The 121896-nt window shown below is 42.6% G+C and overlaps 2 protein-coding genes and 1 non-coding gene across 3 annotated transcripts; 2 read left to right on the forward strand and 1 right to left on the reverse strand.

The window, feature by feature from the left end:
* Positions 1 to 40753: 40753 nt before the first annotated feature.
* Positions 40754 to 40827, reverse strand: TRNAT-GGU. Its single transcript has one exon. It is a non-coding gene; the product is annotated as a tRNA-Thr (tRNA).
* A 2786-nt stretch (positions 40828 to 43613) lies between these two features.
* Positions 43614 to 111730, forward strand: XIRP2 (xin actin binding repeat containing 2). Its single transcript, XM_033166446.1, has 7 exons — positions 43614 to 43726; positions 65790 to 65952; positions 77034 to 77159; positions 97013 to 97126; positions 98903 to 98975; positions 100705 to 100829; positions 102263 to 111730. The coding sequence occupies exons 2-7, from the start codon at positions 65896 to 65898 to the stop codon at positions 111728 to 111730; spliced, it is 9963 nt and encodes a 3320-aa protein (XP_033022337.1). The 5' UTR covers positions 43614 to 43726; positions 65790 to 65895.
* On the forward strand, positions 111583 to 120214 carry LOC117056268 (xin actin-binding repeat-containing protein 2-like). The gene is made up of 3 exons (XM_033166458.1): positions 111583 to 111722; positions 115237 to 115370; positions 117203 to 120214. The coding sequence occupies exons 1-3, from the start codon at positions 111699 to 111701 to the stop codon at positions 118752 to 118754; spliced, it is 1710 nt and encodes a 569-aa protein (XP_033022349.1). The 5' UTR covers positions 111583 to 111698; the 3' UTR covers positions 118755 to 120214.
* Positions 120215 to 121896: the final 1682 nt, after the last annotated feature.

Raw genomic sequence — 121896 nt, forward strand, 5'->3', positions numbered from 1 at the left:
AAGCTTGGGTTCTGCAGATGGGCTGCATTGCTGTTGGATCTGTAGGTGGCATCAGTGAGTTTAAATCTTCTTGATGCTTTCCAAATGATGAGCCACTAGATGGTGCTAAAGAGTCTTTGACATCTGGATGCCTTGAAGATGGCTGACTATGAAGACAAGATGGCTGACTTGAAGTTGGATGAAGACAAGATGGCTGACTTGAAGTTGGATGAAGACAAGATGGCTGACTTGAAGTTGGAGCATAAGGTTGTTGGCTCTGTACTGCAAGTCCTGGCATCTGGATCATCATTGTTTGGCTTTGCTCTTGTCTTGGAATCTGCATTGGCATTGGAGGTGCTGAAGGGTTGGTAAATTGCTGTTGTGCTGCTTGCATTGAAGCTTGGATTGCTGTTGATTGGAAATCAGCTTGCTGCAAAACTGGAGCTGCTGGCTTGAGCGCGGCCTGCAGGGCAGCAGGGTTTGCTGGCAAAAAGGCTGCTTGCTGCTGCTGCTGGATCGCTGGCAAAAGCGCGGCTCGCGATGGAGGAAGCGGGACCGTTGCTTGGAGCGAGGTCCGCGGCTGCTGCTGACTTGAAATCGCTGGCTGGTAAAAGGCCTGCGATGACTGCTGAGCGACTGGCGGTGGGGCAGTCCGCGGCGGGGCTTGAAAGGCCGACGGCGTCTGCTGCACCGGCACAGGCGGCAATGAATCTGGCAATGACAAATTGGACAAGGGCGAGTGCGTGTACGACAACGGGGCCTGAACTGGCTGCTGCGAGGGGGCCGAAAATGGCACAACCGCAAGCGGCAGCACAGGGGCACTATTAAAAGCAGTATTTCCTAAATTCACTGTTCCATTAAGCAAAACATTTCTTGGAGCGATTTGTTGAAAGCAGTTTCTTACTTTGCTCCATACTAATTGTACAGGAATTCCGATTTTCGGGTTGGCCATAAATTCTAACCCGATCCTTTCCCATGAGGCTAAATCTTTCGTTCCCTCCTTAGGGACCCAGGGACAAATTTCCCCAATGGTTTTAACTAAAAGCTCTACTTCTGATTCAGAGACAGGGTGACCATTTCTTTCAAAAGGTACAATAAATCTTCACAAAATTTACTTGAGCAGTTGAGAGTGAGGAGCCCATTTTTTAAAACACTTTTCAAAAACTTTTCCTCCCCCACCCGTAGGCTTCTACTAGGGGACACCGGTTCTACCCGTAGGCTTTAACCGAAAAACCTGGCACCCGTAGGCTTTAGCCAGAAAACCTCCACCCCCACCCGTGGGCTTCTACTAGGGGCTACCGGCCCTACCCGTAGGCTTTGACCGAAAAACCTGGCACCCGTAGGCTTTAGCCAGAAAACCTTTCCCTCCCACCCGTAGGCTTTTTCGGGAGACACCGGCCCTACCCGTAGGCTTTGACCGAAAACCCTGGCACCCGTAGGCTTTTGCCAGACCCTGGCACCCGTAGGCTTTTGCCAGAACCCTTCCCACCCGTAGGCTTTAGGGAAGACCTTACTCTGCCCGTAGGCTTACACTAAACTCCTTGCCGCTCTACCCGGGGACCCCTTGGGGCAAAATATACGCGCGCGACTTCTATTTACACTACTTTGGGCAAGCGGTGGATTCGCGCTACTGCAGCGAAATCCTGGATAAACCGGGCCGTTATACCTCACCTCTCAATGTCTGTTTCCGAGCCACTTCCGATATGTTGCCTTTAACCGGAGTCTTCGTGGAAGCGATTTTTGACTACGCTTTGCCTCAGAGAGGGCACCACTTGTCGGGGTTTGGGTGCTGGAGCTCCTCGTGCACGGCCTTGGATTGGTTATGCACGAGGTACCAGTTGCGGGGAAAGTGGCCAGCGTTCCGCGTGCTTTTGAGCACGGTCGCCGGCCAGGCCTCACAGTCTGAAGGATGATGAGTAAGCCAATTGACGACTCCGATGAAGTGTGAGTTTCTAATTGCCTTCTTTAATGAACAGTTGCCTCGTGAAATAAAATATATACCCTGACTCTGAATAGACGGACCAGTTTAAAGAAATAAAAATTTTACTTTACTCCCCCCTTTAACCCCAAAGGAAGACAGACACCGGTTGTATCTTTAGTGGCTTCGGCAGAACCCGCATAGGCTCGTCCCCTAAGCTAAGTTCTCCTAAGCTTAAAGACCCTGCGCGCCCAATCTTCCGCGAGGCTAACTAAATAAACTAAAACCGAAATATCTTCCGCAATTCTAGCCCTAGGCTAAACCTAAAGAAAACCTAACTAAGGCTAAACCGAATGATCTTCCGCGATCTAACTCTAACTAAAGAAAAACCCATCCAACCCGTCCAGCCCGCTCCTAGCCCCTTAAACTAAACTTGACTTCAACTAAAACCCAACTAAAAGAACATAAGAAGAACGTGCGGTCTCGTGCTACTCCTCCTGCCTAAGCGGGGTGCCTCTGCCTTTTATTAGGGAACAAACGTGACATCATCAATAGTACTTTAACCAATAAAATCACTGTTGCTGCCCTCCAAAAGGGCGGGAAGCAAGTTTAACGCTCATTAACAACTTTGAACATGACCGGATCTACAAAATAAAGGCGGATTAATCTTGTAAGTGAATCACACTATTCATTCATGCTTTCACTTTCACTTTTGCGCGCAATCACACCAAAAGTAGACCTCGAAAAAACCCATAAAATAACCAATTAATTATGAATCCATGGCGGATCCGTGAAACGTATTCCGACAGCAGTATATTTGGAATAGTGATGCTTTAACCTTGGCAGCGCAAACGTTTATCAACTCGTATGCATTAAAAATTACAAAGATGAAAAAGATGTCGAGTCTCATTTGGCTGAAATGTCAGGCACATCATCCACCTTTTTTTATGGTCCCAAAAAGAAGCCCTGGTATTCCTGATGATCTCATTTTGTTTTCAGTTCCCATTTCTTCCATTCAGGGTGTTAAGCTGGCATTTCACTCTGACTCTGCCCGAGGCTGTGATTTTTGCAAACAGGATCTCCAGGATCATTCTTCACTGCTGCACAAAGTGGCTTAGGCAGCATTCCTGCCGATTCTGAAACACAGCCTGGAAAGTTCAAGTGCGTGGATCTTGGCTACATTATTGAAATGAACAAAATGCTGCCTGAGCTACAAAAGAAGTGTGGGCTTGGCTGCTGCGGTTCACACTCCTCTTACAGTCCTACAGTTCTCAGAGTGGTTTAACAATCAGTTGTTCTTCGCAGGAAACTGTGTGTCGTGAACTGGCAGGAAAACAGGGAGGAGGAAGAGGATCCCGGCAAGGAATGCAGCCTGGACTGGGACACACTGGGGCAAGCAGGGGATGGGGAAGGAAGTACTCACAGAGTGATAAGAGGATGACAAGGGGATGGGGATCAATACACAGGAACCAGGGGCAGCAGACCCATCACCAGAGCCAGAGGGATCCCTGTCTCCACAAACACAATGGGCTCTGAGCAGGGCCGTCTCGTCCATAGGGGCTGGTGGCGCGCTGCGCCAGGGCGCCGGGCCCCCCAGGGTCGCTCCCGCAAGCCTGCCAGCATACCGGGTGCCCCCTTCCCAACCTGCACCCGCCCCCACGGACGGGCAGGCCGACGGGCTTAAAGCCAGCCACCCTCGCCTCCCAGAGCCCCAGCTGGAGCGCTGGAAGGGCGCGCAAAGCCCCGTGGCGCTCCAGCGTACGCCCCTCATCCCCCGCTCGCCCACCCCCCACCCGAGGGGCAGCCAGCGTGGGAGGGAGGCAGGCGGAGAGGCGGCACGTGGGGGCACGCAGGTTCGCCCCCCCACTATTCATGGTAATTTGGGGGCGCTGGGCAGATATTTGCACCCCGGCGCCACATCTGCTAAAGACAGCCCTGTGGTGATTCTCAATATCCTGTACCATTACTGCATCAATTCCTATGCCATGCTCTTCACTGAGTGTCTGGTAGATTTGTCCCATTTAGTGGCATGTCCCTATGGTTTGGTATATAGACTGCTGGAGTGTATGAAGGGGTGTGTGTGTAATTGATTTATTGTAAATGACATTTTATTGGTTACAGGTAGGTAGCCGTGTTGGTCTGCACTAATCAAAACAAAATAAAAAATAAAAAATTCCTTCCAGTAGCACCTTAGAGACCAACTAAGTTTGTTCTTGGTATGAGCTTTCATGTGCATGCACACTTCTTCAGATACACAGGTGCATGCACACGAAAGCTCATACCAAGAACGTTTTTATTGGTGTTAGTTGAATTGGTTTTCTCTTCAGTATTGAACTGATATATTTAGTGCTACATTTTTATTCTTAGATTCCCCCCTCCCCCATATTGTTTGTCTTGCTTATGCTGTTGTGTTTGGAAGAGAAATTTCCACATCCTACCTTTTGGAAGGAAAAATTAATTAAACTCTTTCGTAAAATGGTCGCTCTGTAATTGTGTCTCCACAATCCTATGCAAGTCTACTCGGTAATAAGCTCCATCGGTTTCACCAGGGCTGCTTCCAGGTAGACAGGTATCTGATTGTAGCCTTTGTTGTTCAGTTTATAATGGCATGCCAGGGACGAATCACATCTGCAGATTTTGCCAACTGATAGAGGTGAGATTGAACTGGTGGTGGTGCTGACACGTAATTATGCAATAAAAGAAGGAATCCAAGGCACTAATTTTCAACCTGTCAATGAGTAAAATGCTGATCCTGGTGAAATCAATGGCAACGTTTTTGTTGACATCAATTAGGGCAAGGTTTAATAGATTTTATTGAGCCCAGGTGTTTGCCCTGGTGTCCTAATGACTTTCAACAATGCTGGGGAAAATAGTTCAAATCTTTAGGAGCCAGTTTCAACCCTTTAGATGACAAAGTTGCCTGAGCAGCAAGATTCCATAGCACCCCACAATCAAGAGACAGACATTTCCCTTCTCCACCCCCCATTCCAGTTTAAAAGTGAGATTTTTGTTTGTAATCTTGAACCTACCAATGTGAAAGTTTAATCAACTTCACTTGCATCAGGGAGGAATCAGCTTGTTGCAGTGCTCCCTTGTGATGCATTTCCAATTGCATTGATCATGGGTGGTTTACCACCGCACGTCAGCTGATAGACACTTTGGGTACTTGTTGATTATGTTCATTAATGGATAAGGAAATTTGCACTGGCTATGAATCTACCACATGCAATGCCTCTGCCCAAGTTTTTTTCAGGTGAGTTTATTAAGAAGGACTATAGGTGTCAGGGTGCTACCCTCACCTCAAGGCAAAGAGTTGCAAGGGCTTTATCGGTATCGCGAGCCCCCACCCCAACTGCTTAGCAATTCATCTTCCTCCGGTGAGGAAGGCAGTGATCCCTCTAGCGGGAAGGGAGATACGGGACCGGGAAGTAGGAGTCAGGGCTCTGACAGGGAAGGAGAGCCCTCGCACCAAGCAGAGGCTGGAGGGGAGACACCTCTTCCGTCTCCCCACTTGCATAGGGGGGAAGGACGCAGAGGGGGTAGGCGGGGGTTCCGCATCCCACGGCTTTTATGCTGGGCAAAGAACCGGAAGGGGTCATTCCCGGACTCCAGCGAAGGATGAGCTAGACGTACTTTTTGTCGCTGCACTGTACATATCTGCACAATAAAGAAACTTAGTTAGGAACCTCGGAGTCTGGCTGGTACTCATGAGCAATCACTGAACAACCTTACAATACGCTTAGTTAAGAAGGGCCTGCACGATGCGTCACCCATCGCAGATCCTCCAAGTGTCCCTATTTTCCAGGGACAGTCCCAGATTTACAGAAGCCATCCTGGTTTTCTGATTTTATCCCGGAATGTCCCACTTTCCCTTAGGCCATCCCTATTTTCATTGGAGAAATGTTGGAGGGTATAAAGTTATGCAGTCTTCAAGCCAGGAGATAAGTAACTATGCAACTTTTAGAAGACATCTGAAAGCAGCCCTGCATAGGGAAGTTTTTGTTTTATGTTTTTCTATATAGTGAAAGTTTCCAGAGTGGCTGGGACAACCTAGTCAAATGGAGTATAAATATTAAGTTGTTGTTGTTGTTGTGTTGTTACTATTGAATAGGACGTTCCTATTTTCATCAGAGAAATGTTGTAGGATATGGGATCAAGATGCAGCTTACTACTCATATATGGCAGCCCACCAGAAACACTGGAAGAACCCAAGACAGCCCAATATGGTTGTTCCATTAGTGCAAGTATTTACTCTTGTCCAGTGTAACTTGCCCCTTGTCCTCTCCCTGCATGCCTCCCCCCCCCAAATTTGTTCAGGGGGTTGGGGAAAATCCGGAACAGATTTAAGTGGGCATGATGGGGAGAGGTGGAAAATTACGTTCAAGCTTAAATCCTTGCGCTGATGAAAGGAGTTCCTTAGCACTATGTTGGATGCAGCATTTGATCTATTCGGGCCAGTTATTTTGATTGTTTCTTGTGAGTGTTTCATTATTATCTATTCAGTTTTTAAAATCTCTTTTGTTCCTAGTTATGTTGTTGCAGGGAGGAGCACATTGGAGGAATTGATTTTTGAAGGGGCTCTCGTCATGGCTAGTGCTATGGAGTGGGTAAAATGCAGATAAAGTCACACTACAGTTTCCAGTGGGTAATGTACACACACACACACACACACACACACTAGCATAAGCCCACATGCCCTAAGAGAAGAAGCCATGAGAGAACTCTTGGGAAAGAAACAAGCCTTTTCTAACCCCAAAAGCTCACAAATGCTGAGCCAATTCCAAACTGAGCGGGCATGCTTTGCTGAACATCACTGGTCCTTAAGCACCTATTAGAAAGGCACTGCTTCCTGCTTCCTAATGAGGAATTTCAGTACATGGATATGAGTGTTTAAGGATTAATGTCTGGCCTTTAAAGCCTTCAATGGCCTGGGACCAGAATATCTCAATAATTGCTTTCCGTCTTACGTTGGGGGTTGAAGAGGCCAAAATGCCATGGGGGTGGGGAATGAACATGCCTGAGATATTTGGAGAAGGGAAAGAACCTGTATTGGCATTTATATCGCTAATGCTAGAAGCCCTCGAGCCAAATGGTTCAGCTAGGGTGCTTGGTTTTAAAGGAGAGCATAGATTGCTAGAAGGAGCATAATGGAAACTGGTGAAAGGAGCAAACCAGTGAGCATGTGCACAAATTCTGTTGGAAGGGAAGGGATAGTGGGGACGATGTCACTCTGTACATCAAAGAGAGCATAAATTCCAACAAGCTAGAAATCCCCAAAGAAGCAGATTCTTCCACAGAGTCACCGTAGCTGGCAATATCAGGCCCCATAAGTAATTGAGACATACTATTATCCCCCTGACCCAATGCCTCTGACAATTGTGAGTTGGAGAACGGAATGAAGGAGACAGACAAAGGAGGAAGTGTTGTAGTAATGGGTGACTTCAGACTGGGTAAATGTGTGTCCTTCTCACAACAAAGAGGCAAAGTTTCTATATATAGCTGGTCAGGGAACTGACCAGAGAGGAGGCAAGTGGCACCCAGAACCTGGTGTGAGATGTAAATGTTGTTGAGCAAGTTGTAAACAGTGAACACAGTGATAGTAACTTCACACAAATGTAAGTGGCAGTTGCCAAGGAGTCCAACGTGGATATTATTGAGGAAAGTTGGTAGGAAAAAAATGTTGAAAGGGAAAGTCAAAAGGACACAGCTAGATTGTATAGCGCAGATCAGAAAAGGTACCATCAAGGCCTAGAGGATGCTTGTGTAGTTAGTGCATAGTTAAACTATGGAGTTGTTTTGCTGTTGGCTTCATGCAAACCTTTGCCAACCTGGTGCTTTCCAGATGTTTTGGACCACAGCTCCCATTAGTCCCAGCCAGCATGGCTTTGCAGAACTTTAATGTGCAATTAGCAGCAGAATTTGGGCTTGAGTGCACCATTTCCCCTACAAAGCTAGCCCTTTATCATTCATCTTGCTTTAATGTGACTGCAGGCTAATTCAATGTGTAATTTTCAGAGGCCCCTCAGATCACTGCTTCCAGCACTCACCAGCTCTTCAGTGTCCTTAAATTGCCAATCTACATATTGACTCATTTACATGACTGAAAGGGCAGGTATGCCTGGGAGCCAGAGATGGGAAAGATGGGGAACAAGTTTTAGAAAGCTACATTTTCATTTTCTTTTCTTTTTTCTTTTTGGGAAAGAAAATGCTTTTTTTGGGACATCGGAGCACAGTAAAGTGGTGCATTGCAGAGAATTGGCTGAAAGTATGCTGGAGTTTTCTCTCTCTTTCTCAATACTTTGCTTTCCCCCTCCCCCCCCCCTTTTGATGCAGCAGGTGTTATTAGCACTCCCCTGTAACAGACAATTTGTGGGGCTTGTCGTCAATCTTAATAATGCCCTTAGCATTCCAGCAGATGCGCACAGGATTCCCAACTCAGTGTGAGCTAAATGGCAGCAGGATAAATTTCCATCATATTTTAATTAACAAATGTGAACCACATTGGGAGCAGATTTTTATCATGCCACTTTTGTAAGCGAAGGTCTATTATATTATTATTAATTATTATTATTCCTACAAACCAACAGTGATGTACATTTGCATCCAGTTCTTGTTTTGTGGTACATAATTGCGCGGTCAGGCAAAGTCCCCCCCGTACCCCGGGGCAGCCCCTGAGGGAAATAAAGACTCATGACAACGTTCTATGGGATTAAATTGGCCACAACTTTATTAATATTCAGATGTAGGAAGACCTTGGCTCAGGCATTGGGCGTTTATCCTTCCCAGCCCCCCAGCCGGGGTTCTGGGTACCTTCTGGGTTATCCAGCATGATTGGGAAGTGGGCTAGTCTGGAGAACATATGTTCAAGCAGATAGCCCACCCCCCTATGTTCGCCGCCACTGGAAGGGGAAGGCAATGACGACCCTGGGCGTTTGGTCAATGCCTCCTCTTGAGACCCCTTTAACCGGAACCCTGTTATTAATTCTTATTATTCCTACTAACCAACAGTGATGTACATTTGCATCCAGTTCTTGTTTTGTGGTACATAATTGTGGGAAGCCAAGTGGGGGAATGATCCATTTGTCCAGCCGTCATGTGAAGCTCATATTGCTCTTAACACCTTCTCTAACTCAGTGGTCTGGTGAGGTGCTGAAGACAGCCTGACTAATGGCCACGAAGCAAAATTCCCTCCTTTCTCTCTCGCACACAGAAGATACAGGAACATATGAAGCTGCCTTATACTGACTCATACCATTGGCTGGAGATTGAACCTGGGCCCATCTGCACGAGGATGCTTTCTTACTGAGCTCCAACCTTTTCTCCTATGATCCACGAATGTTTTGGTTTAGCAAAATATGTGTGTGTGCCAGAAATCTGCCATTCTAGCAGTAAACAGATCATAAATAAATAAACGGGGCTTGAGTATGCTTGTACATAACTTTAATAGAAGCAATTAAGCCGCATTCCCCACCCCCACCCCCACCCCCCAAATGGATGCTTACAAACTGTTATGTACTGAAGTTCTCACCCTAGGCCACTAGGGGTGTGTGTATATAGTTCATTCTGTTGCAGTTCTCATTCAGGTCCACACATGCAAATGAGGGATTGAAAGTGACGTTCAGGGATTGGGTAACTACAGAAAGTTGTTACTGTTGCTTGTAGCTGAGTTCTAATATAAGCAGGCTGCTGAGACCCTTCATTTCAGTCCTGTTCCAGCCTGAGAATAAACAGAGCTGTGATACGGAAATTATGGGGGGGGGGTCACCTAGCAAAGTCTCCTCCTGAGTAAACTCATTTGGGGTATGGAGTGATGCCCTTAAGGGGACCCATCTCTGCCATGATCCAGTAGGCGAGAGACCACGTACACAGGGAAATGCCTCAGCAGGTAATCTCTGGGTGCTTCAGGCTAATATCCCTCAACCAGAATCCCATTGTTCTCTCCCAGATAAGTGCTCAAGGTATCCTTGCCAACACCCATTCACACTTCTCAGGGCTATCTCCCTGATATTGCTCTGTTTCCCCCATATGCTAATCTTGTCTTTCCTGTTTTTCCTATATGTAAATCATTTATAACCCTTCCCTTTCGTGATGTAGTGATGATGTAGTAATGATGTTTTCAAACTGTATTCTGGGATATGATAGGAGTTTTAAAAGTTCTTGTAACGCTGCTCTGGGTGGGCAGTTTGACTGTAACCTATTGCGCAATAAACCCTGTCTTGTCCTTGCTCCAGTGGCTGGACTTCTTTTATTTAACTCCGCAGAAACCAGTGGGCCTATCCCTAAGGGCCAGGTGGCTGGGCAGTTCCACACCTGGGATTTTTTCCGTAACAGTTGGTGCCGAAAGCCGGGACTTGCGGTTCTCCCATGTTGCTGACTGGGGGCCCTGAAATCTTCAGCCGGCACCAGGCCATTTGCCTGGGAAGATCTTTTGGACCCCCGGCCATCTTCAGGGCGGTAATTTGCAAGTCTCTAAGGAGCCAGCCAGGGAGCAAAGACAAGATTCAGCCGGCTTCGTCTTCAACGATCCAGGGATCGCAGTGGAAGATGCGTGAGTATAAATCCAGTGCACTGGTGATTGGGGGGAGGGGTGGTTAACCTGGCAACCGTATTCTCTACTTTCTTGCCTATCGTTCTTCTTGCCTTTCTCTCGGTCTGTCCCATAGACCGCTGCTCAACTCGGAAGGGGAGTCCTGAGCTCTATCTCTTTTTTCTCCAATACCTGGTCAGCCGCCCCGTTAGCTGGCCTAACGAACGCAAGGGACTGGGCTCTTTTTCTACTTTGCCAGCCGCCCCGAGTAGGTGAAAGATCCTAACGAACGCAAGGGGCAAAGGACTTTCTGCACTATCCCCAACCTCAGCTGCCCCGTTAGCAGGTCTAACGAACGCAAGGGAGGTTTTTCCGGACCGTTTCACTCTATCGAATAAAGGGCTGCCTGATCTGGCACTGCAACCAGCAGGCGTCCAGTAGGGCTCCCTTCCTTTAGCTATTAACATAGGTAGGAGGTTGCCAGGCGGGGAAACCCTATAGGGGTGGTAAGGTTTGTTTGAGAAATAGGATAGTTGAGAAGAAACGGAAAGAGAGGAAAAGGAAAAGGAGCTCCAGAAAAGGAAAGGAAGAAGTGTAGTTGTAGAGTAGATCCTCTTGGTCAGCCGCCCCTCTAGCCGATCTAGAGAACGCAAGGGACCAGGACTAGTTGAATCGGAACGTCGCGTGTTTGCTCTGTGTTAAGACCCCATTTTCTTACCCCTGTCTGCATTAAGATATCTTTCCCGTCCTCTTTAAACCCCAGGTTCCTCTTAAACTCCCAAAGGAACGATGGGTGCCAAAGCTTCGAAGCTTGGTCAGGCTCCTACTGGGAAGAAGGCTTCTCGGAAGCCTTCTGTCACCCAGCCGGAACCAGACTCTCCCCTCGAGTTTGTTTTGGATCACTGGAAGGAAATTCCAGACCATGAGCTATTATCCAGGCAGAAGTTGCAAAACTTCTGTAGGAACTCCTGGCCATCATTTACTGCAAATGTACCATCAGAACTCCGCTGGCCACCGGAGGGATCCTTTAACATGGATCGCCTAAATTCCATGAGAAAGCACTTGATGGAAGGAAGACCCCCCCAATTAGAAATTTGGGACCTTCCTACTAACTTCGCTTAATGAAACAAAAGGGAAGTGAGCCAACTCCTTACAATAACCAACTAAAGGATGGAAATCTATGTTTACATGTTACATGTTGTCTGTTGTGTGTATGTGAGTCTGTTGTGTCTCTGTCATTTTGTTTTCCTTATGTAATTCAGTGATTTAAAAGGGCCTGAGAAAACCAGAAACAATTACAAAAATCCAGTCTGAGAGCATGTATGTTAGAGATCTTAAGAGAGTTGTGTTTTAAAACTGGCCATCAGACTGCCCTTTCTAAAGTGCGCATTGATTTAAAAACTGCACAGCTTGCTTCAAATTTTAGTTTAAAGAAAGCTATTTGGACCTGATCCACTTAAACATGATATGTTTTAATCCTCGGTTAGGAGCCGCCCAGAGTGGCTGGGGAAACTCAGCCAGATGGGTGGGATATAAATAATAACTTAATATTTATTAAATATGATACTGAGGTGTGCAAAATATTTATTATTCAAGAGAGGCTCCAAAAGTGTCCCTCCAAGTGGTAGGAAAATCCCCTGAAGGGGTTTGAGTGTGTTCTGAGAGGGGGATTGCCCCCCCTTCCCTTTGCAACTAAACAGGAAAGAAATCTGTACCTAATGAGAAATGTTTAGTTGCAACTTGAGTTTAGAGAGAGCTAGTCTACTGTCGTGTTCTAGTCTACTTTGGAATGTGCTGTGAATTTAGCCTAATGTTTCTGCTGCAGACAGCCAAGTTGAGTATAACTGCTCTCGCAAGCTAAACTGCAGCGCCTGTAATTTCATTAAGCCTTAGGTAGGTTCCCCTTTGAGAGAGAAATGTGGTTGCTGTTGTTCTGAGGAATTGTTATGACTACATGCCTATGAAAATATGGTGTTCCTTCTAGGAAAAGTGTTATTAAGGGTAGAAGCTTCCATAGCCAGCAATTGTCTATCTGAGTCCAGTTTTAACTTGATTTGGTTGGACCAGAAGGGTTATGTAAGGCTCCCAATAATCAGTCTGTAAGATCCGCCAGGATTAACTAGCCCTTTTTCTTGGAAAATGCCCCTTCAGTTCTGTCTCTTTCTGGTCCCCAAATCGAGAGTTTGCCCAGGTCTCCTTTTGAGTTGTCAGCCTTAGAAATTGGCCATAGCTTCTTAAGGGTGCACAGTTTAAAAAACTAAAATGTGTGAGGGCTTGATCAACCCAAAAACATGGCAATATTGGAATGGTGGAAGTGGTGTGTAAAGATTTGTTGTTTTAAAGAGGACTGTAGAAGGCCATTTCCCCCCCCCCCTCCAAAGAGTACAAGAGGGTGCAATACACAATTTTCCTGCTTTGTCAGAGTCTTAAGTTTTACAAGATAAACCTGCAGTGTCTGATTTTCATCAGCCTTAAGCCTTAAAAAAAAAAAACAACAACAACAACAACGATGGTAGTACAAAACTTGTGAACCCTGTAATTTAGGGGGTTGGACTGGATGACCTCAGGGTCCTTCTTTCAACTCCCACTGTATAGCTATGTGGGAAGGCCATGTGTCTGCAAGCATTGGAGGCGTAATTTTTAAATCCTGGTGTGGTGGTGGGTTGAAATTCAGCCAGCTTTCCGAGTTAAGAGGAAGAGTGTTGTGTTTTGTTTTTTTAAAGGAGTGATTATCTAAGTTTTACCATTTCACCTATATTTAAGTTTTAAAGTTTAAGCACACCACATACAAAATTGACCTTCCCTGTAAGAGCCATTTTCCCATACATGAGGGGGGGCAGAGAGTTTAGTCTGCCTTGGCTAAATCACTGAGAATATTTGAATTTTATGATCTGACTCTCTGGCATTTTTACTCATATATAAGGGAGCAGGTATTCTGCTAAATGACCAGAGGGGGTGCACACAAAAATAATGATAGCCCACATTTAATAGAGATCTGTACCCCGAAACCTGTTAGATAAAGGAGGCATAGCTCCCAATTTATTTGCCTGGGGTATGAGATGTTTATTTGATACCGTAACATGAATTAATTAGTGCTGAGACTTCATTATTAGGAATTTAATTTGACCAAACTTAGCTAGGTTTGTCTGAATGCTGAAGTTCTAATATTTAAAGTTTAAGATTTATAAGCCCATTTCCTAAGCAGTGAGGAAACAGGAAATGTGTCAGAAAATGTCTTAGGACGAAACCCTAGAAAAAATGGATTTAAACCTGACCAAACCGAAATTTAATTTGACCAATTTCATTGCTGTTTGGTTAGGGGTGTGAATTGCTAGGTTTCTGTTTTAAAAAATCCCACCCTGCTTCTTTAAAAATCTACTCTTCACGCTTACCTTCCTTATTCAAGGTAATTTAGCCAATGGATACAATTCTTTCAAATGGTACAATAGGTTTCTAAATCATGAACTCTGTACATGCACAGAGGCTACTGACAAAAGCTAGCCCTGCAGGGAGATTGCTGCAGAGGCCACCTGAAGAACAAGAATAGAATTAAGTATTTGGGCTTTAAAATTCTAACATGCCAAATTCTTTCCACAGGTAATATGAGAGTGCTCTCTTCAGTAGCTTGTATATAACATTTTTATGCATCTTAGGAACAACACATGAACTAATTTTTTTCCTTTCAACAGGATACTGAGGTGAGATCTAGGTGAGAAGAAAGGATTTGCAGTTCTTTCAGAACCTTAATTTCAAATCCCCATCTCTGAAGGGGGGGGGCACCTAAGAAATTCATGGAGAATTGCTGTCTTCTCTTCATCCGCCACAGATTTGCACCTTTGGTCAAAGTACCCCGAGGGACAATCACTGGGCAAATGCTTCCTTTAGACTATGCAAACGCAGGCTATTGTCTTTTCCAGTCCTAGTGGGTACTCAGGAGGTACCTTCTGATACTTATCTGCTTTTATGTTAATCCTGTGAGGAGATACAAACAGTAATTTATTTCCTTCCCTTACAGTCATTTTCCCCTGTTATGCGAAACAAGTTAAATCCCTACTTCCCTATATTTTAGGGTTACAAATAATCTGCTTTTCATTTATTAAGTTAGTTTCCATTATGTCTATGAAATTGATCTAAGCACAACCAAGTATTCTTTTTTGGTGTTAATCCCATTTTTTCCAGTATTTTGCTTTAACATTCTAGCTGATGTTGTCACATAAACAAACATTTTTTTTTCCATTTGGGACCATTGTTAGGAATTGTGTGTTTTAACATTTAATTTTGGGTTCCTCATAGGTCATTTTTGGGGGACATGTCATTTGTTGCATCTCCTAAACTTATGGCTGAAATTTATTTATGTATTTTGACTAACTTGGATGGGGGTCAGGTACCATCTATAAGTTTTTTCCATCACAAAGTTATCTTTTATCAGATAGCACATTGTTTAAATGTGGATCTAATTTTTAATTTTGTTTCCTTCTAATATTTTACCTTTTGAAAAATCCAAACAACTTAGCAGGTAATAACAGTAATTACCTAGAAAAGTGATGACAATATTGAAATGAATAAAATGCTTAATGTATTAAGATTTTATTTTTGCAGAGACCCAAGGAGGACTTTCCCTTTGGCTCTTTTGCCCCTTCCCTCCAACTGCCTTTTAGCCCCAACTGTCTTTTAGCCCCATTACAGGCTATTCCTTCAAAGGAAGTGTTTATGAAAACTGGACAATGAACCTACAGTTCCAACTCTTCAGCAGTTGAACATCATCAGAAGTGGCCCACATCTATCTCACTCCAAAGGATATGGACTGACTGGGGGTGGGGGGGCTGGTGACAAGGGGAGGGGGAGCTGAACTGTAAGGACATTTTCTCTCCTTTTGACTTCAAGACTCAGTGCCCCAGACTTGTCTCAAGATCACTATTGCTTCAAGCTATGGAATTGATATATAATTGTTACGTTGTATGTTGTGTGACATTATGCAAAAAACCTTGAACTATGTTTGACAGTATATATATTATTTCACAAGGGGGGAACCCCAATTTTGTGTTAATTGTTTTCATGTTTACTGTATGGTGTCTTGGTGTCATATTGCTTACACCCCAATGAGGATTCTCATACATTTTATGTTTTCCTGATAAGATCAGGCTATTTCGTAGTCCACTATTTAGGTTAGACCAGATTTATGACCACATTCCTTGTCTCACATGGTATTCCAACCTTCCCTACACATTTTAGATTGTTTTAGGTCATTTTATCAAGAAGAAACTTCAAGATCAAAACAGAACCCCAGATACATGAAGGTGTTTATGCTTTGATTTAGCAGGAATGGTTCCCTATAGGTTAAATTATAATTTGGACCACTGCCTTTTAGAATGGTTTTTCACAGTTTGGTTTGGAAAGTGAGAACCAGGGGCATATGTAAATTCTAATTGGACTTTGTTTTGAATTGGACAAAGTGTATCCAAGGTGCCATTGGCTTTTGTCCCCTTAAATAGCAAGAGCGCAGGCCCACCCCTTTGAGAGCAGGGACCAAAGCCACAGAGGCCCCACAGTTGGTCAGGGTGCGGCATTTCTCTCCAGGGAGTGTCACACCTAACCACATGGGGTAAAAGGCTTTAGGTCAAGTCAATGCAAGCCCCTTACACCAGGGATGCATGTTGATGGGTGTTGCTGTGGCATCAAGAGACCAGAGGACAGCTAGCTTCTGACACCTGGGAACACAACACACACAAAAAAGAGAAAAAAAAACAAAACAAACCTGCATTTTCAGTCACAGGCGGACCTTTTCTGGTAAATAAGCATAAACCACTATTGGAAATGATTCTCCCAAAGTGCTAGAATAGTAATTAGTAACAAAATGTAGCATATGTTATTTTTACGTAATATCCTATGTCTCGCTAGGTACACTGATACACTTCCAAAGAGCCTTAAGAGGCGTGACATGCAAGTCCCTTTCAGGTTACATACACCCACACCTGGGAGGTTGGATGCCATGATAATATTTAGTGTATATAACATGCTACTAACATGAGTCTGGCCAAACTGCGAGAGGCAGTGAAGGATAGGCGTGCCTGGCGTGCTCTGGTCCATGGGGTCACGAAGAGTCGGACACGACTGAACGACTGAACAACAAAATATAACATGCAGGACGAAAGGGGGGTGGGAAATATGTCTATCTCTGAACTGTAGTTCAGTGCGGAGAAAGGATTTGCGGTTCTTTCAGAACCTGATGCAAATCTATCTCCGAAGGGGGGAATGATACGGAAATTATGGGGGGGTCACCTAAGCAAAGTCTCCTCCTGAGTAAACTCATTTGGGGTATGGAGTGATGCCCTTAAGGGGACCCATCTCTGCCATGATCCAGTAGGCGAGAGACCACGTACACAGGGAAATGCCTCAGGTAATCTCTGGGTGCTTCAGGCTAATATCCCTCAACCAGAATCCCATTGTTCTCTCCCAGATAAGTGCTCAAGGTATCCTTGCCAACACCCATTCACACTTCTCAGGGCTATCTCCCTGATATTGCTCTGTTTCCCCCATATGCTAATCTTGTCTTTCCTGTTTTTCCTATATGTAAATCATTTATAACCCTTCCCTTTCGTGATGTAGTGATGATGTAGTAATGATGTTTTCAAACTGTATTCTGGGATTATGATAGGAGTTTTAAAGTTCCTTGTAACGCTGCTCTGGGTGGGCAGTTGACCTGTAACCTATTGCGCAATAAACCCTGTCTTGTCCTTGTCCAGTGGCTGGACTTCTTTTATTACTCCGCAGAAAACCAGTGGGCCTATCCCTAAGGGCCAGGTGGCTGGGCAGTTCCACACCTGGGATTTTTTCCGTAACAGCTGCTTGGAGAATCACTGTGTCGTCTGCTATGTCCCCCACTATTTAATACAAACTGGTCAATATTCTGTCACCTGCGCCTCTCCAAACTGTGCGTAAGAAAAAAAGATAACTGTAATTTGATAAAGCATTTCCCTCTATTTTAAGCCTCATGTGTTCTGGCTTACCGACCTCTAGATCAGCACAGGGTTAGATAACAAGCAGAGAGCCCACTATCTAAATGAAGTGGAACTATTGAGGAAGCGAGTGAAATGGGGAGCTTTATCTCCGACATATTCTGAATATAATGACTACATATTTCTGACATATGGCATTTGGATACTTCATTTTTTTAAAAATTCCCCAGAAGACTGAATAGAATGGCAAAGTCATATCGAAAGATTAAAAGTAGCTTTTAAAAATAACATAAAAATATTTAAGTGATTGGGGGAGGAGAGAGAAACAGAACATCTGTATGTTTATTTTAAAAAGAAGCAGCAGCAGGCGTTTAACATTTAAAATGGGGGAATATCTACCCAGCAAAGAGTCTCGGCTTAATAGGGACTTTTGACTGAACCTTTCTTAGATTAATGACTGCCTCTATTTAAAGAAGGCAGCTTTTCATAGGCACAGAACTACGCAAGAGCTTAACATGAAATCCATTCAGAAGGAATACAGATAATCCTCACAATCCTTATTCAAAACTTCTTTACAGCAGAAAACAAGCACTCGGAGTGAAATACCAGTTTGGTGTCAACTCATTTAAACATAAGAACATGAGAGGAGGCCAGCTTCATCAGACATGTGGCCCATTTAGTCTACCATCATGTTCTCATAACTGGTATTCAGAAGCATACAGCTTTCAACTATGGAGGCAGCGCCATCATGGCTGGTATTGTTGTAATAATAATAATAATAATAATAATACTAATAATAATAATAATAATAATAATAATAATTTATTCCCTGCCCATCTGGCTGTGTTTCCCTGCCACACTTCCAACAGCTTCCAACAGAATATCACCATCACCATTATCATTTTTAATTTGTGTACCGTCTTTCTATCTACATACTCAAGGCAGTTTACAAGCTGAAGAAACAAAAAATGTACATCTTACAACAATCTAATGAATACAAAAATCTCAGGGGTCCTTTACCTTTACCTTTAATATTATTGCTGGCCCTGCAGGTAGTAACTTGCCTTCATGAAAACATTGGGGAGATTTCAAGCTTCCTTGTTAGACGCTCTGTTTAAAAGAAGGGTGGCAGGTGAACATCATACTTCTTTTGCAACGATGTTTTGCCCAATGAAAACGTACCCTTCAAAATAACATTTTCTTCCCATAGTGGTGTTTATTGGGAGAGAAGAGGAGGGACAAGACACTCACAGGGAGAAATGGCTTTTTAAATTTCCCTGAGAAGGAAGGAACTGTGTTGTTGCTGACCAAGTCAAAACAATTTATCCATCTAGTCTGGCATTACTTTATTCTGTGTGGGAGATAGATTCTGTGGTGTGCGCTTTTGAACCATTTTCTATCTAAATTCCATTCAGAAATTATTAAAAGGGGCAGAGGAGATCAGATCAGTTTCTGCTAAAAAGAAACTTCCTTGAAATATGTTATCTCCAGGGATATAAAATCAATATACTGAAAGTGCTCCCCCCCTTATTGATAATAAAAAGCATAATGATTCCTGACTAGCCCTGGTAGCATGGAGCCTGGGAAAGGGAATATGACAGTGTGGGGATGAGGGAACCTGTGAGTCTCTGGAGGGCCACCGGTTCCCCATTCCCTGTGATAGGGTACCTCTGTCAGTATTTTGTGGAAGTATTTCAATCATGTTTCTGAAGCTTTAGGCCTGTGCAATTAAAGTAGGCCTACTCTGTTGCCCAACGTAATGTAACACATGTTCCCATCCCTGGCTTACTTTCTCATCAAACTTTGTGCATATACCAGCTGTAATTGCAGACACTGCTTTTTCCCCAGATCCTATGTACATAATACTCTGCCTGTGTACACACAATATGTAGAGGCAGTAGACTGAACACATATAGATCAGGATTAAACATGATCCAACCCCATATTCCTCTCTGTGAATGCTGAGTCCCCACACACTGTGTTATGCCACAAGGACTTAACAAGAGTTGATGGAGTTATTGGGCAATATTTTATGGGGGGGGGTCATTTTTTTGTTTGTTTTTACAGTTGATCTTTGAAACTTATTTCTCTAGTATCACACATGCATAAATAATGTGAGGCTGCCTCGAAGTACAACACTGATACTGTGGCAAGGTTTTAATTTTTTATTGGTTTTCTGCGGGAGCACAGAAGTTAAACTGTCAACAGAAAATCCAAACAACAAATAACATTTCTTTTCTTTTAGACCACAAAAAACCCCCTATTTGTGATCATATGCTACAACAAAGAACCTTCCAAAATCATTCCTTCGGCCAAAAAACATTAAAAACAAAAACAAAAAAATTATCCTGCAAGGCTAATCTGCAGCAACAAAAGTGTTTTAAAAATAACCACTTTTGCTTTTTAAAGTTGTGATTAATGCAAACATTTTGGAAATACAGCTCTGGAACAAAACAGTGACCCAGATTACAATGTTGCAAGTTCCACTCCCATGAACATTTCCAGCAATGTGGAATCTCTACATCCCTGGGAAAAATTCAGCAAGGCAGGTGGATTTCTGGAAGCATTCCTATGTAGAAAAAGCAAAAAAAGTTACTGTTAGATGTGAAGACTTCCTTTCTCCCCATCAGGCATTAGCTCAAGGAAGATGGTTGAGAATGCCAAAACTCAGCTTTGGAATTTGAAAAAGTAAATACTAAGAGTGGCTTTGTGGATATGAAGCGTATAGCTGAGTAACCCTAATCCAGAGGTGCGTTACATCTGGGGGGCTGAGAGAGTTGCAGTAACACAATCCAAGGTATTGCTTGTTGTTTCCACACCCAGGTTTAAGCCCCACAGTCCCTCACTGAATTAACAGGGCTCAGAAAGAGGGCAAGACATATTCAGGAGATAGGGATGCTTAAGTTGGTTTTCCTCAGCATGCCACAAAACATCAGAAGGAAGCTGATAAGAGCAGAGGGGTGTGTGCGCTGTGTGCGCTGCATGAGCGTCCTGTGTTGCTAAGCACTTGTTCTAAAGGATCCAGAATTGCCACTTTCAGAGACATGATGGCCTTTTAATAACAGCCTTGATGTGGACCTTGTAAAGATGCACTTAACATTCCTTTCCAGCCTTCAAAAGTGACTCTTCATAGAAGGATGAATAAATTGTCTCTCCCACTCACCCCACAAAGATGGAACAAACAATTTCAAACAATACAAACTTGTTGAAGCAGTTTTGTGTGTGCAACTGATATTGCCATAGAACCATAGAGTTTGCAAGAGTTGGAAGGGACCACGAGGGTAATATAGTCCAACCTCCTGCAATGCAGGAATCTTTTTGCCCAACTCGTGGCTTCAAACACATGACCCTGAGATTAATAGTCTCGTGCTATACCGGCTGAGCTATCCTGTATTATTATTAGATGTCTATATAGATTCCCCTGGTTTTAAAATTTGGATCAGATCCGATTCAGTCTTGACTGCTCTGCACATGACAGACCCCTGCCCATAGCTGTCAACTTTTCCCTTTCCTTCGAGGAATCCTATTTGGAATAAGGGAATTTCCCTTTAAAAAAAGGGGGGGGGAGTTGACAGCTATGCCCCTGCCCCAGATCTGAAACCAGATTGTGACCGGGAAATACGAATATATGGAAATCCCATTGGTTTGACTTGCAAAATCAAAATGGCCACACGGTCCTTGTTTTTTCACCATGGGAGCATGACCTCTGGAGACAGGATAGCCCCTTCAGAGGGGATTAACCCTGCCAACTTTCAGATGGTTCTTCCGGGGCTTTTTGTGCTACCAACCTTTAACATTTGCTTTTTTCCAAACAAAGACAATATAAACTGTATTTTTTAAAAAAAAAATACTGTTATGTGCTGAATCTTGCTAGTTATCAGGTGAGAATGAGTTTTCTCCTTGGGAAAATGAGTACAGGGTTGCAACCTAAAGCTTTTAATATATTTATGGAACACAAGCAAAAAATCAAGGAATTTGAAACCAAAGTACCTATTGTTTCTATCGCTTCAATGGCATTTCTAGTGGTAGGGCAAAGACAGAGAGCTGCTTTTTCAACATTGACATCACTACAGCAGGCAGGTTCGGTGCTAGGATGGGCAGTGTTGTGATGAAGGTCAGGGCTGCACTAATGCACTCATAAAAGTGCCAGAGATTGGCTCCTTTAATGTTTGACGGGACTATTGGGCGGGGAATAAATTATTATTATTATTATTATTATTATTATTATTATTATTATTATTATTATTATCCATGCGGACTTGACTCATTGCTGTCCTTCCTTTCCCCAGCCACTGTCAGGCAGTCTACGATTCCAAGATCAGGAAGGTGGATCCATGGCTATGCCTTACCATGCTGGTCACTTCTCGAATCATTTTTCTTACGCCATCATAACAGTGCTGGCCGATGCCCATTGCGACCGGTGGGGCAGAAGGCAGGGAGGTGGTCCCAGAGCAAATGACAGGCTCCTCCCTGCTCAATTCTGCAAGGGCAACACTGAGACTAAGGCAGAGAAGCTGACAGCTGGTGTCCGAAACATCTGGGGGGAACCAGGTGGGTGAAGGCTGCTCTGAGATGCAGCCATCCATATTACTCTGGAACTCTATTAATTCATCTGATGCCAGCCTTCATTCTTTTAGCTCACCTGCTCCCAAACATCTCAGACCAAAACAAACATATTCCTGCTGGAGTAAAAAAAGGGACAAATATGAGCCAAAGCATAAAGCATGTTGCATTTCCCTTTTACTGATTGTTACTAATTTCATGCCTCATTATCCAGATTATGCTTTGGTGTTTTTTGTTTCATTTCCCAAGAGCGACCTTGAGTATGTTGAAGCATTCTGGACTCTGGGGGAATGCCTCTGTGTGCATTAGCTCACTATCTCTTCTGAGTTGGGGCAGGTGACTTTAAAACACACACTGCATAACAGCCAGAGCATCTATGGTAATATATAAAACATATGAGCACCCTTCATCTCTGAGGGTCAGTCCCCAGAAATTACTACAGAATGGTTTATGGATAAATCAGGATGAAAAAATACCTTTGCAGGTTCTTTGCATTTCACAACTCGACTGCTTCTCTCAATAGCAGAGTAGAGGAGTTCTATTTCCTTTTGTTTAATACTTCACCATAAGGATGAAATTCCTGCAAGCCAAACTGGATGAGACAGCAGAAGATCTGTGATTCCCCCCCCCTTTTTAATGGAAAAGTGCAACTGACATCCCTCCCAATTTGGAATAAGCCTGTGCTAGACCCATTTCTCATTCTCCTCCACACGCAATCATAATTTAAAACCATAATTAAACATTGTGCAGGTCCCTGGATTTGTTCAGGGCCCAGATATGGGTCAAATTTCTCCCTTTTCCAATTTGTAGTTTAGTTTGCTCCATTTCTGCTTCGGTTTACAAACTTCTTTTTTGTCCAAATTCATATGCAGTTTTATTTGTATTTATGCACTCATTTTTTTGCAAGCAATTTCCCTTAAATATTGCAAATTTGTGTGTCATTTCCCCACCTAATATATGTATTTTTGTGTACACTTTTCCAAATATATGCTGTTGTTTTTAAATTGCATCACAAATATTGTTTTTTTTATAAGAATTTATTGACATTTTTCTTATTACAACAAAAACCCACACCCACACCGACATTAATAAAAATACAAATCACTTACTCACTAAAACAAACACAAACATTGCCAAGTTTTCTCCTTCTTCCTTAAGCTTCTTCTCAGAAAAAAAAAAAAATTTCTATTTCCATATCTTGACACGACTTCCCCTGCCTTTTCACCATTGGTTTTACACCTAATCTATTTTTCTTAACCCCTTCTTCTAAAATTAAACATACTTTATATATAAAATACAAAAAATCATCTTACTTAACATGATCTACTATTCATCTTAAACTAGTCTTCTTAATAATACCCCCATATGATCATACCTCATCCTAAATCCTCATCTATTATTCTTATCTTATTCTTAAACATTACTTATTCTTCTGTCCTGCAATCTGTTGCTAATCACATAAAACTTCAGATATCTCATTTAAAAAACAAAAAAAAAAAAATCTAAACAAACTGCCGATCTTCACATTCCAATTTCAGATTACCATATCCAACCGTTTTAAATTTAATTTATTACTTCACCCCACACCCTTCTGTCCATTGTTTTTCTCCTAGTAGTGCCAGAGCCAAATTTCCAATTGTCTATTCTTCCCAAAAAGTCACAGAGGCAGGCACATTCAGAGCGTTCCTTGCAACGGGCTCCAGAGTATCCATCTCACGATCTCCCGGCTGTTCCATTCCTCCAGACCATTCTTCTTGAAAATAGCTCAATTCTTTGTCCCATGCCCTCGAGCTCACACCTCGGGGGCTGGATATAACAAAACTTATTACCGTCTTGGGGCTGCCACCCCCAAAGACGGAATCTTTTTTTCTTTTGGAGCAGCCCTGTCTTTTCTTTCCATCTTCCTACCCACCCTCTCAGCTCGCAGCAGACGCGTTCTTCCAAAGTATCAAAATATTCAGAAGCCTCCTCTGCGGGGAATTCATTTCTTATCAGGCCCCCACACAAGGCTTTTACTTTCCAGTAGAGAATCTCCAACCTCAGTTCAAGGAGTCTTTGTTCGTCCGTCAAAGTGGAATTCAAAACAAGCCTCCAAACAAAGCCCAACACGGTAGAAGGAGGGGTAGGAGTGAGTGTCATATTGCAATTCCTGTCTTTATGTCCGGTTAGAACTTTTCGTCGCCATTTTCCATGAAATCAGTATGCAAAGACCGAGACTTTCAAACCGAGATATCTTTCACACCTTTACTCCCCGAAGGGAAGTTGTAACAGTCTCACTCTCCACAATTCCGATACTTTATATCCATTTAGTAGCAACAGTCATTCAAGCTGGTTAGCTTCTTCCGACCAAAGGGAAAAGGGCAGGCTGCCTTTCTTCTTCCCCCGGATCGTTCCATACAGTAAAATATTTAGTCCAATCTCGTACTTACGACCTCCGGGTTCTTCAGGACCTAACATCACAGGTAGAACTTCAACGCTCATCTCGGGATTTGTCGCCGCATTTGCATCCCGGTTGGGGCATGTCCCCTATGGCCCGGCTCCGTAGTCCCTTCACCCCCACCCCCCCTTTACAGGGGGAGCGGGGGAAGGGTTCGGAGCACAACGGGCACCGCCGGGGAGCCCAGGGCGTGGGACGCTCTTCCCGCGCCCCAACCGGAGCCCCGCTTTGCGGTTGCGGGGCTCCTAACCCCCGGGATGGATCGGGCGCTTCGCAGCCGAAGCAGCCCCGACCACCCGCTATGGCGTCGCCAGCCGGAAGTCCTGCATCACAAATATTGAAGGCTAGTTATGTTAGGCTCATGTATTGCTCTAGAAAGTGTGAATTAGATAGGGCACCCACAAACCTGTAACAACGTGAATCTAACTCCCTTGGGTTGTGGGTATCTGACCCCCTCTAAATTCCTGGGTTCTAGTGTTTGATCAGTGCTTTGAGAATTAAGATGAGCTGAATTAAGAGTGTTAAAATGCAGACTGAACCAGCTTCCTGGCCAAGAATCACCTGGGGAGAAGAGCCATCACGTAGTACAAAGCGAGGTGATAAGTGATTAACAATACACTACTCTAGACCCGATAGCTGAGGAACTTGAGCCTCTCCTTTCATGAGGGGATGGTGAACAGAGGTAAAGACTAGGTTTAGCATTTCAACTTGGGTTGTGAGTGGTGTGAAATTCCAGGGGTCTTGGTGCTCATCCTGTGTTCATGTCAGGGGCATAGCAAGGTAATTGGTACCTCCCCCCGAGCATAGGAAGGTCAGGTGGTACCCGGTACCGGAAAATTTCTCAACCCCCCCCCCCCATTGATCCCCCCTGCAAAAATGGTTTTACGTATTTCATATTTTCTTACAAATGAATAATAACAAGTAATAATAATAAACTTTTATTATATCCCACCCTCCCGGGCCGAAGTTGGGCTCAAGGTTGCTAACATCAGATACATAACATTGGTATAAAACCAAACAATAATTAAATTACCTCTTAAAAACATCTCAAATCAAATTAAAGTCTAATTAGATGGCTTTCCACAGGGTTAGGGTTGGGAACAGTAAGTGTTCTCTGAACTGAAATTTCAGCCTTCACAACATAGGAAAACAGCCAAGTAAAAAGCTATTTTGGTGGAGGAGGGTCAAGATATTAACCAATATACATGAAATTTCATCTATAGCTATATAATCCTAGTATAGTAAGATAAGACCTTCGAAGCAGGCATTTTTTTTTAAAGTTTTTTATGAACTGCCCTAGTAGGGCAGTAATTGTTCCTTGATAATTTGTCACCCCCTCCGTTATGGTAAATGGGGTGGACCACCCCCTACGCCCTCCTTGCTACGCCCCTGTTCATGTTTCCTTTCAAAATTAGACTGCAGTGTCTTTATGATATATGGTTCATTTACACACGTATACACCCTGAGTCTATCATGGAGGGAGGATTCAGAGCATTCACATCTCAAGATGATTCTTTGGTCCCTTCTTTGAAACAGCAGGCTTAGGTCTGCAAACAGAGGAGCCAGCCTGTTGCAGCCTACCTGCCAAGAGTTCTGCCGGCTCCCTTCTCCCCTGCTTTTCAAACCTCATGTAAAACACCACAATTTTCCTTCAGCCTACGTCACCCAGCATTAAGCTACATGGTTTGCGACTTGTATATATGCCTGTATATTGAAGAGCTCTCCTTTCTTTTCCCCCATTTGGATTTCTTACACGATTCCAGCTATAGCAAAACACGTTGCATTCGGCATTTCAAGTACCCTTCTGTTATTTTAAGGATGCCTCGAGGATATCTTTAGTTGCATAAAAGTCAGGGCAGAACACGGATCGTGAGGACACAAAATATCCATTGCAAGGCAGTGTTTTATTCTCAAGAGAGACATTGGTGCAAAATGTGTTCACCCCCGTGGATTGTTGAAGGTTTAGCCATTAGGATTGATTTTCAGTGGTGCTTGAACCGTCAATTCAAACAAGTGAAAACTATTTTTCAGGGAAATCTTTGCCATTGCCATTCTTTTAAGACTGCCTTTCACCTGTTACTCCGGTAGAGGGTGTGTGAGAGAAAGAGAGAGAGAGAGAGAGAGAGAGAGCGCTTCTACAGGTGTGTTGTAGGAGACCAATACAGAGCCATCTTTCCTTCATGCATAGCTGCGAATTATGGGCACAATTTGAAAATTTGCCAGGTTCTGAGGTGGTTGCCTCATTTTGCCTCATGGGTTGGCTGGCCCTGCTCCAGAACCTGGCCTTGAGGTTCAGGGTCAAGCATTGATACAGGTAAATAAGTTAACTTACGGTCCCACCACTGGAACTAATCTTATCCGTCTATGTGAATAGTGGCACAGTTTGGCCTGAGATAGATGTAATGGGGAACAAACAATTGCCTTACATGGTGCCGTTTGATATGGGCCATTCATCAGGAAGAATGTTTCAGTTATAGTGCTTCTGCATGGCTTCAGTCACAGTAGCTGCATCTGACCCATAGGATCATTAGGTTGAAAAGGATCCCAGACTTTCTCACCCTCAACAAAGCTGATAAGTAGATCCAAATCTGTATCCATTTAAGGTTACCTTTGCTAGTTCAAAAGTCAAAAGTGAAAGAGACTTGTAGTGTAAGTCCAAAGTAAAAGATCATCAACAAAAGTGTTTGGTTTGACAAAACATACCAGACAAGTATTTGAGAAAGAGCATTGAAACTTTCAGGAACTTTGCTTTGGAAAAAGTACTTTCTACTTTTCTGCTCTGCCACTGTCAGTCAAAATGATACTTAGTACATTTAAAATGGCACTGATTTCATGTTTATTTTGCACCCCTCCCCATCCATCCACTTTTTTGATTGTACGCAACATGTTCTCAACAATTGCTCAAAGAACATGACAAAAATACAGTGTAAAAATAAGTAAAACAATTAACAATACTAATGTATATACACTAATAAAAAACACTCCCCCAAGAAAAGCCTCTAAACAATACCCCAGCCCAAAATACAAATACAAAAATCCAAATTAACATATGACATTTTAAAACATTTTAAAACAACCCCAACCCCCAAATAAAACAATAAATATACTCTGAGTAGGACGATTGAATACCAGTCTCTCCTGCCCCCGCCCCCGATTTCATCAATCTTTATTGAGTTACAATGATTATATCCATACAGTATTTGCCATTACAAGCTTACAACATAAGAAAGAAAGAAAAGAAAAATGCAAGATAAGGACAAGTGTATAAAATCAACGAAAAAATAAGAGAAAAAACATAATTATGAAATTCCTCAACATTAAGTATTTTGTTAATACAATGATTATTCACACAATTAGAAATAAAAAGTGCTGCAAACATTTAAAATGACTTCCAAGTTTTCTCATTGTACTTTATCTGTTATGTACATTATACCGCACAGTTACCTGTTTCTTGTGATTTTTCATTATTCCTCGGTTACCTTTTATGAATTTCAAGGGTCAGTCTAATTCTGCCAGGAGATTTCTGTTTACACCATAATTTTTATGTATTCTTTATATATTCTCCATTCCTTATAGACTCTCTGTTTTGTCTGACCTCTAACTCTTCCTGTCATCTTTGCTAGCTGCAGGTATTCTACCATTAGATTCTGCCAACCCACTATTTGTTGTTGTTCAGTCGTTCAGTCGTGTCCGACTCTTCGTGACCCCATGGACCAGAGCACGCCAGGCACGCCTATCCTTCACTGCCTCTCGCAGTTTGGCCAAACTCATGTTAGTAGCTTTGAGAACACTGTCTCATCCTCTGTCATCCCCTTCTCCTTGTGCCCTCCATCTTTCCCAACATCAGGGTCTTTTCCAGGGAGTCCATGGACAAAGACAACAGGCCAACCCACTATACTGGGTATTGATTAACTCTTCCAGTTTCTTGCCACTAATATACTGGCAGCTGTTATCCCATATATGGTCAATGGTCTTTTTGATTTTCCAAGTTGCTTTGGCAGCGTGCTTAGGAGGAAGATTTCCGGTCTTTTTTAAAAAGTAAGTTTAATTAGTTTTTTGAGTTCCTCGTATATATTATTCCAAAATTCACAGATTTCTATACAATTCCACCACATATGTAGGTAGGACCCTTTATCTTTTTTATATCTCCAACACATGGGTGATCTGTTTTTATACATTTTGGCAAGTTTTGCCGGGGTTTGATGAATACCAATTGGACACAATTGTTTTCATTGCAGACATAGATGTTCGTGTATGGAAGGATTGGTATAGAGGTCAATAGGGCTTTGTAAAATTAATGACATTTGCAGAATACCGAACACTTCAGAATACCACAGGAACTTGACTGTGTGTATATGATAGATGATAGATATATGATAGATGACAACAGGGCATCTTATTGCTTGTGGCCAACACCACTCTTTTCTCAATTTCCTCTAACCCTTGTAGTTGTACTTTTATGAGAGTCTAGGACCTGGGAGACCAGGGCTCAAATCCCTGCACAGTCATAAAACTCACTGGGTGACCTTGAGCCAGTTATTATCTCTGAGCTTAATCTACCTCCTTGAGATTTTTGTGAGGATAAAAAGCAGAGGCTGAGAAGTGTGTGTGTGTGTCACATTGAACTCCTTGGGGGAAATGTGGGATATAAATGTAATATGAATGAGTGAATGAATGAATGAATGAATGAATATGTGTGTGCATGGATATGTTCCATGATCACATGCAGTTTGTCATCTACATGATAAATAATTCCTTTTTCTAAATTTGCCTTGTTTCTCTAGAGGCTATATATGCCTGCATATTTTTCTCTACTTTATTGCAGCTCTGGCAAGCCAAGATACCTTGATTTCAGGTAGATGCTCGCTTTATTACATCCGTATTAATATTATTCAGTATTTACTGGATACTCATAACCGGTACAAGATAAGATTATTTAGAAAAAAGAAAGTCAGCAGATTTTTTTTACCAGCATATAGAGAATAAATACACTTTTGATTAACAACTTTGCCTTATGAAATAACTAATAGAAAAGTCACTGCAATAAAAGTGCTTTCAAAGTTATGCTCTGTTACATTTCATTCTCATGCTGCTTTGATTTCGGCATGTAAAACAGCAAAAGGTATCAAAAGCGACTTGCTTGTAGTTGCTTTGGAGACGTCCACAATGTTTTCAGTCCACAGGAATCTTTTACAAATTAGTCCTTTGCAACATCTCATCAATTTTGCAGCTGTAATCACCTTATTCTTATTAAACTCAAGGATTTGTCTAAAGTGTTTATTCCCAAAGAACCAAATATGCTTTCCCGTCGCATCCTAAACAGCAAGCCAGGCAAGAGAACAAGCAGAGCTTCAGATTGCCCACTCTAGTGAAATTGTAATTTATTTATTTTAAGGGTTACTTAACTGCAGACATTTGGTGCTGCAATTCTATGTGTGATCATGATTACTGAATGAGATAGGTGGAAGGAACATGCAGTGGTGGAGCAAGCCAATCGCGCGCCTGGGGTGGCACATGTGCCCTGCCCCCAGGGCGGGGACAGCCGCCCTCAGGGCAGGGCAGGGTGAGCTGGGGCAGGATGCTCCACAGGGCCTCTGAGGAGTCTGCCTGCCTCCTCCCACTCAAACACCCTACAGCGCAGCGCAGAGCCTGCAGGCACCCAAGCCACTGCGTCACTCCCAGGAGAGGTGCATGGCTCAGGCATGCTGCAGGCCCTGCAGTGAGTGCTACCTGACTTCTGTTTCGGTGTATTTGAAGAAGTGTGCGTGCACATGAAAGCTCATACCAATAACAAGCTTAGTTGGTCTCTAAGGTGCTACTGGAAGGAATTTTTTTATTTTTTATTTTGTTTCAACCTGGCATTTTGTCACGCCCCCCCCCAGTGGTGGCCCACCCCCACCGCACGCCCTTCCTCCGCCCCTGGGAACATGGCTCCCTATGGCTGTGATGATGAGTGAAATCTGTTTGGATGATCCCAGGGATAGCAGCCAATTAAAACTCAGCTGAAATGCATCTAACTTCCAACATACCCTTTTAAATGAGCAGGGACATGTTGCATCAAACCCATTGAAACACTGTTTTGGATTTGTAAAAATAAAATAAAAATGCACCCAGATCTGTTGTTGTTGTTGTTTGTTTGTTTGTTTGTTTGTTTGTTTGTTTGTTTGTTGTTACGTACAGTATTTCCTTCCGGAAATGCGGTGGTGTTGAAAAATGTGCAAAGAAACGCCAAATGTGAAGAGCTGCAGTGGTTGCCTAGCTTCTCCATGTGTTGAAATGTAAACTGACAGCAAATGAACATTTGTAACCCTCTGCAATGTTAGAGATTTACCCTGAAGCATTTTGGAAAACATCAATCATGTAATGGAACCCCACTGCTCTTTCCCTCACCTTTTCACATCCTCCTCCCTCAGACTGCCACATCTGTTTCCTACTGATAACTTTTAATACACATTCCCTTAATGTCTTCTAACAGGAAGTAGAAACCGAGAGAAGTTTGCGATCACCAGCATTTAAAATCCAGCCTGGGAGCCATTCTGTCATTCCAGGGAAAGATCCAGAAGCAAAAGGTGACAAACCAGTTTTTGACAAGATGACATCAGTAAATGCGCAGAACAACAGCACTGAAGGTTAGCATAACACTTTTTGATCTGATTTCTTGCTTTCATACTTTGTATAGAACAAGTTAGACAGCAAAACATCATGCGGGGGAGGGGGGGAATTCTTCTTCAGCAGCAACAAAAACAACACACACACCCCCCGGCAAGATACAGATTCAAAGCAAAATTGTAATGATAATATATGGGTAGGCTTCTGAAGTAAACAACATTCGATGCTGTAAATCACAAATTTATTTGACATTCTTGTAATTTTGAAAGGCAGGTTTCAGTAGTATAAAAAGTAGTAGTGCTTTTGTGATGAAATAAGGGCAAGCAAGAGGAATAACTTTGATTGTTCTCTTTTTGTAAGATAGTTTCCCCAACTTCAAATAGAACACCATGTTAATTTCTTCAAGCACAGGGTGTGTGTGTGTGTGTGTCTAATTAATATATTCAAAATACCTCTTTAAAACCATGACTGTATAATGAAAGCTGCATTCAATAAAAAGAGGAAGGAAAAAGCTTTCCATCTATTCTTGTTCAGATGATTACCTTAAAATATATTTGATGTTTTTATGATAGAACAGGACAGAATGGTGTCACATTTTAGTAAAGCTTTCATTGGGTGTAATTTTGATTTATTAACATTTTGGAAGTGGTATTTTAATGTTAATGCTCAAAACTTCAGATTGCCACAAATTTCAAAGTAATTTAAGAACAAAATACAATACAAGTTTACTTGAGGTACTGAATAGATGCTGTTAAGAATTTCTGAAGAGAAGAGTCAATGCTGCAATTTTACATTGGGTATTTTGAAACCTGCAATGTGTTTGTCAAAAATTATCATTGTGGAGAAGCATCCCAATGTTTATTTAATATTAATGTTGCATATATATCCTGATACCGTATTTCACATCAAAACTAAAGTTCATTTTGAAACCAGATGTTAAGAACAGAGAAGTTTGATGTCATGGTCACAGAGGAGTGGTGGAAGATACCAGCTGGGGATCCACCAAGGGGAAAATGCCCAGAGCCTGGGGTGGTAGGACAATGATGAGTGGTCAGAGGGAGAATCTGGGAAGATGTGGTGTCAGAAGCTGAACAGGGCTTAGTGAATTGGGAGAGATGAGCCCGGCTAGTGAAGAGTCATAGGTCTCCTCCCTGACTTCCAGATCGAGGAGAGAGATGAAATGGAAGGAGCAAAGACAAGCTGCATGCAGGCGCAGTCTCCAATTGCTCGCAAGAAGCCCTGTAGAGGAGGAGCCCTAGACAGCTGTGGGGAGGCAGAATCTTTTAGTCTCGGCAACTGATTTCATGGAGTTGTAGGGTTGACATACACCTGGGAAAACCCTGACATGTCCTCTTTTTGGCGGCCAACATGCCATCTGGGCGGATTTTTGCGTTTCAAAGGAAATGTCCAGGTTTTTCAGGCTCAGGCGGCTCAGGAATGGGCGGTTCAGGCTGCTCTGCACATTGTGACCACTGCCAGCCCGAGCCAGGGAAAAAGGTGCCTGGCCATGACAGCAGCCCCACACACCTCTTTCCCTAGCTCAGACTGGCAGCAGCTCGGGCTGTCCTCTTTTTTTGCTCTTTAGTATATGGCAACCCTAATGAAGTAGGACCTACAGGGCATGAGTTGCTGTGCACATTAGACCTGAAACTCAGCTAAATCTGAAGTTCATACTTCTCTAATCGAGTTAACTCAAGCATTGAACTGTGTGATTTACTGACCGGCTTGCTCTGACATTTAAATGCCTTGCGAGATTAAGGGCCTCTTAATTTGGTTAATAATAATAATAATAACAATAATTGCTTAAATGGGATTATCTAATGTTTAACTTGACAGGTAAGCTCTGTGGAATTCAGTGGGTTGGAGGAGAGGTGAGAACCTACAGCCTGCAGGCATAATTAGTCCTCCCCATTTCCCCACAAGGGCATTTATATATCCTCATTAGAAGGGTGTGTGTGTGTGTGTGTGTGTGTGTGTGTTTAACCCCCCCCCCTTCACACCAGTGTCTTGATCAAAGTCAGGGCCTTGTATCTGCCATTTGCTTTAGAAAGCTAGGCAAGCAACTGCTATGCCATGCTGCCCACACTTACGGTAAGTATGGCCTCCAGTCAGAACTAGCTCATGTCCCGTTAATTTTCAATGAGATTTAAGCGCTGCAGCCTTGTGGGATTTTTATTCAGGCATTTCAGTATCGATTGCGTGCTTTTAATTACTTCTATGTTGCCTTGAACATTTTACGAGGAGGTGGAGTGTAAATATACGGCCCAACTCTGCGAGCACCATCTCCGTCTGTCTACAGATGCTATCTTACCTTGAAACACTAGGGGAGGAATTCAACATTGCGCAAAGGTTTTTTCCAGATAGAATGATCTCCTCTCTCCTCCCCTCAGGTGCTGTTCTGGTGGGTCTCCTGACCCTGCCCCAAAACCAGTTTTCAGGACCTCCTCCCACCGTGTGACGTCACAAGCGTGTTGCGCAAGACATCACCCGCACACACCAGGCACCCACAATGTTGGGCTGAACCTGGCAAGCCTGGTGTCAGGACTCACTGTTTAATCAGTAGCTAAAGGAAAGTGTTTTCCTGAGCAAGTGCAGTGTGTCATACCCTACAGCCAGGTAATGTGACTGTGGGAGCAGCCTGCTCTTAGAGGCCTCAGGTTAGGGGATGTGGGCCTCTTCTGCAAGCATGAGCTTTCAGTGCCTTTTATTTAAGATGTTAAGCGCTGTAAATAAGAATGACAAGAAAATACGATGATGTCTGTTTGATTTGCTCTTATTTATGCACGCCAGTGAAATCTCCACATCAACCTTGATCTCTCATCCTTGAGAGAAGCGCTATCTTTTGGCCTCTGCCAAGCAAACCTTTCGGAAGCAAGGTGACGTGAATAAGGAATGAGCAAGATCCTGTCGGAGACGTGCATGAACTTTACCTTGTTTGCGCATTAACCAGAGCAGCAGGATCCATGGATATAGGAGCAGAATTTCCATCTAGGGCAAACATACTTTTCTCAGAAATGTGCTCCTTAAAAAGAGATTTTTTTGTCATGCTTTCCGCAAGTCAGACCCATAAATCAGTGGGCTCAATGGCTCTAACACAGCCTCTTTCATATTTATAACACTTAGGCTGTCAACAACTAAGGGGTAATAAGCAGGCACATTTTTAGCCAAATGATTTCATATGATGTAGCATGAACGATGAAATGCAACCTGATAACAATCCATTTGTCATTCAGTGACATCCCAAACTGGACACTTAAATCACATGATTAGGGATATTTTGACATTTGTATTACTCATCCGTGTTTCTGAGAGAGTTATTAGGTGGCCATTGTGCCACGGGGCAGATTCTGCCTCCCCCTTCAAAAGTGTCTTCTTAGTTGCAGCAAATCAAACACCCATTAATTTGGTTTCATATAAATTCTGTTTTGACCTGCCAAAGCTAAGAAGAAACATTCAGGGTTTGTTTTTTTTGTTTGTCTCTCAGTAATTTAATTCTTACTTCAGAGTACAGACTTTTCTTTCTTTTTCTTTCCATCTTTCCCTTTTTTCCTGCCTTCCGAATCCAAAACTTTGAAATGTGAGGCACTTGGGAAATGGGGTCAATGGAACCCCCAAACAGAACAAAAAGTCAGTGTTTGTTCTCTGGAAGATGGAGTAGCTCTGAGGTTAAAAACCCACTTGAAATTATATAGGAGGGGCAGGCAGAGAAAAACTTTGTTTTTTGACCACTACGAATTCAGTGAAGGGCACATTGGTGTGATTCCCTCCACATCACCGGTACGAAAGGAAACGTATAATTAAAATGAAGCTCTGAAGGTGAACCTTGCAATAAAAGCAATTGAGAGCCTCTCTGTTCCCCATTCTGTCAATAGGAAAAGCAGAATAGTCCAAATCAAATTCCTGCTGGGTAATGATATTCCTAATGCAGCGGGCCGCCAAATGATTATATTAGCAAGGCTTGTTGGAACAAATTCTAGCTAATAATGTAAGAACAATACTTAATAATGATACTACACTTTTCCTACATGCTCACTTCATATAAGTAGAACACTTCATATACATGGCACTTCATATGCACTTGGGAGAGGCAGATCTGTCTATTTCGGGTCTGTATCACTTTTGCATATCTCAACACATAATTCTATTCTGTTCCTTTTCTGCATTAGTTGGCCTTTTTTAAAAGAAAGAAAAGTGTTCAAAATTCATATTTTAATGTATATTTTAAATGGCATTTAGATGCATATATTCTCTCATGTTTAAATATTTTGACATGTTTAAAAACTGCTGAGAGCTGCATTGCAGCCATCGGAGAATTGCAGGATCTGTTTGAAACTGAAGTACAGATCCATGCATCAAGAGGAGCAGATCATGACTTTTTGTACAAGAATTCGTGAAGAACAGACTCCTCAAGCATATCTGAGTACATTGGGTTATATGCAACAATCATTCTCAGAGAAAAACACATTGAAAGTGATAGGTAAAAACTAACTTAGGGACATTAATTCCTGCTCTGAACAGAACTCAGTTGGGTTCAACCCATTATTTTGGGGAGCGTTGTTGGGCCACAGACTCCCCATCCATGAACCTGATAACTTTACAGCAATAAGATAGGTTAGCGTTATTTGCAGCCTGTTGTCAATGATGCCGATGCTGGATATTATAGAGCTGGAAAAGTGCAGAGAAAGGGCAGCAAACATCACACACACACACACACATATTGCCCTTATGTCCTGCTTGTGGGATTCCCAGAGGAATCTGGTGGGCCACTGTGAGAACAGGATGCTGGGCAAGATCAGGCTTTTGGTCTCTTCCAGCAGGACTTTTCATATGTTCTTAAGCTACATGGTGTGGTGAAACATTGAAATATTTCCTCCCTCTCCTCTCCCCATGTACCCCTGCACCTCCTCCGAATGCACTCTGGAAAATCAGAGGAAACCCCTGAACATTGTGGAGGAGAGGGAAGTTGTTCTGCTTGGCCAGCAGAAACGCTTGATGGAATGATCAGAAGAATTCCTTCCAATGTTTCCATGTGTGTTTCTAGTCTGCAATGTCACTGAGTAAAAATGAAATTTCGTGTTTATTATCTTCCAGCAGTTTCTGAATCAAGCTTGGTCAGATGTTCCCATTTGTTTCAAGGTCGGCCTGGTAGCTTGCATTCCAAGTTAAGCCTCCCCACCACCACCACCACCCAAACCCTTCTCCTTGTTCCTTGTAACAAAAGTTCTCCAGGATGTACTTTGCTGGATTAAAAACTCTCTCTGTGATCCTACTACCTTTAGTGGGCTTTGTACAAGACAGAGGTGGATTCAGATTCTGTTAGGAATTCTGTCAATGATGCACACTGAAAGAAAGAAAGCTCAGCTTTGGGGGTAATTACAGATGAAGATGAAGCTTACATGGGATACTAGGGCCTCTAAGCCAAAGTCTCAAGTTGGGAATGGAACACTTGCGTTTCCCTCGCACAACTTGCACAAAGTGTATTTAAGCAATCTGAGGTGCTGATTCTTCACTTTGTAAATGATCTGCTGCCTGCAGCTGCACTTTTTAATTCCATATATAGTCCCTTTGATGATTTAGTTGTTAATGCTTGGAATGGAAAAGTATCCTCTATTTAGAGTTTGTAGGTAGTGCGAACAGAATCTCCAGGTCTTTGAAATGGTGAAGATTCAGGCAGCTGCTCTATGATACATGAACTGGCAGGATGGCCAAATAGAAACTACAGGCAATGTCAGTGTGACTCCCTTCAGAGGATGAGCGAGTGCTCTTGTGATGATTACACTGTCTTCTCAACAGGAGGATGACATCAGAGGGACTGCCAATGGCCGAGAGGCTGAAGCAACAGACTGGAAGGTTATAGCTCTCCTTCTCGCCTCTACTCCCTCACCAATCCCTAAAGAGTGCCTAGTCACTAGACCCAGCTGTTGTGATTGAAACTCATTACTCATCCATGCCCCTGTGTTTCCCTCGCCTTCCCACAGACAACTGAGCAGAGAGGTTGGGTATTCCCCTCTGAGCCCAGTGCCAGGCAGACCACTTGAAAGGCCTCCAGAATAAACAGCTCTGGAAATCCAGCTGCTCATCCATAGGGATCCCATCTTTTATGTCCTTAAGCCAAGGGTGCTGTGCCTTTTTCAGAGTTCATGGCAGACGGCAGTGAGGCAGCCAGGCAGGTGCAATTCTACCCAGTAAGGAGATGCAACGATGAGGAAAGCTTTGCCAGTTGCTCCCCTGTCTACCATGCAATTTTCAAAGAAGACTCTGTGAGTGCACAAAGACTGTCATCCCCATTCCTCTGGGATGCCATCAGAATTCACTCTGCAAACTGATGCTGTCACAAAATAAAACTGGTGACTATTTCAGCAGTGTCTTGGCAGCATCCCCAGTGCTTCACAGGCAGTCCCCTTCCAGATGTCTTCACGATGGGACACATACAGGAAGGAGGGTAGTTGAGTCCACACTGCCGACTGTTCCACATGTCTCTAGGAGCTTGCATATGCATGAGATTCACATATAACCTTTTAAAAAGCTCGTGTGCAAGAGGGATCTTTTATGTGGGTATCACCCTGAGAATGAATCAAAGGAAGTTCAAAAGTCCAGGAATTTGCATCCAGACCAAAAGCTTAGGTTGAACAAGGAGACATCTGTTTAGTCAGTGGGGTAGGAGCATATTACTTCAAATTCACTTGAGTACCCTACTGCATTCACAACCCTAAAAAAGAGAATAGATTCTTAGAGAAATGGGAGAAAGGTGGGGATGGGGGGGGGGGAGAGAGAGATAGCCTTTAAAAAATTGAGGTTAAAGGATGGGAGCACATCCATTTGACATAAAACTCCAGAAGACAGAACAGAGTTTAAAAGTTATTTATCCAGTGGTCAGGTGAGCTCTTGCAACTGTTAACTGAAGGAATTCTATGCCTTAGGTTTTCAGATGATTTTCAGCTCTTAGACTCGCAAGTTCTGCCTTGCAGTTACCCGGTACTCTGAGTAGGATATAATAGTCCCAGCAGGACTCCAAGAAGGTAGGTTTGTGCCTTGTGAAAGCCACATTCGCATCTCCCCGGGGTGGGATTAGGCATGGGCAGAGCTGTCCATTTCGGTTCCTTTCAGTTTCTGCTTTTACCATTTTAAAGTTCAGTTCTCCACATTCCCCCCATCAGTTTGCTTTATAAAAAGAAGTCCTGATGAAATTTCTCTTAATATACACATAAATTTATATGCCCACCTTTTGTAAACACATGTTTGCAAAGCAATTTGCTCTTACACAACACATTTCTCTATGCTATTGTTCACTAATAGCTGCATTTCCATACACACGTTACCGTAGTATATGCATTTTTGTACACATCACTGAGCTGGAGAACTCCATTGCAAAATTCAGACAGTTTCTTAATTCAAAGAATAGATTATTTTGGTGCTTGCATGTATTTGGAAAAGTGTACATTAGGTAAATTCACCTAAAGATGCGAACTGAATCAAATTTCTCCCTCAACCCTAGGTGGGAGTTAAAATGATGGCTCTTATCTTCCCATTGCATTGTCCTTTCCCACTGAGCAGCTCCCAGTGCTGCCTGATTCAGACTTGCTGCTGCAATTCCCATCCTTCCTTGCATATATAGCTCTCACCTCTTTCTTCCATGATGCTGACTTCCATGCACAGAGGCTGCAATACAGATGTGCTTTATGTAGTGTTGGAGACACTGCTTGTGCAGAAGCATGTTTGTCACAGCAGGGCTCGAACCTTTGTACTCTGACATTCTCCATGCAAGCCTCATTCCTGGAGCATCATGACTGTGCAGCAGGAGGGCGCTGGTGTCCTCTCGTTCCTGATGGCTGCTTGTGCATTGCGCGGAGGCCATGTGTGCATAATGAGAATGTCCAGCTGCCGTGCACCAACCGGTACTTTCTATGCACAATTAGAGAGCATCATTGGCATGACTGAGGGTTGGCAGCAGAGCTTCCAGGAATGCTTGAGGGAGTGTTGGCTTTGGCACATTAGCCTTTGTTTCTGCAGCTATTTTGCTGTTGACCTTGCTATTGATTTGCTATCGGGTTGTGACATTATGTCTGTGGTAGCCCTGGCGTAGCGACTTCCCAGCATACCAAGGATCATAGGATCACCCTGTAATTTAGACAAATTAAATACTGTCAGCAAACTGTTAATTGCACACCTCCCCGGCTAATCTCGTTTGCTGCTAGCCGGAATCACGGCTGAGGAAGATAATGTATTGGAGTCCGGGAAACCAAGTTGAAATAGAACCTGAATGTTTTCATCTAGTAGAGATGGATGTTGTTAGCTTGTTGAGAGGAAGTGAAGGTTAAGCCTTTTCCTTTTTGGGAAAAAAAAACCAACAACACACCCTCAGTTATGTGGGAGTGTGGCTTCCATCAACCTTGAAATTATACTTGTTTAGAGCTTGGAAACTGTAATTGATAAACCGCAGCAGTAAGTACCAATAGCTAGCTACTGTTGGATTAACATAATTTGAAAAATGTGAATAGTCATCGATGGAGTTCACCTTGCACTTTTGTTGGCTTTATAACAATGTCATGCCCAGAGTGATTGCTCATTTATCCCAGATTGTGTGCTAGAGGACTTGGATTCTATGCCCTTGTTCCGGGGAATTTATTTCAGCGACCGATAGAAACACGTATTTCCTTAAATCTGACAAGCATTTGGAGAGCTGATGTCAGTACACACATCAGTCCTTGTCACATTGGTAAACAAGATTAGAATTCTTATTTATTATTATTTTAAACCCTCTTGCCAGACATTTTAGTTGTTTACGAGAGAGAGAGAGAGAGAGAGAGAGAGAGAGAGAGAGAGAGAGAGAGAGTCTTTTCTGTCTTATTTTATCTCTCTGGGATTTAAGTCCCACCTTTGACAGATTTATCATATTTCCCCCTTCTTTTCTTTTTTCACCATTTGGGCCTGTTCCTACCATCCTGGGTGCATCTATCAACATACAAATCCTTGAGTAAAAAAGAGAAAAAGACAGTGAAAACAAGGCTATTCCCCCCCACACACACACACTCAGGTCACAGGGTCTGTGTTCCTCGCACGATAATTGCAGCCTCCTTCCATAAATGTGTGAAAACGCTGCCATCAGGCGCCATGTGATCAATCAGCATGGATCGCTGTCCTTAATTACTTCAGGCTTTAATTGCTTTAATTGACTCAACCAAATATCTAGTGGAGGCAAAGCTGAGAAGCAATCTGCATGCTTGATGGCAGCTGGATCATACCTCTAACTTACTTGATGAATCTTAGCTGCTGTTCATATGGTTTAAATGCATGCTTACTAATTGGGGAACAAAACTGAAGTTTGCTAAGCTTCCTCCCAAAAAAGTGGGGTGGAGGGAGAGACAAACAGCTGAGACTTCCCAAAGTGTGACATCAGCGATCCTCAGATCTGGGGGCCAAACAGGGAATCAGGATTCCCTGACTGGTCCTTAGGCCACACACCCTCCTGATCCACGCTGCTTACCCAGACTGGCTTTGCAACCTCCTTGAATGTTTTCGCCTGGACTTGAGCTCTGATCATGCTTCTTGCTTGCATGGAGGGCGGAAAGAGTGGGGTGCGGAGAAGCTAGCCTAGTGTACAAAGGTAAAATCCGCATTTCATTCTCTGCCCACTTCTTCCTCTGTTCCCACCCACCATTGGTATGTTGCTCTCAGAAAGGAATCGTAGAATCATTGAATTGTAGAGTTGGAAGTGACTCTGAGGATCATTTAGTCCAAACGCCTGCAGTACAGGAATATGCAGCTGTCTTATACAGGGATCGAACCTGCAACCTTGGCCTTACCAGCGCCACACTCTAACCAACTGAGCTATCCAGGCTGCAATGTGGCCCTTGAGCTGAGAAAGGGTCCCCACCTCTGTGTTGTATGAATTGATTAGCAGAGAGGCAGTGCTGATAGGAAGCAGCTGCAATGAAAAGTAAGGTGGGTATGAAGGCATTCACTTCAAAATAAGCCAAGGATGTACAAAAGCTCCCCAAGAGAGGTGAGCATCCATGAGATGTGGTAGAGCACAAAGATGAGCAATAAGATTATAAGACAATGGTTGAGAAGGAGAGCACTACCCCTATGTATGATTGTATGTATCCATTTGTATTTCTTTCTTCTTTTAAGTATTGTAAACTGCTCAGGGAACTCTAAGTTATGAGGAAGCAGACAGATGTCATACATAAATAAGCAGGTGGTGTCTTGGCTCCGTGACATTCATGTCACTCCTAGTGGTGCAGCAGTAAAACTGCTAGCACATTTGCAGAGCTAATCAGGGTACAGTATGGTTTCAAATTGGATGGGGGACTGAATGTTGAGGTTCTTGCATTGCAGGGGATTGCACTAGATGACCCTTAAGGTCCCTTCCAACTCTACAATTTTATGATTCTATTGTTCCATAGTTTATGGAATAAGATGTCAGGAAAACTAAAGGTGGGTAGTGAGAGGTGCGGTAAGAGGCCTCTTGTTCCTATTAGCTGTTCATCTCCTTAAGGAACCTTCCTTCACTTATTCAGGGATGTGACTCACAAGCTGAGTGCAGAACTATTGAAAACTTGACTTTAAATTGAATATAGAATTGGAAATATACCAGGGTATGTAACTTGGGGGGGGGGGGATAAAATAAATGACTATTGAGGGTGGAATTGTTGTGTGTGCAGAACAAGATCAATCTGTGCAACAGGACTTTTTAAGCAGAGTTAGGTAATCAAGAATTCTAAATTTTATAAAGGACCCCCCCTATTTATTGGAGGGGTTCTAATTTGAGAACTGATAATCATCAGCCCTGCCCTGGATTATGTTCCTTGATCATGCTAATAGGTGGCAAAAAGGTGATAGATAATTTAGGGATCCAAATAAAGGCATACTTTGTCACCGTCCTGTGTGAAAATGGTGAAAGCATTTACTGGCCTGGGATCCACGCCATTGTTTTATTTTAATACTTGGTACTCATTCTCCCTTGTGTATGAAATTAGCTGCACAATAGAATTGGAAAATGTGGCTGCCCTCTTTGTGGTTAGGGGTAATTATACAGTCAACTCACTAGATGACACTTGACTTAGTTGTATTTGATGGAGTAAGACATGCCCTGTGTCAGCTCTATTCTTGCTGGAGAGAGAGACAATAAAGTTTTTGTCTAACTTTCTGACTGGTTTGCCTCTAAGCTTTCCATGATATCCTCAATGCTTAAAAGAAATGTACTAATGTACGCTTCTGCCTAGAAGCTGCAGTTTCTAACTTAGAAGATACACTTGTATGTATGCACAGAACCTCAGCTACCATCCTGATCCAGACATTTGGCTAGACTTACACAAATGGTCTTTCCTCCAAATTCCACAAATGTCTCACCTGATCGGGGTGCTCCCAATAATACGGGCAAAACTTGGGGTGACAGCTTTGGGATGTGTGGAATTCCTGTGAGGAGCTTCACTCCTTTTCTCAAAACCCTATCAACATTCCTCAGATGTTTTGACTGATGACGCTTCCTCCAGATTCAATTCATATTTCACAGTAAGCAGAATTTCATTGGTGAATCTATTATCAACCTCACACACTTGGGAATAGAGAGTTGTGATGTGGAGGTGACCAGAAAAAAATGCACTCATAGCTACTTCACTTTGAACTTGACACTTCAAGCAAGTTCTGGGACTGAGCTTTGGCTCAGGTTAAATTAAAAAAACAACAATCCCTGTTCCAGTCAGGGCCAATATCTTTTTAAAATAATGATAACAATTTTATTGAAAGTTTTTTTTAACATATTAAGCATGAAAATTCAAACTCATAAGAAAATACAAAACAGAAAATACGCAACAGAAAACAGATAGGTAAAAAGAGAATAGATAAAGAATAACTAAAAAGACTTTCTATCACATTTATGTCATGCATATCATATCATTTATCCAGACATAGAAAGGCAGACTACCGCAGCTCTCACCTGGCTGCCTACCTCTTCTCCCAGTGCTTTTTTCATGCACGTCCCCACAGTATAACATGCTACTTCCTAAAAAATATGGACTTATTGGTTTAAAAGAAACTTTTCCCTCACAAAATAACCTGCTGTATAACCTCCATTAAATAAATGGAGTAGAAATGCTAATCCAAAGCATATATATATATATATAGAGAGAGAGAGAGAGAGAGAGAGTAGAATAATAGGAGTTTAAAATAATAATTAAAATTCCCTCACAAAATAACCTGGCATGTATAAATTAAGGGAAATGGGTAGAAATGTTAATCCAAACCCCAATTGTGGGGTTGTTCCTATTTTGGTAGGATAATTGGAGTTCTTGTTTTATATAGGGGGGAAAAAACTTAAGGAGGAATGACTAGAGGGTTAGGTAAGTGAAACTTTGATTGACTGAACAAGTGCTTATGCCATGCATAGAGATATGACAAAAGGACACTCTAAGATGGCCTTTACCAACAGGTTCCTAGAGCTAGTAGTCAACTCAGGCACTGGCTCATCAGGCCTCAGCCCCTAAAAATAGGTGCCAAGTGCCATGTTCTGCATGCAGGGCTAAAATAAAACCAGCTGTCTCCATCCACTCGCTTGAGAGAAGGGAGAGGTGCGTGTTTCAGTGGAGCTGGTCTCCACTAGACTCTGTATTCAGGGGACTGGGAACTTTGTCTCACAAAGAAAACCAAGCAAAAACAAGTCTGTGTGGAGAGGACTATAAAGGTTTTTCAGCGACAAAGAGGCTGCGGTTCTCTCACAGAGTTCTGAACATTAGGAAAAGGTAAGTGGGTTGGGAATTATTCTCTGTGAGTGGGGAGCAAGACATTCCTGTGTGAGCGGTGAACAGATACTGCTTCCCTCTCAAGACATGGATTTTATGTGGAGATTTTAGTCTGCTATAGATACAGCATGACATTTATTGATACAGGGCTGAGAGGGAGTGGAGTTTAAATGTTATTTTAGAATCAACAACAACAAAATGGCCAATACTTGGAATCTCATACCACTGTGTCAACCTGTGGCAGTCACTGGCTTTGCTTTGTTAGTTTGTGCAGACTTCTAGCTGAGCTGTTGTGGACTGAGCAGGTTTGTGCACGCAAACCCCCCCCCACTGAACCACATGGATATATTTTCTGCACCTAATCATAATGATTGCAGCTGGAGATCGAAACCCAAACTGCAGCACTCCCAAGATTGCACTCCCAATTCCACTTCGTTGGAAGTAAACCTTTGGTTTGGCCTGAACAAACCCCATTGAAGTTAATAGCACCTGCTGCATGAAAATCTCTCTCTCTCTCTCTAATTCCTGAGTGCATCAGCATTTTTTTAATTAAAACAGCAACCGTCATTTTCATAGCAGCTCAAAGTACATCATAACATAATATTTAGCACAGCCTTCCTGAACCTGGTGCATTCCACATGTTTCGAAGCACAAATCTCTGACCTTTGCTGTCTGGGGCTGACAGGAGGGGACATCCAAAACATCTGGAGGGCACAAAAGTTTTGTTGTAAAGCGATAGCACACCAACTAAAGGTAGCAGTTATGACACTGTGCAAATGTAGGATTTAAGTGAGAACTGAAATTGCCATGGATGTTTAAAATCACCGGGTAGAATTCAATGTAAGAGGAATTCAGTGTGGTGGGAAATGGGGCCCTCCCCTTGTAACCACCCCCCCGGGCCTGTTCTTGGGGTGTCCCTGATGCCTGGAGCAGATTTATGGGTTGTGCAGGTGGATGAGAGGGGGGGATTCTTGTTGTGTGAGCGGACCTCACTTCATGCATTCAGGCAAGAACACAGAATGGGGGCCTAGAAGCAAAACTGGCAATTAAAAATAAGAAATACAGATCGTTTAAACAGTTTATCTTTGTTTTTGCTTGCTTTTGAATAGTGTGTGAAAAGTTTTGAACAGATCTTAGAAACTAGCACTGAAGCTAGCAGAAGTTTTATACAATAACTTTTCAAATGGCATACGGTTAGTGTTAATTTGTTTCCGGTTACATTGTCACGACAGTAATTACTGCACTGGTATGTTCTCTTGTTGTTGTTTTTTTCCTTTGGAAAGATTGGATAGTAATATTCCCAAGTATTTCATGCTAGGTAGGTGCTTTGGTTTTGGTTCTTCTGCCTCCTGATTATTTATTTCAATGGTAACCTAATACGATAAGGCATTAAATTACACATGACTTGTTCCTTCAATGAGATCACCGCCCCTAATTGTGCCATGTTGGCTAATAAGTTCACAAGGTATCCAGAAGCAATCGTCAAGCAGACTACCCCATTACTCCAGCATGTATTTAAGGACCATTACCAAGCTGCAGTCTTTATAAAAATAGACATGCTGAAAATAAAGAGGCATGTCCCTCTATCGCTAATATAAACCAACAGCTTAGTGCTTTACAATTAGCACTGTGGTGAAGATCTAGGGATTCTGACTGAAATGTTTGTGGTATTAATAGGCATTGGGTTGCTTTTCCCTACCTCCCTTACCCCCAAGAGCATTCCACTCGGACTTCAAAGTTTAATTAAACCTGAAGTTATTGCTTGTTGAACCTAGCATTCAACACAACTTCCCAACAGAATTATCCGTTTTTCATTCCAAAATCATATCTACGCTGACTTCAGCATATGGCGTTAGTATGCTCACACACACACATAGCCAGCTCAGCCCAAAATGGCACAGTCAACGTGCAATGACTGCAGAAAAAAATGGTTGCACAACTGTGCAATTAGTCCTTCTTTTTCACCATAAGCACAGCTCAAGACAACTGATCTAACAACTTTTCTACTTATTGATATTTTGCACCGATATTCTGGCCTGAAACTGAATTTTTCAAACCAGGACGGTGTAAATAAACAGGAAGGCAAAGTATTGGTTGTGGGAGGATAACCTTCAGCAGGGGAGAGAATTCCTTGCACCAGCACTACCAGCACTTTCAAAGTGCTTTCTCTCCCTGCTGGAGTGGGGAGTGGACCAGCCTTCTCCATTTCAGCAAGGAGAGCTTTTGAGAGCAGACCCTCAAAGTGTCCCTATTTTCCAGGGAAAGTCCTGGATTTACAGAAGCCATCCTGGTTTCTGATTTGATCCTGGAATGTCCTGCTTTTCCTTAGAACGTCCTTATTTTCATCGGAGAAATGTTGGAGGGTGTGGAGTTATGTGACACCCCCCCCCCCTCAGCCAAGGAGCTAAGTAAGCAGCCCTGTATAGGAAAGTATTTTATATATGCTGGAAGCTGCCCAGAGTGACTGGGGCAACCCAGTCGGATGGGTGGGGCATGAATGTTGTTGTTGAATAGTAATTACAGATGTCCCTATTTTCATTGGAGAAATGTTGGAGGGTATGTGAGAGTGAGGATTGCACTCTCCCCATTTTTTAAGTGTGTGCGAGGGAGAATGTCTGTCTGTCTTTCTCTCTCTCTCTCTCTCTCTCTCTCTCTCTCTCTCTCTCTCTCTCTCTCTTGTGTGTGTGTGTGTGTGAGAGAGAGAGAGAGAGAGAGAGACAGACAGACAGACAGACAGACAGACAGACAGAGACTATGTGCACATGAATGAATATTTGCAGGCCACACCTGCCACAAACTTCTAACATTAAGTTGCACACTTCTGCTCTAATAGTTGTTTCACATGCCTCTTATCTTAGTTCTTCTTACTCTCCCAATATCTTTCAAGTTATGTCCCCACATTGTCTAGTAGGCACTTATCTCTTTGCCACCACCCTCCCCATCGCCAGCTCCCCAAAATTTAGCATTGTTGACCATCCATGTTATATCTGAGGTTCATCTTTACTTCTGAACTTCTAAGCCCAGCCGAGGTCCTAACCAACTTCAAGGCTGCTGCCTCAGGATTGCACTGAAGCTACAGATTCAAGTTCATCCTGGGGCAGATTATTTTGGGCTGCGAGTCTATCTGCAGCTTTCAGTTTAATCAAGCAGTGCCTTGGCATCATTCGATGTCTGACATTCAAACAAGTTGTGTTGGGTTTTTTTCGCTCCTTATCACTTAAACACTTAATGTCAAATTAGCCAGGGATGAAAAGGTATGTGTAATTTGGAGGATGCTAAAATTAGACGAACAAGTAGCTTCTGAGTATTTTGAATAGATCCAGGAAAGGGACAAACAGGAAAACAGTTTGCTGAGAAACTGCAAGGATTTGCACTTTTGAAACGGGATTTTCCACTTCCTCTCTCTGTGCACTACCTAAATCTGTTCTAGGGGTTCCCCTAACCCTCCAGAGCAGATGGGGCATGTGCAAGCGGAGGACAGCAGACGTCCTGTTGCACAAACACAAATCCTTACACTGGCAGGATGGTTACTCGGTGCTACATTACATACAAACCTTGCTTTAGTACTTAAGGGGGGGGCACCTGTGAATTGGGAAAGCTGCCATTGCTTTTCTGCAGTGAGCTGTGAGAATGCACAATAACTGCAGGGTCAAAGGGTCGCAGCCATGATAATCTCAACCCATACATCAGGGGTGGGCAATGTGTGGCTCTGGGCCTGTATGCAGCTCTCTGGCTAATTTTTAAAGCCCTCTGCAAACTATCAGTTTGTGATGAAAGGCTCTGTTGCAAAAAATCAGTACACTGTCCCAGCATAGGCTTGGCTACAGGCTACAAATTCCTAAGGCATGGCAGAGCTCTACAATATATGGCTAGGTGTAAACTTACCACTCACAGGTCCTTATAATATCAGTGGAAACAGTTTGTCCTGGAGAGTATTAACCGCTTCCAATTTTAACCTGAGGATTGTCATTTGTTCAGTTTTAACTTTAATTTTAATTTTAATTTTAATTTAGGGATGCATTTTAATTGATTGATTGCTTCATTTTTATGCATATTGTATTATTAATATGATGTTAGCCACTCTGGCAGGGGAGAGCAGCGTACAAATTATTATTATTATTATTATTATTATTATTATTATTATTATTATTATTATTTGTTGTTGTTGTTCCAACACTTGACATGCCCCCTAGTCTTGGTGTTCCTGCTGATGCAGTCATCTCTGCATCCTTGGGGATAGAGATGGCGGCAACAGGGGACAGCTTGAATCCAGATCTGTCCTTAGATGCCTCCTCCAGGAAAGCTATGGGGAGACACCAAGGCCACCACACTTATGTTATGCTAGTGGTATTTGATGGCCCAGAGGTGGGTCACTCATCTGCTTAGCCCTGTCCCCAAATCCAATTCTCTGCTTCCCAAGCCATAAGGGCCCTCCCAGCATTCCTCTAGGGCTTTCCTCTGCATCAGGCTCCTCCAACTCCCCAGTCTCCTCCCACACCTGCTGCTCATCTGACCACTCTCTCCATGGTGTCTCCATGTCTCTTGACATGGACCAATTCATGTGACAAGAAGTCAGTGCTTTAGATACTCAAATGCCAATCTGCTCTAATTGTTATTATTTGAATTGTGCTATAAAACAGGCCAGGAGCCAGTTAGTTGGTTTCAGAACACCAATGTATTTTCTTTCCAGACTGTTGAAGTCAACTGTCTAGTGACTGTATTTGTACTGTGTATTTTTTTTATTAAAAAAATAGTAAATACCACAAACAAACATAAAAACCATATTCAAGACATAAATAAATGTCAAAAACAAAAGTTTTCAAAACTTGTTGAGAAATCGCACCAACCTTACACTTATTGTATTATTACCTCAAAAACTAGCTGTATTTTGAGCTAATTAAAGTTTCCAGGTATTCTTCAAAGACAGCCTTACATACAACACTTTGCAGTACTCTAACAGGGATGTTAGTTTAAGGCCGCAGTGAAGTACTCATTCCCAATTTTACTATGCCATTTGGTGGTGGTGAATTGGGAAGACATGTCTTCAGTTGGGGTGGTGGTATGGGAGATATTTAAAGGCCAGCCAAAAAAAAAAAAAAAGGCAGTGTACGATAAAATCATTAAATCATCATAAAGCTATAAAACACAAGACAAATGACTAGCACTGAATCAAATTAATTCCCTAAAAATGCTTGGAGAAACAAAAATGTTTTTCAGTAGGTGATGAAATACCAGAATTAGCAGTGCCTGCTGGAATTTAATAGGAAGAGTGTTCCAAATTGCTGGTGCCAGTTTGCTGAAAGCCTTGGCTTGCATAGAAAGCAAGAGAGCATAAAATGAGAAAGGGGACTTCTACTGGTGATCACAGCAATCTGGCCAGTGTATAAGAGACAAGGTATCCTTCAGGTAACTGGCTCCTAGGGTGTTTTAAGGGCTTTTATGCACTTTCAATAACACCTTGAATATTTTAGATACATACTTTGTAATAAAAGCAAAGATGGCGGCTATCTCCTTTTCCTCATTTAAAAAACAACAACGGCTGAAAAATGTACTTTGGATGTGGCCTTCTGTGACATTATTCCAGGTGTGTGCATTAGTTTTACTATATGTTTATTGATTTTCAAAAATGCAACTGCAAAAAGTCAACAAGGTGCACAAATCAATCAAAGGAAGAAAACAACAACCCTAGCTGTAACCATAACTGTAGCTGAGTGAAATACAGAAGTGGTTTAGATATTTATCATCTTCATCTTCACAGTTCCAGTGTATCTGAAGAAGTGTGCATGCACACGAAAGCTCATACCAAGAACAAACTTAGTTGGTCCTTAAGGTGCTACTGGAAGGATTTTTTTATCTTCATGCCTCTGAATTCAGGGATTCAAAATCTTTTGCACATGCATACAGTCATGCTCACACACATTGGAAAAGTTTATTTTCGCAAACCTTTGGCCCACTTGTAGATTGATTGATTGATTGATTGATTGAGCAAAATATAATTTCATTAAAAAGTCTGTAAGTAGTTTGCGTAAAATGCTATAAAATATACATGAAAGATTTCAATAAAAACAAACAAAAAAGAGAAACCAATGGTTTTAAAAAATGTACAAAATAAATTTTAAAAAACATGTCTAGGTAGGCTAGTTGTTACCAGAGTGCGACAGGCTATCTCTGTCCAAAGAGCTAAAGTTGCTACAGTTTACAAGATACTGTGGCTTTAGGGTCATCTGGGGTCATGACAACCTGAAATATAATTGGGGGAAGTTGGAAATGTTAGTGTTGAATATAGTATGGAAACACCAAGTGTCCTGTGGCATTCATTTCGTTCCTTGCTCATCCAGGCAGATGGAACAGATCTACCCCATATCCATTCTTTGTTTTGTTTTCCACAAGTTTTAAAAATAGTTGTGTTAAGGCGGAAAGAAATATGACCTTATGAATAATGAAAGCTGAAAATAAAAGAAGTGATTTATTTTTTCACCCTGGGTATGTGCTATAAGCTGTTCAGCATCCATGTTATGAGTCCTTCTCTCTCTCTCTCTCTCTCACACACACACCTTGGACGCATATCATTTTCCACAGAGCACCTTTGAAATATCTCCCTCAGCTTATTGGATTTGTCCAAGAAAGTTGTAATTGCCTTGTCTGTCCCAAATTGAGATGTGTCAATTTGCTTAAAAGGATTTATTTTTTTTAAAGACAAACGTTTGGCTTGATCTGATAATCTGACCTGTCATAAAACGGATCCTAAAACGGTTTATTTTGGGAGATTGCTGTGCTAGTTGCGGATCAAATGCCACCATACTGAGAGCCTTCCTCACATTCTGTCTGCCTGTGAGTTGTGCGCTAAAATTGTTGGTTGCATATTTTAATGCTGTGGGACCTCACGGGGACCTAGTTTTAAATAGAAAGGTTGTGCTTGAAGAGAAGCTTAACTGATGATGAAGAAGGCGCCTGAATTTAATCATCAGGGAATTTTGTATTTTTGTTTGCCTGCTACATGATACTTTCGCCCCATGATACTTTTTGAGGATACGCAAGCAAACCTGTGCGTGTACAAGAGAGAACAAAACCAGAAAGACCGGATAGGGGCTACAGGTACACACAGGTCCCTCTCACATGAATAAACTGATGGAAACAGTCCCCCCACCGTCAATATGGTGTCTGCTCTTCGCAATAAGCACCCTCTGCTCACTCAGAGAGATGTTTACAGTTCTTTATTTACATATGTACAGACAGCACAGTTACAATTCATGCGTCTGAATCTGACGGGTCAGATTCGGGGAATGGCTTCCTTCGACTCCTTCTCCAGCACAGTAAGCGAGGAAATCTCACTAGATGTCTCTGATCCCTGCGTTTTAACTCTCTCCTCTCCTGAGCCGAAGGCACTGTCTCTCTTCCTGTTCCTGAACTGCCTGTGTGGTGTTTGGGTTCTCCCTCAGCACTGCAGAACCTTGACACCGCTTGGCTGCTTTCTGCTTTCTGCCTTCTCCCTCTCTGCCTCTTCCGCCATTTCCTGGTCTTCCTCTTCTGACTGTTCCTGTCCTGACTCTGCTCCTCCCCCCAACCTCAGGGCGTTCCCCAGCTGTCCCGTGACACACACCCCCGAACACACAAGAACTTGCACAAAGGCCACCTATCCTACACCATTCCTTGAGTTTGCTCACATGCAGAGTGCTTTTTACCTTTCCCTCTACATTGTCTCTCCTCTCTCTAGTTCCTGTCATGTGTTTATTATGTGAAGGAAGGTCTGGCACTGGAAAGGGCAGCACTGGACTATGGCACCAGCCAGTCCCCAGCATCGTGCAGCTCCCCTTCTCCCAATGCCCACATATTGAGCATGGCTTTCTGAGCTGAGGAGGCCAGCATGCTTAGACTTCTAGTGGACCTGGAAGCATGCACAATCAGGCTTCCAGATCCCATGGAAGGCCTACTCTCAGTGCTATTTTCTAGAAAAAGAGGTGTCGGAAATCACCATGAGCACTACCCTCATTCTCTTAGAATTGCAATGGTGCCCCACCTTAGAGGTGATGGAACAGAGTTTTGGCTGGAAAGAAAGCCCTGCCTACTCTGCCCCTTTCAATCCTTGTGTGATTAGGACATGAAGCAGGCTTTTCTGTTGGCTTCCCTTGCCTCCTGCTCCTCCCTGGTTGCATGTATATATGTATGTATATATGCAGGTTTGATGGGACAGTTGTATATTCCTGCATTGCAAGGGGTTGGACTAGATCAGGCATAGGCAAAATCAGCCTTCCAGATGTTTTGAGACTACAATTCCCATAGTCCTTGACCACTGGTCCTGTTAGCTAGGGATGATGGGAGTTTTAGTCCCAAAACATCTGGAGGGCCAAGTTTGCCCATGCCTGGACTAGATGATCCTCAGGGTCTCTTCCAACTCTGTGACACCAGAGTGACACAACACAACATAACACTGTGACACCAGATGGCGCTGTGGAGGTCCGTCTTTCACCAACATGATTTCCAACTTTGAGGTTTACAATGCTTTTTTGGTTACAGGTAGGTAGCCATGTTGGTCTGCCATAGTCAAAACAAAATAAAAAATAATAATAAATTCCTTCCAGTAGCACCTTAGAGACCAACTAAGTTTGTTCTTGGTATGAGCTTTCGTGTGCATGCACACTATCATTCTGCAATGCTTTTTTGGTGTGTCTAGATCCAGCCAGGATTTTGGAGAGAATGTACCTGTGCTTATATGCATTTTTGCCTATTATACACATTTTGGCAAAGCAATTTCCTTAATATAATGCATTTTTGTTATGCTATGGTTGCTAACATATGCATTTTTTATGCACACTTTGCCTCAGCATGTGCATTTGTGTAACATTAGTTGACTGGAGAACTGCCTTGCAAAATTCATGAGTTTCAAAGGACAGTAGTGTTTTGGTTTGAGTATATATATTTTTTGGAAGGTGCAAATTAGGGAGGTTCACCTTTAACCACAAACTCATTTCTTCCCTTATCTCTATGCATTATGTACATAATTAAATTATGGAGGTGAGGGTGAAAACATGGGGAGAGAATGTGCACTCCCTGCCAAGGTTCATTTGCACAGTGTTATTTTCCACTGACTTCCATGGGCAGATGGCAGACTAAGGCCACTGTGTCCAAGGCTGAGTTTTCTAATCTCACAACCACATGAGCAAATCTAAAGTCTGTTGCAATTTGGCCGCCGTCAAAAAGAAATCTTTATGTTTAGTGGGGTGGGGTAAAGTTTTCAGACACAAATAAATATTGCCTTTCACTGTGCTGCAATAATGGAAACATTCAACTTCTGGCAGGGAACGGAATTGGCGCAAAGCCCGATAGGTACGTGTTTTGCTTTCCATACAAACAGTTTTGTAGTTTTAATCTTCACTTGCTCATGTGCCACCTTTCGGAGGATTTTTGGCAGTAAGTTTGATTGTGTTATAGGAGGTTCAGAGGTTCAAAGCAGCCTTCTATTTTTAATCTGCCTGGGGAGTTTAATTCCCATTCTTTCATGCCTTATAAGTGCTGCAAAGATAATTACTTAAGTGATATTCCCGGCACATGTTTTCTGCTCTGGCTTTAAAGAGGTGAAGCAGAGCACACCTTATATGATACAAACTGCTATCAAAACACAGCAACATACCCTCCAAGTGTCCCTATTTTCCAGGGACAATCCTGGAATTACCAAAAGACATCCTGGCTCCTGATTTGATCCTGGAATGTCCCTAATTTCCCTGCCAGCACTGCTGCCACCGAACTCGGGGAGAAGGATGAGCCACTACTTGTCTCAAGCAGGGGCAGCAGTGGCAATGACATCTGCAAGGGAACATCCCATGGCCTTTCCATGGCCGCCACTGTTGGCCTCCACCTTTGGGCAGCTTGTTGCGGAGAACGGGTGAAGAGAAGGAGAGGCTGCTACCACCGGGGACCAACCCAATGTGACACACTGGCTCTGAGGGGCAGGCAGAGACCACCTTGGGTGGGAAGGAGGGGGGGGGGAAGTGGAGCGAAGCGCAAGGAGTCTGGATTTCTTTAAGAAGTGCATCCACATCTAATCTGGCCCTTTCCTGAAACTTATTTATTGCTTTTCGTTCAGTAAATCTACAAAAGAATGAAGTAAAATAAAATCAGGATTAAGGGGTTTTTTCCCTGGACATGTGTGCTGTGTCCGATTTGTGTCGCGGTGGTGGAAATGCTCTGTGGCAGCGGACGAGCCAAAAATGGGGGGTCGAGGAGGGTCAGTTGTGGGGAGTGAGAAATGTCCCTATTTTCATCTGTGGAATGTTGGGAGGTATGCAACACACATGTGCATGTGATTACTCTCAATATGCAAACTCAGCCCTCCAGATGTTTTGGGACTACAATTCCCATCATCCCTAGCTAACAGGACCGATGGTCAGGGATGATGGGAACTGTAGTCTCAAAACATCTGGAGGGCCGAGTTTGCCTATGCCTGGTTTAGGTTAACCGTAGTTCATTGTTGTAGCGTATATCATCCATGAGCACCCTCCCTTAAATAAAACCTGTTTAGGATGGAGGTAATGGAGAATTTAGTTGCAGCAATATATATGGAGCACAAGACCTTTGCTCTTGAAGTTGGCTCCCAAAGTTGTTTTAAGTGCAGGTCAGCTGTACCTCTTCCAGACAGAATAATCCGCATGCATTTGTTCACTTGTGCATTTATCACACTTAGAAAGATTGCACATTTAAAACTGCTCATTGACTAGGGCAAAGACTGTATAATTAAAAGAAAAGGGAAACTGGAAAGAATAAAGGAGGGCAGGGGCAAAAGGTAAGCTTAGCTGCTCTCAGGTTTATCTGCCATCATGAAGAGGGAGAATATAGATTTCCCTGAACAGGAAAGGTAATTTTTGTGAGGGCAAAAACCAATCAACTCCTTCCTAATCCTTATCTTTCCTTGAACATGCTTGTCAAGGGCAGTCTGTTCAGAATGGAAAAGCAGCCATAAAGCCCTGCCATTTGAAACAACTGTTGCGTTGCCATGCAAAGACCATTGCAAATGGGTCTCATCTGCAGATTTAATGACAGAGTTTGGTTGGTTCTCATGGGATCGATGTTGGCAGTGAAGCTCTCAGGAACCTCAAAGATGTGGCCACCATCTAACATAGTTTCTGTCTCTGAGTTATCTGAAACAGGTAAGCACAGGCATAGGCAAACTCCAGCCCTCCAGATGTATTGAGACTACCATTCCCATCATCCCTGACCACTGGTCCTGTTAGCTGGGGGGTGGGGTGGGAGTTGTAGTTCCAAAACTCCAGGAGTTTGCCTATGCCTGGGTAAGCATTTAGCAAGAGCAAGGGCCTTCCTATCTCCACCATCCGCCATCATGATGTGACGTCAGAAACTGCACTTTGCATCTTCCAACTTCCTTGGGGTTTTTAAAAGGACAAAAGCTGTTCCTCTGTCAGAAAACAAAAATAGGGTTCCCTCTAAGATGTCAGTTATCCACTCTGCCCCAAGAATTGACAAGCTTCTCACAAATGTGCCCCCACCTCCCTCAAATGGTTTGGTCTCAGCTGATAAACATGATAGCTTGGCAAGTAGTCTCAGGTGTCCTTGCAGGGACATTTGTACAGAATGTCAGGTTTGCATTCATTAACTTAGAAAAGGTGATTTCGATGCTTTAAAAAAACGTTGTTGCACTGGGAAATAATTTCAGAGTGAGTCAGGCAGATTTTGAGAACCGCAAGGCTGTCAGAAAGGGAGCAGTGACATTTCAATGGCAAGAAGTAAGACACACGCTCTCTGCTTTTTACTCCTCTGTCTCGCTCTCTTGCTCCCCCTCTCCTTCCATTTGAATTAAACTGTAGCCTACACTTCTAGGCTCTCGCATACCTTATAGGTTGGGTTACCCATGAGGTTGAATATTTCAGCATGTCCCACTTTATGTGCAATTTGAGTGCACCCACCTCTATAAACCCTTTCCCAGCAGTTCTTCTGTCAGATTCTGTTACTTCTCTAGGCTTAATTTATGAAAGGGGGAAAGAAAAGGAAGCTGCTATGAGAGCACTTAAGGCAGGAAATTATTAAAGCAGGAGAGTACCCCTGTTGCACTAGCAAAGCCCTCGTTATGGATCGGTCTATATTGATTGTGACATCATATCTTTCTGGAAGTTATAGCTGAGTAATTCAGATGTAGTTATTATAAGGCTGAGAGACTGACTTGATGGGAGGCAAAATCCATTCTAATTCTTGCTTCGCACCCAACACGTCCAATTTTCATTGGTTCCATTTATAATAATAAATACCCCTCATTAAGCTGAGAATGGTATGGCAACATTATTTAATATGTGTGCAATTATGAGGCATAGAAAACAAATGCCGGGAAAAACATAATCACAATTTACATATTAAAGATGAATCATAGCACTCTTCAAACGCCTTTATTAGTTGGAGTTCATGGGGTGTTGTTGTTTTTTTTATGTTGCACGCTGATGTATTCTTCCAAAGGGTTTCCCCCATTATTTCACTTATATGTGTTCTGCAATGGCATGTAAAATGAGACCAGGTTCTTTTATTTTTATTATTTCTAGGTAATTGCAATATGTGAAAAGAAATGTATTAAAGCATAGCTAAAATAAGCACCCAAGTCTTCCCCCCCCTTCAAATCCAATAGCCCATTGATTTGGGCGGCATAATTTGGGCAGGAAGGCCCATGTCCAAAAAACGTCTTGACTTTCCTTCTCCCTTTGTATGCCTTTATTCCATTCATAAATGAAATTGCTAATTGTGCATACTGCATATTGATTGAAGAGGAAGCAGATTTCAAGTGGTCTAAAATAGTCCTTTTAGCAACTACAATGCCCTTAACAGTAAATGCCTGTTGGACTACTGGGAAATGCCCAGATGCTGGTATATATCTCAGGAGGAGTTCTTTAAAATTAAATTACATGATGTCAGAAGCATCAGATTAAATGCGTTTTGAAATTTAGAACAAAAGCAACAGACCGTTGTGAACACCCACAACATAGGAATTAAATTAACCTCCTGATAGATTGTTATAAGAACCTTCCCACTCACCCCATTCCTAAACTAATGGAATAATCTAGGCTTCTTCTAGCAACTTTCACATGGGCTAGGGTGCTCTGCTGATTAGCAGTTTTCTTTTCTTCTAACCTCTCCAAAATACTACACCTAACATTTTTTGGGTGGTTTTAAAGTGTCGTAATTATTGCAGTCTGAGGATGTGGACAAGCTGTTTGAAGAGGTTTGGACAACCACCTTTGCCCATCTTGGCTTCTTAGAACTAGCTGTAGGAGGTTGACAGGGTGGGTCCAGGGTGTGATGAATGCTTTCCTGGAGAAGGAGACTGTGGTGTGCCCCCTCCCTTAAGGTCTCCCTGGACCCAGAAGTGTTAAACAACTAATGTCAATTGTCAAATATCCCCTTTGGGGGCAAAATGCTTGAGAAGGTGGGAGTGGACCGGCTTCAGACATGCTTGGAGGAAGTTGATTACTTGGGTCACCTCCAGTCAGGCCTCAGACCTGGTCATAACACTGAAACTGCCTTTATCACCCAGTCAGGAGAAGGATGGGGAGAGTGTGACCCTACTTGTTTCCCCTCAATCTTTCAGTAGCTTTTGATCCTTGGTATCTTTCCAGAGCACCTCAGGAATGGGGGGACTGGTGGCACTGTACTTCAGTGGTTCCACTCCTATTTCCTTGCCATTTCCAGGAAGCTTCCGTGAAGGAAGCGAAAGATCCATTTGCTTGGGAGAAAGAATTCGGACAACACCTGCAGATGAAACAGGAAGGACTGTGTGTTGTTGCCAAGAGAAATAATCATGGTCTAATCACTTATAAGCACTTTATAAATTTGTTGAAATGTACAAAATCCTCTTGTTACTTCATACTTTTCAGCATTTCTCTGATAAAAATAGGGACATCCTATTCCATAATAATAATAATAATAATTTTATTTATACCCCGCCCATCTAAAAGGATTCCCCTAGCCACTCTGGGCAGCTTCCAACATATACATAAACATATATATATATAACCTTCCCTGTACAGGACTGCAAATGTCTTCTAAAGAGTATATAGTTACTTATCTCCTTGGCTCGGGAGTTGCATAACAATACCTGCCAGCATTTATCCGATGAAAATATGGACGTCCTAAGGAAATGCGAGGTGCTCCAGGATCAAGTCAGAAACCAGGACGGCTTCTGTAAATCTGGGACTCTCCCTGGAAAATGGGGACACTTGGAGGGTCCCGTATATTTAATGTCATAATATAATCCCAGAAAGTCATGAAAAGATAAGTAGATCCAGTGGTAATCATAATCAATGCAAAAAAAATACAGATACAGTGGTGCCTCGCTAGACGAAAATAATTCGTTCTGCGAGTATTTTCGTCTAGCGATTTTTTCGTCTAGCAAAGCACCAATGCAAATAGCGGTTTTCGCTAGATGGAAAAAAAAAATTCGTCTTGCGAGGCAGCCCCATAGACTTTTTCGTCTTGCAGGGCAGCCTTCCGCTAGACGAATGCCTTCATCTAGCGAGTTTTTCGTCTAGCGAGGCACCACTGTAGCTGTGTTAGGCCATTGTGTGTGTATGGAGCGGGGAGGGGGGAATAAAAAAAGTAACAGTGGTGTAATACTTTCCTTAGGACCTACGACAAGGACGGAGTGTAGTGAGCAAGCTTTTGCGCCCACATTTCTTCATCCAGCTGGGCATTAAGCAAATATCAAATAAAACTTTTTAAAAAGCGGTGGGGGAAAGGATGAGAAAACTGGGTATGAAGGAAAAGGCCCAGACTGCTGTCCATTCTTGCAGTCTTAAGATGGTGCACATGAAGTCTTATGCGAACTATCAGTGCAATCCTATGCATGTCTAGTAAGAAAAAAGGTCCATTTTGCTCAATGGGCTTTCTCCCAGCACTAATTAAATTAGATCATGATGTATGCAAAAGAGCTTTCAGGTTCACCAAAGGTTACTAGGACATCATGGCTGTTTCCCTTTCAAAAATATAAAAACCAGCAATATTATTCCACATTTGCTAATTGCTGAACCTTTCAAGCACTCTGGGTGCTATCAAACAAAGTTTTTCCATTAGCTCAAGGATACTTGGTTGTGCAATGAAACTTCTTCATCTCCTCTTTCTGTGCTCCTCCTGTCTGTTCTGTGGTTCCCTCAACTGTCTGGACCAGATTTTTTTTTTGGGGGGGGGGTCACGTGAGAAGGGGAGGGGGAGTTCTGTTGTGCAGGTGAAAATCTTTGCACAAATGGAACTATTTTGTTGGATGCCTCTGTCTGCCCACACATCAACGAAAGTGGAAGAATCCCAAGATTGTAACAAGAGGCTGCATTCAGGACACAGTGTGTTCGGCCTGAGAGCTGTACATTATTGCCTGCATTAACCCTTCGCCCCACCAAGATGCTCAAAGGTTAGCACAGTATGTCCACGTGGGAATTGATAGCAAGGCAGCATTTCAATCAATACAGAATTGCTGGCTGAACACTTCCCATTTTCTAGAGGAAAACATCCTGTTCGCAGAAGTTTGTGTGTTGCCAAATCAAAGTTTCCAAGCGGCGTAAAGCTTGCCCGCACAGGAACGGTGCAATTTTTATGAGGTAAACTTGGGGGAGGTGGGTGGTTGATTCTCTACAGAGAGATTATTAATAAGCCAGAGGATGTTCACAACTTATTTTCTTCATCCCTGCATACACCAACAGCGAAGATATTCATGGTGATGCTTTTAAGGCATCCTTTCAATTATAAATGATTCTCTTAGCCTGGCAAGGGAATCGGGAAAATGCCAACAGAAAAGACTGCTGGGTACTTGTTTGTGAATGGAGACATTTCTGAGGTGCTAGAGATGGCTGCGTATACATCTCTCTGTACTCCTGGATCAAGCAGCATATATTAGTTTCACAGAGTAAGTCAAAGGAAGCAAGAGTTTGGGCAGAGTTCTGCTCTACCTGTTTTGCATTTCTTTATCTCTCCCACTTGCTGTCTCTCTCACATACACACATAGCCAGCATTCAACAGCAATCCGTACTTTGCATGAATATGCTGTTTAGAAACTAAACCATGACCCAGTGCTCAAGTTAGAACAGATATTGTAGATGGGCTCTTAATGAAATTCACATTCCCCCACCCCTTAAATGTTCCCATTTTTTATTTTTTATTTTACAAAATCGTGCTCCTTTCATCTGTTACCTTCTAAAAACAGTAGCTAAGAAGGCTTTCAGAAAAAGGGTATGGGAGACAGGCTGGGGGTGGGTAGTGGAGCTTTAATTGGATCACCGCTGTGGATAGCCACAGCTAGCAGCCCATAAGACAGGAGCAAGGATTAAAAATGGACATTATTTTTGTTTAATATACAGCAGTGGATTCCTCTCCAGTCAACTGAAGCAAATGCTCTTCCAGTAATTCTCAAAGGAAGTGGGTTGTTTTTTTTTTTTTTGGTGGGCTTACAATTATTATCTTTTTAGTACATTCTCTTCTCCTTAGACCTAATACAGAAGAAAGGGGGAAGAGCTATGCAGATGACTGCTGTTTATTAACAACCAGCATGACTTTGCCAAAAGGAAATTGCTACATGTGTAATGTTTTACGGGCCATCAGAACAGCCTATTCCTCCAGTAACTGTAGGGGAAGACTCCACCTGCTGGTGTGTTTCTGAGTACTACTGCACTCCGATGTGGCTTTAATGCACATTCAAAGCATATTCTTTCCCTCAAAGAATTGTGGACACTGTAAGTTTACCCCTCACAGATCAACAGTTCCCAGCATCCCTTAACAAACTACATTTCCTAGAATTATTGGGGAGGGGGGAAAGTGTTCTGAATGTGCTTTAGTTAAGAGCATAGTGTGTACCCACAGCATGAGAAACAGCTATTTCATAGCACTAACCAACTGTGGGGAAATTGACCTTGCTGCTTCTAAGCACAGACCTCCAAGTGTCCCTATTTTCCAGGGACAATCCTGGATTTACAGAAGCTGTACCAGTTTCTCATTTGATCTGAGAATGTCCTGCTTTTCCTTAGGATATTCCTATTTTCATTGGAGAAATGTTGGAAGGTATGCGGCCTCCCCCCCCCCCCCACAAGCCAAGAAGATAAGTAACTATACAACCTTTAGAAGACATCTGAAGGCAGCCCTTTATAGGGAAGTTTTAAAATGTTTAATGTTTTATTATATGTTGGAAGCTGCCCAGAATGGCTGGGGCACCCCAGTCAGATGGGCAGGGTGTGAATAATAAAATTATTATTATTATTTATTATTATTTTGAATAATATTTTCATTGGAGAAATGATAGGCCTTTATCACAAGGAAGGTTTACTGCTCTACACCAGCTGTGTTTCAACCGTAGCAGAATGAAGGACTTTGGGATACAGTACTTAGAAAATCTGGTTTTCTAAGTAAAGGGGTATTTGACCTTGCAGCTCTGCTCTCTAAGCCTTCAGCAAATGAAGTCCTTGCTCTCCTTTCTTTCTGGGTTCTACCACACAGCAGAATGACAAATATATTTTAGGGTACACTTTAGGGACTGCTTTGCACTGCTGTAGTGCATCATGCACTCCCAGCTACATAAAAGCAGGGTTGAGGAAGATTTATTCTGTCAATATTGCTGCATTTCCTTGGGTTTTTTGTTTTTGTTTTGTTTTGTTTGCTGGCATGTTAGCGGTGGGCAGGGCCTGAACCCAAGATGGGTGAGCCACCCATTGCCCCGCTCTTTGACACTCCATTCTGCTGTTACACTCATGAGTCTCTTATGGACTTCGCACTGACATATGCTTAGCTATTTTGAGTGTTGAATTCAAGGGGCTCTGGGCCTGATCCAGCAGGGACTTTCTTGCATTATGAGAAAAAAAGGTGTAACTGAGTTCACTGGATTTCAATTCAGACTTAGGGATTAATTATATTCCTCGTTATGATAGCAGCCATATCAAAGATGTGGTGAATAATCAAAACTTCATGTTAACAGCCTCATGCAACTTTCCCATTGAGTCATCACAAGCATTAATCTGCTACTCTTTAAAGCAGTATTTCTAGGTAGGTGCGTTTAAAACAGCAACAGCACAGAGGTGTGTTTTTCTCCAGCTGTAGGTTTGTCTCCAGCTTCTGCCATCCAGGCACACCACAGCTGGCAGCAGGATAAAAAGAAACGAGTTTATAGGAAACCACAGGGAGCAATGCTAACTGTATCACCTTCAACTCTCTAAGAAAGAAACTGTTGTCTGGCTTTAGCCCCTATTGCTTTGTTCTGTCCCTTGCTCATTATATATATAAAAAATCAACCCAGAAATATTAGTAAGCTATTTTAAGAACCAATGAAAAATCTTGCAAATTCTCACTGCTAAGCTAAGTTAGTATTCTGGTAATAGTAACAAAGGCATTATAGGGGACGTGCCACACACAGCCTAAGAGTTCGAAAAGGAATTCACTGCTCATGGTATATGGACACACATTTCATGTAAACTTGGGGCTGGGGGTGGGGCAGGGAATCTATTTGTATCTTAAGAACATAAAGAAAAGCCCTGCTGGATCAGGGTCATCTAAGTCTAGTCTTTGTTTCTGTTTTTATTATGTATTTTGTGTGTTTTATATTGTTGTTACTGGATGTGGGTGGCGCTGTGGTCTAAACCACTGAGCCATTTGGGCTTGCTGATCAGAAGGTCAGTGGTTCGAATCCTCGTGACAAAGTGAGCTCCCATTGCTCTGTCCCAGCTCCTGCCAACCTAGCAGTTCAAAAGCTCGCCAGTGCAAGTAGATAAATAGGTACCACTGTGGCAGGAAGGGAAACAGCGTTTCCGTGCACTCTGGTTTCTTTCACAGTGTTCTGTTGCGCCAAAGGGGCTTAGTCATGTTGGTCATATGACCCAGAAAGCTGTCTGTGGACAAACGCCAGCTCCCTCAGCCTGAAAACAAGATGAGCGCTACAACCTCATTGTCACCTTTGACTGGACTTAACCATCCAGGGGTCCTTTACCTTTACCTTATTGTCCTTTATTGGGATAATATGTTTTATATTGTAATTTTATGTTGTGAAGTGCCAAGATCTACGGGTATAGGGCAACATACAAAATTAATGCAATAATAATAATACCTTGTTTCCCACTCTTGTGCTTTGATGCTGGAGGTGATGCATAGTGCTCAGGACTAGTAATCCTTGGAAGAGCTGCTTCTATGAAATACTTTCCCAATTCCAACCATTACTTGCTATTTGAATATAACAAGTGGAAGTGAGAATAAGAAAGAACGAAATAGCAGTACTTGTTCTTGAATGCAATTGCCTGTTCTCTGTGAGTGAGCAGCCTGAAAGGTTTTCAGGATACTCTTTCCTGACGGAAATAGAACAGCTCATATGAAACCATGTTTACATTCTACAATGGGCATAACTAAATGACAAGAAAATAAGAAATGTTTTGAGTACTATAATACTAATACTAGTCCTATAGGCTGTCACTGCCGGTGGGAGAGGGAGTTCATGTCATTCTTACTGTGGGAACCTGTATGTACCCAAAGTCAAGCTTTGCAGATCTTGGTTTAATGTCTCATTGCAACCTTTAAAAAAAAGCTTGACCAGGCCCATCTCAGCCATAGAGGCTACTAGCGCAACGCGCCAGGGCGCCACGGCCTAGAGGGCGCCTCAGCCCTGCCCCGCCCGCCGGGCCAGGCTGGGTCTGCCATGCCCGCCGTGCCGGCCTCACCATGCCGGCCTCACTGTGCTGCACCATGCCCGCCATGCCACGCCACGCCACCGCCTGCCGTGCCCGCCGGAGCGTGAGGGGCGCCGGAGGGATCTTCGCACCACGGCGCAAGATACTCTTAAGACGGCCCTGAGCTTGACCCTTCTGCATACTCTAACACAGTGTTTCTCAAACTTGGTTCTTCAGCTGCTGTCAGACTACAACTCCAATCATCCCTAACCGCTGGTCCTGCTAGTTAGGGGTGATGGGAGTTGTAGTCCAACAACAGCTGGGGACCCAAGTTTGAGAAACGCTGCTCTAACATTTGTGTGACTGGCTTCTCAAGCATATGTGGGTTTTCAGCATTTGTGTAGTAGTGAGACCAAGATTTCCTTCCTCCTTGCTCACTGGTGTCTCAACTCATGCCATCCTGTATGAAGCACCACCATGTCTCTGGAGTTATTGTTGTAAAGTTGTGTTCTAAGAAATAAAACTTTCAAAAGGACAGGGTTATAAAGTGAGGCTGAAAATGACTGAGAGCCTGAAAATCCTAGCAAACTCATGAATCTCATCAGCTGTGCATGGAGAGTCAGTGACAATTTCCCGGCCTCACATCCCCTACTGTGATCGAAGCGGAAGGAACAAACACCAATAAAAATGTAAGAACTTTTAAAGCAAAGCAGTGCTGGTAACAAATCACGATTACATCACCTGCAAGCCTTATAGGCTCCAATCCAATGCTCTGTGAACAAGTTCCGTTGAATTCAGTGGGGTTTATTTCTGAGTAGACACATGCTGGATTGTGCTTACAGAGTCGAATGGAAGGTGCATGAAAATGGGGCTGTTCTTTCTGGAACATTAAGTGCATAAATTGATCCTAAATGGTGTTTGGCTCCATAGTCTTTTGTGATTTTGCTCATTTCAGTCGCACGCTTGGAAAAGTGTGAATGTATGGTTGAAATCAACAAGCATAGGTGTAATACATAGGAATATTTTTTTGGTCAAATTTACAAACGCTGAGTTTCCTTTTCCCCTCTGCTGAAAAGGTTATATTGTAGCCCAGCTAAGAGCTCAATAAAATGGTTGTTAAGCTCATTATGCTGCAAATAAAAAAGCATATTATGACAAGAAAATGCACATATTTGACAGGAATAATTTCATTAATTGCCAGTTGGAAGGAAAATTACTGACCTGGTTTTGCGGCTAATAGAGGAAGTAATTTATGTTTTGCGTTTTCACAAGAAGTTTTACAGAACTAAGGGGACAACCTGAGGGCTTGGGAGTAGTCAGCCCCTACACAGTGACTTCATTTTGCAGTACTTCAAGGGAGGTCAAAATAATTAATTATTGTGAAGGATTTATCACAGTCGTGCAGGCAAAATAATTAATAGTAAAAGACTGAATTATGGAGATCACATTCATAGAATCATAGAATTGTAGAGTTGGAAGGGACCCCAAGGGTCATCAAGTCCATTATTGTATTGTTGCACACCACCCCTATAGCTGAGCAGAGCAAGATTCCCAAGTGCTCCTCAGGGTTTGTATTTTGTTTGGAAATGAGGCACAGTGGAGACTGCAGTGTCTTTATAATTTATGGTTTATTTTCACATATATACAACCTGAGCCTACGATGGAGGGGTTCACAGCATTACAACTCCAAGAAGGTCTTGTTTCTCCCTTTGCTACAACCTCTGATTATCTAGATTTTCCCTCTTTTCTAGCACGAAGCTTTCTAACCTTAATCAGTTTCTGGAACTGGTGTTACCCCTATCCTGCTTTCCCATTCAGTAGGTGTTGAACACCCTTGAGAATCCAAGGGAAGGTTCCTGGCACAAGGAAAACCAATAGGTGCCTCCTGTTCATTCATAGCTGCCACATGCAGCATTAAAAACATGTATTTAAACATTTATAACCCATATTTCCATTGCAAGGCCGGCTTACATCATAGGAAAGCAGCCTGGTAAGCATATCATAAATAAACAAAGAACAAAGCCAGTGACAGGTCACAACAGGTAAAACAATCTGAAAACAGGGAATCAGCTCATTGTATTATATATAATAGACAGCTGCATCTATGCACTATAGAAATATTGCATAGATGCAGCACAGTGGCTGTTTGTATAATTCTCTAAGGAAAAAACAGTAGAAAGTAGCAGTTTTGCCTATCTCTGGTACAAGCAACATGATTTTAAAATGGCTCATTAATTGTGTTTTAGGGGCTTTTAAACATTTGTTACAGATGTTACTCTTTTATACTGCAATCCAAACTAGCTCCCGTGTGACTTTTGTTTATGGAAAGGGTATATAAATGCAGGCTTTAATAAATAAATATAAGCCATTCCACTTCCTCCTTACTTCATGCAGAAATAATCCTTTTCTTCATACCCTTGTGTTCTTGTCTCGTTTTGTTCTGTTTTAGGTTCCGTAGGTGGTAAGAAATCAGCCAGTGGACAGCCAAGAGGAACTAGCCAGAGCAACAAGGCGCCCCAGGAGCCCCAGGAGGTGGTCTCACTGAAGGAGAGGATGGCTTTGTATCAAGCAGCCGTGTCCAGAGTAGAGATCAGCAATTCCTCTGCGAATGTAAGTGAGCCGCCTTTCCCTCCTAAGCCTTTAGTTTGATAGTGTGCCAGTGTCCTTTGCCTTCATACCATCCCTTCAAAGCAAATAGTTGTCAAGTGATAATGTTCCATCCTGCCTTTCTTTCATGAGTCACATGACAAGAAGGCACAATTTGCCCTGTCTGGTCCACGATAGGCTGTTCACACAACCAGTAGGCGAACAGGTAAGCAGAGCAATGTGATGCTTTGATCCACCATTTGCCATAGCTTGTTTCAGTAGCAGCACATGTGGAGGCATTGCCCCTGCTTACTCCCACCCCCCTTTAAGGTTTTATTAAAGCTTTTTCATAATAGAGTAAGATGAAAGAAACTAATCTAAATTTAAAAAGGAAGGAAGGAAGGAAGGAAGGAAGGAAGGAAGGAAGGAAGGAAGGAAGGAAACACAATCCTCACTCAAAGGAGGATCTTAACCCTTGTCTCGCACGGAAAGTGGTGGACCCTCCTCCAGACTCTTACTTGGGAGCTTTCCTTTCTCTCACTCTGGCAGGTCTTCCCTTCCCTGCCTCTCACTCAGTCAATGTCCTTCACCAACCATCCACCACCTTCATGTGTCTGTTATCCTTGGACCCCAATAATGGCCCAGAGCAGAGAACATCAAAGGAAAACAAAACAAAAGAAAACAAAAAGAAAGAAAGAAAAGATGATAAAAGAAGGAAAGGAAAGAAGGAAAGGGGGGAAAGGAAGAAGAAAGAGAAATGAAAAGGACTTCTGGTTTTCCACCTGTCAGTTACATAAAAGAAATTATTAGAAACATTCACTCTAGGATGACATCTAACTTGTTCTACTTTCTCTTCAGCAATATTTCCCCAATCTTCAGACCCAAATGTCTCAAATTAATTCATTTTCCTTTCCACACACACACACACACACACACACACACACACAAATAAATAAATAAATCCAAAAGGGGTTCTATAATTAGCTGCTGCTTACCTTGATAGGGTTGGGCTGGGACAGGTTGGTGGTGAGCAGTGGTGGTCCTGCCAATGTACTCGCATGGTCCCAACCTCACCATCACCATCACCCTGCCCTGTCCCACATCTATCCTGGTAAACATCAATGATGCTGCTGTTGGGGAGTTGGCATTGTTGCTCCTCCCTAGCACACACGCCATTACAGACTGTGCTTGTTATATAGTCGTACCTTGGAAGTTGAACGGAATCTGTTCCGGGAGTCCGTTCGACTTCCAAAATGTTCTGAAACCGAAGCGCGGGTTCCTGCAGCCAATTGTAAGCTGCGGAAGCCATGTCAGACATTTCACTTCCAAAAATAGTTCACAAACCGGAACAGTCACTTTGGGTTTGCGACGTTCGGGAGCCAAAACGTTCAACTGGCAAGGTGCTCGACTTCCAAGGTACGACAGTACTGACAAAATATCCTGGGATTAAGAGGCCCATTACTTAGCTCCATCGTTCTTCCAAATAATGTATAGTGGATGCACCTCTTTCGGAGTTAGGGACCTGGTAGTCATATCTGAAAGGCAGTAAGAACTGACCCTGTCCTCAACTGGAAGTCCAAAGAAAGTGTCTGATTGTGGGCACTACTGGGGGATAACAAAAACGATTAGAAGCTAAACTCTTGGGGTTTGCTCTGAAGGTGTAACTAATTCCTGGAGAGCTCAGGAAAATAAATTGCTCACTGCAAAGTTAATAACGTGGGTCAGAGGGATCGCTGCTGTGCTCCCACTTGGGTGCCTGCTTTCTGCTCAGAAGTGCTGACGTCAGCTCTCCCAATGGAAGCTTCTGCTCACGGATTAATCTTTGCTTAGCTGCATATGAGAATTCACGTCCAAGGCATATAAAATGAGCCTGGGCTCCTGTTTGCTTTTGCGGTGTTTGGCGAATCCTAAAGTCAAGGAAACAAAAGTCAATCAGATGTCATATCAGAATAATCTCGTTTCATGACGCAAAGGGAGCCATCCCAAATCAAGGATATCTTTTAAAAGTGTGTGTGAACTAAATCCTTAGCAGTGTACATGATGGATTTTTAACCTTCAGAAAGGAGCCCAACTTTTTTAATGGAACGCCGAACGGAACATAAAAAGCCCTTTACTCTCCCCATGTAAGCGAATGTCTGCTATTCACTCGTGTGAAGAAAAATGAAGCTCTGCGCTGGTAGACGTCTTTCAGATGGAGCTGGAAATTGCTCCCAACCCTGACCCTGGAGGCTTCAGCCTCCAGTAACAGTTTGGATGGAGGGGGCCATATTGCAGCCCCTTTTCTGTGGGATCCAGAAATTTGCAGCCGCTCTCATCATATGTACCCACACACCACTTCTCTCACTATAACATTAAGACTTAGGATGGGTGACAGTTAACAATGAAAAATAATTGCTTTGTACATGCTTTGTAATCACTTTGTACATGGGTAAGTGTGTGTATATAACTATATGTATCCAGTGCTATTTTTGTAGAAGAAGAGGTGCCAGAACTCACCATGAATGCCTATGTTCTCTTATAATGACAATGGTGCCCATCAGAGAGGTGCCGGAATTGAGTTCTGGAGAGTTCCAACTGGAAAAAAGCTGCGTCTTTATCTATATGGTAGAGCATAAGGCTGTTAATCTCAGGGTTGTGGGTGTGAGCCCCACATTGGGCAAAAGATTCATGCATTGCAGGGTTTTGGACTAGGTGATCCTGGTGGTCCCTTCCAATTCTACAATTCTATGATTCTATATCTGAATGCAAAATAAGTCCAAGAGCTGTGATAACATAAACCTAGAAAAATGGAAAAAGCATAACCCAGAGCCAGTGTGGTGTAGTGGTTAGAGACCATAGCTCCAATCCCCACTCAGCCACGAAGCTCACTGGGTGACCTTGGGTGAGTCCTTTAAAAGAGGCCCCATGGATACAGAGTACACGGGGCCTCTTTTAAAAGACTCGCCCTGTGCAATAGCTAGGATTCAATGTCACACTGCCACAGATGTTGTCAGCACATGCATTCCTGCTTGCTCAATGGAACAATCTCTTCTCTCCTCCATATGTGAGCAGTTCTACTTACTTACTTACTTACACACACACACACACACACACACACACACAGAGAGAGAGAGAGAGAGAGAGAGAGAGCCAATTCAGTGGGGAGGGAAGAGGGGGGAAGTCCTTGTGTAGGCTTGAATTTGAATTTGGCCCAATGGGTTGTATTCAACCAAGTCCTGCTCAGAGCAGACCCACTGAAATTAATGAACCTAAGTTAGTAATGTATATTAAATTCAGTGGGTCTACTCTGAGTAGGACTAGCATTGCTTACCACCCAATGAGTTGTTTGGTGCGGCTCATATTTAGAGCAGACTAATTGAAATCAATGGAAGGGACTGATTTTGGTCATTGGTTTCAGTGGGTTTACTCTGATTAGAATTTATTTAGCTACATTCCAACATTAATGGTACTTTATGACTGCTACCAAATCAGAATGTGTAACATCATTAAAATTACCTAGGGTTAAATATAAGGTACGACAGATAAAAATTCGCACTGTGTACATCATACTGCTGGCCAATTTCTCTTCTTCCTGCTGCTGAAGGCATAAAATCTGTTCAAATTGGCTTAGTCAACAGAGAAATGAGATCTGTTTACACTCTTGTCACTTGATAAACCAGTTAAAGGAGTAGGGATAGCTGCAGATTCCCATGGCGGAGGCAGCTTAGTATTGTTGTTGTTGTTGTAGTAGTTGCTTGAAATGACTGCAGTGCAGCCGCAGCTGCCTCCTGTTGTAAGAAAAGCAACAGGAATGTTAAAAGATCATTGGAATAATTAGTGAATTGTAATGAAGATGGATTCTCTAATCCCGGGAAATATGGAACCAGCAGAAGGCTTGATGCCTGCAGTCATATCCATGGTTCTATCAAATTGGCTGCTTTACATAGGGTAATACGCCATTACCAGAGTGTTAGAGATGCCCTTGTTTTGTCCACATCCTCCATGTTTCATGCTACTACTACTACTAATAATAATAATTTTATTATTCGTACCCCACCCATCAGACTGGGTTGCTTCAGCCTCTCTGGCTGGCTTCCAACACACACAAAAACATAATAAATCATTGCACATAAAAAAGCTTCCCTAAACAGAGCTGCCTTCAGGTGTCTTCTAAAGGTTATATAGTTACTCATCTCCTTGACATCTGATGGGAGGGTGTTCCACAGGGTGGGTGCCACTACCGAAAAGGCCCTCTGCCTATAGCTTCACTTCTCGCATTGAGGAAGCCTCCAGAAGGCCCTCAGTGCTGGATCTCAGTGTCCGGGCTGAACAATGAGGGTGGAGACGCTCCTGGTAAACAGGGCCGAGGCTGTTTAGGGTATACCCACTCCAGCTGACCTGCATATGAAAACTTGTGTCAACGCACAAGATGCAGCTATGCTCACAGTTAGGGACACCACTGTTGTGGTGGGGAAAGGTCACCTCTCTTAGACCCCATGCTTTGTGGGAGGGGGCCACACCTGACACTGGCAGCTACAGCTGGCAGCCCTGCTGCCTGACTGGCTCTGCCACTGCCTATCCACCCAGAGTGGCTTTCCAACTTCTCCCTTTTTACAGCAAATCAGGGAGGGATGAGGTGGAGGGTCTCAATGCTGCCACTAAAGAAACAGCGAAAGGGAAAATGCAAGGGAACTCTCTCACGCACCTGAACCATGCAGGATTGAACTTCTGATGCACAGAGACATCGTTCCTGCTTTCTACAGATCTTAGCCACAACAGTTGCCAGTTCAGGTGCATCTGTTCCAGTTCCACACCTGATGTCACATATGACATCAGACTTGGGGCAGATGGGCATGGTTTCTGGGCCAGATGAGGAGGCCTGGTGAGAAGCTCTAAATGCTATACACATTTAGCAGGGAACAAGTCCCATTGAACTCTGAAGGACTTAATATTGAGCAGTCATGCACTGGAATGCACTGTTATAGTTGCTTTATACATAGAAGGTAACTTGAAACAGAGATGGGGCAAATTTTAATTCATGAGGCTGTGAGTTCATGGCACAATACTTATTTTTGAGGCTGTTTTGCTTTCGGTGTGTTTCTGGGTAAGGAGGAATGAGCAAGAAAATATTAAAGGTCCCATCCCTCGCTAACAGTGAGTGATCACTTAAATTTTCGCAAACAAAATCTGTCTTCTTTGATATATTAAAAACACGCCCATACGGCAGTTTGGGTAATATGCAAATTTAATATGAAAATCAGTTGGTTGTTTAAAAGTCAAGCAATTAAGGGACTACAAATCTTCTTTTGACAGCCCCATTTAATAGTGCCAGAATACAAGTTTCACACATAATACTGAGAGCTTTGCATCACTAAGTGTCTCAAAGGAAGTACCCAGGTAATGTGGAGGCTTTAAAGGTATTGCCTAATCTACTTCTTGCTGTTTAGCTGGTGGGGTGGTTATTATTGGTCCCCAAACTCTACAGCAGGGGAACATGTGGACCTCCAGATTTTGCTGGATTCCAAGTCCTAGCATCCCTGAGCATGGGCCTTACTGGCTGTCAGAAGCACCAAGCTGCCCAGAAGATTTTTTTGGGGGGGGGATGATGACACGTACATGACATCAGGATGCCGGGATGAGCTAGGGACCAGAGCCAAACACAGTGGCAGTGTGGCTTCAATGGCCAGCAGCTCCTCCTCTCTTGTGCTTGGCTTTTTCCTCCTGCTGTTGCCGTCACCGGCCAGGGGCTGCTTCCCCCATCTTTCTGTTATGCAGCAACAGCAGCAGGAGGAGGAGCCGTGAGCCGCTGATGTTGTGCTACACCTTGCTGGGCTCCACAGCTGGCCACCTCTTCCTCCTCCTGTCGCTGCCACCAGCCAGGGACTGCTTCTTCCCTCTTTCCCCTCTGCGGCAGGAGGAGGAAGAGCCAGCCACTGAAGCCACACCACTACGCTTGGCTCTGTACTCAACCTTCTCTACTCCCTGATCATTGTGAACAAATGGGGGGGGGAGAAGGCACCTAGGAATTGGTGCCTAGGAATTGGAGTTGAACAACATCCGATGGGCCACATGCTCCCCATCCCTGATAGTGATGCATGACCAACAGGTGTCCATTGGGCAGGATGAAGCAGCAGTAGCAAATGACTTGCAGCTCTTTAGACCTGCACAGCTGGAAACAGCTTGCTCCTTTTGCATTGCGCTGCAATATGTAGCCAAGGAGAAGGCCGGTGAACGAAGTGCATTTTTGTGTGTGGTGCAGGGCACTATGGGCCATTTGCAAATTGTGTAGTGATGCCTCTACTCCTAAGCATGCACACGGTTCAGTACACAGGAGCCACAGAAAGAGGACTTGCCACTGGGAGGGGGTTGCCAATTCCTGCCGCTCACAAAGGAATATAGGAAGTGGCCTTATGCTGAGACATACCTTTGGTCCATCTAGCTCAGTATTGTCCACACTGACTGGCAGCAGCTTTCTGGGATTTCAGACAGTGTGCATTTCCAGCCTTACCTAGAGATGTTAGGGATTGAACCTGGGAATTCCTGCATGCAATGCAAATGGTCTACCACTGAGCTACTATCCTTCCCATCTGAAGAACAGGCCCCATACGTTTAAGTAGGCAAAACATTATATATATATATATATATATATATATATATATTCTCTGAGTGCCTTCACACAATGCAGTATTCAAATGTTACTTGTGTTTTTCATTTGTTCGGAAATAGTGAAATTACTGTAATCAACCATCTTACAATTGCTTCTCATTGCCTTCTAACACCTCAAACAATCATCCAACAAAGGGCCATTGTACATTATTATTACCTATTCTACCTATCATATGACAACTATTGCGTTAGAGATTGATTGGCATTTCACTTTTGGTCAGAGAAAAAGTGTGTTGCAAGAAGATTTTACTTGTTTGTTTTTGTGCTGGAGAGAGAAAGAGATACACTGCTTCCATAATTAAAATAGAGAATTTAATGGAAACCTGTAATCTCTTTCCAAATCCAAGAACTGTATTAAGAACTCTACACACCTTTGCATTGTAAATTTACTGAATATTGAATGTTTTGTGCCATTTAAGGACTCAATACGTAGCTAAAACTAACACTGAAATTAGAGCTGCTTTCTCCCAAACAGGATGTCTGAACAGACAGTAGATATTTGCTAGTGGCCTTTTATATAAGTAACATTCATCGGAGAGCTTAAAGAGTGTCAGACTAAAATTGCCCACCACAAATCATTGAAAATTCACTGGCTTGTGCTAGGCATGCATGAAATGGCCGCTTGCTAATATAACTGGCTGTTCACATTTGCTCTGCCAAAACATAGATCTTCAAACATAACTTCATGTCTTTTGAATCCTTTGGAAACCGGTGCTGTTTTGTTAGGACATGCCTAGTTGCTCCTCAGATATATGTACTAGCTACCCAAAATGACTTGGACATTTCAAGAAAATTACATTCCCCACTGACTTGCTAGTTGCTATAGTGTTTTGGGGCTGTTATTGTTTTTAAGAAATATGTCAGATCCTGGCAGTTTTGGCTGTTTAGTGCTCTGGTGTGAAATTGCCATTTCAAAACAGAGGACCCCAAATCTAAAGGTAGGGTGTGACACCTCAACTTCCCCTTGATAAAGTCCAAAATGATTGCCATACGGCAGGAACCAGGAGGGAGCCGTCTTTGTTGGGCAAATAAGGTTGATGTGAATTTTGTGCAAGGCAACAGAGGTGTGTGTGGAAGAAGGACCAGCACAGCCCCCAAGTGTGTGTCTGGGGTTGACACACAAGGTCATAAACAGGGTTTGATTTTTAACAAAATCATGGAAACTGCGCAGGACAAGAATTTCTGTGCCACTTGTTAATGTGGAAAATCTTAATGGAAAACCGCACATTAAACTGAGAACGGTTTCCCACCCAACTGGGGAATGAAGTTGCCAGTTCCTTATCAGGAGAGTGTTTCTATAGACTTTTTGGTGGTTTAAAAAGACATTTTAAAAACACCACACCTGTTTGTTATAGTTCACTTCTCTTTCAGTAGACAAGACGTGACTCTTTTTGCCAGAGGTAGCCTTTCCCAAGGTCACTGCTTCCACCAACTCCTAGTTTGCAGCAAAGTGTTCAGTTAAACAGGCAGAGTGCTATATTCTAATGAGGTCCTATCAGCAAGGTAATTTGTCACAAAGCAGTGGTGTCCAATCCCCCTGCCACGATGTTGCTGCTTTCCATCTGTCTTTGGATGGCCCTAATGCCCTGTAAAACACAATAACGAAAGTTACTTGTACCACTGGAGTACTGCAGGAGGTTAGATAGAACATGGCACAAAATTTTTGCTTGCTTTGTTTTGGAGGGGTAGGACACCTTGCTGGGATTTTTAAAAAAAGTTCTTTAATTTTTGACATTATACCCTTCTTCATATCTCTTTGCCATGGTCTCCTTGCCACTCGCTTCCCTCGAATGTGATGTTCTTGGCCCTTCGGCGGGTTTCTTATTCTTCCCATGCAGTTTCCAGCCCTGATACAGAGAAAAGTGTGTCTTTTTGCGCTTCCATAGTAATTTGCAAAAGGTGAGATCCAGATGGGAGAGAGCAACTCCCACCTCTTGCTGTAGGGGAGATAAGTGAGGTTCATTTTTTGTAACAAGGAAGTCAACTCCTTGTAACATGTAAATCATTTTGAATAAAGGTGAAGATCAAGATGGTGCCCCTCTCCATTCCAAATACAGTACTGAAACCAACCAGACTGCTAGTTTAATTTTCCCTTCACCACACCAGAGGATGGCAGGCTGGCTTGAAGTTTCAAGGCACATTGTGTAGCGTATTCAACTGTTTCTTCCAACATGTCACACAGGTTTCTGCTGCCTAAGGCAGCTTCTTCACTCTACCTAATGGTAGAGATGGTCCTGATATCCGTGGGCAAATATACCATTTAAAAAGTATCCCATCGCTGCCACCTCTTCTTCTTCTTCTTCTTCTTCTTCTTCTTCTTCTTCTTCTTCTTCTTCTTCTTCTTCGTGGAGGTTAGTGGCAAAGTTGCATGTGCTTTTTGTTTTTTTTAAAAAATCAATATGTTTTTGAAGCTATTTTGGGAGGCAGTTTCTTAGCCTTGGAGTTATGATGTCTCTGAATGAATTCATACCTGTCCAAAACATGTTCGTTTGGGTGTTGTTGTTGTTTATCCCACAAACTTGCACAATGCACTCTGGCAATATATCTCCTTGCATTCCTGGAAAACAAAGTGCGCAGTGGAGATTTGCAAAGTGTGTGCTCATCTGTTTTTCACAGCTTTAATATATAAGAATGCTGGAAGCAAATGTGCAGATTTGTCAAGCTGGCACTCAAAGAATGAAATATATGCTTCACCCACCCACACTTGGATATTAGAGAGCAACACAGTAATGTATAAGAAACAAATGGGATCTCTATACTTAGGGGCAAACAACACGTTATACAGAAATGCATGCAATGCAGCTGCTGCAGCAACTTATTCCCCTGAAGTGATTAAAAAAAGAAAACAGCTGGGGAGGGGACAAATTTTATCAGAGAAGCTGTGAGTGGGGGGAGGTGTCCTTTACCATTTCCGATGGGCCATCTTCATACTCAAGATCTTCTTTCCCCTCTCACATCTGGGATATACATGTGGATCTTGAGGATAGTTTAGAGGAAAGGGGAAATGGCCAGTAGAAAAATGGAGAAAGGATGAGGTACCTCCTGGTCACCTGAGGCTTCTAGATCAGTGTTTCCAGCTCTTGTTGTACTACAACTCCCATCGTCCCTAGCTAGCAGGACCCAGTGGTCAGGGATCATGGGAATTGTAGTCCCAAAAAATAGTGGGCTGCGCAAGTTTGGGGAACACTGTTCTAGATTCAAACAGGCTGCTTTTCTTTAGAAAAAGCAGTCATTGCCAGTGTGCCGTGTGCATTTGTGCACGATGTATATAGCTTGCCCCGCCCCAGGCTAAACATGCACGTGCATGATCCAAACCCCAGGCAGAGCTTTGGATCCCGGGTTATTACCCTAAAGCAGAGATGGGGAACCTGTGGCTCCCCAGATGGTTATGAACCACAGCTCTTGTTTTTTTCTTGACCATTGGCCATGGTGACTGTGGTTGGTGGGAGTTGGGGTTCACAGTTTTCCACCCCTGTCCTAAAATTACCTGCAGGTTCACACTCCCTTCCTGCTTCCTGCTTCCTCCTCTTACATGGTATTCAAAATAAAAAGGATCCTATTAGCACAGAGGAAAACAAAGGAAGATAGATAGGTAACGGGCAGATCCTAAGTGGTGGTGATTAGTCATCATTGTAGTTGTCAGGAACCAGTGGCTTCCAGATGCATTGTGGACACGCCACTGTTTTAAAAGTCTCGCTGGATTCCCAGTTTCCAAAACTTGTCATTGAGCCTCGGCTTTTCTAACTTACTTTGCGGCTCTCTCTGGGTCAGTGTCTGAAATGCAGTTCTTTCCGAACACAGAGTGCAGCGTGCATTATTGTGCTAATCCATCTGCATTATGGAAGGGGCCTCTGCGACTTTGTATGTTGGTTTTGAAAAGAGATTAATTTGTAGCTACGTAGCGGCAGAATCTCTTCGTTGTCTCTGAACACCTGACAGTGCAAAGTAGTTAATGGTATTGAAGAAGCTCTGGATTAGGGGATTCTGAAATCTGCTTATTGTTAGTATGGCTTTAATCTTTTAAATCAATGAGGTAATAATACCACAGCAAGCTTCTCTAAGTAGGAATCTTCATAATGTACAGCCCATTCATATTTTAAGGATTTTGATGACAGCCTCCTAATAGGTTTGCTTTCTAACTTTGGCATGGCTTATTAAGAAATGTATGCGAATGAGCTGCTGGTCGGGATACAAGAAACAGGTGTCAAAAGGCATTTTCTGCATAAACAAAACAAACAACATCATCATCACAATTTTTTAAGCAATCCTACGAAATGCAGAAGCGTCATTTGGAAGAACAGGCAGAATAGCAACTATAGTTAAGTAAGGTGATGGTTGAGAGACAGCCACTGGCTCAATTCACCCAGCAAGCTTCATGGCTGGGTGAGGATACAAACCCTCCTCTCATGCATCCTAATCCAACACTCTAACCACTATGCCACACTTATTTGTTCCACCAGGCTCTTGAAGAAACAGAGGCTTGTAGGATACCTGGAGGCTTGGCAAGCGTGAAGAACCAATTTGAAAAAGGAGAAACTGCCTCGTTGCAGAGTGCTCAGTACCAATACCAGCAGAAATCTGTACAGGTAAGAAGTAGTAGAATTAGTAGTGGTGTGTGTGTGTGTGTGTGGAGAGTAGTCCTACTTTTAAGCACCAATAATAAGTATTGACCTTGTGAGTCACCTTCATATAAATCAGGGTGTATGCTTACAGATGACTTTTATGTGTTTTTTGTTGTTGTTTTAAAAAGTATGTGATAGCCCTTTCATATTCACAGGACTCAGCTATACAGCTGCAAATAAAACATTTTAAGTGTGTTTTAAGTGCAATACACAATGTGACACTAGATGGCGATGGCGAGCCTTATGGAAAATTCAATGTATTTTTAAAAAACGCTTTTTGGAAAAAGCATTCTTAGAACTTTTTTATATATGTGTGTAGATTCCACCTAAGTCTTTTAAAGACTGTCATCACTAAGAACAGGGCTCACTGCATCTTTTCATCATGTTATCAGAACCCAAACTTGGTCTGTTGAAGTTCATATTTTGTTAAACTTATATGATCTTGGCCAAATCTGGTGGTTTGCAAAAACAACGTAAGTGCTTTCGATCTTCCTGACAGTGTTGCTGGCATTGCCTGTGTAACGGATATTGTTATTGACAGTATGGCTAATGTTATTTATTGCCCATCATCAAGTATCCCACCCCACCCCCCGCCAGCCACATTGCAATTCGTCTGTCTTGTGGCGGCATCACATTAATTTTGACATGTCCCTCTCTTCTTTCCTTTAAAATAATAATAATGAGACTTGTGCATGCAGTCAAATACACTGTTATTTGCTTCACTGTTTTCTGTTTTAAACGTTTACTCAATACTCAGTTGTGTTGTTGGTCCTAACTGGGTTTTTTTTCTTGGGGGTGGGGGTTGATACTGAGAAGTGTCACATGTCTGCATGGCTTTATTTTAAGCCTTCAAGCACTGTGATCGTGTCTCTTGACCTTACAGTGGAACTGTGAAGTGTGACTCAAACCAAAATTGATAATGCAGGATCCACCACCCAGTACTGTATAGGTAATGTTTCTGCTTCCATCCATAATGTCCCACCCTCTAGTCTTCCTCATCTCAGCTTACAGGTAGGTAGCCATGTTGGTCTGCCATAGTCAAAAGAAAATATCATTCCAGTAGCACCTTAGAGACCATCTAAGTTTGTTCTTGGTATGAGCTTTCGTGTGCACATGCACACTTCTTCAGATGCATTGAAACAGAAGCCACCAGACCCTTATATATAGTGAGAGAGTGGAGAGGGGTATTACTCAGAATGGTAGTGGGATACTTTTTGCCTCAGGGTACAGATTTCTACCCAGCATCATTTGTGCAGATTACTGAGCCATTCATTGATAGGATTTCCTCAAGTACCCCTGAGGGAAGCTGAGATAATCATTCTTACTTTTAAAAAGAATCTGCCTGCATATTTATTGCTTACTACTACTACTAAATGGGATGCGGGTGGTGCTGTGGTCTAAACCACAGAGCCTAGGGCTTGCCGATCGGAAGGTCGGCAGTTCGAACACCCATAGTGGGGTGAGCTCCCATTGCTTGTCTCAGCTCCTGCCAACCTAGCAGTTCGAAAGCACGTCAAAGTGCAAGTAGATAAATAGGTACCACTCCTGCGGGAAGGTAAACGGCATTTCCGTGCGCTGCTCTGGTTTGCCAGAAGCGGCTTAGTCATGCTGGCCACATGACCTGGAAGCTGTCTGCGGACAAACGCCGGCTCCCTCGGCCAGTGAAGCGAGATGAGCGCCGCAACCCCAAAGTCGTTCGCGACTGGACTTAACAGTCAGGGGTCCCTTTACCTTTACCTTTACTACTACTAATAGGGATGTGGGTGGTGCTGTGGTCTAAACCACTGAGCCTAGGGCTTGCTGATCGGAAGGTCAGCGGTTCGAATCCCCACGACGGGGTGAGCTCCCGTTGTTTGGTCCCAGCTCCTGCCCACCTAGCAGTTTGAAAGCACGTCAAAGTGCAAGTAGATAAATAGGTACCGCTCCGGTGGGAAGGTAAACGGCATTTCCATGCGCTGCTCTGGTTCGCCAGAAGTGGCTTAGTCATGCTGGTCACATGACCCAGAAGCTGTCTGCGGACAAGCACCGTCTCCCTCAGCCTATAGAGCAAGATGAGCGCACAACCCCGATGAGCGCATTTGTCCGCAGACAGCTTTCCGAGTCATGTGACCAGCATGACTAAACCGCTTCTGGCACAACGGAAGCCAGAGCGCATGGACACACCATTTACCTTCCTGCCACAGCAGCACCAATTTATCTCCTTGCACTGGTAGGCTTTTGAACTGCTATGTTGGCAGATGCTGGGACAGAGTAATGTGAGCTCACCCCATCACAGGGACTCGAACTGCCAACCTTCTGAATCAGCAAGCCCAAGAGGCTCAGTGGTTTAGACCACAGTGCCACCCGCGTCCCTGTGGTGGTTACTGTATCTGAAGGTAAAACAAACAGATGAATGAAGTGCCAGTCAAAACTCTTATTGTAGAACAGTGATCCAAACATACCTCTGTTCTATGGCCCCCAAACATATGAAAATGTAAGCCATGTCTTTGGGGTTATAATTCATTATAAACTATCTGTGAGTGTTTTGCATATATTTTTCTTGGAGCTGTGCTAAGCTGTTCTCTTTGGGAAAGAGTTTGCTGTTTTCTTTGTGTTAAATTTAATCAGCTTCTCTAAATAGATCAAAAATGGCACAGAGGAACCCAGATGCTACACAAAGCCATATAAACGCAGCTTCCAAATGTTGGTTTAGATAAGAGGTTTATGTATTTATTACTTCATTATCATATATCATGGAAAAAAAAACTGTTGCAGCCAAGTTAATGATTTTTGGAATATGTAAGGGATGTTATAATGAAACTCATTGCACTATCTATGTGCTGTTCATTTTGAGAAATAGTAACGGCTTGATAAACAGCCACATTTACTCTAATGCTCAGTGCTCATCTATGAAACAACAAAATGATGTTAGGCTAAAACTCTACTGAACCAATAAATAAAATTCCATGGTCTCGAGGTGCTTTAAATCAAGGTCATTCATACACAAGGTCACTGTCAATTATGTCATCCAGCTTTTACAGTCCACAGCGAGACAGCTAGCTGCCTTTGGGTGTCAACGTGAGCAGGTTTTATTTACATAAAATGAGAACTCTGTATCCGAAGGCAGGATTTCTCTCCAGTTGTGAATATGTAAAGAATTAAAAGCATCACCAGAAAATGTTTTGAGTCTAATGCTGGAGGTACATGTCAATGAAATCATGGGTTTTCACATGGAGAATTGTGATTAAATCCTTTCACACAATCTGCAGTAGGAAATGTTTCATCCCTAGAGAAGTGTCATATCGTGTTTGTCCGTGCCTGGGTTTGTGTGCCTGGTTTCAAATAAAGGTTAAGGTTCTTGGTTCTTCTTCCCGGAGAAGTCCATTAGGATGAAGCAGCCTGAAATTACTCAGAGTAGCCTGAAATCTTGACTAGGACTGGGCAGAGTCACCAGCTTCTCAAGTTGATTGAGGGGCCCAATGTGACGTCCTGATGTTGTCACAAGGAGCCATGGGACAGAGCCAAATGCCCTCTGAACATTGACAGGGTCCGACCCTTTAAAAAAAAATTAGGGGGGCCGAAACTGCCTCTGTCCCTAGGAGCTGGCATGTATGGACCAAGGAGTGAGTATACCATAATGTATAGTAAATGTGTGTGAGAGAGTTTCTCTCTGTGTGTGTGGTTGTACTGTAAACAAATCTATTTTGCATCTAGGCTGCTTGGCTTTTAAACTATGGGTGAAACCCAATGTTGTGTGAGGGGACTACTGCTTGTACAACAGCTTCTCCTTCCTCCTGGGGGCTTCCTTGGTTGGAGCTCCAAAGGTGGGGAGGGGAAGGTGAAGTCTATTCCACTCACGCACTGACAACTGGCTGTCACCCTGTGAATTTTAAAATTAGCCATTGACAATACTTCACTATGCTTCCTTAAATTAACCCACTGATACCTAATATGGGAATACAGGTTGTTCATGAGGCAGGGCTGGTATTGAAAAATCTTCTGGAAGAGGCCATGTTATGACATCAACACATCCTGCATTTTCTCTCTGTGTGTCAGCAGGCAGCCATTGTTGCAGTACAGGTGCAGGGAAACACATGTCTTGATAATGTGACAACCTGGATATGTCACCACTGTAGCTTCCAGATGACCCTTCGTCATGATTTGTTTGCAGGAGTATTAGACAAAGTTTAATGAGCATTCACTCTCAAGGCTTGATCATCGCAATGTGCTCCATATGGGGCTACCCTTCTGCTTTGTCTGGAAGCTCCAGCTGGTGCCCAGTGCTGCAACTAGATTGTTGATGGGAACATGTCACCACCTAACACTGGTACTTAAAAGCTTCCACTGGCTGCCCATATTATACTGGACCAGGTTCAGGGTTCTTGTCTTCATGTACAAGGCCCTTGGGTGCAAGATATCCTCAGCACCACCTGATGCCTTATATCTCTGCCCAACCACTGTGATCTTTGAAGATAGTCTCAGTTAGCGCCACCACCACCCTAATGGTTCAGATACATGGCTTGTAACTACCAGAAGCTGGGCATTCAGTATTTTGGGCAAAATCCTATGGAACCCCCTTCCAATTGAGATTAGGCAGGCACCCTCTCTCTCTGGTAAGCTTCAGATGCTTGGAAAAGACTTTCCTATTTTGGCAGGCATTAAAGGTAGTTTTCTTTTTCTAGGATAGATTTTAAGTGTCCTGATTCTAGAGGGTTATTTTGTTTAAACATTTTACGTGCACTACATAGACATTCCGTGCTTTAAGTGGGCGATGTGGTGCTCCTCAGATATTGCTGGACTTCAGCTACAATCATTTCTGGCTATTAACCAAGCTGGGTGGTACTACAGGGAGCAGGAGTACAACAGCAGGTGGATGGCGCCAGGTTAGCTAACCCTCCATTACAGGAAAGCAAATTTAAGTGAAACTTGAGGGAGAAAAAAGCCAAAATAGTTAAAGGTGTGAAACACAAAAGGCCTATATTTAATAGGTTTGCATATGCAATTTCCTCAGACCATCTCATATCTACAGTCAGAAATTCTGTCAGCTATGGTGATACAATGAACCATTCTGACAGCTCTCTGTGGCACGGTACATTTCATTGGTGCAAGTTTAACATGGCTCAGCAGAAAAACCAGGAGTGAGTTATAGAGGTCAACCAAAACAAGCGTAAATAAAGTCTTTTACAGTGTGTTAAAAGTGTTTTTATTGATACTGGACTTTATCTTCAGGTACTTTATGCCATGTTAGCAGTTCCCTGATCTCTCCAGGCTGGTCAGAAATAGCTGTTCCCTTCCATGTAGTTAATAATTACTTCCCATGTTACTTTTTAACTGGGAATTTGGGGGGGATTTGATCCAGTTTTCATTTAAAGGCAAACTTACTTAATTCACACTTAACAATATGCAAATCAAAACACAGCCAACTCTCAAAATTTGCACTTCTCCGCAGGTAACTTCTCCAGTCAAGTAATGTGTATAAGAAATACCTATATTGTACATGTCATGATGTAGCATTATTCCCAAAGAGCAGTCTGTCCCGAGAATGGAGCCTGACCAGCCACACTGTGGAAAGCCATTTCTATTGTTTTTTTAAAAAGAAATGAACAAACTGAGAGCACCTTGAATCAACGATCAAAATTATTAACAATTTGTCCATTCCCCCAAAGATTAATCCAGTCATCGGAGGACATTCCCCACCTCCTCAAAATGTATGAAAATGACTGGGCCAAATACTTCAGCCAAGGACTAGATTTGAATGGAGATGGGAAGGGGGAGAGAACCTGGCAGGTTCCCCACAATAAACCAAAAATATCATCTTCTTTGTGTAGTATTTATAGCAATGTTTCTCAAACTTGTGTCTCCAGCTGTTTTTGGACTACAACTCCCATCATTCCTAGCTAGCAGGGTCAGTGGTGGTCAGGGATGATGGGTATTGTAGTTCAAAAACAGCTGGAGACCCAAGTGGGGGGGGGCTGGTTTACAGCAGGAGATAGGATGTGCATGCAATAGAAGTTTAGTGTAATACTAAACTTTCAACTTCTTGAGACTGAAAAGAAGCTTTTGCCCAATTAGTAATGCCCCGTGAATTACACCACTCTTAATTGAATTTTCAAATGCAACATGAAGAAGAAATCAGTTTACCTAGTACAGATTTGTTAAAAAACAACAACCAAAAAACCCAAAGCAAGTGCAGACCTCTAGGCATCTTCTTTGTCTACACTTTGCCAGTGTGGTGTAGTGGTTAAGAGTGGTAGACTCGTAATCTGGTGAACCGGGTTCGCGTCTCCGCTCCTCCACATGCAGCTGCTGGGTGACCTTGGGCTAGTCACACTTCTCTGAAGTCTCTCAGCCCCACTCACCTCACAGAGTGTTTGTTGTGGGGGAGGAAGGGAAAGGAGAATGTTAGCCACTTTGAGACTCATTCTGGTAGTGATAAAGCGGGATATCAAATCCAAACTCTTCTTCTTCTTCTTCTTCTTCTTCTTCTTCTTCTTCTTCTTCTTCTTCTTCTTCTTCTTCTCTGTATGCAGGCTTTATACAAATAAATCCTATTAGCAGCAATATGTGCTGCAAGGCTAAAAAACAAACAAACCACCATAGTCTTTTTGGTCTTAATAGAATAGGGCAGAGCAGAAAGAGCGACTGTATGGATAAAAACAAGAGCTTGGTCCTCTGCATGTTTACTCAGAGTTTCCTGGCCTGTGGATGGGTCTGTAATAGTGAGGGGGCATTCATCACTTACCACTGGTCCATACCATCACCTTGGATATATTATATAGGGGGTTGCTAATCCTTTAGGAGCTCAACTCTATTTCTTCTGCTGCTTTCATTGATGGTGCTGTATTTATATCCAATGGAGCTTTCTCTTCTGTAGAATCATAAATAATACACACCCCTAGTAAAAGAAAAAAGGTGCTCGCCATTTGATTTAACGTGATTTGTCAGTAATGTACCACACTCTCACGGGCGCAATCTCAACTGGTACTTGCCTATGCTTATAGTGCATTTCACTTACTTAAAGTAAACCTAATGCTAAAAATAAGTGTAGATCGAAATGCATATGGTAGTCATATCCCTTGAGGTATATGGGAGACAGGCAGGGAGAGTAGCCTCCAGCAAAAAAATCTCATCTAATCAAGTTATGCATTCACTTCCCCTTCTGAAACTGCATGGGTTTTCTGTCCACAGATTTCTGACAACTCTTAAGGGAATCCATAGCCTGTCACAGGAAATTATTCAATTCCTTTTAATCAATGTGATGCATTCCCAGTTTGAAAGCTGTTTTAAGCCACCCGAGCAAATATAAAGATCAAGTCTGCTGTGTTGCCCTATTGTAAGCCAGGATTCACGTAGCTAATGGTAACAAGGAAATCCAGGCTGGCATCCTGTCCTTATATAACTTGGTATCTTAGGTCAATATTCAATGCAATGTACCACAGAGAGCAATAGAAGTTTGATCAAGATGCATTTTAAACATTGGGCTTGAAGCATGCATCACCTCAGTTAGAAATAATAACGATTGTTGAGCTCATGCTCCTTGGGGGGGGGGGATCTGCTAATGTTATTGTTGTGCATTAGAGTCAAATAGGCAAAAATTACCTGATTTTTCAGTTAATTTTCTTTCATACTGTAGCTTTCAGATCAATAGCTGTTTGCCTCTCCTTTCAGACTGCTATGTTTGCTGTGTAGGAGCACACAGTATGGTCTTACTATAAAAGATCTTTGTTCTAGAAGGAATATTTGGCAATAAACAGTGGAAAGCAAGTTAAATCTTCGTTTTTGAAAGCTAGCAACGAACCAGGAAAGCATATCAGTTCCATGACATTGTAAGATCTGGGAGGCAGCTGGAAGAAGGCTAGCTCTTTTCTGATCACCGACAGGATCCACCTTGAATGATTTCCTCTGTGAGCATTCATTCAAATTATTTGCTGTGGATCTTAAAAATATTGTACTAGGAGGAACATTTTGGATCCAGGACACAGACTTGGCTTTAACTCACCCCACCCTGAGTGTAGGAGTGGAAGGTGCTTCTGACCATACACATGTTGGTACCCATGAGGCAATAAGGCAGTTCTGTGGTTGCAGCACCATGGATAGCTCCAAGTGAGCAACTTGCTATGAGGAAGACTGGAGATGAACTGAGACCTAATGCATCTCTTTATTCAGTCTACCTTCCCCAGGCTCCACCAGCTTGGCCTGACATCTGTGGTTCTGGCCAGCACTCTGTCTGAAGACAAGTACTTACTCTTTCTGTGACCTTCCTGCTGATGTTCTCCTTGCATTGCTGGGCAAGTCTGATTTCTCTATCTGTCTTGGGGCTAATAGCGTCTCTTAAGGACCTAAGCTCTGCAGACTCCAGAACACAGCCTCAGGTTCCATGGCTTCCAAATCATCAGCCCAAGCCTCTGTAGGAGCACACAGTGAACCTGGTCCAATTCCCCAGTGAGTGGTACAGAAGCCTCAGGAGTGGATGACTCCTCTTTATGCAACTCTGATTCTCTTCTGCTGTCTATAATTTGAGCACTGATATCATTTTATTCCAAAGTTATTGCATATTAGTTGTGCAAGCTTTTGAGCTATGTGCAGTTCTTCACATAAAACAAGTGGCTGAATAATGGTTAGTACTTGCTTCCAGCAGAACTGAAAGCAAAGTCCAACTAAAGGGCAAACATCACTCGTCTCTGGATAGCAAGAAATATATTTATTAGTAATCCTCCTATTCTGGCTTCTGAAGAACTCAGGGTGGCACACTTGCAATGATCTCCTTTCATCCTCATGGCATCCTGGTGGGATAGGTAGTGCTGACTTGCTAAAGGCCACAAAATGCACATCATGGCTGTGCTGGAAGCAAACTAAAGATGCCATGTGAAAGCCTCCATCTGTCAGATTATACCAGCTTCCGCATTTACAGAAATACAGCCTGTTTTAAATGTGCTGAGCAAAAAAAGAAAGAAAAGGAAATACGCACACAGTGTCACTGGTTATGTGTACATAATGAACAAGCTAGCACAAAATACTCCTGAGGCACAGATCACTTGTATACTAATGCTGCACATGTAGATGCCAACAGGCGTGACACCAGGTGCATGGAACCTGTTTCACATTTAACCCAGGTCTCAGTCCCATTGTATTCCAGTGACATACATCCCAGTGAATTTGCAATACAAGGTCCGTATAGTTAAAGCTATGGTTTTCCCAGCAGTGATGTATGGAAGTGAGAGCTGGACCATAAAGAAGGCTGATCACCAAAAAAAATGATGCTTTTGAATTATCGTGCTCGAGGAGACTCTTGGGAGTCCCATGGACTGCAAGAAGATCAAACCTATCCATTCTGAAGGAAATCAGCCCTGAGTGCTCACTGAAATAACAGATCCGGAAGCTGATGCTCCAATACTTTGGCCACCTCATGAGAAGAGAAGACTCCCTAGAAAAGACCCTGATGTTGGAAAAGATGGAGGGCAGAAGGAGAAGGGGATGACAGAAGACGAGATGGTTGGACAGTGTTCTTGAAGCTACCAACATGAGTTGGTCCAAACTGTGGGAGGCAGTGGAAGACAGGAGTGCCTGGCGTGCTCTGGTCCATGGGGTCACAAAGAGACGGAAATTACTAAACGACTAAACAACAACAATCTATTTTGGAGACTCAATATGGCCAGGGGTATAGGAAGGGGGGTGGAGGCAGTCCACCCCAGATGCAATCCCTGGGGGGGTGACAAAAAGGCACACCGCAGGGGGATTGCCCTGCCACCCCCCGTGTGCCTCTTATCACCCCGCTGCCCCCGCCGCCACACTGGGTACCACCAGACCTTGCTACACCTCTGATTATGGCTACCTCTTTTCCATTTGACCCAAAGACAGGTCTTACCTAGTGGTCTTACTATCTATGTAAGACAACAATCTGTTAATACTGAAATAATATGCTAAAAATGAAGCTAAACACTGGAGAAGGCAGCAAGCAACTAGCTGAAATAGACAAGTCAGTGCAGTTATGTATTGTATATATCTACTCAGAAGCAAGCACCACTTCAAATGAACTTATAACACCATCCAAACCATGTATACTCAGAAATAAGACCTATTAAATTAAATTGGGGTTACTCATCGTTAAAGAGGATTAGGATTTCAGTATATATTTCAGATTTGATTAGAGAATTGTATTTTAAAGGCATTTTAGAATCAAAAAACATGAGAATTAATTTAACAAATATTGTTTGCTAAAGAGTTCCATAATGAAGGAGAAAAGTGGGGGGAAAGCATGAAGCATGAGAGGAAGAAGACCAGCATGTGACAAATAATAAGAAGCAGAAAAATGAAAAGGAAGGAAAGTAGAATATAGAGAAACCAGAGAAGAAGGTGAGCAGGATCTAGAGAATGAATACATTTTTTGCCAATTATTTTTATTGATTTTCCATAATTTTTAACAAATTGTCACCAAATTAATACAAATTCAATACAAATTTAAAAGTGGATTTCCCACCCACCCCAGATGTCCCTTCTATTTTCCTTCCTCCTTTGCCGCTCCCAATAAAATAACTTTTCCAACGGTAAATCAAAATACATTCATCCCTTCGCCTCTACATATCACCTGTTCAATTACCAATTTCTGCTATGGCTTTTATACATTGTTATAACCTGTCCTCAAAATAGTCGAGTAGAGTAAATCCTCTTCTATCTATCTATAATAGTCGTTCATCAATTTTCAAACATTTCATTCTGATTCCTCTTGAGTAACTCTTTGCCTGAGAAAAACAGATCTTGCTTCCTCCCAGACAACATACACCCATTCCTCCTTAACATGGCCTTGAGCATTGCTATCTGACATCTGGCCCCAGTAATCAACAACTCAGCCTCACTGGTGTGGTGTGCAGAGGATGAAAGTGAAACCCCTAGAATTTTTTTGTAAAAATATACACAGCGTCACCCACCCTTCAGATTTCGCCAAATTTATTCTTTAGTTTTACATACAACCAGCTCATTAATAAATAAACTCAATCCATATCTCTTCTTTTCTATCTGAAAGTCTCAGAAGCTGTCAAGTTGAAATACACTGCATGGTCTATCCTGTCCCTTTCACTATTCTTATTTCCAACTTCAAGCTTCAAGGGAGTGGGCTGATGTAATCTAAACAAAATCCATATCTCCTCTCCATCCTCCTCCCTAAACTAGTTAATTTTCCTGCAGCCCATCCTGCCAATCCTCAGTTCCATTAAATCCAAGTCAACAGTTTATTCTCTTCTGAGTGCTTAACAGACAGTCAATCCAGTTGTTACCAAAGAGGCATTAATGGACGACTGTGGGTCGTGCCCTTTTGATACCCTCCAAAGGTTAGGGGAGACATGCCCCTTACCCATTAATCTTCGTCTGGGATCCCTCCCAAACATCAGAGCACCCAAGGGGGCGACTTGCTGGGTTTGCTGCAAAACAGGAAGTCCAAGAATGAATACATTTTGTGACAAGTTGCAGAATCATAAATTGAATGTGAAAAGAAAAGGGTAACCACTGAAGAGGAATCAAAGGCAGAGAAACATGATCATATTTGTGTGAGGAAAAATAAGGCAGGTGACAGAAATGAGGGTAATTCAGAAGACCAACCAAAAGAGCACTGCAATAATCCAAGTGTCAGAAAATAAGAGAATGATTCAAAGGATGGACAGAATAAACAAAAAGAAATGAATGAATTTTAGCTGGCTTTGACAACTGAAAATGACAGAGCTTAGCTGAAAATAAAGTCTGTGAAGAAAAAAGAAGGGAAAGGTTCCGAGATCTCTGGTTCGAAGAGAAGGACAACTGATAACATCAGCCATAAATCAAAGAAGCAGAAAGAACGGGAAGAGAAGAGACAGGAAAAATAAGATATTCTGTTTTCTGTTTGAAGATTTAACTTCAAAGAATGAGCAGGCTGCCATGTGGAAGCAGCAGGAAGACATGACAAAAGATCGGCAAAAGAAGACAGATCAGAAATAGAAAAGAGTAGCTGGATATCGTCCTGAACATGCTGATCAATATGAAAAGACTAAATGAGAGAACCTAAACTCTAATGAAGGTAAACAAAAAGAATCCAATGGCCTGAATCAGAATCTTTAGGAATTTAAAATAATAGAAACACAAGCATAGTTAAAAAAAATTAATGATGAAAGCCAAGATGAAAGAGAGCCATGAAACTAGACTCATGCAAGGAAGAAAGAAGAGTATGATTACCAATATTGAAAACAGAAGGTAGAAGAGAATTACTAATAATATTTAATTCAGAGGAGAGATCAGGAAGAAATCAGCATACAAGGGGCATTCAGATAAATTAGCTAAGGAAAAGAACATTGTTTCTGTTGTGTTAGCATGAAGATCTAATTGATAAGACTCAAAAGGAGTATTTGATAAAATTCAAATAAGATTTGTTCAAGTAATTAAGAATCAAAGGGAGATATCCAATGTTAGTGATTGTCAGACTAGGCCCACTGAATTCAACAGACGACCACTGATTTAAATGGGTTTGCTTTAAGTTCGACTAACACTGGATGCCACCGAAAAGCAAGATGAAAAACTAGCCAATAGCAAGTGAAGAAGAATCAACCATTGCTGACTCTTCTGTGTTCTTTTTTTAAATGATAAATTAAAATTAGATTTAAAGGTCAAAGAAAACTAACCAGAAACCAAGGAGGGATTAGTTAGAGAAAGAAAGCAAAATGAGCTAAAGCAATATGTTTAATGAAAAGAAGAAGAAATGGGATCAAAAAGGACTGGGTGTAGGTTTGGGTGAGGACAAAACCAGAAAGATCTGACGAAATAGTAGAGAAAGAAGAAAATCAAGAGGCATAAGAGGAGGCACAGGAATCTGCCTTGTAGCAAAGCAGCTTCCTTTATTTCTTCTGCTCATTGCTTTCCTTCTTCCACTGCTATTTCTTTAGATGATCTGTCCAGCTCAATATTGTCTATACTGACTAGGTGTCTTTTCCAGCCCTGGAGATGCCCAGGATTGAATGTGGGACCTTCTCCATACACTGCAGGTCCTCTGCCAATGAGCTATGACCCATTTGGTTGAGAAGGTTTAGAGATAAGAGTTCTATAAAGGACCAGGAGGTGTAAGTTACAGAAATAGAAGAGTCAGGAGCTGCTGATTTATTATGGTGGACAGGGGAACTAAGCAAAAAACTCAGATGTGAGACGTGGGGGGGGGGGAGAGAAGGATGATGAAAAAAGGTAGAGCACAAAATTAACAGTTAAAAAGCAAGGAGAAGAAGGAAAAGAAACAATTCATTTTGGCAAATCGGTATTAAGGATGAGCAGAATAATGAAGAAAAGAGATGAACATCAATTTATGCCAGGGAGAAGAAATTTGTTTAGTCTTGCCCCATAACTTATAAAGCAGCCCTAAGTTCATTACCAAAGTTACTACAATGAGGAACTAAAGGCAAAGTAGGAGAAGGATGATGGGAACAATATAGAAGAGCAGTTACTCTACATAGGGAAAGAAGCTCACTGGAAGAATATGCAGGGAATAAATAAACAAGAGATATTAACTAAAGGACCTAATGGGGCGAAGGCATCAAAATCCAGATCCTGAAGGTAATTCAATGATCTAGTAAGAGGTTTGCACAAAGAAGAATGAGAGAAAAAGAAAGAAGGTGACAATCAAAAAATGGAAATATAGGAAAAAAAACTGTTACCAAATCCAAAACATGATCTGTGAGTGAACCAAAGAGGTAGAAAAATGAGGGGTGGGGATACAAACCAGAAAGCACAAGATGAAATCAAGCATCTGATTCATCAGAGTTATTGAAGTGGATGCTGAAAACTTCTACCACAAGAACAGGGAAACAATAGAACCCAAAGTTCTTAGTCAGATAATAAGTTAGGTAAAGGACCAGGGGGGAAAGGGAGTTACAGCAAGGACAGTTTTGTTCTGCAAAACTTAGGTTCTGAATCATATGGAGAGCATAGAACAGGCCACGCATTTCAAATTTCATCCTCCAACTCATAGAGAATAATGGGCACTACAACACAGGGCTTAGTAATTCCATCCTGCTTTCGTGTAGCTTTCCCACACAACCAGCACACTCAAATAGGTCTAAAAAGCCATGCATTAGCAGGAGCCAGGTAGATGGAGCTCTTTCATTTGACTTTCCCACCAGGGTGGTGTTCAATTCTAAGTAAAAGAAAAAGTAAAAAAGAAGAAGAAAAAGCAGCATGTGGTGAAGTGCTTTCAAACTCTGGTTGTAAATACTGCTAGGAAGCCCCCTCCTGTCTCCTTCACACAATGCTATTGAACACAATGAAATAGTTTTGAATGACATTTAAGCAACAAACACTGATAGGAGTAGCAGCCAGTGTTCTGAAAACCAAAGCAAGCATAATCTGCTCTCCAAGAATCACCTGCCTGGTATATGCCTCTTGCTCTTCAGAAACAAATATACTGCAATACGTTCACAACTTAACATTGCAAAGAGAATTGCATAGAATTGTAGAATCAAATATTAAACTCTTTGGCATGGAATGCCACCACCCAATCCAGCACCATGCAACGTCGGTGAACCTCAGTCCTGTGCATATGTATGCTAAAATGTACGTCCCACTGTATTAAATGGAGCATACTCCTTTTAAAAAAAAAAAAATGGAGCATACTCCTAGTTTGTTTGTGTAGGACTGAAGTCCTAATGGATAAGGATCCACATGTGCAAATGAGGGTCATGCCTGCAGTTCCTTTTGCCAAATTCTTACCAGGCCTTGGGATGACCTAGTTTGGTTTAATGAAATTCAGTGAATGAGTTCAAAAATTTCTGAACTATATCTGAAAATAGTTCCCATAATTGCCAAGTGAGCTGAACATGAATTAAGTTCATTTTGGAGCAGAACTTTGAATGATTTCTAGTTCATCTTCAAATTCATTCACGCTTTGGGCCTTGTAGTTTAAAGATCCTAATTGCTGGGGGAAATGAATGAAACAAAATTCACACACATGTGTGTGTGTTTAGATGTTTTCTTAGACTTCTTAAGTATGTTTTATACTTCAGCACGGCAGCATTGTTTTGCAAAGGGACAGCTGTGAGCTAGAATTAGCTCCTTTGCAGACATGTTGAACTTGAACTTGTTCCTTTTTAAAACGAACTTTTCCCTTACATCTGGTACCAAGGACTGATGTAGGGTTCCTGCAGTGTGCATTGGTCGACCATTGTGCATGGTCGATGCTGTCCGTTTTGACAGTGCTGATCGTATCGTTTGGAGAAGGTTGGGGACTGTTCTCTCACTATCTTCACAATGTGTCTAGGCATGCAGACCACTACTAAACACCAGGATCTTTGCATCAGAGCCTGGTATCTTTGTGTGTGTGTGTGTGTGTGTGTGTGTGTGTGTGTGTGTGTGTGTGTGTGAAATTGGAAAGAACCTCTTCTGTTCTTGAAGGGGCCAAAAATCATCTCAGTCGCAGCTACTAAATTGATTTTGAAGGGTAAGGAGGCCAATCCGTCAATACGGCATAAACCTGGCTGTCAGATACAAACACTCTCAGACAAAGAGCAGGCAGCCTTCTCCATGGAAAGGGATAAAGCTGAATTCTTATAGACCAGAGGACATTGTGCCATAACAAAGAGCATCAACTGATATGAAGTTTGGCTCATCATAAAAAAGCACAGAAAGCTCAGGAAAATGGATTACTGCTAGTAAAACCAGGGTAGTGCACCTGAGTCACTGCTGAAGAATATGATCATCATTCCCTTTAGAGACCTCTGGCTGTACATCTCTCCGAAGAATGTGATTACAGATAATATTGGTCACTAACGTGTAGGGCTCATCCACTCTATTTTGGGATTTGCTTGAAGGGGATTGACAGCTCTTTGCCAGGGCTGCACAAAATCAGACCAAGACTGGTAGATGAAAGGATGAGCATAGTAGGTGAGGCTTGCGATCCTGCACCCATTTCCCCTGAGGGTGGGTCCAGCTTCTGAGTGGACATGATTAGGATGTCAGTGCAAGTGATGGATACACAAACTAAACAACGCTGATTACTAATACGGTTCATTACCAAATGGGTGAGAACCTGTTATTCTCCCATGCTGTGTAGTCCAACATCTCCTGTGGTGTAGTCTTACAAAAAAAAATAGTATCTTTAATGCGGTGCTTGCTTATCAGCATCTGTGTCGTGAGAAGACTCTAAAATGTTGTACACATAACTTCCATTTAATGGACAGGGACATGGTTGGCAGACCTGAAATTGGACCTTCTTATATACGGATGAAGAAGAATTTCTCTCTCTTCTGTGTGTGTGTGTGAACAGATTCAATTTCAAGTCCGTAATGTATTAAATTAGTAATATATATTAAAAGACCATTCAGTGGTCTTTTGTAGATGATGAACAGAAAAGTGGATAAGATAGAACTCAGAAGCAGAAAATCCCCCAGGGCTACATTTTGGATGAGTGGAACCACCACAATGAAATACCACCCTCATCCAGCTTGGACAGCCTTTCCAAATTAATACCATGGTTCACAGTAACAGCAATTGCTGCGAGGACAAGGGGAATCAACAGAGTCACACTCCCCCTGTCTTAGAATAAAAAAAATTGTAGAGTTGGAAGGAACCACAATGCGGGGCTCAAACCCACTACCCTGGATTAAGAGTCTCATGCTCTATCCTTGATCCCCACAGAGGTTATCCTGCAAGGTGAACAAGTACCAAAACCAGACATGGACCCAGATTTCATGGATCCAGAAACCCCATCTCCTTCAAGAGTGCCTGGACCAGACTGGCAACTCATCCCATTTCTTTTACCCTATGAAGTTACTTGGAGTTATAATTTAGCCTTTATTTTTGGCACTGGACATAAAAAGCGCACAGACTGTGATAACAACAGCTGTAGGTGAACCGTGTAGAATAGAACCAGTTGTGTTCCCTGCAAATTGTGTGCTGTGCCCATCACTCAGTCTCGGCAAGGAAGAAAGATGAGGCAAATTGTAAATGGAACGCCTGTAGCTCTCAAGCCACTTAGCTACATAACAATCCCATTGGCACTGTAGGAAAGATTCAACTATAAATACAAAGCAAGCCCTCATACACTTACTAACCATTGTTAGCTGTCTTTGAACTGCCAGTTATATACCTAATGGAACCATAATTAGGAAAATGCTTAATATAATGTAGTTTTAAGGTTGATCTCAAAATGAGAGAGATGCCAGTTGATGATGCCACCTAGACTCCTTGACTTCTGCTTCCTTTCAACTGTGATCTACTCCAGAGAATTCTGTATGTAAAAAAAAAAAAAAATCAATCCTGAACACTTCTTAACATCTGTTCTTACCTGTGGGACATGCATTGATTCCCCCCCCTTGCATTTGCTTTCTACCACACGCTATTTTTATGTGAAAATCACTTTACAACAGCATTTCCACAATTACATTTCGGGGGGGGGAATGGCCCATCTAAATAATCTTGCCCATTCTTCCTACCATCCCTTCCTACTTAGTTTGAACGCTTTGTTCTGCCTGTGGCCAGCCTCATGGTTGCCTCCGCTTAACATAATTGCCATTGCAAGCAACAGTTGGAAAGTTCAAACCTTTACATTCTGCAATTCGCATGCTCTCTTTCCCTTTGGACGTCAGGAAATATTTATGAACCTATGAATTATCAAACAAGGAAATAGATTATTTCCTTTGAAAATCACCCCCATACCCGTTGTCCCTGCCCAAGGGCTTTGGGAACATGAGTTGAACAGTCCATCACACCCAGAACCATTTGTGTGTCTCTGACTATTTCCATGTGCTCCAGGTCCTACAGATCTGTAGAGCCAGGCAAATTTGGCAGGGACATCCATGATAACATGGATCCGAGGAGGATCATAGAATCATAGACTTGTAGAGTTGGAAGGGAGCATGAGAGTCATTTAGTCCAACCCCCTGCAATGCAGGAATCTTTTCCTCAATATGGGACTCAAACTCACAACCCTGAGATTAAGTGTCTCAAGAACTACCAACTGAGCAACCCCAGGAATGGCCAATTAGCCATTGTTTAGGGAATGCAAGGGAAGTCTTCTTGTGCACGGCCCAGCTAAAGTTAAGCCTTTATTAATTCCTATTGACTTGTACTAATGCTCCCCTTGAAATCCATAGGAATTTAACTTGGGCTTGTATATGGCCAGTGGCATAGGAAGGGCGGGGTGTAGGGGACGGTCTGCCCCGGGTTCCAGTGAGGGGGGTGACACTCCCAGGCCCCTCCCACCACTCCCCCACCGCCCGGCACCCCATCCATGCTTCTTTACGGACGGACGGGGCAGCCCCACAAGCTGCCGCTGGCTCGCCGCGGGAGCAGCAGTGCCAGCCCGGATGCACTATGCATGCCTTGAAATTCCAGGCATGCGCAGTGCATCCGACATGCCTTGTGATGTCACAACATATGCGCCGTGATGCCCCACCCCCAGGGGGGTGCCTCCGCTCTGCCGCCCTGGGCGGCGAAGAGGCTTCCTCCGCCACTGTATATGGCCATCATGCTGAAAAAACTAGCTACATTGTCATAATAACTGCTGCACAGTGCAGATGCTGCTTCCCACCATTATGCTGTTTGCTGGAGACCTCATTACTTTACAGTTTCCGGTATGTGAATTGGCTCCTCCCTCATTTGTCCCTTGGAGAAACAGGCAGTGCGGAGGGAACTCTCCAGTCTTGACTCAGGCTGAGGCTAGCAACCCAAAGCAATTCATACAAACACCACAGTGCTCTTTCTCACCTTCCTCTTCTTTGGCAGTGGCGGTGGAAGAAAGAGGTGTCTCTTTCCACTCTCCATTCCCCAATGTCTTGGGGTACTGTAGTAACAGCATCCCAAGCACCAGGGAGCAAGTAGGAAATGACAGAGGTGTCCTTCTCTGCCACCACTGCTGAGGAGGAGGAGGAGGAGAGAAGAGGGAGGACAACCTTCTTCTTTGTGGCAGCTGCCCCCACTGTGGCAGAAATCGGGTAGAAAGGTGTGGGGGGGGAGTCCTTGTTCAGCTCGAATAGGGTTGAAATCTGAGGAGCCGAGGAGCCATAATGCACAGCTTGTATTGAAGACAAAGATTAAGAGTTGCTATGGTTCGTAGTCGGGGATTTAAGCTGCAACAATTTCTAGCAACACTAGAAATATTCCTCTGTCCCAACTGCTGGGACTTCTAGCTCCACATATTTACATCCTCCGAACAAGACCTTCACATCATCTTCAAGTTGGGGAACTTTCTCCTATTTATTCCAGTCACGTACTTGCTTGTAAATAGGAATTTGACGATTAAATCAACAGAGCTTCCATTAAAACCCAGGTCACTGTGTCCTGTACTACTACTTTTAATACATATCTTATGCCACAAAGCCTAGCAAAGGAAATCTCCTGGATGCACTATAGTAATGAAACCACAATGTGTGTTATGGCAAAAGCCATCCCAGTATTATTATTTTTTATCTTATCCTTGCCAATTATATTATGAGTTATACCCTATTACTAAATAACTGGCTGTTTCCTCTTCTATACCGTAGAATCCTTTATGATTATAGATGCAGTTCTATTTATGGAACTCCCTCCCAGTACAGATCTGGTTCTCACCCACATTGTGTATTGATTCATGCACTGGCTTTAGAACCATTTCTTTTTGCAGGCCTTCAGGGCAACCCGGGAGTGGCCCTCCTGGTCAACCTGTGTCACTGATTGTGTTGCATTGCAAATTGTATTTTTTTTAAATGCTGTGCTTTATGAGTGGTGTTAGTCCCTGTGGGCTCTGTATGAGGAAAGGCCCGGGCACAAGAAATAAAAGGAAATTAAAAGAAAATAAGAAAGTGTTTGTTTAAGTGTACCGTAAACTTGCCAATGTGGAATTGTTTTCTATTCATCTTCAGAAGGTGACAAGTCGAAGCCAAGCCACAATGTCAAGCAGCAGAAGCAGCACAGAAACCAGAGTGAACGAGGTGGCATCAAAGGCAACTCAGCGGGAAGCCTTTCAATCAGAAAAGGTAACTGTATCAATGCAATGAGATACCATTTTGCCTGTGCCACTTTTGCCCTCTGCTGCTTACGGCACCTGTCCTTGCTTTGGTGGCAAGGAGGAGTTTTATATGGGACAATTTGCACCTATACTCATTACCCGTCCCTCAAAGACTCTCAGGAAATAACTGAAATACCACTGATAAAAGTATTTGTGCAAAAATGTTGCCACTTGGCAGGGCAGGCTTCAGGTTTGTGGGGGTCCCATTGGACATTGCCCCTTCCTCCTTTCACCACAGCTTTCCTTCTTTGACACCTTCCTGTTAACCACACCCGTGCCTCCTCAAACCCATTTCCACTTTCTTCTTTGGTCTCTCCTCTTTGGGTTGCCCCATGCTAAATGGGTACAAGTGTTGCAACTATAAAATGAGGCACTTTTATACAGAAATTAAAGAACGGCTGGTCCAGATGTCTGCACCGACGTGTAAGTTTGTATTGCTGTACCCAGTGCTTTTCACTCTCTAGAAAATAAGGTGCTGGCACTCACTGTCTAGAAATGGCTGGAGGAGGGACAGCCAAGTGGGCAAAGGGGGGGCACTCTGCACATGCTCAGGGAAGGAGGCAGCGGGGCTCCAGGATCCCGGGAGAGACTCCTGCCTCATTCCCTAAGCGCAGGAAGCACTTGCACAGCTTTGGGATGGAGGCAGGAGGGCTCTGACAGGGTCCAAGAGCCCTCTCATTTCAGGCTCCAGGATGCTGGCAGGGCCTCGTTCCCTGAGCCCAGGACGTGCTTGTCCAGCTTGGGAGATGAGGGTGTGAGGGTCTGTCAGGCTCCATCAGGGTCCCGGCATGCTGCTGCATCCTTCCCAAGGCCAGGCAAGTGTTTCCTGGGCTTAGGGAATGAGGCAGCAGGGAGTCAGAATCCTGACAGAGCCTTGTTCCTTGTTCCCCAAGCCCGGGAAGCATTGGCAGCAATGGAGGCAGTGGCAGCAATAGTGTGAGAGGAGTGAGGGGGGTGGGCAAACAGTGGCAAGGTGGGGGGAGAGGTGGTGTACACTGTACCAGCGTGTACCGCCTCAAAAAAACAAACAAACCAACCACTGGCTGCACTGATTGTGCTGTTTGTGTGTGCTGCTCCAAATTCAGTCACTTTATTTGATGCTTTCTGCATTCAAATAGAAGTTATTGAGTCCTCAAAGCACTTCACATACTTTGTCTCAGTAATCCTTAAAACTGCCCTGTAAGGTAGGCTAGAATTATTGTCCCAGTATTATCACAGAATGCTTTGAGATAATGGTGGTGGTGGTGGTATTTCCAAATACTGGGGCTTAAATTATGGGGATGGGGGGTGGCGGGGGGGATCTTAAATAAATCTCTCATCCCCTAACATCCTAAGCTTAGCCATGTAGGAGGACTGACCCCTAAAATAAGGGGGGCTGGACCCTCTCTATCCCCCCAATTCAAGCACTGTCAAGTATTGCTCTTACATATTTATAAATAGTGGTATATGCATCAATAAAATACATAAATAAATGCACTTCAAGAGATGACGAGATGGCAACTTGCCTACCTTGTGAATTTTTGGCAGAGGTGAAATTTTAACTGCTGATTTTCTGTCTCACAGATAACTACAGGGAATCAGTTCTATTCGAGGAAGGACTCACACCGTTCCCTCCTTAAAGCACTTGTTCCTCCTCCGCCCAGAGTCGCATAAAGCATATGATAGATCAAATTAAAATATATATATTTTTCACATTGAGATTTGGTTAATTTAATTATTTTGTGGTGTGTATTTGTGTTTGCAGGTTTCTCATCACGAACAAGGTTTTTCTGAGGCTAAGAGAGCTTCTAATGTCACTCAAAGCATTGAGGAAACAGGTAGGAGAAATCCGAGAATATACTGGGAGGCAAGAAGCGATAGCTACCCTTTCACACAGCAAATTCTGTTGTATGCATATGGATGAAAGACAAAATCCGTCCGCAATTAAGTCCTGGGAGTGCCATTAATTTTGACTAGAGAACTAAGCACCTACTTAAATATCATCCATCAAAATCAGTGGGACTTAACTTTGGATGGATTGTGGCCATAAAGATTAGGATATAATTAAGTTTATTTACACTCACTCCAGCCCAGAAACCTTTGCATCTCCTCTTAAGCACATTCATACATCCCATTGATATGAATGGCGATGTGCTTAAAATTACCTAATATATGCTTGAGTGTTTTTCACAAGTGCCCTGGGCTTAGGCAAACAATTTTTCTTTCTCTATTATTATTGTAACAATTCCCCTAGCAGATATTTAAATGTCATGAATATCAAAGGATATAATTGCCTTTGGACTGATCACCTAGGCAGAAATTAATAAAGGCTCGCAGTCCCTGTTATTGCAGTGTTCAATCAGCTCTGATCTGACATGTGAAAGAGGTGCTGCTATGTCACTCAGCAAATAAACTCTGGTTCATCGTGCTTCCAGCTCTTGGCGAGGACTTTTTATCTGTGTAAGGTTCTCTGCTATCAATACAGTACAAGAGAAATAGTGCAGAATAAGAACCATAGAGTCTCCAGGCTAGACTTTGACCCAGAGGCCCATCAAATCCACCCTGCTGGTTTTTGGTAGCATCTTCTAACCAATCACGCCACTGGGAATGCCCAAGCCTTTGGGAATTCCTGAAGTAGGAATGGAGGAGATATTTGCTCCAGTTTGCGACTCTACCTACACCTTTGTGCAAATTAATTGAAGCAAAGCATGTTTTCTATCTTACTCGTAATCCTGTACTCAAAACAAACACGAAATGTCAGTTGATCATCATGGTGCCAGAAGCATGCAGCCAATAGAAGGAATGATGTGCTTGCCACAATATATTGAGGTTCTATGAAAGAGAGTTATTCCAGAGCTGGAAAAGAGGTATCCTGAAAGTACTGTGGTATTGTAGCAGGACCTAGCCCCCTGTTACACATCAAAAGTGGTGAAGAAATTCATGACAGAGCAGCAAATACAGGTACTTGATTGGCCAGGGAATTCCCTGGACATAAATCTCATTGAGAATTTGTGGGGCTATATGCAAAAGTCGCCTCCATGCTGTAGACTGTACGACTATGGAGAAGCTCATTCAGGTGCTGATTCAAGTGTGGTACAGGGATCCGAAAATCAACAGTGACTGTTCGAAAGTAGTAGACTCCATGCCAAACCATGTTCAAATGCTGCTTAAAAATAGCGGGGGTCATATCCGTCACTAATGTACATATATGTGAGTTTTGTATGTGAGTTTTGTACAATAAACTACTAAATTCATTCTTTGTTTCAATTAATTTGCACAAGGGTGTAACTTGCACATCCCAAATAATATGCAAACAAAAATGCAAACCGTCCTTTGAAATTTGCACTGGGGGGGGGGTTTGAAATGCATACATTAGGGGAAGTTGTTCATAAAAATGCATGCATTTGTGAAAATATGATATAAAAATGCAATATATTGGGGGGGGGGGTGTCACGTACAAAAATGTGCCTGTGGGGAGAAACGCACAGAAAAATGCTGATGAATTTTCATGCAGCCAATATAGACCCAAGTTTTCATTTTCATTTTCATTTTCTTTCTGTATTGCAGTGGTCAACGCAGCTACAGATGAGGCGATCCCAAAGATTTCTACGCAATCCTTAAAGCAGCACTTTGAAAAAACTGCCCAGTTCCATTCTGGCCGAGAGAGTGGAACGCCTGCAAAGCAGATCAAGGTTGGTGGTGCTGAAAACGGATTATCTCCATCCGAATAGTCCTGAATTGTTATCATTTTTTTGCATTTAGTTAACATTCTCACATTCATACCAATACATTCATACCAATAACAAACTTTGTTGGTCTCTAAGGTGCTACTGGAAGGAATTTATTTATTTTATTTTTTCTGAGTTGCAGTGGCTTTAAATTCAGAATAGCCATGTTGCATTCATTTAATTGATATTTCCAATGCAAATATTAAGTCCGTAAACAAGGGATCTGTGTGGCAAGGGGGGGGGTTATGCTCCAATTGTTTGGAGGCAAATTAAAACTATGGCAGGGCAAACAGTGACTCCTGCTAAGACAGAGTGTGCTCACTGTTCTTCCTGCCAAGTCCTTGCTGCAATGAAGTAGTGGGATTTGATTACACTGGCTTTTCTTTCACTGAAAAAGTTGTTAGGATGCTGTGAGCATGGCAGCCAATAGCAGAGTTTGGGGTTGTGATTCCCCCCCCCTTACCTTCCCATGTACCTGTTAGAGCGTCATAGCAACATTGGGCTCCTTAAGCGTGATCCCATGAACCCATGTATACTGACTCACAGGACAGTGCTGTTTGTATATTAAATTATATTTAGGTCTGTTTGGGAGATATCCAGGAAGATCTTGTAAGTGTTTAGTCTAAATTTTACAGAAATAATCTGGAATTCTCTAACATACTTAAGCGTATTTTTTGATCAACACCCACCTATAAGGTACAGCTTTCCTTTTTAAAATATCCTTTGTGTGCTGTTAAATTCTTTTTCTTTGGCTGCATGTTCTATATTCCATTTCCAATTCTTAGAAGAAGGTGCACACGCTATAGTGTAGATAAATGATATCTTACAGGTATAAACTAGCTGGCTCCATGCTCTGTGTTCTGTCTATTTACAATTCTTACAAGAAGGCATAGGCCTATGACTGCTGCATCTGTTAATATGAGATAAAAGCAGGCAAGATCAAGATTATCTCAGAATGTGTATATACTATAGTGCAGATAAATGATATTGGTACAAACTGCCTTGTTGAAGTAATGGAGGCTATGGATGAATTGCAGCAGTTCTAATTCATAGAATGTAGGAGGCTGCCTTCTACCAGGTAGGCCCATCTAGCTTATTATTGTCTACACTGACTGGTAGCAGCTCTCAAGCATAATGGGCTGGGGACTCTCACAGCCCTGCCTACAGATGCCAGGAATTGAAATTTGGACCTTCTGCCTGAAAAGCAGGTGCTCTACAACTGAGCAATGGCCCTTCCCCAGTACGCTAAATCACACTGTTGGACATTAGTTTTGTTCTCAGGTAGATTAGGAATTTGAGCTCCTGCTGCTTAGCACTTGTTAGGGCTGAATGAACTATAAAGAATGAATTCAAGGAAACGGTTTTTTAAAAGAAACAACTAATTTTGTCCCCTAAAGATTGAAAACGAGTATCAAGAAATGGCCTGGCCTTCCGCAGCCTTTCCCTCTTCTGCTGAAGTGGCTTCTACAAATAGACAGCAAGGAATATATATGGCGAGGGAAACCGAGTGCACATCTGCTGCCTCAGCTGCAGCTTATAGCAGCTCTTCCAAGTATGCAAGTACAGAGGAGTTTCCTCCTCCACCTTCTCCAGACTTACTACAGGCTCCACCTGAAATGACAGAGTTTTCCCAGTCCCCTGAATCCTCTCCCTCTCCATCGAAGCAGCCCCTTCCCAAAGATCTGTATTCCAAGCAAAGAAACCTTTACGAATTAAAGCGTTTGTACAAACACATCCACCCAGAATTGAGAAAGAATTTGGAAAAAGATTACTTCAATGATATTTCTGATATTGTGTCTAGTGACACTGAAATAAGCAGCTCAGCTGCAAGAGATGTACGCCAGGCGAGGTACGTATTTGAAAACACAGAGAGCAGCCCTCAGAAGTGCATGAGCCCAGAAAGGGAATATCTGGAGTGGGATGAAATCCTCAAGGGAGAGGTCCAATCTATGAGGTGGATCTTTGAGAATCAGCCTCTGGATTCCATCAAAGATGAATCTCCTGACCCCAACAATGTTAAAAGCATTGCCAGTCAAGAAATCATTGCAGGTGGGGATGTTAAGTATACCACCTGGATGTTTGAAAACCAGCCTATTGATGCACTGGGTGGACATTCTTCAGACAACACAGAAAATGCAGACAGAATTCCTGAATTGGCTCGAGGTGATGTCCGCACAGCTGCGTGGATGTTTGAAACTCAGCCGCTGGACTCGATGAATAAAATTCACCATGAGAAAGAGCAGGAATCCAATGAAACCTCTGATGAGGAGATCACTGGTGGAGATGTGAAAACGGTGAGGTATATGTTTGAAACACAACATCTGGATAGCATTGGACAACTTTATTCAGTGGATGAAGCTAAGTTGCTGCAGCTCCGATCTGAATTACAGGAGATTAAAGGCGGTGTGAAGAGAAGTATAAGGCATTTTGAAACTCTACCAATGTATGTTATTAGAAACAATTTGGGCCAAATGCTAGAGATTAAAACTGTCCACAGAGAAGACCTTGAGAGAGGAGATGTCAGGACAGTGCGATGGATGTTTGAAACGCAGCCTATGGACATGATCAACAAAGATTCCTTGGAAATCAAAGTTGTCCGTGGAATCTCCATGGAGGAAGGTGTCAAAGGTGAAGTAGGCAGGGCAAAATGGCTCTTTGAAACCCAGCCTTTAGATGCCATTAAGGAGGAGACTGAAGAAACTCTGGTGGAAAAAGAAGTCATCCTAGGCACTGATGTCTGCAGAAAATGCTGGCTTTTTGAGACTCAGCCTCTTGACACTCTAAAAGAAAGTGAAGATGAAAATCCTCAACCCACAGAAGAAATCATCGGAGGTAACGTAAATACCACAAAACACCTGTTTGAAACACTGCCAATGGATATGCTGAAAGACAGCCCAGATGTTGGGAAGCTTCAGAAAATGGCTGCCACCGAGGAAGAAAAAGGGGATGTGAGGCATCAGAAATGGATTTTTGAGACTAAGCCCCTTGAACAGATTAGAGAGGAAAAGAAAGAAATCATAAAAACTGTGAGACTGGAGGAAATTGACAAGGGGGATGTGAGCAGCTGCAAACATGCATTTGAAATGTGCCGTTTAAGAACACACGATGACTCGTGTAAAATCCACGTGGAAGGTGTAACAAGAGGTGCTGTAAAATTAAACAAAGGTCTTTTTGAAACAACTCCATTATATGCCATCCAAGATAGGCATGGCAAATATCATGAAGTTAAAACAATTCGACAAGAGGAGGTCGTGAGAGGGGATGTCAGGAACTGCAAGTGGCTCTTTGAGACAAGGCCCATTGACCAGTTTGACGAGAGCATTGAAAAAATTGAGATAATCAAAGGGATCTCCTCACAAGAAGTACAGTCAGGTGATGTGAAAACAGCCAAATGGCTGTTTGAAACTCAGCCTCTTGACTCCATTAAATACTTTAGCAACGTGGAAGATGAAGAAAGCACAGAACAGACTGAGACAACAGAAATTGTGAAGGGGAATGTTAAAACATGCAGGTGGTTGTTTGAAACCCAGCCAATGGAATCTCTATATGACAAAGAGAAGGTCACAACAGACAATGAAGAAATCCGCAGAGGAGATGTCAAGACCTGTACCTGGCTCTTTGAAACTCAGCCTCTCGATGCAATAAAGGAAGAAGCAGAAACAGCCATAAAACTTCACACTGTGGAGCAGGAGGACATTCAGGGAAGTGATGTCCGCACAGCTTGTTTCCTTTTTGAGACTGAAAACCTAGAAAATATCCAAGGAGAAGAAGAGAAGGAACTCAAGCGGGTGGTGGAAATTGACATCCAGCCTGGAGATGTCTCCACCATGCGGTATAAATTTGAGAATCAATCGTTAGACTCAATAAATGTCAGCTCAGAGGAAGTTGTGAACAAAATTAAAACCATCCAAAGTGAAGATATACAGAAAGGGGATGTTTTGCGCTGCTGTTGGCTTTTTGAGAACCAGTCAATTGATGAAATAACAGACCACCAGGGAGACAGGACCTCAGTTAAAACTGTTACAGACATACAAGGTGGAAATGTGAGGAAAGGATGTTTCATCTTTGAGACGTTTTCTTTGGACCAGATTAAAGACGAATCTTCTGTAGATGTCAGCACCAAGAAAACCATAAGTGAAGAAGAAATAGCCAAAGGGGATGTGAAAAGCTACAGAATGCTCTTTGAGACCCAGCCACTTTACGCAATTCAAGACAAAGAAGGGTATTATCATGAGGTGACTACCGTGAAGAAGGAAGAAGTAATTCAAGGAGATGTACGTGGAACACGGTGGCTGTTTGAAACAAAGCCTTTAGGATCAATAAACAAATCAGATAATGTGTATGTTATAAAATCTGTCACCCAGGAAGATATTCAGAAAGGAGACGTTAGTTCGGTCAGATACCGATTTGAAACACAGCCGCTGGACACCATTTCAGATGAGGAAAAATTCATTGTGCCCACAGTCGACAGTGTGCAGGGTGGGAATGTGAAGGCCAACAAGAAATTATTTGAGTCTGAAGAAAGCCAGGGAGGCATGTATGTAAGAACAGTGAGTGTCAGCGAAATACAGCAAGGCAATGTCAAAACGTCTACTTGGTTATTTGAAACACACACCATGGATGAGATTAGAGGAGAGGGGTCAGAGTATAAAGATGTCAAGACAGTAACAAAGGATGATGTGCAAGAAGGTGATGTTCAGCATGCAGTGTGGCTTTTTGAAAACCAGCCTCTGGACTCCATTAAGGAAACGGACGAAAACGATACAAAAATAGATAAAGAAGAAATTCCACAGGCAGATGTTAAGACTACGACGTGGCTGTTTGAAACAACTCCCTTCCATGAATTCAATGAAAGCAGAGTTGAAAAGGAAGAAATTATAGGGAAAAGCGTGAAAGAAACTTTAAAGGAACTTTATTCTCACAAAGTTGTAGAATCCCATGGGATCATCTTGGAAGCAGATGAAATTGGGGATGTCCGAATGACAAAATATAAACTCATGAATCAGGAGGCTCCTGAAATACAAAAAGAAGAGATCATTAGAGGAGATTTAGCCAACATCATGTTGAACCTGCTGTCCAAACCTGGCCCCGTTGAAAGGGAAACTAAAGTCAATGAAGATGAAAAGGGAAATGTGAATTTAGCAAAAGAGCAATTGCTGAATAGATCAACAGATGTTCACATTGAAAAGGAAGAGGTAGTGAGAGGTGATATACAGCAAGCCATAAAAAACCTGTTTAGTAAGGACAGCTCTGTAAAACGTGGAATTTTAATTCAGGAAAACGAGAGAGGTGATATTAACATGACAGTCTATTCTCTCTTTCACAAAAAGGATAGTGATAAAATCGAGCAAGAAGAAGTGATATGTGGCGATGTGAAGCGTACAATTCATAGCCTTCTCTCTTCTGCAGTGAATTATGAAATATCAGAAAGACCTAAAATAGATGATTCAGAAAGGGGAAATGTTCAGTTTTTTACAACATGCATAGAAGCTGGGGCACTAGATTATTTGAAACTACTCCAGACAGGGGAAAACGAAACATTTGCAAGACGTAATCAAGAAGAGGAGGAAGAAGAAATCATTGGTGGTGATGTTGAAGCTACAAAACTGTTGCTTAAGAAAACGAAGTCTCAAATTCAGCGGACAGTTGAGGAAACTGACATAATCCCTGGAGATGTGTGCAATGCAGTTAAAATCTTTACAACAGAGCCACAAAATACATCTTCTCATGTATGCAAAGAAGAAATTATAAGGGGCGATTTGAAGGCAGCTTTAAATTCCCTCAGCCAGGCCATAAATCAAACAACTGTTACAGAGAAGGAAGAAATTATAAAAGCTGACATCCTTGCAATTCTGAAGTCCCTTAAAGAATCGGCTTCTCAGCTGAAGGAAACAGAAAAGCCAGATGTCATCCCTGGAGATATTAAGCAAGCAATTGAATCTCTGGAGAAAGCAAGAAACACAAAAAGCCAGGTATTGAGAGAAGAGGTTGTTCGAGGTGACCTTGAGTCCACACTGAGGTCTTTAAAAGCAGCACAACAGTCTTTCAAGAGCATCAGCAAAGACGAAATGGTCAGGAGGGATGTTCAGATGGAGGTAGCGAGCTTTCTTGAAACTTCCGCAGAAACTAAAACAAAGCGGCACCAAACAGGCACAGGCCGAGAGATGAAGAGGCTCACCGAGCAACTGCATGAGCCATCTCAGCAATTAGTCAAGAAGCAAGTTAATGTAACTGAAAGTTCACAAAATAATATTGAAGAATGTCACCGGGAACTTCATGAAGGAATGAAGTCTGGGGAGAAAAGCGTCCTCACCGGAGGCACCAGAGCAATCCATTCTGTTCAGAAATGGAGCAGCAAGGCGCATGAGTCAGATAAGAAAAATGTGAAGTGCTTATCTAATTCCCAGCACAAGGTCACCGAGAAAGTGGATCAGTCCATGAATAAGGTCAGAGTCAAGAACATTGTGAAAAGGGAAGCAAAAAGTCATACTGATCAATATGTGATTGATCAACCTGCTCTTCCTAGCAGTATTCAGAAAAACGAAAGAACAGAGAAGTCAGAGGGAGGTGGAATGCTGAGGAAAGGCAGTTCGCCCGGCATTGTACAGTCTGCAAAACAAGTGATGACTGGAAAGAAGCAGAATGTGTTCCAGGAACGTAAAGATGAAGAATATTTTGACATGAGCGTTCAGGAGGAGAGGAAAGAAAAATCAAAATTGTCGGCCCGTGATCACAGCTCTCATCGCAGGGGTGCGGAGCAGCTGGTCAACATGTCAACTGGCATGATTTCCAAAGCAACCGGTCACGTTGAAGCGCAAGGGGCGCAGCAAGATAGAAAACAATCTCAGTATTCAAAGGCAGTTTGCCAAGAGAAGAAAAAGAATGTTAAGGCGACCCAAGCTGAGGTTTCCATGGCATCAGAACAGAATATTAAAACCAATAAAAAAGTCAGAGTCACCCAGGAAATGCACAGCCAATTTAAAGAAGCCGAGAGGAAGCAAGACATTATCCAGCAAAATGAAAAATCCACACTGAAGTTTCAAGGGAAGACTAAAGTGGAAGCTGCTGCATCGGACTTCAGAGGTGTGGTGAAAAATCCACTGAATCCAAACAAAAACCCCAAAAGCCCAGACAGGTCAGAAATTGATTCTCCGCCTCCCCCGCCGCCTCCCCCTTCGCCCCCAATATCTGTGGCTTCATCTGAAGCAGATCTTCCTCTGCCTCCTCCTCCTCCTCTGACTCATTTCATGATGGCTTCTGACAGACAAAGCTTTCCTTCCCCTCCGCCCCCCATAGGACAGGCTAAAGCCGAATATGAGCATTTCCCTCCTCCACCTCCGCCCCCTATCGAAGATGAGCATGAATTGGTGGCTTTGGCTTCATCTCCTGTTCCTCAGCCCTTTGCTGTTCATCAGGCAAAGCAAAGGAAAGAACATTTCCTCAAACGTCTAGACAACACTTTGCAGCAGTCGACTCAGCTTCACGCCAGTGTTAAGCCTGGCAAGGCCCCACACACCAAGAAACATCCTCCAACAGAACTTACGAACGACTCAGAAGCACCCCAGCCTAAAACATCTCACAAAGTTCACCCAAGCATTGTCCAAATGCGCCAAGAAAACAATACCACAAAAACAATGGAAGAAAACATGGAAAGCACAACAACGAGGAATGTTGTTAGCTGTGAAAAGAGAGAGGAAAGAGTTTGTGCAAGGGCTGAAGAGGTTAGAAGGCCAGCATCAGTTATGGAAGTGATCAAGTTGGAGCCCTCGCCATTAAAGAAAACAAGTGCATTCCCGCTTGTCAAATCTCCTTCCCTGCCAGCAGATGTGACACAAGCAAGTCCTAAGCCTTATGTGCGAAAATTCAAAACCCCTTTAATGATTGCAGAAGAAAAATACAGGCAGCAAAGGGAACAGATGGAGCAGAAGCAAACCCAAGATGTTTGCAAAGTGGTTATGAGAAGGAACAGTGAAGCTTCGGGAAGTTCAGTTCAGACAGAGCCAGAACATTGTCTGCCAGTACTAAAACCAGACAAACAGGATCAAACCCCTCTGCCAGGCCTTTTGCCCTCAGCTCCAGATCAGCCCACTCAGCCTGAATATCAGGGAAAGGCGCAAGTCACGGTGTCACAAAGCAATAAACTGCAGTCTATGTCAACGGTATCAGCTGCTGAACAGTCTCAAACCATTGTTAGGATCTCAGCAGAGGAACACACTCAGAAAACATCAACGCATGAGTCAGAAAACCTAACAAAGCACTGTGTGTCTTCTCAGAAGGTACAGACCCATGAAGAACGCCCTATGCATGCAGGAGAGCAACACAAAAATGTGGAGCATTTACACATGCCCAAAAGTAAACTGGTCTCCCCTACTTTCAATGTAAGAACCATCAAGCTTCCCACCTTAGAACAAAGTTCATATGAAACCCACAAGGAGTCTGAGATGCATAAAAAGCAAGAGGCAACTAGCCTCCAGAATGCTGTGAAGCAAGAAGTTCAAGAGAAACAGAAAGACAATGTAAGCAATTCTATCAGGAAAAACCAAAGCACCACAAAGACAAATAACCAGGTGAACGTTGATGAGAAGATGCACGTGGGGAAAGGACTCCTGAAATATACAGAAAGCAAGCAGGAGGTAAGAGAGAAGGATTCAAGTGAAGTGAAGCAAATATTAGTTCAAAGGAAAGAAACAGGGAAAGAAGAAATGAAGAAAGAAAGAGTTTCCTTGGCTGTGGAAAGAAAGCAGAAGCAAGTCATTGCTTGCCCTAAGGAAGAGAAAGTAATAATCCAAAGAAAACAAGAGGAGGTTAGCAATAAATCAGAGAAAATGGTCAAGCAAAAGATAATTGATATGCATCAGGAGTCACAGATGTCTATCTCACAGCAAGAGAAAACATTTGTTTCAGAAACAAATGCCCAAAATAAAAAACTGTCCCAGAATGATAGCAGCTTACAAGGAAAGGAATATGCCCAGGAAAAGTCCACACAGCAGAAAAAAGGCCTTTTAAAGGCAACAGAGATGAAACAAGAGCTGGCACAAAAGAAGACATTATCATCCATTTCACCAGGAGGATCACTACAGAGTAACGAGAAAAGCCCAGTAGATATATTAGAGTTTTTGAGGAAACGTGAGGAGGTACAGCAGGTGTTGTCCAGAGTGAAGGAGTTTGAAACTGAGCCGAATAAAAATGGGTTCAAAACATTACAGACATTCTTAAACGTCATTCCAGGGTGGATGGTAGAACAAGACAGGAAGCAAAACTTAGCTTACTTCACACAAGAGAATGATGTTGAGAAGATGAAAGAAGAGTTATCACTGATCAAAGATCAAGCCACCAAAATGCTTGAATCCTTTGAGGAGGCCATCCAGACAGCCATGAATTCCATGAAACCCCAAAAACCGAGAAAAGAGTTTCCTAAAGTTGGAGGATCATTGCAAAAGACAGCTAAAGTAAGCACTGGTTCAAGCAGGAAAGAATCACAGGAGACTAAAGAGATGATCAAAGACACAAGGGCACATCGGGAGATGAAACAGCAAGTTAGTGAACACAGGTTTTCAGAAACCAGAACTTCTTCACCCTCAACCCTAAGAATGAGAGCACCTTCACCTACTTACATTACAATTGAATCTAGATGCATTGAATCTCCTCTCAGGGAGGTCTTGTCTCCTGTTCAAAGGGAAAGTACCCCGGTTCCACCATCACCGCCTCCCAGGTCTACTACACCAACGTCTAAGGTGCAGCGGCCAGCTGCCTGCCTCTCCCCCTCTCCTCCAAGAAGCCGTTCTGAGCAGCTGGCCAAGCTTAAAGACACCACAGTCAAACTCGCTCAAGGAGCAACGCAAAACCGATCAGTAACCCCAGTTCCTATTGTCGAAAAAAGGTCAGAGATAGTGAAATCTCCTGCAACACTCCGCCGACAAATCAAGATTGAGGCACGGCAATCTGATGTTTTAACTTCAAAAATGTCGTCCGTAAATGAATCCCAAATAACTGCTGGTACAGTGAAAAAAGCTCATGAGGAATCCAAAACAAACAAGACTCACATCTCCAAAAAGGGAGGAAACATTCCAGAAGGCTTAGAGCCACATGGACAAAATATGGACTCTGTCTGCAGGACTCAAAATATTGAGGTTTCTAAGGCTGGTCCCCAAGGTCTTGCGCAGAAGGCCGAAGTCCCTGAATTGATTATTCCCATAAGGAAGGAACCGTGTGCATCTGAAAGACTGGGCAAGGAGAGTGAGGATAAAATACATGTAGTGTTAGGAACACTTCATGATAAGCCAGCGGCTGAGGTGAAAACAAAGAAAAAGTATGTTGAGAATGGTGTAATCAGTGGTAAAATAAAAGAAGAAAGGCACAGGGTTAGGAAGGAGGAATTGAACCAAACTTCCCAAGAGAGTGAGAAGAGATTAGATAGCTTCCAAAAGTTTCCAGGCAAGTGGCAAAGAGAACCCAAAGAAAATGTACCTTGCAAGCAAAAGCAATGTGCCATTAAAGAGCATCCCTTGGAATCCAGGGTGTGCTTTGATGCAAAGTGCCACACTGAATGCTCCTCCGGCATGGATACATTTGAGAACACCGTCGTGGAATCGAGAACTGCCACCTCCACATCACGAAGTGCAGATGGGATGCAGTCAGGGTTTGGCTTCAAGCGTGCACCGCCAACCTATGAAGACGTCATCTCAGGGCATATCTTGGATATTTCTGCTGCTGATTCACCAGAAGAGCTGCTAAGGAATTTTCAGAAGACTTGGCAAGAAAGCGAGAGAGTCTTCAAAAGCCTCGGCTACACCATGTCTGATGCTGCCGAAGCAGAAGTGAGAAGTAGCTTCCATGAGGAAGCAGAGTTTATCAGTGGTAAATAAGCATGCAGTGTGTGAAGCAGGTATTAACAGCTTGGGAAGAGTACGATGCCATGGCAATGAAACATGGAGTGCAATTAATGTGTCTATTGGAAGAGTGAAGTTACATAACTCCAACTAACAATTTTTTTGCTGGTGTTTTCCCCTCCCACTTAACCCAACTCTCTCTCTCTCTGTCTCAGAAATCTTTCTTCTTCCTTTTCTTTCCAAAGGCATGTGCTTTAATATATGTGCCAAGTGTGGGGCTAACCTAGATTTAGGTTGAAATAGTCAAATGTTATATTTGATTTCTGGGAATGACATTTTCCTGAGCACTAAAAGTAGAACAAAATAATTAACATACTATGACATTTGTTTTAAGATTCCTTCAGTTTTAAAAGTATGCTAACATGTGTGGGTTGTTATTTTTTTGCATTTAATTGAATGAAGGTCTTTGGATCTGCATGGTGTATAAAATTTAGTGTGATCTTTTGCAGCCATCGTTCTTTTTTTAAAAAAAGTGGCTAGTGCTTGACTTTTCCATAGAATAGTATGCCCATAATGCAGGGGTGTCTTATCTCCAGCCACCTGATGTTGTTGGACTACAACTTCCATCATCCCTAGCCAGCATGACCAACAGTGATGATGGATATTGTAGTCCATCAGCATTTGGAAAGTGGCAGGTTAGCTACTCCTGCCTTAATGCAACTTCATTTTGTTTTATGTGGTAGTGTGAAGTGCAGGCCTTTAAAGAGATTTATAGCCCAACCCTTACAATGTGCTCCATGGTAATGATCCAATTATAAAAGTGTGTTTAGGGCTGAAACCTCAGAATGCCAGAGAGAGAGAGAGAAGACATCATGAAATGTTGCATTTATTTGGAGTTCTACTCTGTGGTGTGTGGAATTGTTGTCAAAAATCATTCTCCCCTAGGAAGGCATTCTCAGTTATGTTTGTGCCAAGGGATGGGCACAAATTGATGGAGCAGGGAAAGGAAGCACAATAATATTGCACTGATTTGATGCAAACATTTCATTCATACTGTTGCAAATACATGTTATAGTGAAGGAGAGACTGAAGACACTAAGAGCAGTAAAAACATGGTGAAAAGGAGCCATGAAATTATGGATATAATCACTAGATGCTATCCAGGTAAATAGTTCCGCTAGTGGAAACACTTTTGGCTGCACCACAGAACCTCCTCTCTCTCTCTTCTCTGCCTGCACATCTGGAACAGCTTTAAGTGGCTCATGGGGTTGGATAGGAAGAAAAGAGGGATGGGAAGTTCAATTGCATAGCCAGAAATGCTTGCAATACCAGAACTGTTTAGGGTGATTACATCCATAGGATTTTCGGATTTCCAAACACTCTGTTCCAGTATAAACGTGAAACCAACATATGGGCTTGGAACCCATGAATAGAAAACAAAAAGAAGCTCATAGAAAGGGACTTTCCTGCCCCTTTCTCTCCCCTCCCCAACAACTCTTTGGCCTCCCTGGATATATATATATATATATATATATATATATATATATATGCCTTCATTCAAAATATTTTCCCACAGTATTGTACAAGATTTAAAACAGTTAAAAACCTTGTAAAATATAAGCAATATAATCAGGGTCATAATAACAGCAATAAAAACATTTCAGGTCGTTATATCACAGCTAAGAGACTAAAAACAAAGGGTGATGATATTGATGGCGTATTAATCCATTTTAATTACTATAATAAAAGTGGTGGTGGGCTTAATCTGTGAGGGATTTCATCTGATTTACTTGCATGCCACTTTTCCAACAGCAAAGTTGAGCTCAAAGTGCTTCATAGAAATAATATAGACAACATGTCAGTATAAATACATCAATGTCAAAAGTATAATAACAGAGCAATCCAAATCAGAACAATCTGGTCCCAGGGAAAATCAGAGTCATGGGACCATCGCCTTACCTAAACCTTTTCTGGCAGAGGTGGGGGCATTTCTCTCTCTCCCTCTCCCTCTCCCTCTCCCTCTCCCTCTCTCCCAATTCAGGCCTTATTCAGGACCCTAACTTGAAAAGGGGCCATTTTAGGACCCAGTAAACCCTTGGTTACTCCTGCTGTTCCCCATATAACACCCACACTTGGGGTCCTTGCACCAGCTACTGTCAGCAGGAATACGGCAGTACCATCTTCAGTAGATGCAATGGCGCATCCATGGCAATAGAGCTACCCTTTCAGCAGAGCTGGATGGAGTGACATTTGCCCAATTCTAACCCCCTCCAGGAACATGGCTCAAGGGCGCAGATTGCTTCCTAACATATCAATATGCCAAGTACAAAAGCAACAGTAATTATAAGCTAATTTCTCGCAGAAACCAATGCATAATATAAACAATTCCAATTAAATAACGCTAAAAACAGTTAACTCGGCAACATAAGAACAGTATGAATGGTCTGAATGTAAAAAAACACAGTGTCAATACATTTAAGCATAGAGGAGCACATGTAAAATATTCACAGATAGCTGAACTTAAATAGGGTATTTCAAGAACAAAACTTCTCTCCAAGACCTATTCACTCTTCTTCTGGCCAAATGTAATTCAAAAAGAAAAGGGGAAAAAATCCAGATTGCTGTCATCTATTCTGAAGTGTCTTCTTTTTAGCAAGGGTGTCTAAGCTGTGCCCCTTCCCCCAGATGTTGTTGGACTACAACTCCCATCATTCTTGAACATTGGCCAAATTTAGCTGGGGCTTGTGGAAGTTGTAATCCAACAACATCAGGGGGAGAGGGCACAGGTGAGTCAGCCCTGGTTTATAGTTTCAGTACACAGGTGGTGGGACTGTGGAGTGGTCAGCTGGTTTCATCCATTCCTGGATAGAACACAGTCCCTCGCAGAGAGCACTGCAGTGCAAACCTAGGCAGCGACTTCATTGCTAAACAAGCATCAAGCCACACACAAACACACACAAAGGGATCAACATCACTGTAATAATCCACGCTGTCCAAGGAGAACAGGTCTGATTCAACAAAGTAAATAACATAAAATGTCTTGGACTATTGATCAATGCTGTTGAGCCAACCCTTTAAAAATGTATGATTTGCTGCCTGCAGAAAATCCCCAATGCAGTGAAAGAGGAAAAACAAGCATTTCCACTGAAATATGTGCTAAGGGGGAACATATGCATCGCCTCCCCCAGTGGGAAGGTGTGGGCGAGCTCCGGCTGCAGAAATATGCAGCTTCGCTATGCAAACTCCTGCTTGGCACATGACAGTGAAGATGTAAAAGTAGGAAGCATGAGTCACTCTTCCTCTTGGAATATTAAACCGCAATCTGTGCCTTCCAAGTAAACAGGTGAGCCTAGTCTCCCAAGGTTGTGTAGGTTACGATGCAACATGGATTTTATTTGGCCCTTTAAACTGGAATCTTAGGTGTTAATTCTATGTGAGTCAAGCATTTCAGCTTTCTTAGTGGTGGCAAAACATTTGGTGCAGAGCTTGAAGGGGAAGAAAAATGAGTAATAGCTCTGAGACCCTGTCTTATTTATTTCTAGAAACTGCAACTTCAGGGAAAGGAAACGTGCCTACTTTGTCAAAAGAGAGTCTATCCAATGGAATGCCTGGTTGCCGACAAGCAGACCTTTCATAAATCATGTTTCCGGTGTCACCATTGTGGCAGTAAATTAAGGTAAGATGAAGTGAACAATTAACACGTTGACATACAAATACTGTCATAGCCGCCATCTGTTTTCATATGAGTGATATCCAAGAGAATGGGTCAAAAGTCAACAGACCGGGAATTCCTGCTGAACTCTAGCACCGAAATGGTTGTTTGGCAGGTCACTTAAGCTCTTTCTCTTCGGACATTTCCATCTAAAGGAGTGGGGGGGGGGAAATATCGGTTCTCCATATTTTAGAACTTGTCAGAGCTGGATTCAAAGTGCGATGTAAGTCTTATAGGTAGAATCAGAGTGACAAGAATGATTGGGTGGATCTGTCCCCTGGAAATTATTTTCCATTTGCTATGTTTGCCAAATAATAATGCACATGGACACTAAATATGCCGTGTTTCCCAAGGAACTCATAATATTTATTTAGTTGAAAGATTCATTACTTGCCCTTCAACAAGAGGCCTCAGGACAGCTTACAGTAATACAATCATGCAATTAAAAAACAAAGAAAAGAAATATATCGGTTTACGTATGATTTATTATTTTTTAAAGTAAAATGATTCCAAGAAAAAGCAGCAAAGTATAGATCAACCAAAAGAGAAGAGGTGCACTGCACTGCTCTCCTTGCCACATTGCCCATTCCCATTTGGCTCCCAGGAATAGTAGTGATGTGACTGGACAGCAGTCAGGTGAGTGGTGGAGCCTCACCATGCTTGCATTGCTGTTCTGTATTTCAATACGGTGCAGTTAATCAATATTTGAGTAATGAATCTGAAACACACCTTGGTTTATCATTCAGGGGGGGGGGGGCTGATCAGCATCACAATGGCGCTGATGCCACCGGAGCTACCATTCCTGGTACATTGGGTCAAGGGTGAGCTGTTAAAAAGGCTTGGTGATGTAGATCAGGTTCATGGGCTAAGCAGTTCACTACACCTCATCTCTATAAACCGATAAAAATGAGTGTGAACCAATCAAAGTTAAGCATCTTTCATTCCAGTTGGGAACTGAGAAAGGGTAAATATATGTTTAGCCTTTCCAGTAAAATAAATGGGACTTAAGGATCTTGAATGGACTGTGCCGGTATTGTCCAACATTCTGTTAAACTTATCACCATCCTCTGAAATATTTTATTTTAAAGAGGGTGTCTTCAGCCTTTGGAGACCTATGACCTACTTTTAACACAAACAAAGAATCATAGAATTGTAGTGTTGGAAGGGACCCTGAGGATCATCTAGTCCAACCCCCTGCAAGACAAGGATATGCCGCTGCCCCATGCAGGGATTGAACTTGCAACCTTGGCATTATCAGCACCACCCTCTAACCAACTGAGCTATCCAGGCATGCATGTGAGGACTCATTTCTTCTTCTTTCGGCCATATATTTGCATGGTGGTGGTGCTCCTGTTGCAACCCACTTTGGATCAGGCTGATCCCTCAAAAGAATAGGCACCTTCAACCTACTCTTATTCCACACTGCCTCACAAAGAACAATTTCTATCTAGTGCTGCACACCGTTATGGTTTGTGCTGCTTCTTGCACAGGAAGATAGCAGATTGCCCTGAAAAAACAGTTTCCACATTTAAAACAAAGTCATAAAACCAACATTGAAAGTGAATGTTATATCACTTGCTAGTAGACATAATCTGCTGGAATACATCGAATCTGTAATCTCTTAGAATACATTAAATAAAATCCATTTATTATTTCTTTTCTAAAATGATATGAGTTAGGGCCATATTTATAGAATCTGTTATTTATAGGTACTTAAAATGTCAACTAAAATTGGATATTCTTGGAGCATTTGTGATAGATAGATGCCATAAAACACTTTCTCTTTGATTTGGCAGCTTGGGAAATTACGCTTCTCTCCATGGAAAAATATACTGTAAACCCCATTTTAAGCAACTTTTCAAATCCAAAGGAAATTATGATGAAGGTTTTGGACACAAGCAACATAAAGAATTATGGATTCCCAAAGATCAAAAAGGTCCCACTGGCTGTGTTCGTGCTCAAGAAGTTAACCCATCCATCTCAAAGACAGATAAACCAACTGATCAAATTTCAAATCCTGGCAGGCGGCGAGGGCATCGTGAAACTTTGGGTGAGAATTTAAAACAAAACACAGAGTTGGGGAAACTAAACGTTACATGGCCTCCTTCTATGGAAACACCCAAAAAATCATTTTCTATTGAGGAGGAGGTTAAAGTGAATAAACCAAAATGGCCACCAGAAGTTTCTGAACAAGAGGCCGTCAGGACCTGTCAAAATCCATGTATGGGTGACCGAAACCAGCATCAACTGGCAAATGGCGATGACTATATTTGGGAAGCCAAGGAGAAAAAGAGAGGTGAAACTGTTGCCTCGCAATCAAATGGCCAGCCCTTTCCTACTCCTGCATCTCAGGGAGTGGAAGCCACAAATACCAGTATGACAAGGACATGCGAAGTAGGAAAAAAGGGGGGAAACGAAACTAGGCAAGGGAAAATGAGCGAAGCTGAAGAAACAGAAAAGGAGAAGGAAAGTGGAAAGAATGTGAAAGAATGTGGTAACACGACTATGAAGGGTACTGAAAAGGAGACAGATGGAAGAAATAGCAAGGCTGATGTTGTGGAAGTTATACCTGTTACTAACACAGACGAGGACATCATATTGCTGAATAATAAGGATATTACTTACAACAACAACAACAACAACAACAACAACAACAACAACAACAGTTGTACAACCGTTTTTCCACACCAGAACATTGGGAGACAGGAAGCATCTCGTGGTGATATGCACTCTCTGAGCCACGCAAAGAGCGCTCCCTATGAATATGCATTTGAAAGGCTAGAGAGAGAGACAGTAAATTCAGGACAGCTCAGTAGAACTGACCCTGGCATGGGCTACTCCACTGAGGCTTTAAATCTTGTTGAAGAAAGCGTCAAAAGGAAAGTTACCACTACCTCAGATAGTCTTATTCGACATAATAATAAAATTGCCAGTTGTCAAAAACCACGCGCTAGCAACACCGTCATTTTAAAGGAGGTCGCTAATGCAACATACCCTTTAGATAGTGAGTTACTAGGCACCAGGGAAGCAATGGAACATGCTAAAAAGTTAAATACTATTTCATCCGGTAACACAGACACTTTTTTTTTATCCCGCAATGACAGCATTGGTCTGTTGGGCTCTTTTGGCGCAACCAAAGATGTTTCCAGACCACGTTCAAAAGACGCTATGAATGGTCATATTAATATCTGTCAAGCAAAGGAAATTATGCAGAAAGATACAAGCGTAGATTCACTGGACTCAAGCTGTAGAGCTGTTCTGTCTTCTCAAGAAGATTATGTCAAGATGAGGGAGCCAGTTGATGGAGATCAATTTAAAGGAAATAAACAATATGATGATCATGAGTAAATGTAGTCCAATTGACCGAGCGTAATTTGTTAACTGTGGCTAAACGTTTATATAGCCATTATTTATGAAATATACCTTTCACATCCGGCTACCTACCATAATTTTTTTGTAAGAACTTAAACCACGAGGTCGCACCAGAAAACATTTATTTGTACTATATTTCACCAATGATTTACACTTAATTTGCTGGAGGTATACTGGAATTCATGTATAGCTGTGAAATATCTGTCATTTTTGTTCAGAAAAAGATCACCTGTATTTTTAAAAAAATGTTTATTAAGGGCTACTTCATACATACAAGTACATCTCCTGTTTGCCCAATGCTTGATAGTTCTGGCTAAAGGTGTGAACTGAAATGTATCTAGTTTGAGGTGACATTGAGTGTATGAAAATTCTCACTGTGGTTTCAGATCTTATGATGGGTCCCTTCACACATGCTGTAGATCATTGTGTTAGTGTTGCATTCAAGAGATGAGCGTGCATGTGTGACTCCATCCCTGGAAAAACAGGCTACAATATTATTCTCTTCTACTGCACTTTTTCAAATTTATGCTTTATCTGTTGTAATAAACTTGGATGCACCTGGTGTGCTCTAAGAGGAAGACAAAGGTTTCTAAAGATATTTTTTCACCTACTGTTATTACTGTAAGTAAATGAACTGTTGTTTCATGATATGGTATGTACATTTGCTTTCTTAGCTATACGAGTAGCATTGTTTCTTTTTCATTTTTTTTAAAGAAAAGAAATATTGAATCAGAGACCTTGGTTGAAGTAGATCATCAAAATGCACCATAATCCATTTATCCAGCATTTGCACATTATACATATTGTTTTTGTCGTTGAGGTATGATGTGCCTTCACATTTTTGAATCCAGTGTATACATTATGTTGCCTGAAAACCAAAAATAAGGTGCATGATCCAACCAAGAAGTTCAACGTGGCTTAACTGCATAGATTTGCACACTAAAAGTCCCATTTAGCTCAATGAGAAAACAGGAAGCTAAGTTTCTCCCACTGGAATCAATAGGACTTCAGCTTGCTTGAGTTGGGCTGATGTGCATTCAGAGAACTCCATCACGGATGATATCTACAGAAATGGTGAGCTGGTGAGTCACTGTTAATTCACTGAAATATTCCAATGTGACTAGAAACGAAACCAGGCTCTGGTTCAGTTTTAGAAACATGTAGCACTTCTGATGACTGACTTTTATGTACTGAATAGCAGTGATTTTTCTAGGTTAACATTAGTCGAGCTTGCATGAAAGCACTTCACTGAGCAGTTGACAATGCCGAATAATAAAAAAGCACTTTACAAAATGCAGCTTCTGAGTTTATTTTTAAACCCAACACTTGAAAAAGTTTGGTAATAGCAAATTACTATAATGGTTTTAGCATAAGAGAATTACTTTGTGGTGAACATAAAAAATAAATTAAATAAAGTAAGCAGCACTGAAACCATACTGAAGCCTAATGTTCATAATTATTCCTCTCTGGAAACACTGGCTCATAAAACTAAAGTAATATACATGATGAGAACAGAAGAAAGATGCTGCTGGGTGAGACCAAAGGCCCATCTATTTTGAGGTGGCCAACCAGATGCCTGTCAGAGGCCCACAAGTGGGACACATGAGCAAGAGCATTCCTATGCACATAAACACTTATTCAGCGGCGGCATGAGCATCACGACAAGAGCCAGTGGTAGACCATGAATTTGTTGACTGTCCCCTTAAAGCAGTTTTGGGAGTTGGGGTTTCAACCTCACCATGCAACCCAGCATCCAGATTGGAATTCAAGTTGTCCCTTCCCTGGTCATCGGATAATAATAATAATAATAATAATAATAATAATAATAATAATAATTTATTTTTATACCCTGCCCATCTGGTTGGGTTTCCCCAGCCAATCTGAGTGGCTCCCAACAAAATATTAAAAACACGATAAAACATCAAACATTAAAACTTCCCTAAACAGGGCTGCCTTCAGATATCTTCTAAAAGTCAGATAGTTGTTTATTTCCTTGACATCTGATGAGAGGGTGTTCCACAGGGCAGGCACCACTACTGAGAAGGCCCTCTGCCTGGTTCCCTGTAACCTCACTTCTCGCAGAGAGGGAACCGCCAGAAGGCCCCCGGAGCTGGACCTCAGTGTCCGACCTGAATGATGGAGGTGGACGCTCCTTCATGTATACTGGGCCGAGGTGATTTAGGGCTTTAAAGGTCAGCACCAACACTTTGAATTGTGCCTAGAAACATACTGGGAGCCAATGTAGGTCTTTCAGGACCGGTGTTAGGTGGTCTCGGTGGCCACTCCCAGTCACCAGTCACCAGTCAAGCTGCCGCATTATGGATTAGTTGTAGTTTCCGGGATTGATTATTTGATGAGCAGGGAGGGGGCAATTTCCACCCTTCTCAGCTGATCTGCATGGGTCAGCTGAGAAGAAGGAAAGCTCAAGAACTGTGTATGTATTTTGTATGTGTGTGACAGAATGTGGTGTGGCTCCCACTGCCATGTAGCTCCTGGAGGTAGCTAAAAACAGCCAGCTGCCAATTCTGCTCTGTGTAAAACACTCAACTTATGTGATGCTTCAAAAAAAAAAAGAGGGGGGGCTTGGGAGAACAGACTGAGATGCACTTTGTGTGGAGAAACCCACTTCTCACACTGTGAGCAAGAAGCCCAGCCTCACTCCACTGAAGAAATTAATGTTACAGGGCTGCACTGTATATATAAAAAAATTGTGGGTAGCTGTTTCTTTTTTAAGATGCACATTCCCTCCACTTGAGAGCACTTTGCCTTGAACTGTTCCTATTATACAAATCACCAAACATTTACTCAGAGATTTGCCATCATCATAACTATCTCACATGGCCTTTTGGATGCTGCTCGCTTTTATTTGTTTCTGAGAAAAAGGTTGCATCCTTCACCCTTGCCTCCGACGAAACGAATGTGGTATTATGACCTGCATCTAAGTGATTGGCAGGGAGTGTGACTTTGCAAGCATAAATTCCATTGCACAAATGATTACCAGCCCATTCATTGCACAATAGTCTAAAACTTTTAAGCAGTACTCTAAATCTTCCCTGAAGGAGATAAAAAAAGAGGCAGCTCATCCATACCAGAAATGAGACACATGGATCACTTGCCC

The sequence above is a fragment of the Lacerta agilis genome, chromosome 1 (assembly GCF_009819535.1).
Source record: "Lacerta agilis isolate rLacAgi1 chromosome 1, rLacAgi1.pri, whole genome shotgun sequence".
NCBI lineage: Eukaryota > Metazoa > Chordata > Lepidosauria > Squamata > Lacertidae > Lacerta > Lacerta agilis.

What these genes read in the sequence shown, in the direction of transcription:
- LOC117056268 (XM_033166458.1), top strand. Translation starts at nt 111,699, where the DNA reads ATGAGGAAGCAGAGTTTATCAGTG. An exon ending in GGAAGCAGAGTTTATCAGTG is followed by an intron (nt 111,723 to 115,236) that starts GTAAATAAGCAT and finishes ATTTATTTCTAG; the next exon opens with AAACTGCAACTTCAGGGAAA. An exon ending in CATTGTGGCAGTAAATTAAG is followed by an intron (nt 115,371 to 117,202) that starts GTAAGATGAAGT and finishes TTGATTTGGCAG; the next exon opens with CTTGGGAAATTACGCTTCTC.
- XIRP2 (XM_033166446.1), top strand. Translation starts at nt 65,896, where the DNA reads ATGGCTTTGTATCAAGCAGCCGTGTCCAGAGTAGAGATCAGCAATTCC. An exon ending in TCAGCAATTCCTCTGCGAAT is followed by an intron (nt 65,953 to 77,033) that starts GTAAGTGAGCCG and finishes TTGTTCCACCAG; the next exon opens with GCTCTTGAAGAAACAGAGGC. An exon ending in ACCAGCAGAAATCTGTACAG is followed by an intron (nt 77,160 to 97,012) that starts GTAAGAAGTAGT and finishes ATTCATCTTCAG; the next exon opens with AAGGTGACAAGTCGAAGCCA.